The sequence below is a fragment of the Numenius arquata genome, chromosome W (assembly GCF_964106895.1).
Source record: "Numenius arquata chromosome W, bNumArq3.hap1.1, whole genome shotgun sequence".
NCBI lineage: Eukaryota > Metazoa > Chordata > Aves > Charadriiformes > Scolopacidae > Numenius > Numenius arquata.
This window is the reverse complement of record NC_133615.1, coordinates 10,574,925-10,719,103: the sequence shown is the minus strand read 5'-3', so window position 1 is coordinate 10,719,103 and position 144,179 is coordinate 10,574,925. Positions and strand designations below refer to the sequence as shown.

Below are 144,179 nucleotides of genomic sequence, written 5' to 3'. Positions count from 1 at the left end.
TGAATGAGACGGGTGCCCTGGTGACAGAGGATGCAGAGAAGGCATCGCTGGGCCACTCTCCATCATCTTCAAAAGGTCCTGGAGAACAGGCGAGGTGCCTGAGGACTGGAGGGAAGCCAATGTCACTCCAGTCTTCAAAAAGGGCAAGAAGGAGGACCCGGGAAACTACAGGCCAGTCAGCCTCACCTCCATCCCTGGAAAGATGATGAAGTGACTCGTTCTGGGCGTCATCTCAAAGCATATGGAGGAAAAGAAAGCTATCGGAAGTAGTCAAGACATTAACCAAGGGGAAATCATGTCTGACTAACCTGATAGCCTACTATGATGGCATGACTGGTTGGATAGATGAGGGGAGGGTGGTGGATGTTGTCTACCTTGACTTCGTCAAGGCTTTTGACACCATCTCCCACAGCATCCTCATAGGCAAGCTTAGGAAGTGTGGATTAGAGGAATGGACAGTGAGGTGGATTGAAAACTGGCTGAAAGACAGAGCTCAGAGGGTCATGAGTAGTGGCACAGAATCTAGTTGGAGGTCTGTAACAAGTGGTGTTCCCCAGGGGTCAGTACTGGGTCCAGTCCTGTTCCATATATTCATCAATGACCTGGATGAGGGGATGGAGTGTACCCTCAGCAAGTTTGCTGATGACACAAAACTGGGAGGGGTCATTGACACACTCTGTGGAAAAGAACCTGGGAGTCCTGGTGGACAACAGGATGACCATGAGCCAGCAATGTGCCCTTGTGGCCAAGAAGGCCAATGGCATCCTGGGGTGCATGAAGAAGAGCGTGGCCAGCAGGTCGAGGGAGGTTATCCTCCCCCTCTACTCTGCCCTGGTGAGGCTGCATCTGGAGTACTGTGTCCAGTTCTGAGCTCCCCGGTTCAAGAAGGACAGGGAACTGCTGGAGAGTGTCGCGACGGAGGGAAGACAGGGTCACTCAATATGAGTGATCAGCAAGCTTCATTTATTGAATAGTACAGCCGTCTTTTATGCTTCGTTATAATTAGGTAATACATATTCTGCAATACATCTTTCTGATTGGCCTGTCCTCCAAACTTCAACCCCGCCCTTAGTTCCTTCTTTACAGTTACTTTCATCCTCTTTTCCCATGCCTGAGCAGCTGCAATCTCCCTGTTATCGTACAACAGTTACAGTCAAGGACAGGGTGTCCTTGCCAGCTCAGCAGTTACGGGGGCTGAATCCGATGTTTCTCAAGTTCTTGCTCGGCCAGCTGGATCATGTCTACGCGACCCTTCTCAGCTAGCCAGTCTCCCACAATTCCCCCGTTTTTATTTTGGGCAAGTAATACCTTTTCGGTGACTTGTTCAACTTTCTTAACTACACATCCCAGTATTGCACGTACTGCTATCAAAATCAGTATAATGATACCAACCCAACGAAGACCTTCCTTAATTCCATAATTATTTGCGTGGTTACATTAGATTGCTTAACTGCCCAACAAGCAAGCTTCTTTATGTTAGCTAAAGCATGTGCGGTCCCAACAGAGGGGATGATAGAGGCGACTACATTAGTTGCTGTCCCCCACAACTCCACATTGTCATTACAATCAGAACCTAGGGTAAAAAGAGATCATCTATTTCTAGTATGATATCTGAGGGTATGTATATCTGGAGCAAACAGTGTTAGTTGGCCCAGATAGCAGGGGCCTCCAAAATCGTCTTCAGGTGTTGTCGTCAGTGCGCTCAACAGCAGGTCTCACCCATCGGCTAGGAACCCAGATGGTACCTGTAGCAGTAGAAACACAGACATAACCACGTCCTACGTAAACCACCTCTGCAGGACCCACCCATTGTCCTGTTAGTCCATCGCAAAAGGGGTGACTTGCGAGCAAGAGTCAATCCCCCTACTCCCGCAACTGTGGCATTGGTCGGGTGTGTTGGCCATTGAGCCGGCCATTTCCGTGTACTGATTATAGAGACATCGGCACCAGTATCCAAAAGTGCGACAAGTGAGATGGTTTGGTCGCCGTACTGCACTGTAACCGATCGTCGTGGCCGTTGGCGCAGGCCGATAGTTAGCAAGGCCATTTGTCCCATAGATCCAAAACCACCTTGCCCTCGAGGTTGCTCCTGCAGCGGTTGAAGGGCCCCCGCAAGATGTGGCAGGGGAATCAACTGTGCCACCTTAGTGCCTTTAGCTACGAAAAGTGGTGGGAAACAGCGTCTGAGCCATAATTTGAATCTCTCCGTAAAAGTCCTTATCAATCAGTCCCACCAAAACATTAAGTCCCAGCATAGTGGCAGATGAACGCCCTATAAGTAGCGCTCCGACTGCTTGTCCATTAATACAGATTGGTCCCTGTGTGCCGGTAGCAATTCTGACAGGTTTCGAGTCCAGTAGGGTGCAATCTACTGCTGTTGCCAGGTCCAGTCCGAGGCTTCCGCTTGTGGCTGGCTGGAGAGGAAGGGGTTGTGCGCTGCTGGGTAGGCAGCCGCTTTTTGTGTCGGCGCGGGGCGGCTTTTCCCGCTGGGTCGTCCGTTTCCCAATCCAGCTCGACGACAGGCAGCTTCGTTGTGAGTGTCTGATCGACAGTTCTTGCACCACACGGAGTTGGCATTGCAGTCCCGCCTCATGTGTCCGGCGACGCCGCAACGGAAGCACCGCAAACGAGGTGGGCCGCGGGCATTTGACCGCCCAGCGGAGGTTTGCAAAGGAGCAAGGGCTGCTAAAACCTGACTCTGCGTAGCCTGCGCGTGTTCCTTTAAACTATTCCCTAGCTCCTTTACTGCCTCAACTAACATTGCCTGTGGCCCTACCGGTACCTGTGCCATCCTTTCTAGTCCTTCCTCGATAGTCCATGTCCCTGGCAATGTAGCCAAGATGTTGCGTGTGGCCGGATTACTATTTTGTATAGCACACTGCTTTAGTATAGTGCCTCTGAGATAATCGGGCACCCCGGCCGCCTGTATGGCGTCTGCTACTCGATCGATAAACAAACCAAATGGTTCCTCTCTTCCTTGCTTAATACCCATATATGAAGGGATTCCTTTTTTTTTTTTATTTTTTAATGAGTGAATGGCTTTTTTTTTCTTCTTTTTTTTTTTCTCGCTTTTTTTTTTTTTTTGAGTGAACAGCTTTTTTTTTTTTTTTTTCTTTCAGCTCGGTTTGCAACGGGGCGTTAGCGACTGCCCGCCATGGCTTTATCAACTTTTTGGCTGTTTTATTATCGCATATAACTTCGTCAAACAATTTATCCTCATATTTACGCCATTCCTCGTGTTCAAAAACCGTATCTGGATTATCAAAGCAACCTCTCGTTACTCCATACACTAATAACCCAGGCAACTCCCTTTTACAATCTATACCCTGAATGCTCCGCTTTTCTAAAAAGCATTTGAGCAAATCATACGCCGCTTGTCTATTCATACCTTCATCAGTGCTGTTGCAGCCTTTGCAGACCTCGGCGGCGCATGGCCGGTGGGACCCTCTATAGGTGCTCCCGGGCGCGGGGATCAATCCCTTAATCCCTTTCGCCTCCTGCGCTGCTTTCAGGACCGGTACCCAGGCTCCGTCAACTCGTGGCTCGCAGGTTCAGCCCTCTCTAGGGTCCCTGTTTCGGGCGCCATTTGTCGCGACGGAGAGAAGACAGAGTCACTCAATATGAGTGATCAGCAAGCTTCGTTTATTGAATAGTACAGCCGTCTTTTATGCTTCGTTATAATTAGCTAATACATATTCTGCAATACATCTTTCTGATTGGCCTGTCCTCCAAACTTCAACCCCGCCCTTAGTTCCTTCTTTACAGTTACTTTCATCCTCTTTTCCCATGCCTGAGCAGCTGCAATCTCCCTGTTATCGTACAACAGTTACAGTCAAGGACAGGGTGTCCTTGCCAGCTCAGCAGTTACGGGGGCTGAATCCGATGTTTCTCAAGTTCTTGCTCGGCCAGCTGGATCATGTCTACGCGACCCTTCTCAGCTAGCCAGTCTCCCACAGGAGAGGGTACAGCAGAGGGCTACAAAGATGATGAGGGGACTAGAACATCTCTCTTATGAGGAGAGGCTGAGGGACTTGGGGCTTTTTAGTCTGGAGAAGACTGATCAATGCTTATAAATACTTAAAGGGTGGGTGTCAAGAGGATGGGGTCTGTTTTTTTTTCAGTGGTGCCCAGTTTCAGGACAAGAGGTAATGGGCACAAACTTGAACATAGGAAGTTCCACCTAAACATGAGGAGGAACTTCTTTACTTTGAGGGTGGCAGAGCACTGGAACAGGCTGCCCAGAGAGGTGGGGGAGTCTCCTCTTGAGACATTCAAAACCCGCCTGGACAAGTTCCTGTGCAACCTGCTCTAGGTGGACCTGCTTTGGCAGGGGGGTTGGACTAGATGATCTCCAGAGGTCCCTTCCAACCCCATATCATTCTGTGATTGTGTAATGCGTTTTAATGTGTTTTAAAGCAGGATGGGTAAAACCAATATTTCCCCAAACAGTATGATCACCCTTTGTGATGATGTAACTCACAGGAGTTTTAGTTAACAAACAGGAATTACCTATCATGATTCAGTGCAAGATAGACAACAGATTTTATGTCCTCCATAACAGGTTAAAATGACCTAGATGGATAGAGGAGCACATAGTGTTGGTGGTAAGTATTGGTTAGCTTGATGAGCCATGGTATTTGCACGTCAGCCTGGTAGGTGTCAGGATTTTATTTTTAAGCCTTGTTGTGAAGGCAAGCAATAAGGAAGAAGATGAAAGAATTCATAGCAAATATAATTTTATATATCTGTGCGGGGATGCTTTCAGTCGTTGTTATAGAAGATCGATGATGTTGATAGAAACTAACTTTGATTAGGAGTACCCCTCTTGATTTTTGAATGAGAAAATAGTTTTTGGGGAAAAAAAAAAGTGAAATTAAGCTGCTTATCTCTCTAATAGAAAAGGGGGGAAATAGGAGTACCTAAAACTGCAACGCAATCAAGCAGTGTCCTAGAAATTATTTTTATAGCACGTGGTGCAAGTCTGTGTGGCTAGGGGTTTGGGTGTCTGGGGCAGAGGGGGAAGTGTGGCTACAGGAACTCAAGGGAGAAACAACTGAGGAGAGTTGTGGGTCAGAGTAATGGGCAGGATGGGCAGAAAGCTGCCTGGAAGAAAGAGACCTGGGGGTTCTAATTGACAAGCGGCTGAATATGAGCCGGCAGTGTGCCCAGGTGGCCAAGAAAGCCAACGGCATCCTGGCTTGTATTAGAAATAGCGTGACCAGCAGAAGTAGGGAGGTGATTGTGCCCCTGTACTCAGCACTGGTGAGGCCACACCTGGAGTATTGTGTCCAGTTTTGGGCACCTCAATCCAAGAGAGATATCGAGGTGCTGGAGCGAGTGCAGAGGAGGGCAACGAAGCTGGTGAAGGGCCTGGAGAATAAATCATATGAAGAGCGGTTGAAGGAGCTGGGACTGTTTAGTATGAGGAAGAGGAGGCTGAGGGGAGACCTCATCACTCTCTACAACTACTTGAAAGGACACTGTAGAGAGGTTGGTGCTGGTCTCTTCGCACAGGTAATTAATGACAGAACAAGAGGGAATGGCTTCAAGCTCCAGCAGGGTAGGTTTAGACTGAACATTAGGAAAGAATTTTTCACAGAAAGAGTGGTCAGACACTGGAATAGGCTGCCCAGGGAGGTGGTTGAGTCACCATCCCTGGATGTGTTTAAGAGATGTTTAGATGTGGTGTTGGGGGATATGATATAGGGAAGAACTTTGTAGTGTAGGGTAGATGGTTGGACTCGATGATCCCAAGGGTCTCTTCCAACCTGGATGATTCTATGATTCTATGGATGCTCATGATTTTCACAGAAGTAATCAAATCCTGTGATAAGAACAGTTGGTGGTGGTGGTTGAGATTGAGTTCTAGTTGCAAACAGTAACTGACTGAGGGGAGATGGAGAAGTGGTTTCTGTAGGGAGTGATTACCCAGGCATTTTTAGATCTAGCAAGATTTAAGTTTAAGACTCATTAGTCTTAAACTAGTGGATGTTAGATAAATTGGTTAAGTTCTGTTTTAGTGTTTGCTATTTTTGGTTTAGATACTAGCCTGCCATGTCTAGTTGAATCTGTTGAGAATGCTGCTTTAACTAGAGTGCTAATAGCACTACTGATACCTAACTGCTAGTGCTTATTCTGGTCTGTGTTTTTATAGATCATGCTGTTAGCAGTTATTCTCAACCTGGTCTCTCATTGATGTGAACTACTGTTAACTTCAAGTATGTTATTTTCTAGATCTGCATAGTTTTATGGGAAAACTGGACTATGTGCTTAGCCTTGGAGCACATGAATTAAAGCTGTGTCGAATGATTTTATCCATTACATTATCAGTCTGTCTCAATTCTGGTCCCTTAATGGTATCAAAATGAAAGCTGGTATCTAGATTAGAATTAGTACATTAATCTCACTACTGATCTTTACTACTGAGATTGTTCCCTACTAGAAAAACTTTGTGTTTTTTTTTTTTTTTTCCCCGACCTGGTGGAAAAGGTTTTTTTTAACTGCAGTGTCTTATTGCTATACAGAATATTGCATAGAGATGCCATCTAATGCAGTTAAATGTCCATTTTTCTCTATAAGAAGTTAAAATACACTAATCAGATAAACAGGTGATTTGCTTTATTGCTATGAAAGCTTTAAATGCAGACTTAATTTTTTTTTTTTTTGGCCACATCTTATATTGGGTTGTTGGAAATCTGGAAGATCCAGAAGAATTCATTTGAGATGAAACAGTTATCGGGTTGTTTTTAGAGCTCACATCCTCATTCCTATTTCACTCAGAAGTGAGAATCACAGAATAGAATCATTTAGGTTGGAAAAGATCTTTAAGATCAACCGTTAAGTCCAATGCCAGCTGCCAAGTAAAGGATCTTTAAGATAAAGAGTCCAACCATTAACCTAACGCTGCCAAGTCCACCACTAAACCATGTCCCTAAGCACCATGTCTACATGTATTTTAAATACCTCCAGGGATAGCGATTCAACCACTCCCCTTGGCAGCCTGTTCCAATGCTTGATAACCCTTTCTGTGAAGAAGTTTTTCCTGATATCCAACCTGAACCTCCCCTGGTGCAACTTAAGGCTGTTTCCTCTCATCCTATGGCTTGATACTTGGGAGAACAGACTGACACCCACCTCTCTACAGCCTCCTTTCAGGGAGTTGGAGAGAGCGAGAAGGTCTCCCCTCAGCCTCCTTTTCTCCGGACTAAACCACCCCAGTTCCCTCAGCCTCTCCTCATAAGACTTGTGCTCCAGACCCCTCACTAGCTTTGTTGCTTTTCTTTGGACCCGCTCCAGCCCCTCAATGTCTTTCTTGTAGTGAGGGGCCCAAAACTGAGTACAGTACTCAAGGTGGGGCCTCACCAGTGTCGAGTACAGGGGGACAATTGCTTCCCTACTCCTGCTGGCCACACTATTCCTGATACAGGCCAGGATGCTGTTGGCCTTCTTGGCCACCTGGGCACACTGCTGGCTCATGTTCAGCCGACAGTCGACCAACACCCCCAGGTCCTTTTCTGCCAGGCAGCTCCAGCCACTATGCCCCAAGCCTGGAGCATTGCCTGGGGTTTAGAATAGAACTGTACATATAAAACAAACAAAAAAACCCCATTGTTTTTCTGTCAGATCTAATAATCCATTTCATGTATTACTGGAAGATACTGTGAACTGGAATGGGCAACTGCTCTAAAAAGGGTCTTGGAAGATGCATGAATATAATCTTCAAAATGGATTTCAGGGCATGCAAGTTGGTAGCACTTCTGTCAATATGTGAAGGGTGTGTTCCTCCAGGCAGTGTATTTCTCCAAGATGACCCTTCAAAGGATATGAAATTGGGAATGAGGAGAAACGTAATGGTGATTTGCAGACTATGCACAAGCAGTAGTTTCTGCATGTTACACTTATGCTATGTTAGTTGTTATGGTTTGAGAAAACCCATAACAATTTATTGTCATATAGACAATTATTCTATCACCCGATGACCCCTCCCCACCCGGAAAGGGGAATTGGGGAACACAAAGAAACATGAGGGTTGAAATATAAATAGATTTAATAGGATAAGAACAAATAATTAACAATAATACGAAAGAACCAGTATTAATCCCGATACTGATATAAGATATACAGGAATTATACTCAGCCCATTCTATCAGCAGGAAGCTGTGCACTCCCAGCAGGGACAGCAAATGGCGGACACTGTGAGCACAAGGGCTTCAGGAGGAAAGGAAGGCTTCAGGGCTCCGGCACCGGGGCAAGGAGTTGTCTGGACCCGCCGCCATCAAGGGAGAGAGAGCTACGCAGCAAACTTTTCTAATTTATATTGAATGTGATGTTCATGGCATGAAATAATCCTGTTGGCCAGCCTGGGTCAAGTGCCCAGGCCTTGCTCCTCCTCGTCCCTGCATCTGGCAAGGCTCGAAAACACTAACCTTGAATCCCACAGAGCCTGGCTGGCTATAAAGTAAATATTTTCACTGATTCAGACACTAGAGTCTTCTAAAAGTGCAGTTTTCCCCAGCATTAGAAGAAAAGTTAGTCCTGTGTCTCTCAACCCAGGACATAGTTTAGATCAAGTTTAATAAAAAGCCATTAAGAATCAAGGCAAAAGAAACCTCACTAGAACGTATCCTGTTTTTTCCCCGGACACTGCAGTCTTCTTTCCAGGGTTTTAAATAACAATTGCATTCTTGTTTTTTGTAGATTCAAAAGCTAGTTCTGCATTGGTTACTTTCAGGTTCAATCTGTAGAGTGGTTTAGTGTTTAGTTGAATTCAGCATATTCATTTCCTTAAACTTTCTTATGAGCTGGGGAGTAATTACCTTGCAGCTTTTGTGATTTCAAATGATAGAAATCTTTATTACCGTAAAGAACTGTTTGTCTTTTTAGTTCAGGTGGCTTGTGGTCTTGCATTGTTTTTGTGTCTTAGAAGAGGATTGTAATCCTGTTACATAGTAAAAATCCAAGGGGATTGTATAGCTCCATTCCATCCATAAAAAAAAATTGTTTCTAGAACAGTATTTGCAGAATGTAAAGTATCTTGGCAATAGGGGTTTGGGTAGCTTTAAATTATATGGTAAAAAGTGACAATCTGCTCTCTTCATCATCATTGATTCTCAGGCAGGTAATGAAGAGATCTGACAGCAAGCCAAGGCTTAGTGTTTATAAATTGGCTCAAACCATGAGATTAAGCAGCAGCATTAGTCTTTTCAAGAGTAATGTGATAATGTCACAGAGAAATGGAGCATACCTCAGTGGCAGATGGTACATGCCTGTGTGAAGTGTAATAGAGCAAAAATACATTTTGCTATGATGTTGTATGTGGCTAGTCACAATCAGTAGCTGTTGCCATTAGTTACGGATTTAATATTGGTTCAAACGGGGAAACTTCAGCTTCCATAAGACACCTGTTCAATTCACACCTTGCTAAAAATGTTTTAATACAGGACACTTGCTAATACAGGACACTTGCCTTGAGAGTGTATCCCTACTTCAAATCAGTGCATTTATAAAAATTCATCTTTCTGCTTTGTTCCTGGTCTACTATCTAAATCCTGTTTTGACTATACAAGTTTATCATTCCTCCTGGTTTCTTCCTTTGTTATTGTTTATAGAGAACACTGACACTCAAGAATTGATCTTCATAATGGGCATATGGGGTGAGTTAATAATATACTGTTATGACAGTGAGTTGGTGTGCACAATAATTGACAGTTGAAGCTATAAAAAAGTAAGACTTTTTTTTTTTTAAACCCACCCAAACAAGTAATAACACCCTAATATTTTTTGTATCATTTTGTATGTTCAGAGCACAGCAGAGGTTATTTTCATTTGTAGCTACAAATGTTTAGCAATTTCTCAAGTTCTCAGATTGCTAATTGTATTTGTAATCAAACTGTCAGTTATGTCTCCTCATTCAACTTTGTAAAGCAGTGAGGAACAAAAATGTAGAAGGAAGTGGAAGGTTCATAATAGCAGTTGTTAACTGGAAAGTTATGTCTGTACATGTGTGTAGGGAAAATGACATCTAAAAATAGATTTCAGTGTTGCTCCATTAGCACTGCTCACCTCTGCCCTGGAAGGAAAGAGAACTTGGGAATTTACATACCCTAACAATGACTTTGCTGGTAGAGTGAGATCTATAATTAAGTATACAATTATAGCAGAAACTAACAGCAAACAGTTGCTATTTTTAAAACAGTTTTAATTCAAAATCTCTATTATGCTATAAAATTATGTTTCTGAAATATGGGAAACGTAAGAGTCATCAAGTTCCTAATACCCATTTTCTAACCTAATTTCAGACAACTACTAGGTGGTTATTGGTTCTAACAACTGAGTCAGTATATTTTATGCTTAATTAAATAAATTCAAATATAAAGCCTCGGATCGTTTTTCCGAGCTTTTCTGAGGCGGGGAAAGGCCAGGGCAGCGCAGGGACGGGTGGGGCCAGCAGCGGCAGATTTAAACGAGGCGTAACTGCCACCAACGGTCACTCGCCGAGACGAACAGCTCCGGTGCTGGTACGTCCGCAGCAGAGCCGGGCGACCACGGCGAAAAGGGGCTTTTACCCGAGCTTTTCTGAGGCGGGGAAGGGCCACGGCAGCTCAGGGAGCCGGCAGCTCGCACGAGAGCGGCTGACAAGGCAGGGGCGGGGCCAGCAGCAGTGGCCGGTCCCACTCCTTTAAAAGACTGCCCTAAGGAGGGTGAGCGACCAGGAGCGCGGTAAACAGGGCGTGGTGCAGCAGTTTGCGTGGAAAGCTCCAGGGGGGAGTTCAGCTGGTGAGAGGGAACTTTGCCATGGTCTCTACCCGGCAGAAAGCTGTCCTCTGTGCTTGCCAGAGCAGACAGAGCTCCTGTGGAAACATACAGCCACCCAAGTCTCAGGCTGCAGGGGGTGCTACAGCCTTACATGGCTAATGGCTGGTAGTAGGGAAGACAGCTGTGTAAGGTGTGATCAGGTGGATGATCTGCTCAGTCTGGTGGTAGAGCTAAAAGAGGAAGTAGAAAGGCCAAGGAGCATCAGGGAGTGTGAGAAATAAATAGATTGGTGGAATCAGGCTCTGACCTCCCTGAGAGAAACCAGAACAGCCACCAAAAAAACCCCAAGTTAAAGGAGATCCAGTACCCTCCCCATGCCAGGCTGAAGGCAGGGGCCAAATTGAGAGCTGTGAATGGAGGCAAGTCCGTGCTAGGGGCGGCAAGGGAACTCCCTCCTTGCCCAGCTCCCCTACCTACCCAGGTGCCTCTGTGTGATAGGTATGAGGCTCTGGATGAGGTTGGCCAGCCCATGGATGATGTAGAAGACAGTCCAACTACACCAGAGGAATTACCAGGACCAGAAAGGCCTACCCCTGGTTTAATCACCACCTCCACTAGGAAGAAGAGATGGGTTGTAGTTGTGGGTGACTCCCTTCTGAGGGGAACAGAGGGTCCAATATGCCAGCAGACCCTCTTAGGGAAGTCTGCTGCCTGCCTGGATTAGGGACATCACTAGGAAGCTTCCTAGCCAGGTACAGCCCTCAGACTATTACCCATTGCTGCTCTTTCATGTGGGTGGTGATGAGGTGGCAACACATAGCCCAAGAGTAATTAAAGGAGAATTCAGGGCCTTGGGAAGGTTAATACAGGAATCTGCACCCCAGATTATCTTCTCTTCTCCCGGTTATAGGTGGTGACTCTGAAAGAAGCAGATGTGTTCAGTCTGTCAATGCATGGCTCCGTGGCTGGTGTCACCACCACAATTTTGGGTATTTCAACAATGGGATGGCCTACACAGCACCAGGCCTGCTGCCTTCAGATGGGATTCATCTTTCTGAAAGGGGGAAGAGGGTGTTTGCTCATCACCTAGCAGGGCTCATTGACCAAGCTTTAAACTAAGCTTATTGGGGGAGGGGGACATTATCCAGCTAGCCCTTGACAAGCCAAGGGATGATGCTTCAAGATCTGAGGGATGGGTCACTAGCAAAGGCCCTCAGCCTGCTGCTCTGAGATGTGCTGGGTGTGCTGCAGCACACTCAAAGTCTTATGGGGACGAGCCAGGGGCTCCTGAAGCAATAGGAATCGGGGAGTCACAGACAAAACACCTCAAAGGAAGGCCACCTGAAAAACACCATGAAGGAAATGCAGCCACTCCAGCCAGTAAGTCAGCTTCATAGGGGCCCAGCTGAAGTGCCTTTACACAAATGCACGTAGCATGGGGAACAAACAAGATGTGCGCATACCTCCAGGGCAACAATGTCATTGGCATCCTATGGCTGCAGTGTTGGAATGGAGGGATACAGGCTTTTTGGGAAGGACAGGCAGGGTAGACAAGGAGAGGGTGTTGCCCTCTATGTCAATGACCAGCTGGAGAGCATGGAGCTCCACCTGGGGATGGATAAAGAGCCAACAGAGAGCTTATGGGTCAAGATTAAAGGGAGCCCAGAGGCAGGTGACATTATAGTGGGGGTCAGCTACAGGCGACCTGACCAGGATGACCGAGCTGATGAGGCCCTCTATAGACGGATAGGAGCAGCATTGCATTGACAGACCCTGGTCCTCGTGGGGGACTTCAACCACCCTGATATCTGTTGGAGGGACAACACAGCAGGGCATAAGAAATCCAGGAAGTTCTTGGAATGTGTAAATGACACATTATGACATTATGACACTTTACAAATGTAAAGCTTCCTTCTCCAAGTGATAGAAGAGCCAATGAGGAGAGGAGCCATGCTGGATCTCGTCCTTACCAACAAGGAGGAGCTAGTGGGGAACGTGAAGCTCAAGGGTAGCTTTGGCTGCAGTGATCATGAGATGGTAGAATTCAAGATCCTTAGGGTAGCGCGGAAGGTGCCCAGCAAGCTTGCTACCCTGGACTTCAGGAGAGCAGACTTTGGCCTCTTCAGGGATCTGCTTGGTAGGGTATCGTGGGACAAAGCACTGGAGGGGAGAGGGGCCCAAGGAAGCTGGTTAGTATTCAAGGATCACCTCCTCCAAGCTCAGGAGCAATGCATCCCAACAAAGAAGTAGTCAGGCAGAAAAGCCAGGAGGCCTGCATGAATAAACAAGGACCTACTGGACAAGCTCATACAGAAAAAGGAGGCCTATGGAGCGTGTAAGCAAGGATGGGTAGACTGGGAGGAATACAGAGAAACTGTCTGAGCAACTAGGGACCAACCAGGTTTAGGCAAGCTGAAGCCCAGATAGACTTAAATCTGTCCAGGAACATTAAGGGCAACAAGAAAAACTTCTCTAAGTATGTCAGGGATAATGGGAAGACTAGGGAAGATGTGGGCCCTCTCCGGAAGGAAACAGGAGACCTAGTCACCCAGGATATGGAAAAGGCTGAGGTACTGAATGACTTTTTCACCTCAGTCTTCACCAGCAAGGGCTCTAACCCCACCGCCCAATTTGCAGAAGGCAAAAACAGGGGCTATGAGAATGAAGAACCGCCCACTATAGGAGAAGATGAGGTTCAAGACCATCTAAGGATCCTGAACGTGCATAAGTCCATGGGACCTGATGAAATCCATCCACAGGTCTTGATGGAACTGGCAGATGAAGTTGCTAAGCCGCTTTCCATTATATTTGAAAGGTCATGGCAGTCTAGTGAAGTTCCCACTGACTGGAAAAGGGGAAACATAACCCCCATTTTTAAAAAGGGAAAAAAGGAAGACCCAGGGAACTACAGGCTGGTCAGTCTCACCTCTGTGCCCGGCAAGATCATGGAGCAGATTCTCCTGGAAACTCTGCTAAGGCACATGGAAAATAAGGAGGTGATTGGGGACAGCCAACATGGCTTCACGAAGGGCAAGTCATGCCTGACAAATTTGGTGGCCTTCTTCAATGGCATTACAGCGTTGGTAGATAAGGGGAGAGCAACAGATGTCATTTACCTGGACTTATGCAGAGCATTTGACACTGTCCTGCATGACATCCTGGTCTCTAAACTGGAACAACATGGATTTGATGGATGGACCACTCGGTGGATAAGGAACTAGCTGGATGGCCACGCTCAAAGGGTTGCGGTCAATGGCTCAATGTCCAGGTAGCGACCGGTGATGAGTGGTGTTCCTCAGGGATCAGTACTGGGACCGGTGTTGTTTAACATCTTTGTCAGAGACATGGACAGTGGGATAGAGTGCACCCTCAGCAAGTTTGCTGACGACACCAAGCTGTGTGGCACAGTTGACATGCTGGAGGGAAGGGATGCCATCCAGAGGGATCTGGACAGGCTTGAGAGGTGGGCCCGTGTGAACCTCATGAAGTTCAACCAGGCCAAGTGCAAGGTCCTGCACCTGGGTCATGGCAATCCCAGGCACAAATACAGGTTGGGCGGAGAATGGCTCGAGAGCAGCCCTGAGGAGAAAGATTTGGGGGTGTTGGTGGATGAGAAGCTCAACGTGGGCCGGCAATGTGCGCTTGCAGCCCAGAAAGCTAACCGCATCCTGGGCTGCATGAAACGAAGCATGGCCAGCAGGTCGCAGGAGGTGATACTGCCCCTCTACTCCACTCTTGTGAGACCCCACCTGGAGTACTGCGTCTAGCTCTGGAGCCCTCGGCACAAGAAGGACATGGACCTGTTGGAACGAGTCCAGCAAAGGGCCATGAAGATGGTCATAGGGCTGGAGCACCTCTCCTATGAAGACAGGCTGAGAGAGTTGGTGGTGTTCAGCCTGGAGAAGAGGTGGCTCCAGGGAGACCTTATAACAGCCTTTCAGTATCTGAAGGGGGCCTACAGGAGAGATCTTTAGGGTCCCTTCTAACCCAAACCATTCTATGATTCTATGGTTAGCAGCTCACTGTGGTGCAGAATCTCCTGGGCTAGCCAGTAGCAATAAAAGGCCACAGGCACAAGACAAATTCATGCATTTAGCATGCCATAAGCATTCATAGAGTCTGTAAAATTTGCAGTCTGAATTCTGTCTATACCTAGGTTTCTGGTGTAGCATGTATCCACGACCTTCTGTATTTTAATAAGGTGAAACATCAATTTTGTGCATAAGTTGTGGCATAAATGACAAAGTGTATGCCTGTTACAGGAGGTAGTTTCAGAGTATACCTGAGTGGGTTTTAAATGGAGGAAAGTATACCACCTTTGTAGTTCTAATTAATAGGGTATAAGTAATAGGTTATTCATCTGGGATGTTGGAAACCTGCACTTAAATGTTGTCCAAGAGGACTTGAATCTCAGGTCATTCGTATTTTAGGACAGGAGTGCACACTCTGTGAAAGTCTTTGGGTCATTCAGATGAATGACTCATCCTGGGACTTGTTTGATTATTTTAGAAGTTTCTATTGGAAAATTCAGCATACAGTTAAATATTGTGCCCTGAAAATTTGCCAGAGTTTCTTATTCCCTGTGCTTCTCTTTCTCACACTTAGTAGTCATATTCATTTTAGTATCTAGATGATGTTTGTCTTCCTCATACTAAGTTAACAGGTTGTCTTTGTTAGTGAGTCAGCATCTGCTTAATGCAGTATTTAGCCAATTACTCCTTACTTACAGAAGTGTGAGTGGTGGGTGTCACCAGCATTTTATACATTCCCATGGTCCCTATGAGACACGGTGCCATATTTCTTAAGTACTGCACAAATAAAATTAGATATGTCCCTCCCTAAATTATTTCAGTGTCTAATTAAAGATGATATACAACATGTGGGTGTGAAGAAGTAAAAAAAAACAAAACAAAACACCCCAACAAATAAAGCAACCAAACAAAAAAACCCAAACCTAAAACTCTGAAAGCAAAATAAATATCCAGTACAATAAAATGTCAGTTTATTCTTATCTAGGAGAGATAGGGTTGACTAAAATTTTTGTACCTTTGTCTTAAACAGAATGTTGGCTTTGAAAGCTCAGGGAACAATCAACAGGGAGAAACAAGTAACACAGTGGTAAGTACATTATTTTTATTTCTTCTGACCCAGCTGCACAATATATTAAAATATAAATCCTTTTTTTTTATTTATATGTTGTAATAATCACCTGCAAAGCACTTGAATTTTACTCTGCATCATCTCATGTTCTTCTGAAGGCAACTTTTTTAGTTATAAATATCTTTTGAAGAGCCAAGTGAATGATATATATTTACATGTAATTGTGTGCATATATAGAAAGGGGGAACATATATGGGAAACTGTCTGGTTTAAAGTTTAATATCTATTATTAAATGTTTTGACTTGTAGAGCTTTAGCACTGTCTTTCTGAAGAACTAAAAAAACCTATTTTAAAAAGCAGTATAAGCATGTTTTGAAAAAAACTTGCATAAAAGATGCTTAAAAAATGCTTTGAATGCTTGTTGGGTCTCTTACTGTTCTTTCTGGTTTGCTGATCTAAAGCCCAGGTGAACATCATATCATGTAATTTCTCTCTTATTGGTATATTAGCATTATTTAGCTAGAGAACATATTTAAGAAAATCAAAAGTATTAAGAAGCCAAATAAAGTTCAATTTTCTGTTCAAAGCTCATTGTTTTGTAGTGACCTGAGTGTTTACCAGTGTCATTCAGTGAAATGAATGACATAACCAATCCAATTTTGCAAAAAAATTTTTTTTTTCCTAGAAGAGACAGAAGGAAATAGTTTGGATGGGAGGGAGGAGGAGGTAAAAGTATCTTAACTTGTCATTGTCAGCAAATAAAGTTTTGACACTACATCCAGAGAATGTCAGTGCCACTTACAAAGCAGCAGTCTCTTCACAGTACACAGTCTTTTCACATTTCAGCTCCTTGTCAGGGGCCATCAGGTTTGAGTTGTACTTTCCTCTCCTAAAGAGAACAAGATATTTGTGAAGAATTTGTAAGAACTATGTTCTTTCTTTCCTGTAAGAGCCAAGGATGTTTTGTGTTCCTTAAAGTACTAAGATGCTTACAGTTTCCCCAAATTCATGAGGACTAGTGATGTCATTAGCTGGAAGAGATTAATTTAAATTGTGCTGGGAGTTTTCACGATATAGCCTCTTTTAACAGCAAGCCAGATAGCCTATATCTGGGTACCTTCTATGGTGCATGTTGCTGCTTTAGGAAGAGGAAAAACCTTTAACATCTCTAAAGACAGACTGGTTCTTTTTTTTTATATACTTTATTTCCAATACAGGAAGTTTCATTTATTATTAATTTTTTAATGTAGAAGTAGTAATCAATTTTTTTTTGTTGTTTTTTTTTTTTAGTGGATTAAAGAAGATTCTTATTAAACAACAAATTTTTTTCTTCGTAATTCTCTGTTTCAACAGGAGTATGTTGGGGATTCTGTCAGTTGGCCAAATAAACCTCTCTGTGTTTGTTAGGTTGTATGTTAGGTTATGTGCCCCCCCCCAATCTTTGCCTTTCTTTTGTTTATGCATACTCAGCTCCATAATTCTGAACTTGTTTGTGAATAGTGGAGTGGGCTAAAAAGAACCTGACTGGATATTTTTGTGCCTAATTGTTCTTGCCTTTCTGTATAAACATCTGATAGCTGGTTTTATTTTCAGCTCTGCTGGTGATATAACTGGTAAACACCCTTTTGGAAGTGCTTTCACCATCTTAGAGCATGAGTGGTCCCATTGTGTTAGCATCAGACAGGAAAGTACAGTGAAATTATTACATCTAGAGGAAATTAACAGAAATTAGAAAAAAAATTACTGTGAATTTAGATTCTACTTTTAACAAGCGTGAGTTCAGAATTTTTAAAGAAATGTGATACTTGTGTGTGTGAGTGGATTTTGTTTTGTTTTTTTTTTTTTAATGCTCATCAAAACATAGCTAGGCATCTGGTTAAACATAAATGTCCTATGGGGTTCCAGCAGATCTGCAGGTGCTGTTGGGCTGCCAGGTACTTGGATGATGGGAGTGTGCAGGGAATCATTGAAGAGTTCCAGGAGAGAGTGATGTTTCACTGGATGATGCTGTCTCTTCTGGATTAATATTTAGTGTGTATCCAAGCTTGCTGTTGATCTCACTTTCTTTCATTGATCATGGTCTTTCAAACTGATGCTTTGCTTTTCTGCTTCCAGTGATTTTATTTTATTCAGTGAAGATGTTTCAATACTTTTAGATACAGTCCACTGTTGTTACAGTGTGGATCTGAGAATTATAGTACTTGCTTTGCCCTAGGCTCTCCAATATTTTTGTCTGTATATTGTATTAATTACACGATATTCTCCAGTTGTTACTTCACTGGTTTTTAGCAAGCATCAACCGCTGCTTGTAAAAGAGGAGGGCTGATAGCTATATTTAAGTCAGAGGCTGGTAGTAGATGCTTTCTCTGCTATTTGATCAGTTGAGGAAGAGGAAACGTTTCTGGAAGTAGAGAACCCTCAATTTCAAAATTGAAGAGTGCCATAATACCCCTTGATCAGTTTGGCCTTGCTTATCACTTTTGAAACTTTAAAGTGCTCTAAGTCATTCACTCTCTCAAACAGAATAGAATATATGAACTGATATCTATCTAGATATATAGATATAAAGCAGAAAAAATAAGATGAAGTTTGACATAGGTTATCTCAACTAAATTGTGTACAGTTTCATAGCAAAGCATATTTCAGTTGTGATCTCTTATCTCCCTCTGGTTTTGATCATACTGGTTAAGCACCACCATTATACCATACTTACATACACCACCGTACTTATATCAGAAAACACTTAACTTTTCTCACAAATATGAGGCTTCACAGGATAATTTGTCTTCACCACCATTGAAGCTCTAGAGGAAAACTTGTCTGCATAGTCATTGTTACCTTCAAGATAGGCAGGTAAATAAGAGAACATTTTTCTTTGTCCCATTTTGTGTAACTATTGTGGAATTTGTTTCCTACCTATTATTGTCACAGTTAATATGTATGAATGGGTGAAGGCTATACTTTGCTACAATACATATCTGTATAGTTTAAACCACCTATGTATTTTTGAGTTTACTACAGATACTGTAGCATTTCCAATGCTTAGGTGTGAACCTCAAATAAGCTTGAAAGAGAAGGTGTGAAATAAATGCTAAAAGTGATTCGTGGAGCAAAAAAGTATGATCAGAAATCTGATAGTTTATAATTAGCAGACATATCATAGAATCATAGAATTGTCTAGGTTGGAAGGGACCTTTCAGATCATCTAGTCCAACCATCAACCTAACTCTGATAAAAAAAACCATCACTAAACCATGTCTCTAAGCACCATGTCAACCCGTCTTTTAAATACCTCCAGGGATGGTGCCTCAACCCCTTCCCTGGGCAGCCCATTCCAAGGCTTAATAAGCCTTTCAGGGTAAAAATTCTTCCTGATATCTGAACCTCCCCTGGCACAACTTGAGGCCATTTCCTCTTGTCCTATCACCTGTGACTTGGGAGAAGAGACCGACCCCCACCTCTCTACACTCTCCTTTCAGGGAGTTGTAGAGAGCGAGAAGGTCTCCCCTCAGCCTCCTTTTCTCCAGGCTGAACACCCCCAGCTCCCTCAGCCGCTCCTCACAAGACTTATTCTCCAGACCCCTCACCAGCTCCGTTGCCCTTCTCTGGACACGCTCCAGCCCCTCAATGTCTTTTTTGTGGTAAGGGGCCCAAAACTGGACACAGCCCTCGAGGTGGGGCCTCACCAGTGTCGAGTACAGGGGGGACGATCTTTCAACTACATATTTTTTTTTAACACTGGATTTTTTGACATGGTAGATTAAGTCTTTAAAAATAGAATGCAGTTAATTCTCCCTTATGCCTTCAAACTTTTCAGCCTTTAATGATTACAAAGAAAAGCTGCTGATTAGAGAGTGATGTTTTTCCCTTCCTACATCCTCATGAAGTAAAAAAAACCCAACAGTATCAAGACTCTATTTTTCCCTCTGGCTACAAACACTGGACCTGAGGTAAACTTGTGTCAAGGCTTTAATGGTTTAGGGAACAAGGGGGTTTGGTTTGTGGGTTTTTTCCCCCTCCTCTGAATTCTTTAGTAGATCTGCTTCTTAAGAATTTGGAGTTGGAGAAAAATAAGCCATCATAGTGTTGTAGCTCTGCAAAGCAATCTTGCATTAATTTGATGCCTTCAGATGGTCTGCTGTTGCAGCATATTATGAAACTTTTTCTTCTTGCTAGACTTGTTTTGTGGGAAGGAAAACAATGATATACTTTGTGTTCCCTTCCACCTTCTCTGTATTTACCTAAAATATCCATGGTCCTTATTTTGAGCAATATAAGAAAAGCACTTGTGCAATATCACATTTTCCTGTCTTTGGTAGTTATAACAGTGGACTCTCTTCTTTAGTACATCCTTCCTTTCCTCCTTTACAGTTTTTCTGCTTGGGCAACTGATCACAAGATAGGTAGACAGATAAGGAGCAGGGCGTGTGTCTGACTACATATATAGATATTGCAGAAGAGTTGAGAGATGGGCTTGTGCAAATCGCATGAAGTTCAACCAGGTCAAGTGCAGGGTCCTGCACCTGGGACGTGGCAATCCCAGGCATAAATACAGGTTGGGCAGAGAATGGATTGAGAGCAGCCCTGAGGAGAAGGACTTGGGAGTGCTCGTGGATGAGAAGCTCAACATGAGCTGGCAATGTGCACTGGCAGCCCAGAAAGCCACCCACATCCTGGGCTGCATCAAAAGAAGCACAGCCAGCAGGTTGCGGGAGGTGATTCTACCCCTCTACTCCACTCTCGTGAGACCCCACCTGGAGTACTGTGTCCAGCTCTGGAGTCCTCAACACAGGAAGGACATGGACCTGTTGGGACGGGTCCAGCGGAGGGCCACGAAGATGATCAGAGGGCTGGAGCACCTCCCCTATGAAGACAGGCTGAGAGAGCTGGGGTTGTTCAGCCTGGAGAAGAGAAGGCTCCGGGGAGACCTCATAGCAGCCTTCCAATATCTGAAGGGAGCCTACAGGAGAGCCGGAGAGGGACTCTTTGTCAGGAGATGTAGTGACAGGACAAGGGGTAATGGTTTTAAATTGGAAGAGGGGAGATTTAGATTAGATATTAGGAGGAAATTCTTTCCTGTGAGGGTGCTGAGGCACCGGAACAGGTTGCCCAGGGAAGTTGTGGCTGCCCCATCCCTGGAAGTGTTTAAGGCCAGGCTGGATGGGGCTTTGAGCAACCTGCTCTAGTGGAGGTGTCCCTGCCCATGGCAGGGGGGTTGGAACTTGATGATCTTTAAGGTCCCTTCCAACTCTAACCATTCTATGATTCGAGTGGTGGTGTAGAATACTTGTGCCTATCCTGCTGTACCACTTTCCTAGTATTGGCAGTCACGTGTATTGTAGAATACCAATGCTAAACAATTCTTCGTGTGTGTTTAGAAGTAAAAGATGAACGAACAGTAGACAAATTTGAGCCAAATCACATTGTATAGTTTCCTACATTTATTTAAATGCAGCTCTCTTGATTCATTCTGGTTTTTGAAGCATTATAATTAGATGTATGCTCGAGTTGGTCAAATCAATGATTTGGGGTGGGTAGACTTTTTGGAGATGATTGTTTATTTGATACTTAAATATGAGTTTGACTGTTTTGGCTTGGGACATGAGCTGTGAGTTTAGGTACTTTAACTGACGTGATAATTGACTGGAGATATGACCTAACATTGTGATGATGTACAGGCATTTGTTTATTGATTCATGTTTCCAATGCTGTGGATGCATGTGATCTTTTTAAAAACCCTTCCTCCCCAACCGAAAAATCTCAAGATCTCTCTTACAGAATAAGATAGGAAAACTAAATATGTGTGTTTTGCATTGTTAGGCCTTGAGTATTTTTGCTTCAGAAACTTTTGAGACCTGAGCAAGTAAGAGTAGGTATGAAAACAACAGCCACTGAAAAAGAAGGGGCAAACAATATTACCAATGTAATGTATGCTCTTTTTGAGGGATTTGAATGAAAAAGAGTATCTTATTTCTGTATTTATATGAACCATCTAGTTAACTTTTTCATATTCTGGAAGCCAAAACATAATTCTCAGAACTTGAAATGACTTGACAAAGCAAACTTATTGATGACTGCAGCTAGTATGATATAGGCGTGTCTTTCCCCTTGTGGTTTAACCCCAGCCAGCAACTAAGCACCACACAGCTACTTGCTCACTCCCTCTTGATGGGATGGGAGAGAGAATCGTAAGGGTAGAATAATTGGAAAAAATAAGGAAAACTTGTGGGTTGAGATAAAGACAGTTTAATAGGTAAAGCAAAAGCCATGCATGCAAGCAAAGCAAAACAAGGAATTCTTTTACTGCTTCCCATCAGCAGGCAGGTGTTCAGCCATCTCCAGGAAAGCAGGGCTCCATCATGCATAATGGTTACTTGGGAAGACAAACACCATAACTCCAAATGTCCCCCCCTTCCTCCTTCTTTCCCCAGCTTTTTATTGCTGAGCATGACATTATATGGTATGGAATACCATATGATACCAACTTTGGTCAGTTGGGGTCAGCTGTCCCAGCTGTGTCCCCTCCCAATTCTTGTGCACCCCAGCCTGCTTACTGGTAGGGTGGCGTGAGAAGTAGAAGACGCCTGCTCAGCAATAGCTATAACAGCCCTGAAAATTAACACTGTCCCAGCCAAAACCAGCACGTCAACTCACATCTAACAATCTCTGCTTCCAGTCCTTGTTTCTAAGGCATATATTCTTCTGTTTCTGCTTCTTTTTGAAGTGGTGGTTTTTTCCACGGTTCTGCAGATTGCTGAAATGAGAACAAAATGAGACAATATTTCTTTTTGTTAAAGGCTTTTTTGTTTGTAAATGTTGGCAGTGGAATTTCTCTTGTCTTCACATGTGGCCTCTGAGCCTTGGAGAAGGCATAGGTAGCTGACTCAGTAGCATCTTTGGCATCTGGCTGTCGGTGGCTGGAGGATGCCATACTGGAGGTGTGTCTGTGGAAGAAGCAGGGGGAGGTTATGCTGTCTCTTTTGTTGACTTTCCTGTTCTGTGGAAATGCCCAGCATGGAATTTGCAGTTTGTAAATGCTTTGCGTTGCAATACACTTAAATATTCTTATTTTTAGATCACTTTTTATTTAAATAAGAGATAGAGTTTTATGGAAAGTGTTAAGTCTTTTGATACATAATCAACACTGAAATAAAATCCTAGCAACATTAATGCATTGTTAAAAAAGGAAGTCTTGACATCCCACCATCCAATGAAGAGTTTTCTTCTATCCTTTTAATGGGTGGATGTAGAATCTGACGGTATCCAGCCTGAGTGGTAAGATGTACTTCAGTTTAGTGAAAACACTAAAGTACAGCAGCCCCTCGACCTGTTGTTGTATAAATTAAACATACTGTGAAGTACGTGGCAAGATAGCTGCTCATAGATGAAAATCCAAGTGCATGACATATTTTTTATGTTTTAGTAAGAAGAGGACTCTCGCAGCCTGTGACTTCATATAGCACAGTGGCCACGGTATTTTATGTTCTCCCTGTATTCCTAACAAAATGTCCTGGTTTGAGGTAAAACAGAACCAATTTTCTTTTCAGTAATTTTACTTTTCAGTTAAGTCTCTTCTAACTAACAGCACTCTGAAATTAATGGCATATTCTTCAGACGGTGTCTGCTACCAGAGTAATAAGGTCTGATTATTGTAGTTAATACCAAAGAAATGTACGCAGAGAGGCTCTTGCTTATACTTATTGCTGTAATGACCAAGATCAGCTAACTTTATGTACCATATTGGAGGGTAGGAAGTGGAAAAGCACAAAGGGGTCCCACCTGTGGGGAGGAGCGGACAGGACAGGTGACCCAAAACTGACCAACAGGTTATTCCATCCCATCTGCATCATGCTCAGTATAAAGCTGAGGGATCAAAAGGGTCAGCCTCTTTCTTCAATGGTTGGCATCCGAGGAGGACTCTGTTCGTCTGCCTTTGATCCCAGTCTGTGTGTTCCTGAATCCAGTTCCTGTCCATTGCTAATCCCAGTTTGGGACTTTCCCAGTGCCTGACGGTGATGTGTTCATCATCCTGGGAGCTCAATACTGGGTTTTGTATACGTTTCATTATTTTCTTCTTATTATCTTTTCTTTTTTATTATGAATATTTCATTAAAGTAGTTTAGTTTCTTTTTTCAGTCCATAAGTATCTGTCTGTCTCTCATTCTTCTCTCCCTTCTCTGAAGGTTAAAGAGAGCATCTGTTGTTCATTCAGTGGCCAATCCAGCCCAAACCATGACAGATTTATTGGCACCCAACATGGGGCACAACCGGGGCTGTGACAGATTGCCTAAATAGTTCGAATTCTGGCTTGCCCAAACCATGACACATACTCTGTGTATGTTGGAGTCTGCTAAATGTGTCTGAAAGACTTGTTTTTGCACTTAGAGAAGAAAGTTTCCTGTCACCAATCCAGAAGTTGAAATGTAATTCCTGCAATTCAAAAAAAAAAATTTATTTAAAAAAGCACGTATTTTAATTTGGAGCATTGCCAATTTAACTAAGAAAATAAATATTCTGTGCTGTTTTGGAAAAGTATGTATTTTTAGACCAATTTCCAGAGGAAATGAAGCTTACATGATCATGTTATCTGTCTGCACATGTTGGTCCTTCCTGAAAAATTGAGCCTGTCACTTGATTTCAGCCAAACTTGAAACATTTTGAAGATGATGGTTTCTGAATTTTGTAAAATGGGTTTCTAATTAGAGGAGAGAGTCCTAAATTTGTGTTCTTGCTGAGGAGAAAGGAGGGAGAACATGGCTGATGTACGTGGTCAGTAATCAGCTAGCCAGTTTGCACCATTTAGATTTGCTTTCTCATAGAATGGTTTGGGTTGGAAAGGACCCTAAAGATCATCAAGTTCCAACCCCCCTGCTGCGGGTAGGGACACCTCCACTAGAGCAGGTTGCTCAAAGCCCCATCCAGCCTGGCCTTGAACTCCTCCAGGGATGGGGCATCCGCAACTTCCCTGGGCAACCTGTTCCAGTGTCTCACCACCCTCACAGGAAAGAATTTCTTCCTAATATCTAATCTAAATCTCCCCTCTTCCAATTTAAAACCATTACCCCTCGTCCTATCGCTCCACTCCCTCATAAAGAGTCCCTCCCCATCTCTCCTGTAGGCCCCCTTTAGGTACTGAAAGGCTGCTATAAGGTCTCCCCGGAGCCTTCTCTTCTCCAGGCTGAACAACCCCAGCTCTCTCAGCCTGTCCTCATAGGGGAGGTGCTCCATCCCTCTGATCATCTTCGTGGCCCTCCGCTGGACCCGTCCCAACAGGTCCATGTCCTTCCTGTGTTGAGGACTTCAGAGCTGGACACAGTACTCCAGGTGGGGTCTCACGAGAGTGGAGTAGAGGGGTAGAATCACCTCCCGCAACCTGCTGGCTGTGCTTCTTTTGATGCAGCCCAGGATGCGGTTGGCTTTCTGGGCTGTGAGCGCACATTTCTGGCTCATGTTGAGCGTCTCATCCACGAGCACTCCCAAGTCCTTCTCCTCAGGGCTGCTTTCCAGCCATTCTCTGCCCAACCTGTATTTATGCCTGGGATTGCCATGTCCCAGGTGCAGGACCCAGCACTTGGCGTTGTTGAATCACGGAATTGTCAGAGCTGGAAGGGAGCTCTAGAGATCCTCTAGTCCAACTCCCCTGCTAAAGCAGGGTTGCCCAGAGCACATCACTCAGAGCTGCATCCAGGCGGGTCTTGAAGATCTCCAGAGAAGGGGACTCCACAACCTCCCTGGGCAGCCTGTTCCAGGGCTCTGGCACCCTCACTGGAAAGAAGTTTCTCCTCATATTTGAATGGAACTTCCCATGTTCCAGCTTGTGCCCGTTGCCCCTCGTCCTATCGCTGGGAACCACTGAAAAGAGTCTGGCTCCATCCTCCTTCAACCCACCCTTTAGGTACTTGTAAACATAGATAAGGTCTCCCCTCAGCCTTCTCTTCTCCAGGCTAAAGAGCCCCAGCTCTCTCAGCCTTTCCTCATAAGGGAGATGCTCCAATCCCTTAATCATCTTAGTTGCCCTACGTTGGACTGTCTCCAGCAGTTCCCTGTCTCTCTTGACCTGGGGAGCCCAGAACTGGACGCAGTATTCCGGTTGTGGCCTCACCAGTGCAGAGTAGAGGGGGAGAATGACCTCCCTCCACCTACTGGCCACACTCTTCCCTACGCAGCCCAGGATCCCACTGGCCCTCTTGGCGACAAGGGCACATTGCTGGCTCATGGATAGTTTGCTATCCACCAGGACACCCAGACCCTTCTCCTCAGTAGTGCTTTCCAGCAGGTCCACCCCTAACCTATATTGGTGCCTGGGGTTCTTCCTCCCCAGGTGCAGGACCCTATGCTTGCCCTTGTTGAACCTCATGAGGTTCTTCTCTGCCCAGCTCTCCAGCCTGTCCAGGTCACGCGGGATGGCGGCACAGCCCTCTGGAGTGTCGGCCAGCCCTCCCAGTTTGGTATCATCAGCAAACTCGCTGAGGATACACTCTGTCCCCTCGTCCAGGTCACTGATGAATATGTTGAACAGGACTGGGCCGAGTATTGACCCCTGGGGGACACCACTGGTTACAGGCCTCCAACTTGACCCTGCTCCATTAATTACAACCCCCTGAGTTCTGTCACACAGCCAGCTCTCAATCCACCTCACTGTCCCCTCATCTAGCCCACACTTCCTTAATTTCCTAATGAGGATGTTATGGGAGACAGTATCAAAAGCCTTGCTGAAGTCAAGGTAGATGACATCTGCTGCTCTCCCCTCATCCAGCCATCCAGTTATAACGTCATAGAAGGCTATCAGATTGGTCAAGCATGATTTACCCTTGGTAAATCCGTGTTGACCGCTTCCAATAACTTCTTGATCTTCAATGTGTTTGGAGATGACATCCAGAACGAGTCGCTCCATTATTTTCCCAGGGACGGAGGTGAGACTAATTGGCCTGTAGTTCCCTGGGTCCTCCTTCTTGCCCTTTTTGTAGACTGGAGTGATGTTTGCCTTCCTCCAGTCCTCAGGCACTTCTCCTGTTCTCCAAGACCTCTCAAAAATGATGGAGAGTGGCTCAGCAATAACATCTGCCAGCTCTCTCAGCACTCGTGGGTGTATCCCATCAGGGCCCATGGACTTATGGATGTCTAGTTTGGCCGAGTGGTCTCTAACCCAGTCCTCCCCAACAGAGGGAAAGTCTTCCTCTCTCCAGACCTTCCCCCTTGTCTCCAGGGTCTGGGATTCATGAGGGGCAGCTTTGGCAGTGAAGACCGAAGCAAAGAAGGCATTCAGCAACTCCGCCTTCTCTGTGTCTTCCACCACCAAGGCACCCACCTCATTCTTCAGTGGGCCTACATTTTCCCTAGCCTTCCTTTTTTTATTGATATACTGAAAAAAACTCTTCTTGTTATCTTTAACCATAGTGGCCAAGTTAAGTTCTGCTTGGGCTTTTGCCCTTCTAATTTTTCCCCTGCATAGCTTCACTACATCTTGATATTGCTCATAAGTAACCAACCCCCTTTTCCAGAGATCGTAGACTTTCCTTTTCTCCCTGAGGTCCAGCCAAAGCCCTCTGTTTAGCCAGGCCGGTCTTCATCCCTGTCAGCTCGTTTTACGGGACCTGGGGATGGCCTTCTCCTGTGCTTTTGAGAGTTCCTCCTTGAAGTATGACCAGCCTTCCTGGGCACCTATGCCCTTCAGGACTGTCTCCCAAGGGACACTCTCAACCATGCTCCTAAACAGGCCAAAGTCTGCCCTTCGGAAGTCCAAGGTGGCAGTTCTGCTGGCTCCCTGTCTTGCTTCTCCAAGAATTGAAAACTCTGTGATTTCATGATCACTCTGCCCAAGACGACCTTCAACCTTTACATCCCCCACCAGACCTTCTCTGTTAACAAGCAGCAGGTCCAGTAGGGCGCTTTCCCTGGTTGGCTCCCTCACCAGATGTGTTAGGAAGTTGTCTTCCACACACTCCAGGAACCTCTGGGACTGTTCCCTCTCTGCTGTGTTATATTTCCAGCAGACATCTGGGAAGTTGAAGTCCCCCACGAGAACAAGGGTGAGCAATCGCGAGAGCTCTGCCAGCTGCTTATAGAATATATTTCATCAGCCTCTACATCCTGGTTGGGGGGTCTGTAACAAACTCCCACCATGATGTCTGCCTTATTGGCCTTCCCCTTGATTCTTACCCATAAACACTCAACACTCATTCCCATTATTAAGTTCTAGGCATTCAAACCTGTCTCTAACATAGAGGGCCACCCTACTGCCTCTCCTTCCTTGTCTATCCCTTCTGAAAAGTTGGTAGCCATTGATCACAGCACTCCAGTTGTGTAAGTCTTCCCACCACGTTTCTGTGATGGCAACTATATCATAGTTTTCCTGCTGTACAATGGCCTCCAGCTCCTCCTGTTTGTTGCCCAAACTGCATGCATTTGTGTAGATGCACTTCAGCTGGGCTAATTGTCCTGCCAATTTTACAGGGGGGCAAGCCCCAACACCCCCCTGACCATGCTCAGACCCTTCTGTGGTTGCCAACCTATCAGTATTCCTGTTGTCATCACCACGTGTTACCATCCCCCACCTCCACTGAGACAACAGGCCGCAAGACCTTGCTAGTGCTTTTACCCAGCAGCACTGGTAATCTGCTCCCAGGCTCCTCTTTAGTAATCCTGGTTTCATCCCCATCCCCCTTCAAACCTAGTTTAAAGCCCTTTCAATGAGCCCCGCTAACTCTTGTCCCAGGATCCTTCTTCCCCTTTAGGTAAGGCTTGCCCCACCTGTTGCCAGCAGGCCTGGTGTCCTGTAGATCATCCCGTGATCAAGGAAACCAAAGTTCTGTCGGTTACACCAGCTTCGGAGCCAGGAGTTCATCTGCTGGCTGTTCCTGTTTATCTCCTCATCAATTCCTGCAACTGGTGGGATAGAGGAGAACACAACTTGTGCTCCTGATCCCTTAACCAGCAATCCCAGGGCCCTAAAGTCTCTCTTCAGTGCCCTTGAACTACTGTTAGCTACCTCGTCGCCGCCTACTTGAAATACTAGTAACAGATAGTAATCCAAGGGCCGAACCAGGGTAGGGAGATTTTTCTGTATATCCTTAATCCTGGCCCCAGGGAGGCAGCTGACTTCCCTGTGGGATGGGTCTGGTCTGCAAATGGGGCTTTCTGCTCCCCGCAGAAGGGAGTCACCCACCACAATTACCTTCCTTTTATTCTTTGTTGCGGAAGTCCTAAGGCGTGGGGTTGGGTGGCTGGCTCTGGGCAGCTCACTGCGTGGGTCTTCATCTCCATCCTCATATGCCTGGCCCTCGATTTCCAAAGCCCCGTACCTATTGTGCCAGTGCAACTGGGAAGGTGAGGGGGGCCGGGAGGGGTTTTGCTTGCCCCTCCGAGGAGGGACCTGCCTCCATTCTCCATTGTCCCTTAAGTCCCTCTCTTCTGCCTGGTGACAGGTGGAAGGGAGATCATCCACCTCCTGTAGAGCCTCTGCCCGATGCCTGTGCCTCAGGGTACGGCTCCACCGATCTATTTCACTTTCACTGTCTCTGATGCTTCTAAGTCTTTCTACCTCTTCCTTCAGTTCCACCACCTGCCTGAGCAGGCAGTTTATTTGATCACAGCGCACACGTGACTCCCTTGGGAACAAGTGCCAGGCTCAGGCATTCACTGCAGCCGGAGACCTGCACAGACACGGGTTTTTGCGGGAGCTCGGTGTGAGTTCCCACATTCCTCCTTGTGGTGCATTTTGCACGTTGGGGCCACGTTCTTGTCTAGCGCCGGGAGGGGACCAGCCACTGCTGGCTGCTTCCCTCACGCTCTGCGCACGTGCGCCTGTACTCTGATGTTCCTCCCCTTGCGCTCACCACGCGCGCCCGGCACGCGCTCAGTAGGCTAGCCGCTTTTAAATCTGCCGCGGCTCGCCCGGCCCGCCCCCAGCCGCGTCAGCCTCTCGGCTCCCTCGTGAGATTCCCGACTCGTTTCGGGTCTCTCCGCTCTCCCTCGGCTTCTCCGTCTCCGGGAAGCCCCCTCTCCGTCTCGATCTAGTTCAAATTTAAATCCGCAGCACTCACCGCTGTCGCTCTCCGCGTGGTCATGAAGGTCGTGAACTTCATGAGGTTTACACAGGTCAACTTCTCAAGCCTGTCCAGATCCCTCTGGATGGCATTCCTTCCCTCCAGTGTGTCAACCGCATCACACAGCTTGGTGTCGTCGGCAAACTTGCTGAGGGTGCACTCTATCCCACTGTCCATGTTTCTGACAAAGATGTTGAACAGCACTGGTTTCAGTACTGACCCCTGAGGAACACCACTCGTCACTGGTTTCCACTTGGACATTGAGTCGTTGACCACAAGCCTTTGAGCATGGCCATCTTGCCAGTTCCTTATCCACCAAGTGGTCTCCTGCTGAGGAGGAATGTTATAGAAGCCGTGGAGAGTAGAGGGGACTGTTGTAGCAATGATCAAGTTTAGAGGAAAATGCATTTCCATAGCAAGGTGAAGTTTCAGTAGTTCCAGTGTGCACAGGAAGATGTGTTGAATTCCAAACTGAACGGAATTGCAAAAATTGAAGGAACTTCTTTATCTGTGCTCTTGGAAACCTTTCCTTTTAAACTGTAGATAGAAGAGTTGGTAGAAGCCATGCTTGTTCTTTGTGTTGTATTCTGTCTTTAAATAAGGGATTTGAAATTAAGGTACATGAATTTAATCTTATTTATCACCAAAAAAAATTTTCCTATAGCTAAATTTTAATACTCTGTAGAGGGTGGATTTTGTTATATTAAGCAAAAATATTATCCCAATAACCTTTTTAAAGGTAAGGATAAGCTATGTTGTAAAAACACAATTGACACTTCAGAACTGCTGCTTCAAAATTTTCTCCTCTGCATTGTAGAGCTGTGTTGAGTGACCAGTTTACAGGCTAATTTTTTACTTCATCCGCTGGAGTCTGTAGTTGTCTTAACCACGGTTAATACTGCTACAGATCTGTCGTGTTAAAAAGAAAACCCAACAAAACTCTCTCCCTCCCCCCTCTCTCTCATATATGTGTGTACATATACACACGCACACACATTTGCAGGTATGTATAAACTTCTTTCTTTTTTAAGTATTTAGCAGCCAGAGGAAGTTTGAGAAGTTGCCCACATAAGTATTTCTGAAGTTGACTTGTTGGTTTTTGAGTCAACCAGTTTCTGTTTTACAGTGCCTGAAAATGACAACAAAGCGAAATTTGTTTGTGCGGCTGGTGCCATGCCGCTGTCTTCGTGGAGAGGAGGAAATGGTCACTACACTTGATTATTCTCACTGCAGCCTGGAACAGGTGCCTAAGGAGATTTTTACTTTTGAAAAGACCTTGGAAGAGCTCTATTTAGACGCTAATCAAATCGAAGAGCTTCCAAAGGTATGTTGAGTGGTTTTCCTTTTAGTTACATTTATTAACTCTGTTACTTCATCAGCATTGTAGAAGCTGATAGTGTCTAGCTTCATGGTTCAGCTTTTAGGCTGCAGTTTGCCAAATACTTTTAAGTAAATGTTGATCACAGAAGAAGCAACTCTGGGAGAAGGAATGTTTATGCATTCCAGCTTGACTACTTTGCTGTACTGAATTGGGATGAAACTGCTTAAACAACTGATCCCGCCCAAGCAAGGTACTTAGCAGAAGAGGCAGGCTAATTTATTTCTGTGGCAGTGTCTGCTCAAATTGACTGTGTTCAACAAATTCCTGCATTATTTTGAATCTCTGATAACACATAAAGATTAGAAGAAGCAAGATTAATGTCTTGTTCAGGTGCCCACAAAGGACAACTACAGTCCTAAGTATCTATTCACTTGAAGTCCCGCTTTCTTCTTCTTCGGTATGTGACTGAAGAGACTTTCTGAAGCATCTCAAATTACGTAAGTTCAAAAACTAGAGAGCTGGAATGCCTCTGATTACATCTTTATTATAGAAATTAATATTTGTTGTTTGTTCTGAAATCTGAGGACAAACTGCACACTGAATTAACAGTATACTAGAGAAAAGAATGAAAATTTGTGCCGGTGAGCCTTTTGGGAAGTACAAAGTGATCATTATAATAGACCTGTTTCCATTACTAGGTCCTACCTTGATGGAATTAAAGACTTAAGAGTTAGATTCAAGACTTAATATTTAAAATTCTTTTGTCACAATTGTGTGCAAATCTTCACTGTCATGCAAGATAACTGTGGAATGGTTTGTTAGATTTTTGGAAAGTTTCCTATAACCACTTCAGGTTTTGCCAGTTTGCATTTTTTGAAAGATAAATGAAGCTAATAAGGAAATAACTGTCAAGTCACTATCCTGAAATTGCTTTATCAGAAGTTCTGGATTCCAGTAAAGCTGACTTAAACCAGCTGAGTGCTTTTGAAACTCCCCCCTTCCCTTCCCCCCCAATGCTTCTGGGAAGCCATCAATGAAAATCTGTATTTGTACATTGAATAGAGCTAATAACTTTAGGTTTTTAGTAGCTTGCTTCTAAAGACTTTGTATCAGCCTTTGAGATTTTTTTCAGATTATTTCAGAACTTCATTCCTGTCTCTCATTCTTTAAGAAGAATAAAATTGATGCTTAAAAAAACAGAATAAAATACCTTAGCCAAAAAATTAAATCTTCTGAACTCTTCTTGCATTAAATTTCTAATTTATTTCCCAAATCATAAGAACTAAGATCTTCCAATCTGATAATTCTCTAAAAAATTTCTTATAGTAATCTTAAAAGAGGAAGAAAGACTGTACTGCAGTGATCAAATGAATGCATGTTGGTGTTCTAGACCAGAAGAGGTTGTTAGTCTGCTTTGTCTTCCTTTTCTGTTACGTGCCATTTGATTTCATCAATCAGTTCCCATATGAAATCCAGTTTTGATATGTGAGTAAACTGAAAGGTGGGCAGTCTACTACTTGCCTTGATCTAGTCGAGTCACACAATTAGAAAGACCACTTGAACATTTGTGCTTTATTCCTCTTTCCTTTTCTTTGCTGGACTGCAGGGACCTGTAATACCCTACACTTGCTTCATGTTAATGTATTTGTATATTTTAATAAATAATCCTTATAGGCTTATTTTTGAGAAGTTAAGCATTCTTTTCAGCTTTTAAGTAACTTTGGTCATTATTTTTTACTATCTTTTCAATTTTCATAAGAAAAAAAACTAAACACGTAAATTCAAATACCATAAAGGAAACAAGAACAGATTAGGGAGTAGTAAAGACATAGTTAAAAATGTTTTATTTAATCATTTGATAGAAATTGTAGTCTTAAAACTATCCATAGAAGGTCCGTAAGGGGGGAGATCTGCAATGTTTGAAATGATCCTAGCTGATTTGGAGCCAGAGTTTCAAGCTACATATGCCTTTTCCCTAACCCAAGCTTACTTGGTCTTTCAGCTCTGAAAAAGGCTTCTAATTAAGCCATCCTCTCAAATGAAGGGTGCGATACTTATTAGGCTGTCTTCAGCATTCTGAAGCCCGATTAAGAAATTCCCACTCTTCCACTTTGCTCTTTGCCCCTGATGGTGTGTTCTTATTCCTCTTTTGCAATTTGCTGCCCTTTGTATGCCACAACAAAACTGGTTTTGGGCTGTCTTGTCAACCAGATCACTGAAAAGGCTTGTCAGTGTATGTGCTTGGGTTTTTTGGTTGTTTGTTAGTTGGGTTTTTTTTAATTGCACCCAATCTTTTCAGAACCTCAGTGTACTTGAAAAATTGTTTCTTATAGTTCCTCAATTAAGTTGACTGGCTGAGGGTGCAGCATGAGCAAACTGATGGGGAGAAAGATGGTGGTAGAAAAGGACTTCACTTTACCTGGTGTTGTAGTCTCAGTTTCAAAAGCGACTGGGTAGTTGAAATGCTTTCATCTTGTGTGCTAAATCACATCTGAACAGGTACCCTGTTTATCCCAAGTGCCATGGTGTGCATTTTTGCTGAGAAGCTCAAAATGCAGTAGTTTTAGTTTTCCCCGCTCACTTTGCTGTTGGGAAGAAATTGGAATTCTTTAGTAAAATAGAGCTTAATTATATGACTTCTTGTGTTTACTACCAATAACGATGATCTACTTAATCACTGAATATGCAAACATTAAAAAACAACAACAACAAAAGGAACCACTGCGAAGTTAGCACCCTACAAAACTCCCCTCCCTCCCCCCCCTTTTCCTTTCGGGATCTTGCAATTCCTTGTCCTGTGTTTGTTTTCACCTGACTAATCAGGGAAATTTCTAATGATTCTAGGAGTCCAGATTATTGTTTTCAGGGATGAGTTTTAAGTATATGTTCTTGCCTGAAGTGCTAAAATAAAGGAATGGCTCCAAAACACGAGCTCATCAAAGTTCTCATTCCCATATAATATCCTAAGGTTAACTTTAACTCTTCAAAGCCTTAATGATATCAACTAGTTCTAACAGGTGCACATTTCTGAGAAATTGGAAACATCAGTAGGCAGGTTAAAGCTTTTTTCTTGAGCTGTCCATCTTGCTTATTTGTCTGCTTTTGTTCTGGGGTGGTATATGCAAACATTAAATGAATGGGGCTTGTTCAGTGGTTTGTGGTTGAAATAATGACCTCATAATTGAGAAAGACCCAAGAAATGTCAGTTGAGCTAAACCTGTTACTGGGGCATTGATTAGGATAATTATTTTTTTTTTAGTCGTAGAAGACTTCCTGGTTTTTTTTTTTTCTGATCTTTTCTCAGAATTCCATAAGAAAAGAATGCTAAGCCCAGGTATTTATGAATGATTTTATCCAAAATTGCTGGGAAAAGAATATTTCATCATAAATTGTTCAGATGAACCTTTTCATCCACTTTCTTACAGATATTTATTTTGTAATATCTATAAGCTTTGAAGATCACTTGAAGATTTTTTTTCTTCTGTTCCAGTAATATTACTTGCCCTATTTTGTCAATTTGTAAAGCTTTGGTTAAGAATCTCAAGGTACCTTGTATATAGGAAGAGATCTGGCTCTGAGCTAATATTTGATACAAATTATAATAAATATATATACAGAAGAGGTTATACAGTTTGCTATAACCTTAGATCAAACTTTCACTAGTTTTCATCGTAACTTTGTTGGATTTTTGTGTACTTGAGCTAGGAAGCACGGAAGGGGAAAAAACCCTAAACTTATAAGATATAATGGAATAAAATTTAAACTTTTAGAGCAGATCAAATTCTGTGTTCCAGAACTATTCTACTTTTAAATTTTTTTTTCTTTTTTGAAGAAACAAATTACTTCTGGGGTATCACATGGTATGTTTATTGAGGAAAATATTTTGCAGTGTTTGCAGGACTATGTGTAACTATAGGTCACAATTTCTGAGATACTGGAAGGAATTTGTAGGAAGTGTTAAGCGTAGTTGCTGATTTGTTGTAACCACTTGCAGTTTTTTGCTTTCCTAAGCATTGTAAACTTAGTCAATTTTGAATAAAACTAGTTAAATAAAGTTTTTGTAGCTAAAGACTTTAAATAGTCTGGCCTTCAAGCCGTAAGGTCAGAAGTTTAAAGGGATTAAAAATAAAAGCTCTATAGAGGAAACTAAGAGTCACATTCACTTTTTCCTTTGTTTCAACAGCAACTTTTTAACTGTCAGTCTCTGCACAAGCTGAGTTTGCCAGACAATGATCTAATCATGTTGCCAGCATCCATTGCAAATCTCATTAATCTCAGGGAACTGGATGTCAGCAAGAATGGTAAGTCACTTACTATATTGGGGTAGCTAAAAGGCAAATCACCATTGACTGTACAAAGATACTAGTGAAACTATAATTTCTAGAAGCTACATAGCTAATAAATTTTAAATTACTACTCTAAATCACTGCTTAACATAAAAGATGTTCTTTTATGATCTGTGATGTTTGTTTTTAATTCTCTCTATCAAATTGGTCTGTACTTTGAGGTGAAAATATTTCTATATTCTTTCAAAAATGCATATGCTCAAATTTATTACTTTTAGTGGCTTTCCTCATGTTTCACTATACTGAAGAGAGTTTGCACAAGAATTTGTAAAATTTTGCTGGATTCTCTGTTCTATTTGGTTTCATTAAAAAAATTGCTTTCAGTTTATTTTAATGAGCTGTCTGACAATTGTAGTAGGACTTGGCTGCTACGCTGTCAGATGATAACCTCTGCACAGGGAGAAGTAGTGACTGGACAATGACTGGTTCATTTGTCTGAATTGTTAAAAAAAGTCTATCATTCTGTGTAATTCAGTCTTTTATAAATTTTGATATGTCAGCCAAGTATTGTATGCATGGGGTCTATCAACGGTGATGTTTTGGCAAGTTGGCAAATGTGTGCAACTGTGATGAAATTGAAATAACTTATATTGTCATCAGACTTGTTCGCGTGGCTTAATCCCCCCCCCAATAAGTTGTGCTAATAGATGAGGATCTAATAGTCTTGTCTTACTAATTCAAAGTGAAGTTAGAGGACCTCTCCTTGAAATCTTATTTGAAAATAAGGATTATATAAATATGCCAAAGATTTTATCATATCAAATTCATTGTTTTATTTGGACAGCTAGCTAATTATGACTCCACAAAACTAAGTTAGTTCTACTTTATTAAGAAAGTATTCCAGTTGTTGAGGTGTTGGTATTCTCCTTTGTTGTCCATTGTAGCCCAATCTGTACTTAAACTTTTACTTTATTATTTCTGCTTAATGAGCACAGCATTTAGTGTGATAAATTGACCTGATTGTCATTGCTCTGTTCCTGGTGCAAGTGGATTAGTCTGTCTTAAAGAACACTGGCCTTAAACTTTCATAGTGATGCATGACGGAGAAAGAATCATCTTTTTGTCCTAGACTGAACTGTTAAAAGAATTAACTGTTTCCAACACAAGTTCACAGTGCAGAAGACTTTAAAGCAGCAAAAGGGGTTTTGAGTTCTAGTGCTGGCAAATTCCTTATCTCATGTACATAAATAGGCAGCTGGTCACTTACCAGCTAGAGAGTTAGTTGTCTGTACAAAATAGCGTAACCTTTAGCCAAGCCTTCAGAGAGCTGCTGAAAGAGCACTTGTTCCTCTGAGGCATATAAAGAATTTAAGGAGGCAATAGCTGAATGATACACTGTCTCAGTAAACTCTGAAACTCTGTTTTCTAGGGGTTGCTTTGCTTTTACCACTTTTCAGAGAAATGATAGGTCACAAACTTATTTAAACTATTATCATGTGCCTGTTCTCAATCTTATCATGGTTTGGATAGCTTCTCTGCCTAGTGTTGCACATCAAAAATAGTCCTGAGATCACATGCTTATTTACTTGTGACATCTTGTCTCCTACCATTCCTGAAAGCTCTGTAAAATTTAAAAAACAACAACAACAAAAAATAACAACCCAAAAAAACCCAAGCCCACCACCAAAACAAATCAGGGTGCCTGTTTATCCCTGTTGGGCAAGGTAAGAAATACTGTTGCTTATTCTGGCTCCTAATACATTTGGTAATATTTGGGACTTCAGTTTGTTTGCTTAAGTGCCTTTTCTGTTTAGCTATCTCCTGTTGCTACCACAGAACATTTTTTTCCTTGATAACTGCAAGCCTATTCTTTTCCCTTGTGTCTCCCTTTTCTCTTGGTAAGAATTTACAGCTCAGTTTCTCACTGTCCATGATTGTTGTGATGTTCCTCTATAACAGAGCCAAATAGAAGGGTTTTTTTGCTAGTTTTGCAAGACTAGCAAAATTGATTAAACATCTCTGATTCTTCTTTTTTCTTTGTTAGATATTGAAATAATACAGTGTGGAAGCAGTGGACTTTTTGGGAAGCACAGGAGTTACTTTATCTTATTAAAAAAACATTACAGGGGATTAATCACCAATCTTAGCGAAGTATGATGCGAGTTGTCAAATTCTAAAATAGAGTGTGTTTTTCAGATTCCTGCAGTTGTAGCAAATGAAGGTGATAGTTCCTGTATTTTTAATATATTAATATACCATAAGTGTTTTCTTCTGATGTAGATGGAGGTGAAGCATGGAGTTCAGATGCTTTTAGATCAAATATGCATTTAGTTATAAAGGTTGCATTTTAAAAGGATAGTTAGTTAGGCTTTAATTTTCAAATACCAATACACATGAAATATGATAGGGTTTTCATATAAGATAGTTAAGCTGTTTATGGCACAGGTATAATGGAATGTATTGACCAAAGAGAACTACTTAATTTTCTAAAGAGCTGATAGAAAAATAAATGAAGCTTCAATTTTAAAATGTGGTCAGGTTACCTCATTAATTGCAGAGTCTGACTCTGCAGCTAGCTCACATAGGACAGAGAGACCTGTTACACAGGAGATCATCCAGCTTCCCAAGTAGAACTACACACATATATGCATATTTGTTTTGACATTTAAATGAAAAATCAAAATTGCAGAAATTCTTCGAGATAGCAGGTGCTTTACATAAAAGGCATTAGTCTAAGAAAGCAATCTTTATGATGTTTTAATAGCTCATAAAATGTCTTGCCTCTTTCATTTCACTGAATTTCACTGAATTTTTAGAGTTGGAAGGGGCCATAGAGATCATCTAGTCCAACTCCCCTGCTGAAGCAGGATTGCCCAGAGCATGTCAGAGCATGTTACTCAGGGCTGCATCCAGGCGGGTCTTGAAAATCTCCAGAGAAGGGGACTCCACACCCTCCCTGGGCAGCCTGTTCCAGGGCTCTGGCACCCTCACCGTGAAGAAGTTTCTCCTCATATTTGAGTGGAACCTCCTATGTCCCAGCTTGTGCCCGTTGCCCCTTGTCCTCTCACTGGCAACCACTGAAAAGAGACATTTCAGATTTAAATGTCTAATTTAACATATACAATACATAAAACTGTATAATAGAGGCATGGCAGATGTGCAAATGTGGATAATTAATAATATTTAATCATATTTATTCAGAACAAAGATTCACCTAGTCTAGCGTCCTGTCTCTAAGTGGCCAAAAGCAGAATTCTAGGAGCCAGGAGACATGCATATGCTCCCAGTGTCCAGCACCTTTTGTTATTGGGCCTTCTTGAGCCAGACAGGGTGGAGTTTTTATTTTGTAGTCTTCATTTGACTCCTCTGTCAATATATCTAGTCTTTGCATGAAGTGATGGGTATTTTGAGGCATGTGCTGAACTACAGAGTACAAGCCTGTAACGGTTGTATGTTCTGGAGCATACAGAAGTCTTTGTACAACTGTTTGGTTGGGAATATATTATTCATGGCTGCTGAAGAGGTTATGGCATAGATGTAGCCTAAAATATCAAACTGCTGCTATGTGTGTGGCAAGCATGAAATAAAGTTAGTTTTAATTCTGCCTCTTGCTAAGACTAAAGGCAATAAATTGTGTAGTTTTTTGGAAGCAGTGAGTGGTCCTTTTATGGCATTTTAATTTTATTCCCAAGGCTATTGTTGAGCCCTTGATATCAAAGGTGTTCCATTACTTCTTTCTAGGTATGCTTCAGCTTTAGAGCTTTTACCTGAAACTTGATGCTATCCTAGTCACAAAGATGAAATGATTCTTGAACAAATGGTACAGTAAATAATGATGACGTATAAATGGGCAGAAGAGTTAGCTTTACAGGGTACTAGAACCAAGTCATTCCAAAGGCTGAAACATATGATGAGGTGAGTGCCAGGGAAATCAGGCTTCCATGGAAGCCTGAGAAATGGACTTGTGCATGTGGAGCTAGCATAGTAGGAAGTGGTGAGACTGTCCATTTTTCCCTACTCACAGGTGAAGAAAAAAAAAAATTGAATTTTTAAGTTCTATTTTTTTTTATATTTAAGTTCTTCAGACCTTTGGAGGATTAAATAGCAATGTTAGAAAACTAGCTAGGACTAAAAGAAACATGCTGTCTTAGAAATAAAGATATCTTTAATAGTCTCTTAGATATTAGAGTGGTTCTCTTTCACTGTGATGTTACAGAAAATTTAAGCATGACAACTTGTCAGTCTGTATTGCAGGGACTTTTGATGGAAAAATGCATAAACTAAAATGAAGAAAACAAACATATGCTCTTCCCCCCCCTCCTCCCAGCATATCTGCGTATAAAATTTAAGTAATTTTAAAGAATTTTGTTAACAGATGCAAATTTAGATCAAATACGTTTTCTTTGGTGTTTTAAAATCATCTGCTGATTTGGCAAACTTACTTTAGTACATGGTGTGCCAGAAATTGGGGAGTTGGAGAATGACAATTCAGGAGAATATCTAGTCTTATCTTCTGTTGCCTATCTGGTGCATTTAGGAGTATGGTTTGTCAATGAATTGAGAATTATTACAGTTAATAGGGAGGCAGATCCAAGTTTTATTTTCCACAGGGAGAAGTAAGAGAGGAAGATCCTGAATGCAAAAATAAATTGCTGTAAATTTGCTATTTCTTTCCTTATGCAGGGGGCAGGCAGACAGTGGACACTTTGTTTTATATCATCCATGATAATAGATCTGCTTCTGACTCCTGAGTCTGTAGCTTTACTGTAATGCATCATCATATAGAGGTCACAAATTTATCCTAAATGTAGGCAGCTGTTCTATTAAAGTTCTTTTTTCAAGTGTTTATAGTAAGTGTTTATAGTATTTTTTTCTTAAATATATTGTCTGTCTTATGAAAGATACTGAATAGGATCCGTCTCTACAGAATAAAATTATCTCTGTGTGTAAGAGAGGATGTGAACAGAATGGAATTTCAATGCAGTTAAGGTCTTGAATGTGGAATTTGAGTGTACATATTTGAAATTCTGAAATAAGTTTAAAGTTTAAAGTTTAAAACAAATTATTCCTGGACTTAAAGAATTTTTGTAACACAGAAAAGACATTGTAGAAGTAATTATGGGGTTTTTAGATATGCATTTGCATGTAAAGGCAGAATGTACCTTTATTTTTTTTGTGAAGGGATGTGCTCTGAGTGACAGTCATTGTGTATCAATCAAAAGTGACTGGACAGACAGCACTGAATTTGCATCCCAGGGTGGTAGGGGATGGGAGACTAGTTACACAGGATTGTTACACTTCAGTTTCAGGTTACTCATGGGACTTGACAACATTCCAGCCATGAATTAGACATAGTTGAGAACCACCTGAATCTTGGTAATTGTCCAAGACAGCATCACGAACAAAACTGCTGCCCGCAACCTTCCTAATGTTCCACAGTGCTGTAGTTTAGCCTCAGACGGCAACAAAGAACCACGTGGCAGCCACTCTCTCAGGCCCCCCTCCACGGCCGCCATGAGGGGAGAATCGGAAGAAACACTTGTGGGTTGGGACAAAGGCAGTTTAACAGAACAGCAAAGGGAACAAGAAAACAATAACAGTAACACAGAGGAATATACGAACACGGGGATGCCCCAGCCTGCGAATATGGGGATGCCCCAGCCTGCTCCCAAGCTGTGACTTCCTGCCCCCTCCCCTGGCCAGCTCCTGGCTGCCCCCTGGGCATGGCTCCCATGGAATACCTGTGTCCCTGCTAGATCCTGGGCAGAATTAACCCTATCCCCGCCGGAACCAGGACACATTTTGCAATTTTACCCTGCCCTTGCATGTTTAGGTTTATAGAAATTAGTGTGTCAGGCATGTTTTCAAGAAGCAGCATTATTGGCTATTGGAGAAGAGGACTTTGCACAGTGGAAAGGTGAATCTGCTTACTAAACTATAAATAGATACTTGGCAAGCAAAGTAGCTTCAAATAAAAATCAGTGACGTGCGGAAAGCAGACTCCACAACCTGTGGGGTTGTAAAGTAGGTATGTTTATTCGGTGCCGGGCAGCACGGGGGGTCGCCCCACCACAATCGTGCGCACCCACCGCGGCAGTTAGCTTAGGATTTATACAATCAGATCTTACATATTCAAGGGGCGCCTATACATATCCATGACCTTTCCCCGAAAAGGCGGTCTTTATTACAATGAGTTCCGAGAAATCATTTCCATAGTCTCCGCCTTTAACTCCCCCCAGCTGCACGTGCGCAGTGTTTCCCGGTGGTCGGTGGTCGTGGTCGGGGGTCTCGGGGATGAAGGCCATGTCCTCCTCGCTGTGTACCTCTCACTTTTAATGTTAATGTGTTGCTCCAGGCCACGGGGTTGGGAAACCAGATGATCGCTCTGTCAGGACAACTGAATACCAATTGTTCCCTTATCTCCCAGCGAGGCCGATGTGACCACTTCATGGTTTCAACACCTCCTTTCTTTGCCTAAACACCTTGGCAATGGCTTTAGGTGATAGATACACAGTTTAAGCCAAGCGATGGCCCTGCTATTAACCCTTGAGTGTTATTTCCCCTTATCATCAGGAAATCCAATGGAGTTTTTTTTCAGAATTTTGTAAACATTTTGTAAGATTTTTTTTTTTTTATTATTGATTTCCTTGATAAAAGCAAATGTTTTTTAATAAGGGAACTTTTCTGTGTAAACAAAGTGGAGAGAGTAGAGAATGAGAAGCTATGTAAATGTATTAAAATCTGTGTTTTATTAAATCCATAACAAGTTTAATAATGATAGGTTTAACCTATGGCAGATTTGTTATTTGAGTTGTACTTCTTGAGAAAGGTAGGTTTCTTCCACATGTCCCCAAGGTTATATAATTTTGCCTTTAGTAAGAGACAGACAGAAAGCCACAGCTTCTGTAATGCTCATGTGCAGAAAATCCCGTAGCCAGAGGTGGATGTTCACAAAGGAGACAGAGGAGTCCTGCAAAGACTTTATTCGAATAAAGGGAGAGTCCACTGGGGCATTCCCCTGGGGGGTCTCTCAAATTGCTGGAGGACGCAGCCTCCATTTTACCCTAATTTCCCAGCCACATGTAACCCTCTTCCTTTCCCCATTGGCTGAGGTACTTGGAAGGTACAGACTTCACAATCCGCCTATTACATAAAAGTTTAACTTTTGCAGTTTTTCAATTGTCTAACTTTTGCATTTTCAGTTATCTCAGTCCTGCAGCTTCAATTAACTCTCCTATTCTTTTGGCCATCTCACTCCGGTCATTTCATTTAACTTCCCTGTTTGTGGAGACACTCTTATCCGTATTTTATCACTTGTTTGTGAAGACACTCTTATCCCTATCTTATCACTCATACAAGGGAAAACCAAGTTGCAAGGGATTTTACTAGTTTTAGTGCTTTAGCAGTTGTCACCATCTTCCTTACAAGAGTGCGAGAGGAGCAACTGATGTGACATATAGCAGGTTTCAGAAAGCTTTGGGATATCTGTTTGCAGAAGTAGACAGAAGTATATATGTAATAGTTGCTTCTTTTTCTTGAAATGATTGATTTCGGATAGGTTTTCACTAAATAAGCTAGAGGCTCCTAAGCTGTTTGGAGGCTACTAGTGTACTGAGTACCATTTTGCACACGAAGGCCAACCTCGTGCTGAGCTGTGACTAGCTCTGAGCAGGAAGGTGTTACTGCTGCCCTACAGCCTGGTCAGGCATCTTCTGGAAACCTGAGATCCTGGTTGATCTGAAATTAGCTGTGGTGGGGGATCCTTTAAGAATTTTGGAAAGAGTAATGAAAGTTCAAAAGGAAGGATGTATGAGTCAGCATTGTGCAGTGAATTGATTGGGCTCGAATACACTGCTTGCTTTCAGTAATGAAAAATGCTGCTTTTAATTTAGAAGGTATGCAGAAATCTAAATTAAAGCAAATTATATAAATGTATAAGAATACATACTGTGACTGATACTTTAGTTTAAGTTTTCAGTTTAAAATTTAACCTTTTACAAATATTTTTACATAATCTCTGTGAGAGTCGTGGCATGTATTCTTGAGCTCTGAAAATATTTTGATTGCCATGTTTGATCTATATTGGCCGGAAGGACAGTTGTAGCAGAGGCCTGAATGGAAGAACAGACAAAAGCTGCTCTTTTTATGGTAGTGCTGCTTTCAGGCAGGTCCTAATAGCTGCTTGCCCAGAAGTTGAGACTAGGATGAATAGCTGAAGGAGGAATGTAAGTAATTAAGGTTGCTTTTGTATTCATGCAAACTGAGCCTGTATGTTTGCTTCTATCCCCTCTACACTTGTAAGGGTACAGAGTGGGAAGGGTACACAGTGGGCTGTAGTTGGGCATTTTTCTTGCAACAAGAGGACTTTTTGGCATGGTGTGCTCTGCCTGTTTGGATAGAAATTTTTTTTCCTCACATTTCCCACAAACTGAGAGATCCATCTGTAAACCCTTTCCTTAGGGGACATCACCCATATGGCTTCCGCAGGTCTCATTTGTTAGTGATTTTCTTTCTCTGTGCTTTTTAGGAATTGAGTTAATACTCTTTTTTTTTTTTTTTTTTTGCAAGCATTTAAAACGTTTCTGTGTGGAAGAGGTGGAACTTGATTTGGAGGCACTGCCACTGCTGTCTAGCACTAATGGTTTGAATAACTGAAGTTTGGGCATACTACTTTTAGCATTTGATTGTGAAGAAAAATACGACTACATGACTAGAGTATGAACAGCAGAGCAAGCCCCCATCTGCAGTAGGGCTGAAACAGCAGTGTACTGGGGTGTCAGCTCTGGGATCCATTGCAGTGAAGGCTTCTGCCAGCAGCGGATGCAACTTGCACAATTTTCTGTAAATCTGGAGTTGTCAGTATTTCTGAGTGAAAAATCTAGGGGAGTTCTGAATGATGAATGCTTTCTGCTTTTGGCTCAGTCCAGACAAGAATATTAGATTCCTCTTCCTTACCCTACTGCCAAATTTTCCTCTGTTTATTTTTTTTTAAAGTATTGTCTTTGGTAGAAACTGACCAGTGAGTTTAAAAGCATCTGAAATTTGGGAAAACAGGGAGGAAGAAACAGACAAGTAAATACTAAGTGCTATTATGCAAATCTCACTTCTTTGGGAAACTACACTACAAAAAGAACTTTGCTCTCAATTCAGTTTGTGGATCTGGTGGTTAGAATTAAAGATTATCAGCAAATCGCATTTTCTCCCATTATGCTCTGCAAATGGTCATAGTCCACAAGCGTGATGATATGTGGGGTTTTTTTTGTAAAACAGTAAGCGTGAGCTGTAAATCGGCTACAGTACTGAAATGGGTTGGGGGTGATGGTTGTTATCATGTAAAGTAGGAAACAGCAGGATGAAGAACCTGTTTGCACAATGCTTCTCAAGGAAAGTGGGATAAGACTGCAACAGACTAGATAACTCCCAAGTAATCTGTAGCACTGTCTTCCTCTTCTACAATCCTTGAGTATCAGCATCTAAAGGAAGCAGTAAAAGACCCTAAAGGAAAATAGGATTTAAAAAGGAATGTGGATCTTGGTTTACAGTGTTCATTTGATCAGATGCTCATGGGGGGTGGCTATCAAATGGATTAATTAGCACAGTCTTACAAAAGGAGTGTGGAAAGATGTGGTCACAGAGATCCTTGAGGTTTGCTGAGCTTTATTAAAAGGGGAAGAACAGAGAAAGAACAGCTCCTCTTATAAAGTACTCTTTACAGCCCTTTGTCCTTCTCTCATCTTTCTCCCGCATCTCTCTGCCTCTTCTCTCTTTCTTACTTGCTTTTTGAATTTGCTTTCTTGGTGAGAGAACTGAAAGGATACTAATCCAACAGTATCTGCATGCTTCTAGTGTGCAGGAGGAATATAGCAGAGGAAAAGTGAGTGTCTGAAGGTTGTTGTATAGCCTGTTAGTAAATGCAACTTCCTGTCATCTGGTAGAGAGGAGCAGTTTCCTAATTTTTTTTTCTGCCTTCTAAATCTGTACTACAAACATTATTTCACAGAATTTCACAGAATCGTCATGGTTGGAAAGGACCTCTGAGATCATCGAGTCCAACCACACACACACACAAAAAAACCCCACCCAACAATCTCGGGCACTAGAGCATGCCCTGAAGTGCCATGTCTACACGTTTCTTAAATACCTCCAGGGATGGCAACTCCACCACCTCCCTGATATCTAATCTAAACCTCCCCTGCCGCAAGGCAATTATGTGTATTTCATGCTGTCATTCCCAATGTACTGCTCTTTTGAATGATGGCTGCCACTTATCTGTACTGAAGTGTTGAGTGACATTGGTAAAGACTGTGTATATTGTAACAAACCTGGCTCTAATAACAAGCAAAATTAAATTAATAGGCTCCTTCATTGTTAGCTTTCTCATCAGTTGCATTTCTGTTGTTAATTTGTTGTTAAAACTGGTGCTGCCTCTTGCCCAAGGTATAGTCAAAGAGACTACTGTAGAGTCCTCTGATTATATACAAAAGCATGCTGATTTAACATGTCTGTATTTGGATAGCTAATATTTTACTTGGCTATTCTTTTGAGAGTAAAATGTGCTGTGTTTTATTTTCTAGGTAGTTACCGCAGACTTAAGTCTCCTGTGTTTCAATAAATTCTTGACACAGGCAGTGTAAACTAACATTAATATTAAAAACACAAGTTTTAACATGTTGGACCAGAGCAATCTTTCATCTAAGGACCAAGCCAAGGCCCAGTAGTATAACCATCTTTCAGAACAACTAAGCTTAGAAAATCTCTGTGATTCAAACAGCAAAATTAATGGCACAAAATGAATCTGAAACACAACTCTGACTCCAAGGAAAAGCTTAGCAGCAGTTTACTCTGATTATTTGTAGACACTTATTTTAGGAAGACAAAGTTATATCATCAGCAATAAAGGGGGTCTTGACATACTTTTTAGACAATGGAAGACCACTTCATACAAATTGTTCCATAGCTTCATCTATATAGGCCTCGTGCTAGATTTTTCTGCATCTGCCATGGTTCAGGATTCTGTGTCATGTTAGATGCTTTCCATCTGCATGTTTGAATATTCTTGTTTGGTGAGAGAGGCTTCTTGTGGGAGAATGGCTAGCTGAGAAGGGTTACGTAGACATGATCCAGCTGGCCGAGCAAAAGCTTGAGAAACATCGGATTCAGCCCCCGTAACTACTGGGCTGGTAAAGACACCTCGTCCTTGACTATAATTGTTGTAAGATAACAGAGAGGTTGCAGCTGCTCAGGCATGGGAAAAGAGGATGAAAGTAACTGTAAAGAAGGAACCAAGGGCGGAGTTGATCTTTCTAAGAACTAACCAATCATGAGCTTAGCTTTTGTAATATGTATGAGCTAATTATGTTAGAACATAAAAGGCCACTGTGTGAATCAATAAACGAAGCTTGCTGATCACTCATATTGAGTGGCCCTGTCTTCCCTCCGTCGCGACAAATGGCGCCCGAAACAGGGACCCTACAGAGGGCTGAACCTGCGAGCCACGGTCAACGGAGTCTCAGTGCTGGTCCTGTAAGCAGCGCAGGAGGCGAAAGGGATTAAAGGAAAAGGTCCCCGCGCCCGAGAGCGAAAGGGATTAAAGGAAAAGGTCCCCGCGCCCTGGAGCACCTATAGAGAGTGTCCTGCCGGCTACGCGCCGCCGAAGTCTGGAAGGCTGCAACAGCGCGCTGACGAAGGTATGAATAGACAAGCGGCGTATGATTTGCTCAAATGCTTTTTAGAAAAGCGGAGCATTTAGGGTATAGATAACGAAGGTATGAACAGACAAGCGGCGTACGATTTGCTCAAATGCTTTTTAGAAAAGCGGAGCGTTCAGGGTATAGATTGTAAAAGGGAGTTGCCTGGGTTATCAGCGTATGGAGTAGCGAGAGGTTGCTTTGATAATCCAGATACGGTTTTTGAACACGAGGAATGGCGTAAATATGAGGATAAATTGTTTGACGAAGTTATATGCGATAATAAATCAGCCAAAAAGTTGATAAAGCCATGGCGGGCAGTCGCTAACGCCCCGTTGCAACACCGAGCTGAAAAAAAAAAAAAAAAAAAAAAAAAAAAAAAGCAAAAGCCGTTCACTCAAAAAAAAAAAAAAAAAAAAAAGGAATCCCTTCATATATGGGTATTAAGCAAGGAAGAGAGGAATCATTTGGCCTATTTATAGATCGAGTAGCAGACGCCATACAGGCGGCCGGGGTGCCCGATTATCTCAGAGGCACTATACTAAAGCAGTGTGCTATACAAAATAGTAATCCGGCCACACGCAACATCTTGGCTACATTGCCAGGGACATGGACTATCGAGGAAGGACTAGAAAGGATGGCACAGGTACCGGTAGGGCCACAGGCAATGTTAGTTGAGGCAGTAAAGGAACTAGGGAATAGTTTAAAGGAACACGCGCAGGCTACGCAGAGTCAAGTTCTTGCAGCCCTTGCTCCTTTGCAAGCCTCCGTTCATCGATTAAATGCTACTGGATCACCTCGCCCACGATGCTACTGTTGCGGTGCTGCTGGACACATCAGACGGAACTGCAACGCCGGCTCAGTATGGTGCAGAAACTGCCGGTCGGACAACCACAATGAGACTGCATGTCGCGCTTCCAAACCGGGAAACGGACGATTCAGCGGGAAGAGCCGCCCCGCGCCGACACAAAAAGCGGCTGCATATCCGGCAGCACTCAATCCCTTCAGCTCAGACCAGCCACAAGCGGAAGCCTCGGCTTGGACCTGGCAACAGCAGTAGATTGTACCCTGTTGGACTCAAAGCCTGTCAGCATTGCTACCGGCACACAGGGACCAATCTGTATCAATGGACAAGCTGTCGGAGCACTACTTATAGGCCGTTCATCAGCCACCATGCTGGGACTTAATGTGTTGGTGGGACTGATTGATAAAGATTACCACGGTGAGATCCAGATCATGGCCCACACGTTATTCCCACCGCTCTTCATCGCTAAAGGCACCAAGGTGGCGCAATTAATTCCCCTACCACATCTTGCGGGAGCCCTTCCACCGCTGCAAGAGCAGCCACGAGGGCAAGGAGCCTTTGGATCTACAGGACAAATGGCCTTACTAACTGTCGGCTTGCGCCAAAGGCCACAACGCCCGGTTGCTGTGCAATACGCCAACCTAACTATATCATTTGTTGCTCTTCTAGACACTGGCGCTGACATTTCCATAATCAGCACGCATAAGTGGCCGGCTCAATGGCCGACCTACGCGAGCAATGCCACGGTCGCGGGAGTAGGAGGATTGACCCTTGCTCGCAAATCACCCCTTTTACGATGGACCATAGGGGACAAGGTACCATCTGGGTTCCCAGCCGTTGGGTAAGGCCCGCCATCGACCACCCTGAAGTCGCCGCTGAAGGTGACCCGACTAATCACCGTAAACCAACGGACTGAGACCGCTGCGCCTGAGTGTGAACCACGAGGTCGCAAAGACAGAAATTAATTGTACAGTCTGTGGGGTCTGTAACCCCTAGGTATTATGTGCATGCTATTTGCTTAGAAGTTGAAACAGAGAAAATGGTTAATTTAGGTATAGAAAGCTTTATAGTAGTTGCCTTAGTTGTAAGCATAAGAGCCATCCCATATAGCGAGATGTTTGACCCACGAGAAAATGTGTGGATAACTTTAGCTCGGTCACTCAACACGACCAGCTTTTGTGCAAGCCTAGCAACACCCCGCTCCCCATTTACTACGTGCCTTATAGGGGTGCTCTTGGAGACTGGTTGGGTCTGTCCGGATGGCTGAGAAACCTTTTACAGACGGGATTGCTAGTCTTAATCATTGTACTAATAGCATTGCTTTGTGTGAGTTGTGTGTTGTCTTGTATGAAAACCCTTGTGTTACGAATGTTTAACCAAGCCTGTGTCATTCAAAATAAAAACGGGGGAATTGTGGGAGAATGGCTAGCTGAGAAGGGTTACGTAGACATGATCCAGCTGGCCGAGCAAAAGCTTGAGAAACATCGGATTCAGCCCCCGTAACTACTGGGCTGGTAAAGACACCTCGTCCTTGACTATAATTGTTGTAAGATAACAGAGAGGTTGCAGCTGCTCAGGCATGGGAAAAGAGGATGAAAGTAACTGTAAAGAAGGAACCAAGGGCGGAGTTGATCTTTCTAAGAACTAACCAATCATGAGCTTAGCTTTTGTAATATGTATGAGCTAATTATGTTAGAACATAAAAGGCCACTGTGTGAATCAATAAACGAAGCTTGCTGATCACTCATATTGAGTGGCCCTGTCTTCCCTCCGTCGCGACAGCTTCTTGCTACAACTGGAATTAAGATAATACATATTTAAATTTCTTGGAAATGTGTTTCTCTTAATACAAAGACTATATGACAGCAATAGCTAAAGTATATTTTTAGTCTTTCTGTGGTATTTTTCTAATCTTTCTTTAAACCTACCTTTGGACTTGAAAAATATCACTGCTGCTTTCCAGAAATGAAGCTTTATTACATTATAAGTATTATCCTTTTAGTTTTGATTCTGAACTGTGAGTGTGATAGTGAATTGAATCAGTAACCCCTGCCTTCTCCTCCTGCTTTGACCCGGCTCACAGCCTCAGTAAAATTTACATGACTAAAGACATATATATAAAGCTATATATTTATTTATACATGTGTGCATATACATACACACACATGGTAGTAAACCAGAAGTGTCAGAAATCTTGGCTTATATTACAGTTGATGATTCAATTCCTCCTGGCCCCTTCTGCTTCTATGTCTTATTGTCCTTGAGTTCAACAAGCTATTTCCCAAAAAGATCCATGATACTTAGAGATATTTAAACACCTGGATTAACTGTGTGGCTTAGTGTGCTTTTCTTGCCTTTCACCTCTCAAGAACAGAGTACAACACCTGGTATGAATCAAAAGTAAGAGTTTCAACCATTTGGTATGACAAACAGGTTCCTGTCAAGAAAGACCTAAAAGGCAACTTTGGCAGAATTGGAGTTTCTACTCAAGTTGAATTTATAGAAAAGTCAACATAGTGACTTTCCCCCCTCAACATCACCGATTGACTTAATGTGAAAGTATGTATTTTGTGGCTACTTTCCTTGTCAGGTGATATTGTCACCTCTCATGTCACAATATACCAGTTCAGTCTTGTTACTGCACAAATATAGAAAGAACCAAACTCAAAGCTAGCTTCAGAAATGTGTAATTTCTTATGTAAGTAAAAACATTCATTACTTAGCATTTGATGCTTCACCACGTTTTTTTTTTTCTGCTTTGGTATTCTCAGAACACACATGTAGAGAGACAAAACCAAGTTCCACCTGCTACTCTGAATTAGAAGACACACTGCCCTTGTCTTTCTGCAGTTGGACTGTAAGAAAGTTAATGTTGCTTGGAGCAGCATGAAATCTCACTCTCTCTCTAGACTAAAAGAGAGTATGCACAGAACACAGTTCCTTCTTCATGATTTTGTTCACTGGGTTCAGGCTGCCCTCTCCACACACCTGATAAAGCACTCTAGAAACAGACACAATTGCATGCAGTAACTGAAGGACAAATAGCTAAGATTTGTTACCTGAAAAAACAGTTGTTTTAAACTACCTTGGTTTTACTAGCATATGAGTTTTTCTTGAAAAAAAAAATAGTTTATTCTTAATCCAAGTGGAAAGATTGAGTGTATGACTGTTTGTTATACTTAAAATGAGTTTATATAAAACAAAAACACCTGTCACTATAAGAACAATGTAGTGGTACATTGCAAAAGCAAATGCAGATGTGATAACCATGGTTTTATTTGGTTTTATCATATAGTAAAGATTGAGGTGAAAGTCTTGGGCAGCACAAAGGTTTCTTACTGACTTCTGTTTTCAAGGTCTGTTTTGTCAGCTTCTGACAAATACAAATTTTGGCAGATATGTGGGTTGCAAATTCACTCTGGCATTTTTAGAGATAACCATAGAAGATGAGGAGGTTCCTTATTGTTTTAATGTTCAGACATACATGTGTCTGCAGCATTTATTTTTTTTTCCTTCTCTACAAATAATTGGAAGCTAACACCAAGCATATGTCACATTTTGGGAGATCTGTTCAGAACCATGAATTCTGTAAACCTACTTTAGGATTTGAAGCCTTACCACTTAACCTGGATGTCATACAAGCCATGCATTTGACAAACAAATCCTGTTGGAAACTTTGTTCTACCATGTGTATGAATGCCTTTTAAAAAATATGAGACTGAGGGCCTGATCTTCAGTACATTACAAAGTACAAGTACTTTAATATTTGGTAATGAGCAGTGGGAAATGCTAGGGCACTGTGTGTCTATAATGCTGTTTGAGCTGCCTGCTAAGTGGCGGTATGAAATGCTTTAGGAATAAATAGTAAAATAATTGATATTGTATAAGAGAGGTCTTTTTAATGAAAATTGTATCTAAAATGAAATAATTGAGAACCAGTCCACTGGTTGTTAAATGAACGTTTCCCTACCTCTCCCTGTATCTTGCAGGCATACAGGAGTTTCCAGAAAATATAAAAAATTGTAAACTCTTGGCAGTTGTTGAGGCCAGTGTCAATCCAATTTCCAAGTAAGTTTGTCATTTTTGTCATGTTTTGTATTTTATGCAAACACTGATGGGTCTCAAACATGCCCCAGACAACTTTTTGTGAGCCAGCCTTTGGAGGCAAGGAACAGTTACCTGAGAATCTTCATTAACATTATTGCGATACAGTATAGTTATGTCAGTAAAATATTTTGCCTAAGTTAATAGGCGATGTGAGCAATCCTATGTTATACCATGTGGCTTTCTCAGCTTTAAGTCCATCACTTCTGTGTGAAGTTAGAGAAACGCACAGAGTTTTGTTTCTTAATAACAATAATTGATTTTACTCTAAAGCCTGTACCACTGTTTCTTTTCAAACTCAGCTTATATGAGTAGATTTCCCTGTCACCTTCTATAGTGACAACATTAATTTGCCAGAAGTAGCACTGCCAGAGATATAAACTTTGTGTGAGGTAACTCTTCTGGGGGAGGAAAAGGTGTTGCGTAGGTTTTAATTTATCTTCTCTAATGAATGTCTTCTCTACATTAGGTGTCAGGAGATCACAAATACATAGCAAGACTACATTTCTTCTTTGTAGTTTTTATTGCCTGTAGATACTGTCCTCAGTACTTTAAATTAGTTTCAAAATTATTTTTATAGTGAACAGGTATCTAGTGCAATTTGTAGAAATTCTGGCACCACCTTAATTTTAATGTTATCGACATGTAGGACTTCAATAAAATATTGTTGTTTAAGAAAATATGACTTAATGCCCTGAGTATAATTGAAACAAAGGCACTATATTATTTTATTTCTATATAGGCTTCCAGATGGATTTTCCCAACTGTTAAACCTAACGCAGCTGTACCTGAATGATGCTTTTCTTGAGTTTTTGCCAGCGAACTTTGGCAGGTAAGTTGAATTTGAAACTTAGTATCTATATTTAGTTTCAAATTTATGCAGAGTAGTTTCTGCTGCTGCAGTGGGAGTCAGACGCAGACCAATATGATCATGCTGAAGCCGGGACTCAGACACAGACCAATATGATCGTGCTGAAGCCGTTTAATTAAAATACTTAAACCATTATATACTTGACTACAATGTGGGTTAGCTCCGTGTTCTGTGCTCATTGGCTTCTAAACTTATACACACAAACTATTATTGGTTAAACACAGCTGTAGCTTAGTATCTACACTATGTTACTGTTTATGCCAAGTCAATCTTTTACTAACACACATTCAGCATCTGTTGAGGAGTAGCAGTTTCAGTATCAGCGTGTGATTTCCTCCTTCATGTTGACCTTCAGACTGTACTAGCTTGTTCCGTATTTCGGTATCTCTTCTGTTACACAAAGTTCATAAGCTCATCAGTTCAACGTGTCCGTTGCTTTCCAAAAAGTTTCCCACATGCTGCTTCTTAAGCAAAGTGTGAACTGGAGGAGGGGAAGAAGTGTACATTACCAATCCATTTATGCCACATATTAGTTTAAAAAAAAACCCCACAAGAAACAACAAAACCACCAAATCTTTATCACCATTTTTTAAACTGGACTTTTGAAGGACATACAGAATGCTTATAAAGACCCAAGAAATAAAACTTATTTATATACTTGTTGCTTCTACAACGCAAGTCTGATAAGTATGGAGGACTAGTATTTCTGAAATATGGCTTGGTTATTGTTTAGTAATTGGAGTGGAGGAAATAATGACATCTGTAATTCTACTTGTCCTCTCCTGGAAGCACAGATTCCTTCATGCACATCTATAATTCTCGAGTACCTTGTTGTCAGGAATCTTTGAGAGACAGCATGTTTATGGTGTGCTGACAAAGCAAAATTGTTCTATGTAATAGCTTAAATAAGAGACAAATGCTAAACCCCTACCTCTTTAAAATGAATTAAATCTTGGGAGCAAAAGTGAAAGGATAATACTGCTAAAAGGGAGAACCCAGCCACTGCCCTCTATTCCAGGGAGACTACTCGTGTGGCTTGCTTGATTGCAGCATGTTTCACATTCATGGATGACCTTTGTGATGGCCTCCATGGTCAGGTCCATCCCTTGATCACGAGCCCATCTGCATGTTGCATGTCTCCCTAGATCTCCTGATGTTTCGTGCACCCATTGAGCTACAAATAGCTCACTCGCCCTTATGCTCCCAATCCAGGTCCACCTGAGCTACTTCAATTTTGACAGCCTTGTCTACCTGTTCATTGTTTCAATGCTTTTCAGTGGCATGGCTTTGGGGCATGTGAGCGTCTACATGACGTACCTTTAGAATGATGTTTTCTACCCGGGCAGCAATGTCCTGCCATAATGCAGGAGCTCAGATGGGTTTACTCCTGTGCTGTCAATTGGTCGTCTTCCACTGCTGTAGCCACCCCCTTTAGGGTATTAGCCACCATCCAGGAGTCAGTATAGAGAGAGAGTACTGGCCACTTTTCTCATTCAGCAATCTCTAGGGCTAGTTGGATGGTTTTCGCTTCTGCAGACTGACTTGACTCACATTCTCCTTCAGCGGCTTCAATGACTTGTTGTGTGGAACTCCACACAGTAGCTTTCCACTTCCGATGGTTTCCTACCGCACGACAGGATCCATCAGTAAACAAAGCATAACACCTTTCATCTTCTGATAACTCGTTATATGGTGGTGCCTCTTAGGCACGAGCCACCTCCTCAGGCAATGCTCCAAAATCTCTGCCTTTTGGCCGGTCCATGATCTCTTCCAGGATTCCTGGGCAGTTGAGTTTCCCCAGTAGAGCTCATTGTGTGATCAACACTACCCTCTTACTCCATGTAGTGCTGTTTACATGATGTGTAGTGGGGATGTTTCCTTTGAACATCCAGCGTAGCATGGACAATCGCTGTGCAAGAGGAGATATACTTCTGTACCAACAACTTCTGAAGCGGCTTGAACCCCCTCATATGCTGCTAGTCTTTCTTTTTCAGTCGGGGTGTAGAGGGCTTCTGATCCTCAGTGTCCCCTGGCTCCAAAGCCCTAATGGTTGACCTCGGGTTTCTCCTGCTGTTTTCTGCCAGAGGCTCTGGGTGAGACCATGCTGCCCAGCTGCAGTGTAGAGTACGTTTTGCACAGCTGGTCCTGTCTGGACAGGCCCAAGAACTACTGCACGAGCTATGTCCTGTGTGATCTGCTCAAAGGCTTGTTGTTGCTCAAGTCTCCGCTCAAAATAGTTCTTTCGTGTTACTCAATAGAGAGGGCTCACAAGCTGACTATAACCTGGAACATGCATTCTCCAGAACCCCACAAGGCCTAGGAAAGCTTGTGTTTCCTTCTTGTTAGCTGGTGGAGACAGTTGCTATCTTGTTGACCACATCCATAGGGACATGGCAGCGTCCATCCTGCCATTTTATTCCCAAGAACTGCATCTCCTGTGCAGGTCCCTTGACCTTGCTTCTTTTTATGGCAAAAGCAGGTTTCAGAAGAATCTGAATCACTCTTTTTCCCTTCTCAAACACTTCTGCCTTGTTGCCCCACACAATGATGTCAGCGATGTACTGTAGATGTTCAGGGGCATCACCCTTTTCCAGTGCAGTTTGGATTAATCCCTGACAAATGGTAGGGCTGTGCTTCCACCCCTGGGGCAGTCGATTCCAGGTGTGTTGGACACCTCTCCACATGAAAGCAAACTGTGGCCTGCATTCTGCTGCCAAAGGAATTGAACAAAATGCATTGGCAATGTCAATTGTAGCATACCACTTGGCTGCCTTTGACTCCAGTTTGTATTGGAGCTCTAGCATAGAATCATAGAATTGTCTAGGTTGGACAGGACCTTTAAGATCATCTAGTCCAATCATCAACTTAACTCTGACAAAAACCATCACTAAACTGTGTGAGTAAGCACTGTGTCTACCCATCTTTTAAATACCTCCAGGGATGGTGCCTCAACCACTTCCCTGGGCAGCGCATTCCAATGTGCAATAAGCCTTTCAGGGTAAAATTTTTTCTTAATATCCAATCTGAACCTCTCCTGGTGCAACTGGAGGCCCTTTCCTCTTGTCCTATCACCTGTGACTTGGGAGACGAGACCAACCCCCGCCTCTCTACAGCCTCCTTTCAAGTAGTTGTAGAGAGCGAGAAGGTCTCCCCTCAGCCTCCTTTTCTCTAGGCTAAACACCCCCAGCTCCCTCAGCCCCTCCTCATAAGACTTGTGCTCCAGACCCCTCACCAGCTCCGTTGCCCTTCTCTGGACCCGCTCCAGCACCTCAATGTTTTTTTGTGGTAAGGGGCCCAAAACTGGACACAGCCCTCGAGGTGGGGCCTCACCAGTGTTGAGTACAGGGGGACGATCACCTCCCGAGTCCTACTCACCACACTGTTCCTGATACAGGCCAGGATGCTGTTGGCCTTCTTGGCCACCTGGGCACACTGCTGGCTCATGTTCAGCCGACAGTCGACCAACACCCCCAGGTCCTTTTCTGCCAGGCAGCTCTCCAGCCACTCTGCCCCAAGCTTGTATCGCTGCATGGGGTTGTTGTGACCCAAGTGCAGGACCCGGCACTTGGCCTTGTTGAACCTCATCCCATTGGTCTCAGCCCATCGATCCAACCTGTCCAGATCCCTCTGCAAAGCCTTTCTACCCAGCATGTCTGGTACAGCAGCACTCAGTGGTGCTGTCACTTTGTTCAGGCCATGATAGTCTATTGTTAACCTCCACCCTCCGTCAGACTTTTGCACTGGCCTATTAAAAGGTGAATGAGTCTTGCTGATCACTCTCCTTGGCTCACCAGTTGAAGAATCAGCTCATGGATGGAAGCTAGGGAGTCTCGGTTTATGCGATATTGCTGCCGGTGAACTGTCCTGGTAGCAATTGGCACCTGCTGTTCTTCAGCTCACAGCAATCTCACAATGAAGGGATCTTCCAAGAGGCCAGGCAGAGTAGATGATAGCTGTTTGATCTTGTCTGTGTTCACAGTGGCTACACCAAAAGCCCATCACTACCCCTTTGGGTCCTTGAAGTACCCTCTCCTGAGGTAGTTTATGCCAAGGATACAAGGGACCTCTCGGCCGGTCACAATGTGGTGCTTTTCCCACTTGTCCCCTGTTAAGCTCACCTCAGCCTCTAATACAGACAATTGTTGGCATCCCCCTGTCACTCCAGAGATCCAGATGGGTTCTGTGCCCCTGTACCCTGATGGCACCAGCATACACTGTGCACCAGTGTCTACCAAAGCCTTATACTTTTGTGGGTCTGATGTGCCAGGCCATTGAATCCACACAGTCCAGTATATCCCTTTCCTCTTCCTGGATGAAGGCAGGGACCCTCTATTCCTGTTCCTGGTGGGAGTATTCACTGTCTGAGCCTTGCAGGGCCAAACCAGAAGTCCCCTCACCGGGATCAAAGGAGGTGATCTCAGTCCTTCTATGTCTGAGAGATCGCCGATTGCCTTCTTGTGTCTCTATAGCAATTACGCTGACAGCCTTGGGTGGCCTCTTCTTAACAGCTGACTTCCCTCTCAGTTCATTTACATGGGCTTCCAGCTTAAAGGTGGGTTCACCATCCTACTCCCTCATGTCCTCCCCCTGGTCACACAGGATGAACCAGAGTGCGCCATGCAGCATGTGCCTGGGGCTACCTTTCCTTCTGATCGGGGCAGGAGGGGACTGACTCTGTGGGGTGCCCCTGACAGCCAAGGTGCTGGCCCATAGGGATGAGGAGGGACAGAGATTTTCTTCAAAGTTTTGGAACCAAGAAGACACTCTCTCCACAGTTGGTGTATCCATATCTGGGCAATACATTGTTGCCAAGCTGTTATATGACACTGGGGCACTCTAGAATCACCTTCCTCCATGTGGCATTTTGGACCACCCTTCCTCCACACGGCCTGTATTCACAGGACACAATCTGGATCTCTGGAGACCTCAACGTTGTCTAGATCACTGTAGATGACTTCCAGTACCGCTGATTCTCTCAGGTACTGGATGCCTTCGTTCGCGGTAGTCCAGTTTCCTGGGGAGTTCACAAGATCTTCCTTGAATGGATACCTTGCCCTCACACTTGAGAGGAGCCATCTCCAGAGACTGCAAATTGCTGCCTCTTTTCCAGTTCCTCTGTCAGTTCCCTGATTTCTAATCTTTCTGCATGTCTTGAAGTTCTGACGAGGTCAGGGACTGGATAGTTTCCGCTTCCTGTCTGAATTCTCTTACTCCTTCCTCCAATTTCTTTGGCAAACATGCTGGTTTTGATTGGGATAGAGTTAATTTTCTCCATAGTGGCTAGTATGAGGCTATATTTTGGATTTGTGCTGAAAACAGTGTTGATAACACAGGGCTGTTTAAGTTATTGCTGAGCAGTGCTTACACAGAGTCAAGGCCTTTTCTGCTTCTCACACCACCCCACCAGCGAGTAGGCTGAGGTGCATAAGAAGTTGGGAGGGGACACAGCTGGGACAGCTGACCCCAACTGACCAAAGGGATATTCCATACCATATGATGTCATGCTCAGCAATAAAAAGCTGGGGGAAGAAGGAGGAAGGGGGGGACATTTGGAGTTACAATGTTTTTCTTCCCAAGTAACCGTTACGTGTGATGGAGCCCTGCTTTCTTGGAGATGGCTGAACACCTGCCTGCCGATGGGAAGTAGTGAAGTAGAACTGGAATGCTGCAGTGGATGGCTATGAACTCTTCAGAAGGGACAGGCAAGGAGGTAGAGGAGGTGGGGTGGCCCTGTATGGTAGGGAGTGTTATGAATGTCTAGAACTTAATGATGGTGACAATAGGGTTGAGTGTTTATGGGTAAGAATCAGGGGGAAGGCCAACAAGGCAGATATCATGGTGGGAGTCTGTTATAGACCGCCCAACCAGGATGAAGAGGTAGATGAAATATTCTACAAGCAGCTGGGAGAAGTCTCACAATTGCTAGCCCTTGTCCTCGTGGGGGACTTCACCCTACCAGATGTCTGCTGGGAATACAATACAGCAGAGAGGAAACAGTCTAGGAGGTTCCTGGAGTGTGCTGAGGATAATTTCCTGACACAGATGGTGAGGGAACCAACTAGGGAAGGTACCCTGCTGGACCTGTTGTTTGTGAACAGAGAAGGACTTGTGGGGGATGTGACAGTTGGAGGCCATCTTGGGCATAGTGATCACAAAATGATAGAGTTTTTGATTCTTGGAGAAGCATGGCGGGGGGGGAAGCATGGTGTGTCAGCAGAACTGCCAGCTTGGACTTCTGGAGGGCAGACTTTGATCTTTTCAGGAGCTTGCTTGACAGAGTCCCTTGGGAGGAAAACCTGAAGGGCAAAGGAGTCCAGGAAGGCTGGACGTTCTTCAAGAAGGAAATCTTAAAGGCGCAGGAGCAGGCTGTCCCCATGTGCTGAAAAACAAGCCATTGGGGAAAAAGATGGGCCTGGCTGAACAGGGAGCTATGGTCACAACTCAGGGAAAAAAAAAGAGAGTTTATGGTCTTTGGAAGATAGGGCAGGCTACTCATGAGGACTACAAAGATGTTGTGAGGCTATATAAGGAGAAAATCAGAAGGGCCAAATCCCAACTAGAACTTAATCTGGCTTCTATTGTTAAGGACAATAAAAAATGTTTCTATAAATACATTAGCAATAACAGGAGGACTAATGATAATCTCCATCCTTTATTAGACAGGGGCGGAAACATTGTGGCAAAGGTTGAGGAAAAGGCTAAGGTACTTAATGCCTTCTTCGTCTCAGTCTTTAGTAGTAGGACCAGTTGCTCCCCGAGTACCTAACCCCTTGAGCTAGTAGACAGGGATGGGGAGCAGAATGAAGCCCCCATAATCCAAGGGGAAATGGTGAGTGATCTGCTACAGCACTTAGACACACACAAGTCTATGAGGCTGGATGGGATCCACCCAAGGGTACTGAGGGGGCTGGCGGAAGTGCTCACCAAGCCACTTTCCATCATTTATCAGCAGTCCTGGCTAACCAGGGAGGTCCCAGTTGACTGGAGGTTAGCAAATGTGACGCCCATCTACAAGAAGGGCCAGAAGGAGGATCTGGGGAACTACAAGCCTGTCAGTCTGACCTCAGTGCCTGGGAAGGTTATGGAACAGATCATCTTGAGTGCCATTATGCGGCACATGCAGGACAACCAGGTGATCAGGCCCAGTCAGCATGGATTCATGAAAGGCAGGTCCTGCTTGACTAACCTAATCTCCTTCTGTGATAAGGTGACCCGCTTAGTGGATGAGGGAAAGGCTGTGGATGTTGTTTATCTGGACATTAGTAAAGCCTTTGATGTGGTTTCCCACAGCATTCTCCTGGAGAAACTGGCAGCTCATGGCTTGGATGGGCATACACTTCACTGGGTAAAAAACTGGCTGGATGGCCAGGCCCAGAGAGTAGCAGTGAATGGAGTTAAATCCAGTTGGCAGCCAGTCACAAGTGGTGTCCCACAGGACTCAGTACTGGGGCTGGTTCTGTTTAATACCTTTATCAATGATAGGGGATTGAGTGTACCCTCAGTAAGTATGCAGACCAAGTTGGGTGGAAGTGTTGGTCTGCTTGAGGGTAGAAAGGGTCTACAAAGGGATCTGGACAAGTTGGATCAATGGGCCAAGGCCAATGGGATGAGGTTTAACAGGGCCATGTGCTGGGTCCTGCACTTGGGTCACAACAACCCCCTGCAGCGCTACAGGCTTGGGGCAGAGTGGCTGGAGCTGCCTGGCAGAAAAGGACCTGGGGGTGTTGGTCGGCTGAACATGAGCCAGCAGTGTGCCCAGGTGGCCAAGAAGGCCAACGGCATCCTGGCCTGTATCAGAAATAGTGTGGCCAGCAGGACTAGGGAAGTGGTTGTCCCCCTGTACTCGGCACTGGTGAGGCTGCACCTGGAATACCATGCTCACTTTTGGGCCCCTCACTACAGGAAAGACATTGAGGTGCTGGAGCGTGTCCTGAGAAGGGAACCAAAGCTGGTGAAGGGTCTAGAGAACAGGTCTTATAAGGAGCGGCTGAGGGAGCTGGGGTTGTTTAGCCTGGAGAAAAGGAGGCTGAGGTGAGACCTTCTCGCTCTCTACAACTCCCTGAAAGGAGGTTGTAGTGAGGTGGGGGTTGGTCTCTTCTCCCAAGTAACAAGCCATAGGACAAGAGGAAATGGCCTTAAGTTATGCAAGGGGAGGTTTAGGATGAACATTAGGAAAAATTTCTTCACCAAAAGGGTTATCAAGCATTGGAACAGGCTCCCCAGGGAAGTGATTGAATCACCATCCCTGGAATTATTTAAAAGATGGGTAGACATGGTGCTTAGGGACATGGTTTAGTTGTGGTTTTGTCAGACTTAGGTTGATGCTTGGACTTGATGATCTTAAATCTCCCTTCCAACCTAGATGATTCTATGATTCTGTGATTCTATGAATTGCTTATTTTGCTTGGCTTGCATGAACAGCTATTGCTTTCCCTATTAAACTGTCTTTATCTCAACCTACGAGTTTTCTCACTTCTACCCTTCCGATTTTCTCCCCCATCCTGTTGTGAGGGAGTGAACAAGCGGCTGTGTGGTGCTTAGTTGCCAGCTGAGGTTAAACCACAACACCAAAGGACCAGCTTCTTGATCAAACCCTTCCTTTTCTTCATCCTCCCTTACTAATCGATGATATGGACCCCTTGACCTCCTTGTCTTGTTTCTTTTTCACTACTGGAGCAATCACTATAGTTGTTGTTGTTTGGGTCGCTACCTCAACCATAGTGTCCTCAGATGCAGTTTGGGCCCCTATCTCTACTATCATGTCCTCAGATGTAGTTGGCACCCCAGACTCAGTCAAGGCATTGTCAGAGGTGGTTTGGGTCCCTGCCTCAACCACGGTCCTCTGACAGTACTGAACTGTAGTGCTCGGTAGGCACAGGCCAAGCCCCAGTACAGTGCTAGAAGCTGCTGGTTTTCATTGGGGTAGGCAAGGCACCCTTTTATCAGGTGGTATGTCAGTTTGCCAGGCTTGCTTGCCAGTTCAGGTGTAAAATCCCAGGCTATGGGAGGTGATAACCACCCTAGGCACCTGCCCAAATCCTTCCACACACCCTGCCACCCGGGGACCGGCCGCCTCAGGGCACATTTCAGTATTGCCTCACCCAAAAGTTGTCTTCTCTTACACCAGATTCCACAAACCCCACAGTATGCCAACAATGTTAATTAGTAGTATTAAACAGCTCACATAAGGGAGGGTGAACAAGGACCTCGGGAGCCTGCATAATAGAACTACCCACATAAATCCCAGGTAGGAAGAGGGAGATGTATTCCCTCATCCTCTCCACAAGATAGCTCCTCCAGCACAGTAAGGCCATCAATGCCAGGGCAAAGCAGCACATAGCCATTGTTTGAATTAACATGCTCCCAAGCTCAGCAAAATAAAGAGATAAGAAGTATATCCAGCAAACTCCATGACCTGCACAGAAGCTTGCCACTTAATAACTGCTATAGCTATAGCATGCTTAATACAAAACTGCCGTTGTCTCGTGCTCCATGTTGGGTGCCAAAAAGGACTGTGGTGGGTTGACTGTGGCTGGACGCCAGGTGCCCGCCAAGCTGCTCTTATCACTCCCCTCCTTAGCGGGATTGAGGGGAAGAAAATAAGATGGAAAAGCACTCATGTGTCAAGATAAAGGCAGTTTAATAAAGAAAAAGCAAAGGAAAACAAAAGATTTTTTCTCTGTTTCACATCAGCAGGCAATGTCCAGCTGCTTCCTAGGAAGCAGGGCCTTAGTACACATAGCCATTGCTTCAGAAGACAAATTCCTTATTAACAAATACCCCCCCCCCCCCCTTCCTCCTTTCTCTCAGCTTTTATTGCTGAGCATGATGTCATATGGTATGGAATATCCCTTTGGTTAGTTTGGGTCAGCTGTCCTAGCTCTGTCCCCTCCCAACCTCTTGCCCACCTCCAGCTTACTGGACTGGGAGGGTGGGGGTGGTAGGAGAGACAGCCTCGGTGCTGTGGGAGCTCTGCTCAGCAGAAGCCAAATGACTGTTGTGTTATTAGCACCTTTCTAGCTACCAATACAAAGCACAGCACTATGAGGGCTGCTATGGGGAAAGCTAACTCCATTCCAGCCAGACCCAGTACACACAGTAGGTCTTCTAAGAAGTTAATCTTTCAGGTAGTTAAAAAAAGCCTCATTAATTATAATTTTTTTCTTCATCACTATCCTCTCCTGTAATGCTTAATGGTTAGGTAAACGGTGAAGTCATTAATTTCTAACTGCTGAAGAATAAATCAGTTACTGAAGGCAGCTTGAAAGCCAGTTCTCTGGTGTAGTGTTTCTCTTTAATAGCTATGAAGAATTCAGCCTTGTTTTTTAAAATATAAATAATGACTTGCAGTATCCTACCTTGTAGTCAGGAAAGTGAAACTGAAATTAAGACTTTTCTCATCAGTTGTTTTTAAATGAATTCAAAGTATTTATGTAAGTTTACCTGCTTAATTGCACAGTATAAATAATATTTTGTGGCCTCACCAGTGCAGAGTAGAGGGGGAGAATGACCTCCCTCCACCTACTGGCCACACTCTTCCCTACGCAGCCCAGGATCCCACTGGCCCTCTTGGCAACAAGGGCACATTGCTGGCTCATGGATAGTTTACTATCCACCGGGACCCCCAGATCCTTCTCCTCAGTAGTGCTTTCCAGAAGATCCATCCCTAAATAATGTTTAGATAATGTTTAGATCAAATAAATTAGAAAACAATGAATTTGGTAACATATCATTTCAAATTAAGGTTTGGATCCCTTTGACGTTGATTACTTCTATTTTGTAACTGATCAGACTGCTCTGCCACCCCACAGCTTTACAACTAGTTATAAACACTTGCTAGTGCAAATGGCCTGATGTACAACTTGTACTTTGGAATATGAGAAAAAGCTCTGGTAGAAGCTTTTGAGGTATTTAGTGCATTGTTAGTTATTCCCATCCAGGACAAGCCTTCAACTTCTTTCAATTTGGTGCATTTGTTTTGTATATGGCTTTATAGCTATTACTCTTCATTATGTGGGAACACATAAAGTAACTGAGTTTTGTTGTTTGCTTTTACTGGCAACTGTAGGCAATAATGTCTCTTAAAATTAAGCCAATGCCATATTAAAGGTAGATAAATTTTTCTGCTCCATGTGTCAGGGTCTCTGTTCTACCAGTTCAGGTTAGAAACCTGGTTTCCCTCACAGGTTTTTCTCTGACTTCTTATAGTCATTTGTTCCACAGTTTAATTGCTGTCCTCCTAAGTGTTGTCCCCCATTCTCTTGCCTGCTGTTTTTATAGTGTTTCCATATACTTTTAATTTGTTAGAATAAACAAAAATAATTCCCTCTGGTATGGCAGGTTTTCCTTTGTGTCTGGTTATGTTAATAGATCTTGGAACTAGTTTCAGTTTCAGTTTGAATTTTTTTTTTTTTTTTTTTGGTACAGAGGACGATAGTGTACGTAGCTATATTTAGAATTCAAATTGAGTTCTCTTCATGGCTTGTACAATGTAATGTTTATATTTTCTTGTTTCTCTTGGAAATGGTTGTGGTTACAATCTAGTATTCCACTAGCCCTTTTTGCAGCTGTCTAGTGTCATTTCCCATGACTGACTAATGCATTGCACAGCTCAGTTAGAAATGACTTATAATTTCCTTGTAGAGTCATCCGTACTTGACTTAGTACTATGGCATCTTGTCCCTTTTCTATTTTTTTCAGTCCTTAAGGTTGTACATTTTTTTCCACTACAGTGTCCTAATAATTCGCTGTATTGTCTGTGACTGTATTTTGTGCCATCAGCCAACTTAAACATTTTTCCTGTCCTTTAAGATTGCTGTTAAAACATATTGAATAGGATAGTCCCAAAATGGGTCCTTGAGCACCTCTGTCAGTAATATTCAGCCTGATGCTTAGGTAAGAAAACTTTGTGTGATGTCAACTACTTCTAGTATATCCATGCATCTTGTAATTCTATTTACCTCCATGTTTTATTCTCTCCTTCAAAATTTGTGCTAAAGCTTTGCATAATATTAGGTCAAGGTTATCCAATCTTTTTTTCCCTTCTTTATGAGCATTACATAGTTGCTGCCCTTCAGTGATGTTGTACCAGTCCAACCTGCTAGACTTATTAAAAATCAACAGACTTTTGATAAAATGTGCTAGTTCCTTTGGAATTCTGAGGTGATAAGTGTGATTTTTTTTTTTTTCCTCTGTTCCCAAATTCTAATTTGAATCATTTATATTGGCCCAGATCCTAGAATTAGCCTTTATGCCAGTGCACAGAAGTCTGAGAATTGCTTGTGCTTACAGAAGAAAACCGTATCTGTTATATCTATCATATTATATCATAGATATTATATCATCTATCATATTATATCATCATATCATCATATCATTATATCTATCATGTTATATCATCGTGTATATTTGCATTTAAATATACAAATATGTAAGCAGAGCATTCTAAAAACTTGAAGCTCATTCTAAACTTGAAGCTCACTGCATGCTAATGTTGAGACAGGACTTCAAAAGGGAAACATTATTTACTGATGGGAGTTTAAGATAAGCAAAGAGTTTATCTTCAGTGTAATTTTCAAAACTTTGAGAATCATGTCTATAGCGGGGTATTGCTTCCAGAGACTTTTTACTGTGATGTTGCAATGAATTTACTTTTAATCTTGTTTCTCAACAGTTTGCCAGTAGTATTTGCAGTAGTAGATATTTTTAGTAGTGTCTACTTTGGGATATCTTTTTACATAAATGTACAATGATGATCAATTTTTTTTGTCCTGGAATCTCTGCTAAGGCACATGGAAAACAAGGAGGTGATTGGTGACAGCCAACATGGCTTCACAAAGGGCAAGTCATGCCTGACAAATTTGGTGGCCTTCTATGATGGTGTTACAGCGTTGGTAGATAAGGGGAGAGCAACAGTCATTTACCTGGACTTATGCAGAGCATTAGACACTGTCCTGCATGACATCCTGGTCTCAAAATTGGAAGGACATGGATTTGATGTATGGACTACTTGGTGGATAAGGAACTGGCTGGATGACTGCACTCAAAGGGTTGCGGTCAACAACTCGATGTCCGAGTGGCAGCCAGTGATGAGTGGAGTTCCTCAGGGGTCAGTATAGGGACCGGTGCTATTTAATTTAACATCTTTGTCGGAGACATGGACAGTGGGATTGAGTGCACTCTCAGCAAGTTTGCCGACGACACCAAGCTGTGTGGTGCGGTCGACACGCTGGAGGGAAGGGATGCCATCCAGAGGGACCTGGACAGGCTTGAGAGGTGGGCCCGTGCAAACCTCATGAAGTTCAACCAGGCCAAGTGCAAGGTCCTGCACCTGGGACATGGCAATCTGGCAATCCCAAGCACAAATACAGGTTGGGCAGAAAATGGCTAGAGAGCAGCTGTCGCGATGGAGGGAAGACAGAGTCACTCAATATGAGTGATCAGCAAGCTTCGCTTATTGAATAGTACAGCCGTCTTTTATGCTTCGTTATAATTAGCTAATACATATTCTGCAATACATCTTTCTGATTGGCCTGTCCTCCAAACTTCAACCCCGCCCTTAGTTCCTTCTTTACAGTTACTTTCATTCTCTTTTCCCATGCCTGAGCAGCTGCAATCTCCCTGTTATCGTACAACAGTTACAGTCAAGGACAGGGTGTCCTTGCCAGCTCAGCAGTTACGGGGGCTGAATCCGATGTTTCTCAAGTTCTTGCTCGGCCAGCTGGATCATGTCTACGCGACCCTTCTCAGCTAGCCAGTCTCCCACAAGCAGCCCTGAGGAGAAGGATTTGGGGGTGTTGGTGGATGGGAAGCTCAACATGAGCCAGCAATGTGCTCCTGCAGTCCAGAAAGCCAACCGCATCCTGAGCTGCATCAAAAGAAGCACGGCCAGCAGGTCGCGGGAGGTGATTCTGCCCCTCTACTCTGCACTCGTGAGACCCCACCTGGAGTACTGTGTCCAGCTCTGGAGTCCTCAACACAGGAAGGACATGGACCTGTTGGAACGGGTCCAGCGGAGGGCCACAAAGATGATCAGAGGGATGGAGCACCTCTCCTATGAAGACAGGCTGAGAGAGCTGGGGTTGTTCAGCCTGGAGAAGAGAAGGCTCTGGGGAGACCTCATAGCAGCCTTCCAATATCTGAAGGGAGCCTACAGGAGAGCCGGAGAGGGACTCTTTATGAGGGAGTGGAGCGATAGTACAAGGGGTGATGATTTTAAACTGAAAGAGGGGAGATTTAGACTAGGTATTAGGAAGAAATTCTTTCCTGTGAGGGTGGTGAGGCACTGGAACAGGTTGCCCAGGGAAGTTGTGGCTGCCCCATCCCTGGAAGTGTTTAAGGCCAGGCTGGATGGGGCTTTGAGCAACCTGCTCTAGTGGAGGTGTGCCTCCCAACCCATTATATTGGGTCCCCAACCCAAACCATTATATGATTCTACAATATGGTTTAGTTAAATATATTCAGTTTTGCTGAAACTTTTGCAACCTGCTATAGGATGCGTGTATTTCAGTACTCTTGTGTTTTATATTTTAGTTATGATTTTTTAAAAAGATATTTCTCCATTAGCAAAACTGCAAGGGAGGTGAAAAATACGGAGTAACTCTCTCTGAAATATTTTTAGATTTCCAAGGAATGACTGCTGTTAAACAGTGACTTTCTAAGTGTACCTGCTATATATTTCTTCTACACTTGGAGAACTGGAATAATCATTAATTAATAATTAATTAGATAATTAATAATTATTAATTAATAAGTCATAAGTGTTAATTAATTAGATATAATCATTTAATTATTATAATATAACTATAATATTATCTAGGAATAATATTGATCTTATACTGGCAGAGTGTTTATGTAGGTATTTTGTTTTTAAATAGAAGTTGGGCTACATTTTAAAAGCAAGCTGATTACATAAAATAACAGTCCTGCAACAATAATTTTGTTGAGACCATTACACCAGGTCTACTTAAAGTTGAATAATACTCTCTCATAGCTTTGTATTTAGGTGATGTGTAAATATTTCTGTGGTTGTGGGTTTTTACAGTTGAGAAATGAAATGTTTCTAGATTAGTATAACAAATCTTTGTGATAGAATGGCAGAGGAAATATACATTCTGTCACTATGACTTTTGTTTTTCCTTTAGTATAGGTGTACTAATTCTCTGTCTATTTCTTTTCTGAATTAAACCCTAGTTTTTCAGTTCCATTATAGCAATTCAGATGCTTAGCATGGGTGTTTACACCAGCAATTTAAAGAGCAGCTAGGCTGAGTATTTGATGTGTACTATTTTATTAAACTTGAATTAACCCTCCCAGTCATAATAGAAGAAGTGACAACTGCTTCAGGCCAATATTTCTCATCAATTACTGCAAGAAAATTGCTAGTTTAGATGCATACTGTATCTCCCAGCCAGGAGAGGTTGAAAATGTTTCCCTAGTAGCCTCTGTGTAGCTCTACACATAAGAACTTAGATATTTATATCTCCAGTCTCTTAGAGTTAGCTGGAGAGAGTAGAACATGAAACAAGGTCACAAAGCTATGAACCTTTCTATCACCCAAGGCAGTCTTTAAGTTTACAGAATTAGCTTATTAGAAGTGTAGTACAGTGAGTTCTGGCTAAAGTCAACAAAGTGTGGTCATGCGTATGTATAGTTTAGCATATGAATGGAGGTTTCTGCTGCTTTTAACTGAGAAATTTGTCTGCATACACATTGTGAAGAAAGGCTACAAACTGTCTAGCTATTTTCCCTGTCATCAAAGCAAAACACCAACTGGAGCCTAATGCAGTGTTTGAATGTTGAAGCCTTCTCAAAATAAAGGGGTTTGGAATTGATTGAATGTGCTAATTTATTTTTAGACTGGTGTTTAAAAAGAGCCCTGCTACAAAACTGTAAGAAGCTGAGCAGGTATCTGGAGATGTGGGATGCATCAGAAAGGTGGTGGTGGGGAATAATTTCTTATTAATGTGAAGAATTGGTATCTTATTAGGCAGATCTTTTTCCTTGTTCTCCAGAGTTCTTGAACTGTTTACCTTTCCAGAGGCTGCCCCTAATCTGAGCTGGTAATGGGGATGATCTAATACCTAAAGCAACCAAGAGCTACAGTTTTCACTGAATTTCACTGAATTTTTTTTAGAGTTGGAAGGGACCATATAGATCATCTAGTCCAACTCCCCTGCTGAAGCAGGATTGCTTAGAGAATGCTACTCAGGGCTGCATCCAGGCGGGTCTTGAAAATCTCCAGAGAAGGGGACTCCACAACCTCCCTGGGCAGCCTGTTCCAGGGCTCTGGCACCCTCACCGTGAAGAAATTCTTTCTCATATTCGAGTGGAACCTTTTATATTCCAACTTGTGCCCGTTGCCCCTCGTCCTGTCACTGGGAACCACTGAAAAGAGTCTGGCTCCCTCCTCCTTCAACCCACCCTTGAGATACTTATAGGCATTAATAAGGTCTCCCCTCAGCCTTCTCTTCTCCAGACTAAAAAGTCCCAGCTCTCTTAGCCTTTCTTCATAAGGGAGATGCTCCAATCCCTTAATCATCTTTGTTGCCCTTCGCTGGACTCTTTCCAGTAGTTCCCTATCCCTCTTGAATTGGGGAGCCCAGAACTGGATGCAGTATTCCAGTTGTGGCCTCACCAGTGCAGAGTAGAGGGGGAGAATGACTTCCCTCGACCTACTGGCCACACTCTTCCCTACGCAGCCCAGGATTCCGTTGGCCTTCCTGGCCACAAGAGCACATTGCTTGCTCATTGTCATTTTGCTGTCTACCAGGACTCCCAGATCTTTCTTTTCAGAGCTTGGCTCCAGCAGGTCCACGCCTAACCTGTATTGGTGCCTGACATTCTTCTTGCCCAGGTGTAGCACCTTACACTTTTCCCTGTTGAACCTCATGAGGTTCTTCCTTGCCCAGCTCTCCAGCCTGTCCAGGTCTCTCTGGATGGCAGCACGGCCCTCCGGGGTGTCAGCCACCCCACCCAACTTGGTATCATCAGCAAACTTGCTGAGGAAACACTCTGTCCCCTCGTCCAGGTCACTGATGAATATGTTGAACAGGACTGGACCAAGTATTGACCCCTGGGGGACACCACTGGTTACAGGCCTCCAGCTTGAACCTGTTCCATTAATCATTACCCTTTGGGTCCTGTCACACAGCCAGTTCTCAATCCACCTCACTGTCCCCTCATCCAGCCCACACTTCCTTAGTTTTCCAATGAGGATGTTATGGGAGACTGTGTCAAAAGCCTTGCTGAAGTCAAGGTAGATGATATCTGCTGCCCTCCCCTCATCCAGCCAACCAGTTATGGCATCATAGAAAGCTATCAGATTGGTTAAGCATGATTTACCCTTGGTAAACCCATGTTGCCCACTTCCAATAACCCCCTGCTCTTCAACTTGTTTGGAGATGACATCTAGAATGAGTCTCTCCATTACCTTCCCAGGGACGGAGGTGAGACTAACTGGTCTGTAGTTCCCAGGGTCCTCCTTCTTGCCCTTTTTGAAGACTGGAGTGATGTTGGCCTTCCTCCAGTCTTCAGGCACCTCTCCTGTTCTCCATGACTTTTCAAATGTGATAGAGAGTGGCCCAGCGATAACATCTGCCAGCTCTCTCAGCACTCGCGGGTGTATCCCATCTGGGCCCATGGACTTATGAATGTCCAGTTTGGCCAAGTGGTCCCGAACCTGGTCCTCTTCTACTGAAGAAAAAACTTCCTCTCTCCATACCCTCCCCCCGGCCTCCAAGGCCAGAGGTTCATGAGGGGCAGCCTTAGCAGTGAAGACTGAAGAAAAGGAAGGCATTCAGCAACTCTGCCTTCTCCGTATCTTCCACCACCAGGGTGCCCATCTCATTCCTCAGTGGGCCCACATTATCCCTAATCTTCCTTTTACTGTTTACATACTGGAAAAACCCCTTTTTGTTGTTCTTAACTGTAGTGGCCAAGATGAGCTCAGCTTGAGCCTTGGCCCTTCTAATTTTCCCCCTGCATATCTTCACCGCTTCCTGGTATTTCTCCTTGCCTGCCAGGCCCCTTTTCCAAAGATCATAAACCTTCTTTTTGTTCCTGAGCTCCAGCCAAAGCTCTCTATTTAGCCAGGCTGGTCTTCTTCCCTTCCTGCTTGATTTTTGGGACTTGGGTATGGCTCTTTCCTGCGCTTTTAAGAGTGCCTCCTTGAAGTACGACCAGCCTTCCTGGGCACCTTTGCCCTTCAGGACTGTCTCCCAAGGGACGCTTTCAACCATGCTCCTGAAGAGGCCAAAGTCTGCCCTTTGGAAGTCCAAGGTGGCAGTTTTGCTGGCCCCTCGCCTTGCTTCAGCAAGAATTGAAAATGTTATCATTTCATGATCACTCTGTCCAAGACGACCTCCAACGTTTACATCCCCCACAAGACCTTCTGAATTAACTATCAGCAGGTCCAGTATGGCACTTTCCCTAGTCGGTTCCCTCACCAGCTGTGTTAGGAAGTTGTCTTCCATGCACTCCAAGAATCTCCAGGACTGTTGCCTCTCTGCTGTGTTATATTTCCAGCAGATATCTGGGAAGTTGAGTTCTGCTGTTGATGTTTTAAGTTCATCATTAGGACTATAAAGAGCAACACCTGCAGTCTCCAAAGAGAAAGAACTACTATTCCTCCCTTCTAGAGAAGACTGTCCATTCTGTTTGTCATATTTTGAGAATCCCTGATACTAAATATGTAACAATAAACCTCCTGCTGTTGCTTACTATCTTAAGTCCGCAATGAATCTGGGAGGGAGGTTTACAGTGGATAGCATGAACATTTAAAGCCTTGGGAAACAGAAGTTAATGTTATAAGAGAACGTTAGTAAAATGCAGGGATAAAAGTCTGTAGAATATGGTTTGATATTTCTGATGTTTTGCTGTTATCATGGGATCCCAGTTTCTGCCTGTGCGATGGTGCATAGGAAAATGTGGTATCTTCTCAATGTGAACAAATAATTACCTTGATGTTAAAATAGAGGTGCTACTAGGCAAGACTCCTGCCTGGTTGCAGAAAATGCAGGGAATATAGAAAGTCTTGCGGCAGACTAAGATAGTAAATAATTATGGGAAAATGTTTCTTATATGTCCGGTGTACCCTTGAGCATAATCTAGGTGCCGTGCAAGCCACAAGATGCCACAGAAGTATCTGCTAGTTGTCGTTGTTGTTGAGATGGACAAACGACACGGACAGCAGTCTTCAGAAGTTCAAGCAGTAACAGTCTACCTTTATTAGCACACGTATTTTCTTATATATTCTTTCTTAACACGTGTTCTTTTACTATTGGTTACATATTGTCATAACAATATATCATTGGTTGTCTTTTGCAAAACATCAAAACTACTCCTTATCTTGTCAGTCCCCAGCTGGTACCTAAAAGTTGTTTTACTTCTCAGGATGTTTTCTACTCCCTTCTTTCTCAAGGATATACTTTAATCTCTGCAAGGTCAACTCCTGACTCCATTCCCACAATCAAGGGTTCCACGGACCCGCCACAGTCCCCCACAATTCCCCCTTTTTGTATTTGTGCCAAAAATATCGCCCTCATCATCCGCTGCAGGGCCCTTTGCAGCAAGGAGATGACACATGGCAACATTAATAGCACAACTACAACAATCAGTAAAATAACTAATCCCGTTCTTACTGCTGACAACAACCATCCCGACAGTCCCCATCCACTAAACAATCTGTTCAACCAATCCCATCCATTGTCGACTTGCAGCTTTTGTACTCCTTCCTTTAACAACTGTATGCTTTTATGAATTGATTCAGAGTGATCTGACAAGTTCATGCAACACATTCCATCAATATCCTCGCATCCATGTCCTTGAGCTAATAACAAAAAATCTATCGCCGCTCTATTTTGTAGCGTAGCATGCCTAACTGAGTCTACATCTAATAGTAAGTTGCTTAATGCCGCAGAGGTTGCATTTGTTTGCTTTGCTAGCCAGCATCCTAACTTATTCAAGGTACTTAACGCTTTGGCAGCAGCTGCTCCTGGTACAAACATGGAGGCTGCCCATAGCTAGTGAAGGCATTTATTCACTTGAAGTGTGAGACTGGGCTAGGTTGACTTCTGCTCTATTTCAAGGTGACTGTTATTCTTGGATTATTCATATGTGTGGCAGATTGCTACTATCAAATGCATCCAAAAATGAGCAAATGTCTTGAGGAAAAATACTGTTTTCAGCCTTTCTGTTTTTACTTTAAGTATAGTTCTTACTACTTAATCAGAGGTAAAGTTTTTGTCTGTGTCCTTACAACATACTCATTTGAGCATCTTCAGGAAAGACTGATCTGTTCACTAAGCTCCTTTTTGAGTCAGGGAGTGTAATGACCTATTTTGTGTTATATTAGGGCTGTTGGTGGGTCACATGTAGAACTTTTCTTTTTACAACTCCCTATTTAAACCAAACTGTTTCTGCGTTTCATTTAACAAAGAGATAGTCTTGTCACATCTGTCCTAATGAAAAAATTCCACTGGGGATGGTACATTGCTTGAATGTCAAGACTACTTTGAACTTATCTTGGCCAAGCAGTTGAGTTTGGGATCTAGAGGTTATTTATCTGGCAACCAAGGATTTACTGAAAGAAACGCCAAATTGCCTTCTAATAGAAATATGAAAATGGATTAAGAAACTGACTAGAAAGAGAATATGGAAGGAAATACAAGATGAATTTAAAGGTTGCTTTTTACCATATGGAAGACCACAGGTCTCATCAGATGATGAGGCTTTTTATACAAAATGGTTTGATGCATTGCCTGTATTAGAAATTTAGGATCTTAAAGTGTGCAGACTGATCCTGCCTTTCTTCTTTTACTTCCTGTGTATTTCTGTATATGATGATAACATATACCTATAATGAACCCAATGAAGTGCTTTAAAATCTGTGGGATGAAGGAAAATAACTGTGTTCAAGCAAATGCAGAAAAGCAGGCAAGATCCAGTTTGTTTGCTGCTTTACCAGAATCAAACCCCAGTGAATAAATAAACTTAAAATAACATGCAGATTTCTGCACAAAACATGCTTGTATTCTTACACAAAAAAAAATATTTCAAATTTGTAGATCTGTTTTGGAGTTTAGCAACATAAATAAGTTCTGAGATTGCTTTTTTCATATTTGTTATGCCTTTCTGTTACAGATTAACTAAACTTCAGATATTGGAACTTAGAGAGAACCAGTTAAAAATATTGCCAAAGTAAGTATGTATGAAATTTATTTAAAATACTTTGGAGGTTTTTTTCTGTAGTTATACTAATAATGTGTAGTGCATATCAAAAAATAGATCACAGCTTAAAATGTGTAGCTAAGTAACTGGACTAAGTTCTCACAAGGAACTTTCCCTTCATACTCCTGAAATTATCTCTCTCTTCAGACTCACTGGTCTTCCTATTCAGAGATTTGCCTATTTGGAGATTTTTGAATTTTTTCTGTCCCTCTCCAGCTCTGAATCCCTGGAAGTGTTCAAGGCCAGGCTGGATGGGGCTTTGAGCAACCTGCTCTAGTGGAGGTGTCCCTGCCCATGGCAGGGGGGGTGGAACTCGATGATCTTTAAGGTCCCTTCCAACTCTAACCATTCTATGATTCTATGAATTTCTGATCTACCTGTCAAGCTTTTAAGTCAGTATGTGGGCACTTCAGGATGATCATTCTGAGGTGTCTGATGCTTTTTGCACACAGCATTGTATTGGTGCCCAGATGCCTGTCTGGGTACCGTTCTGATGGCTGAGTGCCTGAAACTTAGGCATTATCTCTAAATCAAATGTGGAGTTTGAGATGCTTGCTCAGAATGACTGAGGGAATGTGATTCACGTGATGTGAATGGTTTTTTTTCCATTTAATATACTACACTGCTGAAGAAAGTAAAAACTCCTTATTGCGTTGCAGCGTCTGTTATGCAGTATGTATTCTATAATGCAGCAGGCTTGTTTAACATAATGGAAGCATATTAGTCAGCTGTGTTTTCTGCAATTGTAAAATAGTTATGGAAATTGTTATAGGATTTGTTTGAACAGTAAATGTATTTGTACTTATCTCTTAAAATCTAGCACCTTTCTAAGCCCTGCCTTGCAACTCTCACTTGCTTCATCAAACAAACCCAGGTTGATGGTGTTGCAGTTCCTGCTGTTTCTGTGAGCTAGAGCAATGCTCTGAGTTTTCTGACTTGAACCCTGGAGGTCAAAGTGGGTTAACAGAGGTATAAAAGGTCAATGAAAAGAGAAACAGAGATCCCAAAGATAGGGATCTGAATAACTAGCTGTAGAGTCCTGAATATGTTGTGGTGTGCAATGGAAGGGATCTTCCTCTTGCAGCAGACACTGGTAAAGAGAGATACTGGTATCAGATGTTTTTGGTGAAGAAGAGGAGGCACTAACAATTCAATATTCATTCCATCCAGCTCATATGCTAGCAGAGACTTGCATGCAGTAGGCTGAAGTGTGAGTTGCCAGCCCTTTAAGTACAAAGCCAGCTTTTCTAGTGACTCTAGCTAACTATGTGCCTAAGACATGAACAAGGGGTATGTTCCATTGGAATTCCCTTTTTATGTGCCTAAATAGCATAATGTGGTATATAAAAATGCTAAAACTCACATCTGGAATGAAATGTATAGCATCAGAAATGCAATCATTCATTCTCTAAGCAATCCTGCTCATTCTCTAAGCAATCCTGCTTCGGCAGGGGAGTTGGACTAGATGATCTATATGGTCCCTTCCAACTCTAAAAAAAATTCAGTGAAATTCAGTGAAATTCAGAAAGCGTGAATTTAAATCTTCCAAGTGTGAAACATTCTACTCATTCATGTGATATAAATACTCTCTATCCTTCTTTGCTCTTTCTGCTATTGCTAATTTTCAGTAGAAAAAATTAGAGGACATGTAATTTGGGGTAGTAGCTCTGTAATTTAAGTTACTCCCAACTGAGGAACAGTAGCTATAATTAAAACTTATAGCTAATACAGAGTTTGTTTATAAAATTACTCTGACCTTAATTGCCATAATTAACACTAATAGCATGAATTACATGTGATATTTTTATGGAGGTCTCTTGTAGTAATAAGAGACACTTAAACAAATGCTGTAATGTATTTAAGCCAAACACTTCTGTTGAGATGTGAGTGTTGAGAATTCTGTTGGGAATTTTTTTTGTTGATTTCAGTGTTTTCAGGGTTTCATATTTGCTGAAAACTAAACAGCAGCTGTCATGATAATGTCCTCTGCAGCAGCTCCATAACAATCTACATAGAGTACATGCTGAGCTGCCACCTTTATTATTCTCTTCTGATATTCTTGTGGTTCAATTAGGGGAGATTAAAGCCTTTGAGATTACTTTATTTCTTAATTTAAACACATGAATATGCATTTTGCTACAGTGAGGCACTGGAAAAATATATTGTTTATGTATGATATACACTGGAGCCGACATAATATCAGTAAAGTTGCTTTGTCAAAGTTACGTAACACTAATTTTGCAGATACTTGAGAGATTTGCAGATATTTGTTCTGGTTCCAAATGGTAAGACCAGGGCCCTTGATGGAAAAACTGTAACAGTTTGTTGGGTTTTGGGGTTGTTTTTGTAAATAAGACAGTGAAGGCAAGAATGGCAACTTTTGTTTGCTGTAAAGCCATTGAGAATGTAGCGCTAACAGGATGGGAAGGGGAAGGATCACCTAGATCTTGGGTTTGTTTGGAGTGGAATTTGTGTATCTGGTGTAATTTGGCAGCGGGGAGGGATGAGCATTATTAGATTCTGTGAATCTGGTGTTAGCTATGTAAACAGTTTGGCCTTGAAGTTAAATGGTGTACAGGAGGAAGGAGAAAAAAAAATCACTCAGACCTTGGAGTTTGTTTGGGAGATTGATTTTTTTTTTTTTTTAACCAAACCATTAAAATAAAAAGAGAAGAGTTCATGTTGAACTGAAAGAAAAATATCCCTTTAATCTCAAACTGCAGTAAAAAGCCCCAGCTGACTTTGTTTCAATTCAGCCTCATCAAAATTCACTTAAATCCAATTGAACTTTAATTAAAATTAAAAATTTTGTTGGTTACCTGCTTTGGTTTTTTTCTTTTTTTTTTCCAAATAATTTTTTATCTGTATTGAAACTAATTTGTCAAAATCCCACATAGCTGTGATCTCCCTTAATCTGCTTTTTGAGGCTGAAATTTAGATTGTCAGTGGAGTTTTAGACTGCTCTCTCTAGTAGCCCACAGTCTAGCTAGCATAGCTTGAAAACAGAAGAAATGGAATGTTCTGTATTTATTTAATAATAGCTTTCAGTAGAACAATTAATATATCAAAACCTTTCAAATATAAACCATAAGTGTATACATACTATAAAATTCTGGAAAAACTAAATAAGAGCTAACTATGAGAGACTTTTGTATTATCAGAATGAGAGTATGAAAACTAATATCTTTAAAAAACATCTGCATGAGCACAAGATGCTCTATGCAGATAGTCAAAGTTCCAGTTGTTCTTCAAAGACCTTACACTAAGTATTACAGTTATTCTGAATACACAGTTAAAAAATTACATTCTGCTGAAAAAAGCCTTATTTATTGAAAGTTAAGCGATTATTAATATTATTCATTAAATAATCTCTGAAAAGGATTACACTCAACATCTATCTATAGACTTGATTGTTCTACTGAAAACTTATTAAATAAATACAGAACATAATGTCATATGAGGGATTCACAGCCCCTTTGAAAATATTTTTAGGTAGTACTGCTGTTGACTGGTCGTGTAGACAACCATGTGCAGTGGTAGATATTCTCTATGGGGTCCCCAAAGTAAACTTAGTGGAGGAAAAATTTTGCCAAAACACAGCTTGAAAGAATGAATTTTACTTTTACTCATTAATTTAATCTTTGCCCTAAATTGGCTTGAAGAGTACTGATGTGTCGTGAAATCCAATTTAGTAATCTGATTTGTTGTAGGACTACAGGAATAATTAGAATTCCAGACCATATCATTGGAAGCAACTTTGTCAGCAGCCTGGAGAGGGAGAAAGGTGTTGGTGGTTACTGTAATTCAACAGTGATCTTTTCTGGTCTGTCTTTGGGAGGAAAACATGTAGTTAACTAGCCTGTGACTACTGAGAAAGCTGATTATGACTGGAGGTGAAAAGCACTCAAAAGAAGAGTAACTTCAGGGTTATTCTTTATCATAAGGATGACTCTAGTGGTCTTTACTTTTTTTAAAACTGATTTGTAGATGAATTGCAGTGTACTTTGTGTGACAGTCAGTCAGCATGATCATTAATGTGTGCCTAGTTGAACAGTGTGTGAAAAATTGACCTTATTTACATATCAGTCCAGTAACAGAACAGCATCACTACTTGTCATGGTTTAGGCTGAATTGGCCTATGACAGTGACAGATGCTCTCCCCCCACTTTTCACTCCCAGGAGAAAAGGAGGAGAGATAAAGAGATTTATGAGTTTAGAAGGAACTAATGAAATATTAATAATAAAATAAAAAGGAAATAGTGAAATAGATACAGTATATACAAAACCGTATCAAGCTACCAGGATGACATCACTGGCAGGCACTGGAGTCAGTGACGGATGGGAACTGGATTCCAGCTCTGGAGTCAGGAACACACGGATCAGGATCAAAGGCAGATGAACAGACAGGGTCCTCCTAGGACATTGGCCATTGAAGAAAGACCCCTGACCCTTTGATCCCTCAGCTTTTATACTGAGCATGGGGCAGATGGGATGGAATACCCTGTTGGTCAGGTTTGGATCACCTGTCCTGTCCGCTCCTCCCCACAGGTGTGACCCCTCTATGCTTTTCTAATTCTGACCTTCCAACTAACGAAATTACCTGACCTTGGTTGTTATAGCAATAAGTATAAGCAAGGGCCTCTCTGCACACCATCCCTTGGCATGAAGTACAAATATTGGTCTCATCACTCTAAAAGCAAACAGTTTCTGCACAATATGCTGTTAATTTCAGAGAGTTAGAAGAGCTAAGAAGTAAAATTACTGAACAGAAAGTTGGTTTTGTTTTACCTCAAACCAGGACACTACTTAATACTGATTAAAATATTTGATGAATACAGGAAGATTGGATGTAACTGGTATTTTCTTAAATCTAATTCCTTATTAATTTCCTTCCTGTGCAGAACCATGTCCAGACTGACTCAGCTGGAGAGACTGGACTTAGGAAGTAATGAATTCACAGAAGTGGTGAGTTTTGTCTAAGTAACAGGCCTTTGTATCTCTTATAAATCTCTTTATCCTTTAATCTGTTTTAATCAATATCAAAATGTAAAAATCCGTTTTAAGAGTTTTGCTACTGAACAAATATTATGTATACCGTATACTACTTCATAGAGCCTGTTATAAAAATTATGTGCATATTCTTATGAATATGAGTATGTGTTCTTCCTCAATTTGAAAATAAAACACTGTGGTATAGTGTGGCTATATTACTGGTAAAAAAAGTTAATGGTAATATGTGTTTGAATTATAAACATAATCATTTGACTTATAATTTTAAACACTTATTAGTCATCATGTATTTAATGTTGCAAGTTCTGTATAAGCTGTGCATAACCTACTTTTATTAGTGTGTACAAACTATTTAGATACAAAGGAAACTATATTAATTGTAAGTTTGAATATTATTCAAATATTTACAGTTGAGGTGCTCAGGTTTTTCCTTCAACATGGATCAGCTTGTTTCCTGTTCATGTCAGACAAATGCATCTTCCACTTAGAATCACTTAACGTCCCTCTGCTTTTACAAGTACTTTCCTGTATAAGGGAATTGAAATAGAAGTATAGTGGAATATACTGACCCGCTGTATAACAAAGTCAAGCTTCTGTGTGCTACCAGTAGGGTATTTCATTACCCACAGATCATGCAGAGATGAACACTTTCCTAGCTGTATGGTTTGGCAGATAGGGAAGTGTATTTAAGGAATTGTTCTTTAGTATTACACTTCTAGCTGTTGCTGTTACTGCCATATTCTCATTACACTGTAGATAGTCATGTGGGAGCCTTAAACTAACACGCTCAGTCCCACATTAAGCCATAACAGCCAGGAACTAAGTATAGGCTGTAAAATTACCTGTTTGGGTATATTTTTGGCAGATTACTTCATCTCTACCAGCCTTTTATCTAGAAGAGTCAACTACTGGTAACTTAATTCATTAAGATCTTTTGGTAAAAGCACAGAAAGGTTTGAAACTGCTTTTTGGGTAAAGATATGTCTGAAAGGTAGTCTTCAGTTAAGATTTTCTCTTGGAAAATTAATTATTGGGAGCCAGGACTACAATTTAATGCAGGAATACTGCATACTTAAAATATAACAAAATTGAGTTCTGTGTTTACCTGAACTTGGTTGTAGTTATTAAGGTGCAGTAGCACCTGTTATGTATTAGTTTCTCAGGAGCGTTTAAATAGGAAAGCATATGCAACACAGATGGTTACCAAGACATGGTCTTGGTCCTTTTTAGGAAAGACAGGCCAGCAAGACGAGGTGGTGGAGTTGCTCTTCATGTGAGAGAGCAACTGGAATGTACTGAGCTTTCTCTGGGGTCAGATGAAGAGATAGTTGAGAGCTTGTGGGTGAAGATTAAGGGGCAGGCCAATATGAGGGACACTGTGGTGGGTGTTCATTACAGGCCACCTGATCAGGATGGGGAAGTTGATGAGACCTTCTACAGACAGCTGAAAGTAGCCTCACAATCACAGGCCTTGGTTCTCATGGGGGACTTCAGTTACCCTGATGTCTGCTGGGAAAGCTGTACAGTCCAGGAGGTTCCTCCAGTGTATTGATGATAACTTTTTGACTCAGGTGGTGGAGGAGCCAACAAGGAGAGGTGTACTACTGGACCTAGTGCTGACAAACAAACAGGGACTGGTGGAGGACATTAAGGTTGGGGGCAACCTTGGTTGCAGTGACCTTGGAAAGACAGAGTTCAGGATCGTGGGTAGTATATGCAAAACAACAAGTAGGATTGCAACGTTGGACTTCAGGAGAGATAACTTTGACCTCTTCAAGAAACTGCTAGGAGAAATCCCATGGATTAGGGCTCTGGAAGGTAGGAAGGCTCAAGAGAGATGGTCGATATTCAAACACCGCTTTCTCCAAGCTCGGGATTGGTGCATCCCTAAGAGCAAGAAAACAGGCAAGGGAAGCAGGAGACCTGCATGGTTGAGCAGGGAGCTTCTGAAAAAACTCAAGTGGAAGAAGGAAGTTTACACTGAGTGGAAGAAGGGACTGACCACTTGGGAAGATGACAGGAATGCTGTTAGAGTATGCAGGGATGAAATGAGGAAAGCCAAGGCCTCCTTGGAATTAAACCTGGCAAGGGATGTGAAGGTCAATAGGAAGGGTTTTTTCAAGTATATAGGAGGCAAAAGGACAACTAGAGAAAATGTGGGCCCACTGCTGAATGAGACGGGTGCCCTGGTGACAGAGGATGCAGAGAAGGCAGAGTTGCTGAATGCTTTCTTTGCTTCAGTCTTTACTGCTCAGGCCAGCCCTCAGGAGCCACAGACTTTGGAGATAACAGAGAAAGTCTGGATGAAGGAAGACTTCCCCTTGGTTGAGGAAGATCAAGTTAGGGAACAGTTAAGTAAACTGGATATCCGCAAGTCCATGGGTCCTGATGGGATGCACCCACGAGTGCTGAGGGAGCTGGCAGAAGTCATTGCTGGGCTGCTCTCCACCATCTTCGAAAGGTCCTGGAGAACAGGAGAGGTGCCTGAGCTCTGGAGGAAAGCCAATGTCACTCCAGTCTTCAGAAAGGGCAAGAAGGGAAACCTGGGAAACTACAGGCCAGTCAGCCTGACCTCTATCCCTGGAAAGATGATGGAACGGCTCATTCTGGGTGTCATCTCAAAGCATATAGAGGAAAAGAAAGCTATCGGAAGTAGTCAACATGGATTCACCAAGGGGAAATCATGTCTGACTAACCTGATAGCCTTCTACAATGGCATGACTGGATGGATAGATGAGGACGGTGGATGTTGCCTACCTTGACTTCGTCAAGGCTTTTGACACAGTCTCCCACAGCATCCTCATAGGTAAGCTTAGGAAGTGTGGATTAGAGGAATGGACAGTGAGGTGGATTGAAAACTGGCTGAAAGACAGAGCTCAGAGGGTCATGAGTAGTGGCACAGAATCTAGTTGGAGGTCTGTAACAAGTGGTGTTCCCCAGGGGTGTCATGGTTTCGGCCTAATTTACCAAAACCAGACTGACAGATGGCCCTTTCCCCCCCTTCTCCCCCCCAAAAAAGAGGAGAGAGGAGGAGAAAGAGATAAGGAGATTCAGAAGTTTAGAATGAACTAAACTACTTTAATGAAGAATTAATATTAAAATAAAAACAAAGAAGAAAATAATGAAATAGATACAATATATACAAAACCCTATCAAACTCCCAGGATGACAGTCACGTCACCGGCAGGCACTGGGGAAGTCCCAGACTGGACTCAGTGACGAATGGGAACTGAGTTCCAGCTCTGGAGTCGGGAACACACGGATCGGGATCAAAGGCAGATGAACAGACAGAGTCCTCTCTGGACGTCAGCCATCGCAGGAAGGGGCTGACCCTTTGATCCCTCAGCTTTTATACTGAGCATGGGGCAGATGGGATGGAATACCCCAGTTGGTCAGGTTTGGGTCACCTCTCCTGTCCCCTCCTCCCCACCGATGTGACCCCTCTACGTTTTTTCCGTTTCCGACCCTCTGAGGGGGCAAATAACAAAATTGGCTGCCCTTGCTTGTTACGGCAATAAGGATAAGCAAGGGCCTCCCTGCACACCATTCCTTGGCACGGAGCACAAACATTGGGCTCATCATTCTGAGAACGAGCAGTTTTCTCCGCAATATGCCGTTAATTTCAGAGAGTTAGAGGAGGCCTGGCTAGGATGTAAAGTTACAGAACAGAAAATTGGTTCCGTTTTACTTCAAACCGGGACAAGGGGTCAGTACTGGGTCCAGTCCTGTTCCATATATTCATCAGTGACCTGGATGAGGGGATGGAGCGTACCCTCAGCAAGTTTGCTGATGACACAAAACTGGCAGGGGTGGCTGACACACCAGAAGGCTGTGCCACCATACAGCCAGACCTGGACAGGCTGGAGAGTTGGGCAGAGAGAAACCTAATGAAGTTCAACAAAGGCAAGTGTAGGGTGCTGCACCTGGGGAGAAATAACCCCATGCACCAGTACAGGTTGGGGGCTCACTTGCTGGAGAGCAGCTCTGTGGAAAAAGACCTGGGAGTCCTGGTGTATAACAGGATGACCATGAGGCAGCAATGTGCCCTTGTGGCCAAGAAGGCCAATGGCATCCTGGGGTGCATCAGGAAGAGTGTGACCAGCAGGTCAAGGGAGGTTATCCTGCCCCTCTGCTCTGCCCTGGTGAGGCCCCATCTGGAGCACTGGGACCAGTTCTGGGCTCCCCAGTTCAAGAAGGACAGGGAACTGCTGGAGAGGGTACAGCAGAGGGCTACAAAGATGGCTACAAAGATGATGAGGGGACTAGAACATCTCTCTCATGAGGAAAGGCTGAGGGACTTGGGTCTTTTTAGTCTAGAGGAGAGAAGACTGAGGGGGGATCTGATCAACGCCTATAAGTACTTAAAGGGAGGGTGTGATTCAGAGAATGAATGGTTAAAGGTTGTTAGTGTAGATTTAGTACAGCTTGGCAAAGAACAGAGCTCGGAGCCCAGGAGCCCAGCATTCCAAGATAAGGAGCTGGCCTTGTGTATAAGATAGCAGGAACAGCCTGCATGCTAAGGAGGAACCCAATTGTCTGGGTGAAGTGTCCATCTGGTCGGGACCAGTTTCGCGGTTTGGGGTCCAGCCAGCCCAGCATTCTAAGCCAAAGGTAAAAGTGCACGGTGAAGAAGACTATGAGCCTTCCTCCAGAAGACCCCGGCCCATGACCACTGGGCGACAGTACGCATGCGGCAAGGGGAGGAGACTTATGATAATGAGTTCCTAGAAATAATTAGAATAGTAACGCCTTTTCTTAGAATTAATTATAATAACCCAGCCCACATTAATGAATATGTATGCTTTTCATCATAAATAGACGCTTGTTTTACCAGCCGGTGTGCAAGTTAGGAGGAGCAATCCCCCTTGCACCTGGTGCCGCAATAAACATACCTGCTTTATAACTCTCTGCGAGTTGTAAGGTTTGTTTCCGTGCGTCAATTTGGCACCCCAGATGGGACCCCCTCTGTCCGGCTGCGGGACCTGCTGAGGACGGGACTCCTCTGGGCGCCCCTGAGATTTCTCAGGAGGACTCCCCCACTCATCCAGATCACCGCGGGGACAGACAAGGACCATCATCGGCGGACCAGGTATGTTATAATGGGGTAAGGGGATACCTGTAAGTCGTGAGGAGACGTCCTACGCGAGGTAAAGAGCATTGGTGCTCCCCCCCCCGGGATGGTGGGGTTTGAGTCCCCATAAAGTAGTAGCAGGGTAAGTGCTGCACCCTGTGGAATGGTAACCTGGGTCTCCTAGTCTTGGTGACAGCAGTTGCATGCGGCATTGCCATAATCTTTGTCATCTGTCGTATCTGTTGTAAAATCCGGTACCGTGTGTTATGATCTAATTTATGCTGTTCGGTGTGGACCTGTGGCAAACGGTTAATGGTTTACGATTTACGTCTTACGGTTGATTAGTGTTCTAATCTAAACATTCTGTGGTATGAATGAGGAATGTAACGGGCCCCTCTGTGTGAGTGAGTGTCTGCACTGTGTGACGTGAGACGCAGCGCAGCTGCAAAGCGAGTGTGGAGTTCTGATCCGCAGTTCCGTATTCTCCGCGAGGAGGGCGGCCGGAGACGAACGAAGCGTATGACGGACTACAGAACAGTGTTACTTGAACCGTATGTTAGCTTTTGGTGTCCTATACATGGACCTAGGGATTTTTCATGCAATCCAATCTTTGTCTTCAAGTGCTTCGGTTGTGAACAGGAAGTTTGGGTACAATTTGGAGATGATTTTTGGTGCACTCGGTGCCGGGGGAACTGGTCTGCCTGGGATGAAATTGAGTGTTCAGGCGGACTAAAACGGGTAATCTGTAGGAATTTAGGGAGTATTAAGAGCCAGTAGAATTTGTGCAGCAAGGGTGTATCCATGGAGTTGTCTAAATATTGTAGGGGGGGAGCGTAGAAAGGGGAGTTAGAAAAAGCCCTTCGGACGGAGCACGGTCTGTCCATTCTGTGTTTAAGTTGTTGCAAGTATATTATTTCTTTTGGAGGAATCTTAGTGATTGTTTAGAGTTTAGGTGTATCCGTTGCGGGATAAGCACACCCTTATACGGTTCACCCTGGGTTAGGTTTTGTCATTGTTGACATAATCACGTCGTATTTCTTGGTTGAAAGATAGGCAGACATCATAGGAAACGGACAAAGTAGTGGAGTATTGAAGAAGAGCCCTTTAGGCTGTATTTTGGCTCATTGGAAGGACATAGGAGGACCACCAGGTGGGAGTGTGGATAAGAAAACCCTAATAAAATATTGTAATCGGTGGTGGCCCCTGTATAAGTTGGATGAGAGGAAGAAGTGGCCCTTTAATGGAATCTTAAGGTACAACACTTTATTACAACTAATGTTCCTAAGGAGAGAGAGAGGAAATGGGACGAAGTCTCGTATGTGGACAAGTTTTTCACCCTTCGAAACTGTGGGAGAATGGCTAGCTGAGAAGGGTCACGTAGACATGATCCAGCTGGCCGAGCAAAAGCTTGAGAAACATCGGATTCAGCCCCCGTAACTACTGGGCTGGTAAAGACACCTCGTCCTTGACTATAATTGTTGTAAGATAACAGAGAGGTTGCAGCTGCTCAGGCATGGGAAAAGAGGATGAAAGTAACTGTAAAGAAGGAACCAAGGGTGGAGTTGATCTTTCTAAGAACTAACCAATCATGAGCTTAACTTTTGTAATATGTATGAGCTAATTATGTTAGAACATAAAAGGCCACTGTGTGAATCAATAAACGAAGCTTGCTGATCACTCATATTGAGTGGCCCTGTCTTCCCTCCGTCGCGACAAATGGCACCCGAAACAGGGACCCTACAGAGGGCTGAACCTGCGAGCCACGGTCAACGGAGTCTCAGTGCTGGTCCTGTAAGCAGCGCAGGAGGCGAAAGGGATTAAAGGAAAAGGTCCCCGCGCCCGAGAGCGAAAGGGATTAAAGGAAAAGGTCCCCGCGCCCTGGAGCACCTATAGAGAGTGTCCTGCCGGCTACGCGCCGCCGAAGTCTGGAAGGCTGCAACAGCGCGCTGACAAAGGTATGAATAGACAAGCGGCGTATGATTTGCTCAAATGCTTATTAGAAAAGCGGAGCATTTAGGGTATAGATAACGAAGGTATGAACAGACAAGCGGCGTACGATTTGCTCAAATGCTTTTTAGAAAAGCGGAGCGTTCAAGGTATAGATTGTAAAAGGGAGTTGCCTGGGTTATCAGCGTATGGAGTAGCGAGAGGTTGCTTTGATAATCCAGATACGGTTTTTGAACACGAGGAATGGCGTAAATATGAGGATAAATTGTTTGACGAAGTTATATGCGATAATAAATCAGCCAAAAAGTTGATAAAGCCATGGCGGGCAGTCGCTAACGCCCCGTTGCAAACCGAGCTGGAAAAAAAAAAAAAAAAAAAAAAAAAAAAAAAAGGAATCCCTTCATATATGGGTATTAAGCAAGGAAGAGAGGAACCATTTGGCCTGTTTATCGATCGAGTAGCAAACGCCATACAGGCGGCCGGGGTGCCCGATTATCTCAGAGGCACTATACTAAAGCAGTGTGCTATACAAAATAGTAATCCGGCCACACGCAACATCTTAGCTACATTGCCAGGGACATGGACTATCGAGGAAGGACTAGAAAGGATGGCTCAGGTACCGGTAGGGCCACAGGCAATGTTAGTTGAGGCAGTAAAGGAACTAGGGAATAGTTTAAAGGAACACGCGCAGGCTACGCAGAGTCAAGTTCTTGCAGCCCTTGCTCCTTTGCAAGCCTCCGTTCATCGATTAAATGCTAGTGAATCATCTCGCCCACGATGCTACCGTTGCGGCGCTGCTGGACACATCAGACGGAACTGCAACGCCGGCTCAGTATGGTGCAGAAACTGCCGGTCGGACAACCACAATGAGACTGCATGTCGCGCTTCTAAACCGGGAAACGGACGATTCAGCGGGAAAAGCCGCCCCGCGCCGACACAAAAAGTGGCTGCATATCTGGCAGCACTCAATCCCTTCAGCTCAGACCAGCCACAAGCGGAAGCCTCGGCTTGGACCTGGCAACAGCAGTAGATTGTACCCTGTTGGACTCAAAGCCTGTCCGGATTGCTACTAGCACTCGGGGACCAATCTGTATCAATGGACAAGCTGTCGGAGCACTACTTATAGGCCGTTCATCAGCCACCATGCTGGGACTTAATGTGTTGGTGGGACTGATTGATAAAGATTACCACGGTGAGATCCAGATCATGGCCCACACGTTATTTCCACCGCTCTTCATCGCTAAAGGCACCAAGGTGGTGCAATTAATTCCCCTACCACATCTTGCGGGAGCCCTTCCACCGCTGCAAGAGCAGCCACGAGGGCAAGGAGCCTTTGGATCTACAGGACAAATGGCCTTACTAACTGTCGGCTTGCGCCAAAGGCCACAACGCCCGGTTGCTGTGCAATACGCCAACCTAACTATATCACTTGTTGCTCTTCTAGACACTGGCGCTGACATTTCCATAATCAGCACGCATAAGTGGCCGGCTCAATGGCCGACCTACGCGAGCAGCGCCACGGTCGCGGGAGTAGGAGGATTGACCCTTGCTCGCAAATCACCCCTTCTACGATGGACCATAGGGGACAAGGTATCATCTGGGTTCCCAGCCGTTGGGTAAGACCCACCATCGACCACCCTGAAGTCGCCGCTAAAGGTGACCCGACTAATCACCATAAACCAACGGACTGAGACCGCTGCACCTGAGTGTGAACCATGAGGTCGCAAAGACAGAAATTAATTGTACAGTCTGTGGGGTCTGTAACCCCTAGGTATTATGTGCATGCTATTTGCTTAGAAGTTGAAACAGAGAAAATGGTTAATTTAGGTATAGAAAGCTTTATAGGAGTTGCCTTAGTTGTAAGCATAAGAGCCATCCCATATAGCGAGATGTTTGACCCACGAGAAAATGTGTGGATAACTTTAGCTCGATCACTCAACACGACCAGCTTTTGTGCAAGCCTAGCAACACCCCGCTCCCCATTTACTACGTGCCTTATAGGGGTGCTCTTGGAGACTGGTTGGGTCTGTCCGGATGGCTGAGAAACCTTTTACAGACAGGATTGCTAGTCTTAATCATTGTACTAATAGCATTGCTTTGTGTGAGTTGTGTGTTGTCTTGTATGAAAACCCTTGTGTTACGGATGTTTAACCAAGCCTATGTCATTCAAAATAAAAACGGGGGAATTGTGGGAGAATGGCTAGCTGAGAAGGGTCACGTAGACATGATCCAGCTGGCCGAGCAAAAGCTTGAGAAACATCGGATTCAGCCCCCGTAACTACTGGGCTGGTAAAGACACCTCGTCCTTGACTATAATTGTTGTAAGATAACAGAGAGGTTGCAGCTGCTCAGGCATGGGAAAAGAGGATGAAAGTAACTGTAAAGAAGGAACCAAGGGTGGAGTTGATCTTTCTAAGAACTAACCAATCATGAGCTTAACTTTTGTAATATGTATGAGCTAATTATGTTAGAACATAAAAGGCCACTGTGTGAATCAATAAACGAAGCTTGCTGATCACTCATATTGAGTGGCCCTGTCTTCCCTCCGTCGCGACACGAAACCACCCCAAATATCAGCAGGACTGTGGACTAGTGGCTTCATAAGACCCAATGCTTTATAACTCTATTCGAGTTGTAGGGTTTGTTTCCGCGCGTCAGGTGTCAAGAGGACAGGGCTTGCCTTTTTTCAGTGGTGCCCAGTTTCAGGACAAGAGGTAATGGGCACCAACATAGGAAGTTCCATCTCAACATGAGGAGGAACTTCTTTACTTTGAGGGTGGCAGAGCCCTGGAACAGGCTGCCCAGAGAGGTGGAGACATTCAAAACCCACCTGGATGCATTCCTGTCCAGCCTGCTCTAGGTGGACCTGCTCTGGCAGGGGGTTGGACTAGATGATCTCCAGAGGTCCCTTCCAACCCCATATCATTCTGTGATTTTGTCTTTCCCTGATACATAAGATACACTCCCACTACAACTTAATGTTAGAAGTATCCTGTACTTCACTTTATGGATAGAGTGGTTTGCTTTTATCAAGCAGATGCTCACTTTGTCGGCTTCTATAAAATTCAAATTTGTTTCCCAAACACCACAAAAACTTTGTGGTTTTTGAAAAACAGCTCTTCTGAGTTGATGGAATTTACTGAGGTATAAAACCCTTTAAGGGGGGATTTATACACGAGATTTATTTATTGTGTGCTCCAGTTGAAAAATAATACTTTCTGTATAAAAAAAAATAACACTTTCTGTAAGTATTATTTAGTGCTGTAATCAAGTTCTGAAAAGGTTTTTGTATGTCTGGTATGTATTTACATTTTAGAAAGTGAGTTAATGAAACAGTGTATATAACAGCTATAAGACATTACTTAAAGTTGCAATAGATGAATCACCTGAAGTTGTTTTTGCCTTTCACTTTTTTTGCATGAAGTTTTTAAAAAAACCTGTTTCCTTTACAGCCTGAAGTACTTGAACAACTGAGTGGGTTAAAGGAATTTTGGATGGATGGTAATAGACTAACACTTATTCCAGGGGTAAATCCTTTTACTGTGTTAAACATTTAGTATTTTAATTTACAGTGGTATTTGCTTTGTCAGCTATCATATATATTAAAGTTGCTGTATAATTTTAATGTTACTTTAAGCCCAAAGACTAAATGCCACTTAAATGCTTGACTAGTCTACTTAGAAATAGTCACTGATCATCAGAGTTGGATACACAGCTTTTCTTTCATTGAAAGTTATAATCCTCTCATCTAAAAATTACATTGCAATTTAGGAAAGGAGTAAAAATCCTACATCAAATCCTGGATGAAATTTAGGGTTGACTGGTCCTTCCAAAAAGAAATTACTTTCTGTTAGACAGCAAGTAGGAATTTACAGGATAAATATATTGTGTAAGTTTTTACTGGTCATGGCTGTTATCATGGTTTTGACCAGATTGACCAATCAGAACGACAGATGGCCCCTCCCTCCCCCCTCTAAGGAAAAGAGAGGAAGAGATAAAAGAGATTTATGAGTTTAGAAAAAACTAAACTACTTTAATGAAAATAATAATAAATAATGAAATAATAAATAATAATAAGAAAAGGGAAAGGGAAAAAAAGTAAAAAAAAGTATACAGTATATACAAAACCGTATCAAGCTCCCAGGATGACGATCACGTCACCAGCAGGCACAGGGGAAAGTCCCAGGCTGGACTCGGTGATGGACAGGAGCTGGATTCCGGATCTGGAGTCAGGAATGCTCGGATCGGGATCAAAGGCAGATGAACAGACAGGGTCCTCCTCGGATGTTGGCCACTGAAGAAAGAGGGCTGACCCTTTGATCCCTCAGCTTTTATACTGAGCATGGGGCAGATGGGATGGAATACCCTGTTGGTCAGGTTTGGGTCACCTGTCCTGTCTGTTCCTCCCCGGACAGGTGTGACCCCTCTATGCTTTTCCGCTTCCGACCCTCCAACCGGGCAAATAACAAATTGACCTGACCTTGGTTGTTATAGCAATAAGGATAAGCAAGGGCCTCTCTGCACACCATTCCTTGGTATTATCAGGCCTTATCACTCTGAGAGTGAACAGTTTCTGAACAATATGCTGTTAATTTCAGAGTTTAGTTAGTTAGAAGAGGCCCAGCTAAAAAGTAAAATTACTGAACAGAAAATTAGTTGTTTTACCTCAAACCAGGACAGCTGTAAAACAAGAAATGACTGTAGAGAATTTTTTGCTGTGTATACACAGAGTATAGACAGTTCCTGAGAAAATGTTCTGTTGACTAAAACCAAGTTTTCCTGACGTCTCCTAGAATTTCATAAGGTCCAGGATGACCTATTATTGCAGCACTCGTGAAACTGTGTTTGAGTAAACTAGTATTTGAAATTTGGGAAGCAGCTGGTCTGTTTTCAGACTTAAAATCACTAGCAGTCTTCTCAAGTGAGGGTTTTTTGCCTGATCAGTAGTCTTGTCTGCTGTCTTTCCTCACTTCAGCTAATTCTTCTTTGGAGAAGAGTTGAGTGGATTTATTAAACCTTTCTACTCTACAGTAAAAGTAAAACTGTATTTGTGAAAGTGACTGCATCTTCCCTGTGATGATTTTAGTAGTTTGAACAAATCTTTAAGCTTATTCTTGGTTCATATGGAAATGTAATGCAAGCTTATATTTTGGCTTGTTTTTTCAGTTTAGTATAAGTAAGGATTCATTGCTGTTGGTTTTGAGGTTAAGTAGGATGCAGTTTTACACAAAAGGGCAAAAATAAGCATTATAAGACTTTACTGGAGCCTTAATTATGTCTTTATGTTACGTTAATGTCCCGGTTTGAAGTAAAACCGAACCAATTTTCTGTTCTGTAACTTTGCATCCTAGCCAGGCCTCCTCTAACTCTCTGAAATTAACGGCATATTGTGGAGAAAACTGCTCGTTCTCAGAATGATCAGCCCAATGTTTGTGCTCCATGCCAAGGGATGGTGTGCAGGGAGGCCCTTGCTTATACTTATTGCTATAACAACCAAGGTCAGGCAATTTCGTTATTTGCCCCCTTAGAGGGTCGGAAACGGAAAAAAACGTAGAGGGGTCACATCGGTGGGGAGGAGTGGACAGGACAGGTGACCCAAACCTGACCAACTGGGGTATTCCATCCCATCTGCCCCATGCTCAGTATAAAAGCTGAGGGATCAAAGGGTCAGCCCCTTCCTGCGATGGCCGACGTCCAGAGAGGACTCTGTCTGTTCATCTGCCTTTGATCCCGATCCGAGCATTCCTGACTCCAGATCCGGAATCCAGCTCCTGTCCATCACCGAGTCCAGCCTGGGACTTTCCCCTGTGCCTGCTGGTGACGTGATCGTCATCCTGGGAGCTTGATACGGTTTTGTATATATTGTATCTATTTCATTATTTTCTTCTTTATTTTTATTTTAATATTAATTTTTCATTAAAGTAGTTTAGTTCATTCTAAACTTCTGAATCTCCTTATCTCTTTCTCCTCCTCTCTCCTCTTTTTGGGGGGGGGAAAGGGGGGGAAGGGCCATCTGCCGGTCCGGTTTTGGTAAATTCAGCCAAAACCACGACAGTTGTGTACAGCTCTGAAGTCTGTTCTGAAGTTTCAGTCACTTGATTCATGATACCTGTTCAAACAGTTGAATTTACAGCAGACTGACTTTAGAGACACCTGCAGAATAATTGTGGTGTGTCTGTGCATATCTGCACAAAATATTTTATTATAAAGTTTGGATATATAAATAGGTTTTCTCTTTTCCTGTGGCATTACACTTGAGAGACAGTTTGTTGTCAAATCTGCTGGCTTTTTTTTTGTTTTGAACTTGCACTTCCTAGAATGCATTTTCTCTTGCTTTTAGTTCATAGGAACTTTGAAACAACTGACCTACTTGGATGTTTCTAAAAACAACATTGAAGTAGTTGAAGAAGGTATTTCAGGTTGTGAAAGCCTACAAGACCTACTGTTATCCAGTAATTCACTTCAGCAACTGCCAGAGTCAATTGGTTTGTATTTTCAGTTAATTCATGTTCTTAAAACCTTATAGTTAGGATGCAGAACACTTGAAAACAGACAAATGGCCTTTTAGATCTAAGTTTCAATTGATTTAAAGTTAATGGTTTGGATAAAGCTGTAATGTGTAGTTGAATAATAACATTTCTATTTGTTATGGACCATTCTTGACTTTATACAGTATTTTGTAAACGGATGAGAAACTGTTGACTGTAACAGAGTAAAAAGATCCCCCCCCTATGGCTGGCCCATGGTAAGCTGGCAAACAAGTTCTGTAAGCTTGTCTGCTTATTTCCTTAGTAGATATATAGCACTATGGGCATGCCAGGGAATGCAGAAGATGTGGTTGCTTGCCAACAGGGTTTTTTTTTTTTCCCTTAATTTAAAATTAAACCAAATTTAATGAACTCAAATGTCCTTTTTGATTTACTTGTTCATTTTACTACAGGTTCCCTGAAGAAGGTAACAACACTTAAAATTGATGAAAACCAATTAATTTGTTTGCCAGACTCCATAGGAGGGTAGGTTTTTCACCTGAATAAAAGGTTGCATTGCCTTTCTGTACGCTTTTCTGTAACAGTGTCTCCTCTTTTGAATGTTTTTACACCTACTTGATTTAATTTTTTCTGTATATTCATGTCTTAAAATTGAAAGCAAGTGCTTTCATACCTTACTTCTAGTTCCCAGCATATATGTTCTTTACATATTGTTTAATATCAAAAGACCTATGTTCATAGAATCATAGAATGGTTAGAGTTGGAAGGGACCTTAAAGATCATGGAGTTCCAACCCCCCTGCCATGGGCAGGCACACCTCCACTAGAGCAGGTTGCTCAAAGCCCCATCCAGCCTGGCCTTGAACACTTCCAGGGATGGGGCAGCCACAGCTTCCCTGGGCAACCTGTTCCAGTGCCTCACCACCCTCACAGGAAAGAATTTCCTCCTAATACCTAGTCTAAATCTCCCCTCTTCCAATTTAAAACCATTACCCTTTGTCCTATCGCTACACTCCAGGAGGATCTGCTCCATGATCTTGCCAGGCACAGAGGTGAGACTGACTGGCCTATAGTTCCCTGGGTTTTCCTTTTTTCCCCTTTTTGAATATGGGGGTTATGTTTCCCCTTTTCCAGTCAGTGGGAACTTCACCAGACTGCCTTGACTTCTCAAATATGATGGAAAGCGGCTTAGCAACTTTGTCCGCCAGCTCCCTCAGGACCCATGGATGGATTTTGTCAGGTCCCATGGACTTATGCACCTTCAGGTTCTTTAGATGGTCTCGAACCTGATCTTCTCCTACTGTGGGCAGTTCTTCATTCTCATAGCCCCTGTTTTTGCCTTCCGTGACTTGGGCAGTGTGGTTGGAGCCCTTGCCAGTAAAGACCAAGGCAAAAAAGTCAGCCTTTTCCATATCCTGGGAGGCCAGGTCTCCCATTTCCTTCTGGAGAGGGCCCACATCTTCCCTAGTTTTGCCTTTGTCCCTGACATATCTATAGAAGTTTTTCTTGTTGTCCTTGATGTCCCTGGCCAGATTTAATTCTGTCTGGGCTTTAGTTTGCCTAATGTGGTTCCTGGCCACTCGGACAGTTTCTCAATATTCCATCCAGTCTACCCATCCTTGCTTCCACCCCCTATATGTTCCTCACTCATTAATTCAGCCACCAATTTCTAAAAGAAAAATTGAATATGAAGGAAAACAAGATGTTTAAAAAGGCAGTCAGCTGTCTGAAAGTGGGGTTTTTTTGGCTGTAACATAGCTGTGGTAAATATTGCAAATTATTGAACCAGTATCAAAAAGCTTGTAAAAAGTGAATCTGAGCACACACATTTATCTTTTTTTTATATATATATATTATAAAGTGAATTTTTTACCTGTTAATCAGCACGATTTTTTAATGTTTAATTTGGTGTTCAGCAATTTAATTTAAAGCTCGCAAATGACAGCAAAAATAATTGGTTTAGAATTAAGAAGTGCTGTAGAAATGAAGGGTATTTGTTCCAATTTCTGTTCTATTATAACTAATGTAGGTTATGTTTTGTTGTCAGAATTTACAAAACACTTTTTTGCTGCCAAAATCTTAGGTTCACTGTCTCTAACTCTTTAAATTCTTTTCTTGTTCAGAAACTGCACTCAACTCCTGTTTGGCTATGATCTGTCCCACTTAGAATGTTTTCAGTGCCTTGTACTAGCGCATTTTCATGTAGTACACAAACATTTGATGTTGCTGACCCTCATGTTTGTACTGAAAGCTCTCTTATGAGGACAGTGTAAAGGAGATCTTAAAAAACAAAAAGCAACCTACCAACCAACAAACAAAAAAACCAACCCCTAAACCCAAACACAATTTAGGCAATTAGTAAAGGATTTCCCTTGGATTTAAATTCCTTTGGGTTTGAGAGTTTTATTTTTAATTTAATACTTTTAGATTTATAATTGATAGTGGTATTAACTTCATTTAAACTTAAAGTATTCAATTAATGTTGGATGAATTAACCTCTGTAGAGGAGTAATTCTTTTTTCTTTTTCCCTTTTTTTTTTTTTCTTCAGGTTACTATCAGTAGAAGAACTGGACTGTAGTTTCAATGAGATTGAAACATTGCCTTCATCTGTTGGGCAACTCTCTAACATAAGGACGTTTGCTGCAGATCATAACTTTTTAACACAGCTGCCATCAGAGGTATGTATTTAGTTACAAAAGTAAAATTTTTATGTATCTTAAACTATATAGTCTGTAGAACTTTTGGATAAGTTAATAATTCTTGAGTAGATTTTCTGTGTATATGTTTTTAAAGGCAGGTATATACAAATATACAGACTTTCAAATAAGCAAGAAGTAGAAATTTGCTAGTGTATTGAAACTAAAAGAATGTTTAATATGTAATAATAAATCTAATTGTACTTTACAAGCAGAAATAGCTGTAATACTAATTGTTTTAAAACAGTAAAAAAATGTGTATTTAGAGTTGTGAAGATGAATTAATTCTTTGGGGTTTTTTGTTTTGGTTTGTGGCTGTTGGTTTTTTTTTCAGATTGGAAACTGGAAGCATTTAACAGTGTTGTTTCTGCATTCTAATAAGCTTGAATTTCTCCCTGAAGAAATGGGTGATATGCAGAAATTAAAAGTCATCAATCTGAGTGACAATAGGTTTGTGAATGCATTAATTCAAATAGAAGTTTTGTAAAATGTCGTAGCGTTGCATATAGTGTATTGTAACTTATGTCTATCCCCCAAATGTAAGTAGAGGTATTGTTATGAATATATTATGCTATCTTTCCTTATCTCACCCACAGCTTAGAAGCTGACTGAGATGCGTGTATTTAATGTATTATTTTTGTATTCTGGATCTTGCAGTTCCATTGTATTAAGCTGTATTTATTTTAATGACTTAAGCACATGCATTGAAGCACAGATTCAAAACATTGATGATTGTTAGATTTTTCTAGGGAATTAGTTTGGTTATTTTCATACTTAAAAATTAATAGCTTCCTGTATTGCATACGGAGGACACAAAACAATATCACAGTATATTGTAAAACACTTGAGTGTGCTGGAGAAGGGGGAGGGGGGAAGAGAGTTGTGTTTTATTAGAGCTGGTCATTAAAAACTGACAAAACATTTCTCTTTTGGGAATTGCCAATTTGTAGAATTTCAGTGTATTGGGAGAGATAAGTGAGTTCTCCGTCCTGTTCTGCCAATACAGCTTCTCTGTTACTCCATCTATAGCCTGATTTATCCATTAATGCTACAGCTTTCATCTACCAGGGCAGCCCTGTTCCCATACATGTTTCTTGGGGAAAAACAGCACTTTTTTCAGGTGTAGCACTTTTTTCTTAATTGAAGTATTAATTAATTGTGTATTGAAAGATAAAATTGCTGAGGATTCAGATTCAAGTATGAAAATAGCCTTGATTTTAAGTTGGATAGTTGATTTACACACAGTGTCAATGATTGTCTTCAAAACTGTATTGAAGTAACTGAACCGAGTTAAATTCAAGTTACATTGTCTCATTATTTTTATACGCTTGCTAAACTGGGCAAAAATGCGTTGTGGTTTTTTTTAATTCTGAGTATAGCTTTGAATCTAAAATAAAAGCTGTTGCCTTTCAACTGTCAATAGTTTATTCATTTAACTATATCTGTAAATGTATTTTTTAAAGCATTTTACAGGCTAATGCAGCATTGTTTCTTAACAGTATTGATAAGTGTACTTACATAAACTCTTCTTGTGATTTACAGACTGAAGAATTTGCCATTTACCTTTACAAAACTGCAACAACTCACTGCTATGTGGCTATCAGACAATCAGGTTAAGTTTTTAAAAATTAATGATATTGACTTTATTCCTAAAGGAATTGACAAGTTACAGAGCCATCTGTTAAATATTGAGATGTGGTACCGTGTATATACATCAATACTTTCTTGACATTAATACTGTGTTGGTTCTCCTATAACAAACAACACTGAGCCTACTTGACATTGGAGACTTTCATATTTCTGGCAAAGTTCTGTGCCATTAGGAAATGCAATTTAACAGATGTTGTTTTTGGGGTTTTTTTTCTTAATTCAGGCATGTTTACACAGGAAAGGTAGTGCTTGATAAGGCAGTACTTGAATGTGTAGCATGCTGTTTCTTAAAAAATACACCATTGGGGAAACTTAGCATGCCTTTTTTTTGTGCTGGGCTTCCTGTCCAACCTTTGAACTCTGCGACTACCCAAGTTTCAAGCTATTGAGAAGCAACTCATGGACTTGTGACTTGTCTTTTTTCTGTGTATTGAAGCCCTCTATACTATTGAAGCCCCTAATTTCCTGAATGTACAGGTGTACAGGGCTGCCAGAAATCCACTAGGCTCAGGTGTAGTATAATGAAAGCACTTTTACCAATACAATAATTTCAAGAACCCCCTGCCTTTTTTGTAAGGGGTGTGGGATATTCAATATGCTGTCAATATAAAAATTTGAGTACAAAATTTTTCTCTATATATGATTGTCTGCAGATTTAAATGGCTAAATATATCTGTGTATCCCAGATCAGTCTCCTTTGGGACAGTAATAAGTCCTAGCAAGAAACTGGGTTACTCTTAGAATATCCAGTGTTTGTTCTTCTCTTACAGCTGTTACTAAGTTTCAGTTCTCAGTCAAAGCCAATCGTCAAAGACAGACATGTTAACAACTTCATTTTGTGAAAATTATTCAGAGGAGAAATGGTTTAATACAAGGCAGAGTAATCTGCAAAGTAACAAGACAGGCATGCTCTGTGATGTGTAGGTCACATTTAGGTTTTACACGTATATATTCTCATAACATACCCTTCTTTCATTTGCTTCTTAGTCTAAACCGCTTATCCCTCTTCAAAAAGAAGCTGACCCTGACACACAGAAAACAGTGCTTACTAATTACATGTTCCCCCAGCAACCAAGGACCGAGGATGGTAAGAATTTCAGAAATACTATGTCAAAATGCTCACTTTTGAAAATAATAATGGGAAGACAGTCCAGCTAACATGATTTTCACTAGATAATACTTAGATACAAGTTTGAAGTAAGCTTGTAAGTGATGAAGAATTACATCTGAAGAATGAGAACAATAACTTAAAAATGTGATCCACATATTAGTAAATTTTAAGTGAAACTGTTACAGTTGGAAGTGTGCATGTATGGAGAGTGAGGTGAGGAACGGACTGGTGGGATCACGTTCTCTGATGGTTGCCACTTCCCAGTGTGACACCCTGTTTCATTCCAGCAGAGCTTAATGGTTTGGGTTGAAATTCTCCTTGCCAGATGTCTGCTTCAGACTAACTATTTTAACAAAATGTTAGACAAAGTGTTTCATCCATTACTGAGTATGTATTTTTTGAAAAGTACATAGTATTCCATATTTTATTTTAAAAGAAGAAAAAAAAATGAGTCCAGAAAAAATGCATTTTGCTCACATTTAGTTCAAACTGTTTTATAAAAGGTTAGGCCCAGAAGACCTCACCCGAAAGTTATTTCTGCACACTTGTGAAATATTTAGGAAAACGAGTAACATTCCATGAGTAACCCCATCAGGAGTTAGGGAAAGAGTAAAGTCTCTATATTTCTCCACTTTCCTTCCCCCATGGGCAAAAGGAAAAAGCTTGTGCTTCTTTAACAGAAAGGGGAGGGCAGGTATCAATGGGAATAATTGAAAACTGACAAGTAACAACATTTTCTGTTACATGGCACAAATGTCTAATACACTGAGTAATCAAAAATATCTGCAAAACCGGTAAATTGTACATCACTTTTTAGCACCTTCTAATGCAGATAACACACGTGCAATACATAGAATGTGAGAATTATAAAATCATTTGGAGATTGTCAGTGAAGCTGAAGGTAGTTCCTGAAAGCTCTCTCCGTTTGAACTTTATTTTACTCCAGTGGTGAGGTTTCTTTCTGTAGGTGAGGAAAGGGCTGCTTGTTTGGCTTAAGTTGACAGAATACCTCCCTCTGAGTCAGTCATTCCAAACAGAAGGTTTAAAGTTTAATAGATAACCTTTATAAAATTTAAAATTCCCATAATTCTTTAGAACGTTGTGGTTTTTTTTTTGTACCAGGAACTGTTTCAGTGATAGTAAAGTCTATTAGAATATTTTTCAGAGGTGTTAAAACCGTAAGTTTACCCAATAAATGCAGTGTAACAAATATTCCAGTGCACTTGGTGAGCCCTGTACTTAAGCATTTTTCTATTTCAAATATAGGTAATATTGAACAGTCTTGGCATTGCTAGTGAAGTATATAGGTTTGCTGGGGTGGTGGCGAAAGATTTATTAGACTATTTGGCATGCTATAGTAGAACCTGGCTAATGTAACAGAAGGCATGGAGACATGCTAGAATAAGAGACAGTGAATAACCAAAAGATTTTATTTTTTTCTCTTGTAAAATTAAGCAAGTAATACTTTGTGATGCTCCTATCATTTATATAACTTCTGCAAAATCACGTGTTAACCTTAAGTTTTAGGTGCTTTTGTTTTTTCATGATTAGTAATAATGCAGTTTTTTCTCAGTAAGTCATTTTTATTCTTCCTTTTTTTTTAATTTTCATTAAGTGAAATCAGGTGAATGCTCTTATACATGCTTAATGAGACCACTTCACTGAAGTCAGGCTATATAAATCTATATAAGTATCATTTACTTTTTTATATGTAAAATACATATTTTCATTTTTATACATATATATGAATAAAAATACTTTGCAGCAGAGTTCTGCAAGTGTTCAGACTAGTGTATGGCTGTGTGTATGAATTTTTTTTTTTTTTTTTTTTTGCTTTACACATAGGGATTTTTACTATTATGAAAATGCAGCCAAGTTCATAAAGCAGTCACAGCGCAGCTAGTGTCAATTTATGGTGCTGCTAGTCTCTTATCTTTTAAGAATACATACAAAAACATGCCAATCCCATCCAAGAAAAGGAGAAAGAGGATTTTTATTTTGCATAATGTATCCTATTCTTATGCAAGCCTTTTTTAATTATTTTTTAGTTATGTTCATATCTGATAATGAAAGTTTCAATCCATCTTTGTGGGAGGAACAGAGGAAACAGCGTGCTCAGGTGGCATTTGAGTGTGATGAAGACAAAGATGAGAGAGAGGCACCGCCTCGGGTTAGTATTGAATTTATTTTTTAATACTTGGGGCTTCGCTCCCTCTTCTCCTCCCCCTACCCCTGAATCCCATCCTTTTCTTTACTCTGGCTATGGATTTCGCTCTGCTGAAGAAATCAAGTCTTCAGGTGTTAGAGTATCTAACAGGATGAAACACTTCCTGCCCCCTCTTCCTTCTCCCATCATTTAAAGTGGAGCACAAGGGGAAAAGTCTCAGCTCATGTAAGGCAATGTAGGGCATAACTAGGAGACTACTGCACTGATGGTGCTGTGGGGAAACTGATTAATCCTGACTTATCTTTAAGTAAATTACAGTTGTAATAATTCTTCCTGCTTGCAATAAATGGACAAATTAAAAAAAAAAAAAAAAGCTATTTGTAATCTTGCTGGGTTTTATAAACTTAAGTCTGAGTTAATCCAGGTAGACTCAAACAGTGAAGTGGAGATCCTGGATTGCTCTGCTGAGTGTTTTGTGTCCTAATTCATTGTCTGTTTTAAAACTGATGCTTTAATTATAGTGTTTAATTAAATTCTGAACAGTATTACTTTTCATTACACAGGAAGGCAACCTGAAGAGATATCCAACTCCATATCCTGATGAACTGAAGAATATGGTTAAAACGGTCCAGACAATTGTACATAGGCTAAAGGATGAAGGATCTACCGAAGATATTGCCAAGGAATCAAAACGAGAAGGCCAGACAGTTTCTGTAAAAGATGTGGGGGTAAAGGTTAGATATAATATTCTCTTCTGAATTTGCAAGAACTTCCAAAGATCTAGATTGTCATTGATTCCTTTTAATTATCTTCTTTCTCAACACTAATGCTTTAGCAGGAAAAAATGTCAAAGAACAGAACTTACAGACTTGTTTAGACAGTGAAGAGGTAATAAATGTCTGTTTTGCAGTAGCAATTTTTCTCTGACACTAAGAACAAGGAAAGTGACTTGATTCTCAGGCAAATGCAAACTATGGATGTGTTAAGAAGCTGGCTTCTTTGTTTTCTGGAGGATGGCATCTTTGTCGTTTGTCGGAGTGGGAGACGGACCCGGAGTAACGATGAGTCTCAATATGAGTATGGTCGTTCTCCCTTTATTCAGGTTCACACAGAGTATATAAAGACAGACAAGCAGAGCACGCGCTAGCAACAATTATACGATTGGCTTACAGTCTCTGTTCACGTGCCTAGAGCGCTCACACAATTAGTGCAGACCTCTTGTCCACGCGCAGCAGATGTTTCTCTGTCTCCCGGAGGCAGTACCGCTTATCACTTACTTATCATGTAGCTACTTCTTCATACTTCTGTTTCTCAAGGAGAGTTCACAGCCTCCTCCGGGCTTTCATCCCTATCAAAGACTGGGTTGCTCATTGCAATCAAGTCGTGCCCTTTTTCACTCAGCCATTCCTCCACAATTCCCCCTTCTTGTTTTTGAGCAATCCAGGCTTGGTTTACTACTTTTAACATAGCTCTCTTAATACAACTAAGCACTAAACATAAGCACAGACCTATGATCATAAAGGTTATTATAATGCGCAAGCCTTCAACAAGCAAGCCTACTAACCATTGTGGCATATTCCCAAACAAGTTAGTCAGCCACCCATCTAAAAACCCATGGTTTTGATGAATTTTGTTTGCATGCTCTTTTAACCACTGCAACTGTTTATGAATTGATTCGCTGTGATCGGACAAATTCATACAGCACATGCCTTCAAAATCCTCGCAACCATGACCTTGAGCTAATAGCAAAAAGTCAACTGCCGCTCTATTCTGCAAAATTGCGTGGCGTAAGCTATTTTGATCTCCTAACAGAGTTTCTATTACCTCAGTGGTGACTTTAGCTTGTTTTTCAGCCCAACAAGCTAACCGTCCTATCTCCTTCAAAGCTCTGCCTGCCGCTGCCCCAGGTACAAACAGGGATAAAAACACTCTCTCAGTGGGATTGAGTAAGGTAACTTCATCATTGCAATTTGGTGGGAGACCCGTGACCGCCCGTTTCGTACGTGCGGTGTTTTCTCTCTTGGTCACATTTTTCCACCAGTTTTGATTTGGGGCCAACAACGTTAATTTGCCAAGATAACATGGACCACCTATCACATTTTTCGGTATTCCCTGCCATGCCCTGTCACCACATATCAAAAACACGTCTGGCGGCAAGGCTTTTGGGGTGCCATTGTTCCAAATTTGCTGTTCCCCTTTCGTTCCAACCCCAAGGGCTCCCAGTCCTTGTTTTGATGTGTCATTTGTGCCACAAAATGCGCCTTTATATCTATAATCATAGTAGTTTGCTTTCGGAGTGACGTTTGTCCACCCCATCCAATTAAATGTTCGATAATAATTTACGCCAGTAAAGGCAGGTCCTCCAAAAAATATGCAGGTTTGAGGCCAGTTCTGGGAGACATTTCCAATTCTCATTGATCCTAACAGTTCTAATTCTTGAGGGTCCCAAGGCAGCGTAACATTCAGGCTATTAAGGAGCGTGGCACTACAATTACTAACGCTCTGGGAATTAGTGCAGTTCTGCTTACTATACTTGCTAAAGTCTTCTACCTTAAAACCAGGCACTCCTATCAAACATGTCCGAAAAGGCTCTGTAGCAGAGGCAAGCGATAGACAAAAGGCTTGTTGTCCTGTCTTATTCGCCCAGGTGACCCACATGTTTTCCCTAGGTTCAATCTTGTGGAGGGTCATTACCGCCGGGATCAATATCCCCAGGGCCAGGATCTTGAACATCTTGGTTGTCAGGCGGATCATGTCGAGTCAGAGCAGGTTTTACAGCTCGACTGGGCACCCACACTGGACCGCAATCTGTGGAGACACACATATAACCTCGACCATTAAATATAACAGGAACAGGCCCCATCCAAATTCCAGAGACTGGATCTTTATACATCACTTTGAGTTGCGGGAGTATTGTTGTACTATTGAACTTAAGGTTTTGATGGTGAATCATCACTGGCGGTTCCTCTCGATCACCCATGAGACAGAGAAAGTTCAACGTAAAGAGCACACGATGTAGCCTTTGCTGGGCATCTGTCTCCCTTTTGTTTACCTAGATAGTCCTTCAATACTTGATGAGTGCGTTCCACTAATCCTTGTCCCGTAGGCGAATGTGGGATCCCTGTCGTGTGATCGACCCCCCCATCTTAGCAAAAACTTTCTAACCTTTTGACTAACATAAGCAGGCCCATTATCAGTTTTAATGCATTCAGGCACTCCTAATACAGCAAAGCAAGCAAGCGTTTACATACATGATGTGCCTTTTCTCCGGGCAATGCGGTTGCCCAGATCATTTTTGAAAAGGTGTCAATGGTCACATGTACATACTTCAAGTGACCAAACTCTGGGATATGTGTGACATCCATCTGCCACAACTCTAACGCCTTTAATCCTTTTGGGTTCACTCCTAACCCTATTCCTGGGCCATGGCTCCCACATTTCGGGCAGGCTTGGATAATGCCTCGAGCCTCATTTTCTGTTAAATTAAATTGTCTTTTTAGCCCTTTTGCATTTTGGTGAAAATTCTCATGACTCTGCCTAGCTTGTTGAAATTTATCCATAGGAGGCACATGACACACTGGACTAACCAGGCTGTCAGCAAGTTGATTGCCCTGGCCTAGTCCAAGGTCTAGCTGATGACTACGAATACGGATAACGCAACAGGCAGCTGTTCTTTGGTCAAGTACAGATCGCAACCGAATAAATAAACTCCCCAGCCTAGGATTAGCTGTCTCTCTAAGTAGAGCGTCTTCCAGGCGTGGCACTGTTCCAGCCACATATAATGAGTCTGTTACTACATTCAAGGGAGTGCTTAGCCAATTGTTCAAGGCCCAAACTACTGCGGTTAGTTCCAATGTTTGAAGGGAATCTCGAGGTTGTCCCTCTATGATATGCTGACACCATTGACCTTTTTCCTGCCAAACACAGGCTGCACGCCGCAAGTGTTTGCCCGCATCTGTGTATACAGTGATACCATCTGACAATGGGTCTTTCTGTACCTTGGGTCTTTCTAGCCACTGATTTCTTTTTAGAACTTGCCATAATTTCCCTTGTGGCTGTTGTGAATGCACTCTCCCACTGTAGCCTAACAAGGCCTTTTGCATGGCAGCGTCATTGCGCAGCCACCATTCTAAATCTACAGCGTTAACAGGTATGCTAATATCCTCTGGTTCTTTACCACTGATTTCTATGATTCGTGATCTTCCTTTTCGTATCAATTCACCTACTGCTTCAGTTCGCGTTTGAATGCTCGTTTTTGGTTGTACACTTAAGAACACCCATTCTAAGACATTGAACACATTCTCTTTTGTTACCTTCCCTTCGCATTTGTCAGTGGCATCACCAAAGAAGGAGAAGAGAGTAGCAAGTTCCCCCTTTTTGTTTTGCCATTGACAAATGACTGCATATGGTGAATCTTTCCCATTACATATTATCAGAGACACTGGCAACATTAAAATGCGTCGAGATGACCACGTCGATTGCAGTTTTTGTGCAATTTGTTGTAGTGCTGCTTGCTGCGTCGCTGTCAGAGTAACGCCGTTGGCTGGATGATTGCTTCTCAATAATTCTGTTAAGGGTGCAATGTCGGTATTGGAAATGCCAACACAGTTCCGCACCCATTGAATGTCTCCAAGCAGGGTTTGGACGTCAGTCAGTGTGCGCAATTGAGTCGCGAGCTCGGTTTTTTGCAGTCGAATCTTGGAGTCTATGATGGACCGTGGTGCTTTGTTTTTGAGCTTCAGCCCTTTCTACTCTCAATAACATTTCTTCAACGCCTGCTCCTTTTGGTAGACTGGCTAGAATTTGCTTGGTGGTCTTATTGGCATCGTCAAAAGCCAATACTTTGAACATCTGTTGTTTGCCGCTGTCATCTAAATCAGGGTGATTCATGATTGCTTCCCACAGTCTGTCAACAAAGTTACTATATTTTTCTGTAGTTCCTTGCATCCTTGCATACCAATCTGATAGCTTTCTATGATGCCATAACTGGTTGGCTGGATGAGGGGAGGGCAGCAGATATCATCTACCTTGACTTCAGCAAGGCTTTTGACACAGTCTCCCATAACATCCTCATTGGAAAACTAAGGAAGTGTGGGCTGGATGAGGGGACAGTGAGGTGGATTGAGAACTGGCTGTGTGACAGGACCCAAAGGGTAATGATTAATGGAACAGGTTCAAGCTGGAGGCCTGTAACCAGTGGTGTCCCCCAGGGGTCAATACTTGGTCCAGTCCTGTTCAACATATTCATCAGTGACCTGGACGAGGGGACAGAGTGTTTCCTCAGCAAGTTTGCTGATGATACCAAGTTGGGAGGGGTGGCTGACACCCCGGAGGGCCGTGCTGCCATCCAGAGAGACCTGGACAGGCTGGAGAGCTGGGCAAGGAAGAACCTCATGAGGTTCAACAGGGAAAAGTGTAAGGTGCTACACCTGGGCAAGAAGAATGTCAGGCACCAATACAGGTTAGGCGTGGACCTGCTGGAGCCAAGCTCTGAAGAGAAAGATCTGGGGGTCCTGGTAGACAGCAAAATGACAATGAGCAAGCAATGTGCTCTTGTGGCCAGGAAGGCCAACGGAATCCTGGGCTGCATAGGGAAGAGTGTGGCTAGTAGGTCGAGGGAAGTCATTCTCCCCCTCTACTCTGCACTGGTGAGGCCACAACTGGAATACTGCATCCAGTTCTGGGCTCCCCAATTCAAGAGGGATAGGGAACTACTGGAAAGAGTCCAGCGAAGGGCAACAAAGATGATTAAGGGATTGGAGCATCTCCCTTATGAAGAAAGGCTGAGAGAGCTGGGGCTCTTTAGTCTGGAGAAGAGAAGGCTGAGGGGAGACCTTATTAATGCCTATAAGTATCTCAAGGGTGGGTTGAAGGAGGAGGGAGCCAGACTCTTCTCAGTGGTTCCCAGTGACAGGACAAGGGGCAACGGGCACAAGTTGGAACATAGGAGGTTCCACTTGAATATGAGGAAGAATTTCTTCACGGTGAGGGTGCCAGAGCCCTGGAACAGGCTGCCCAGGGAGGTTGTGGAGTCCCCTTCTTTGGAGATTTTCAAGACCCGCCTGGATGCAGTCCTGAGTAGCATTCTCTAAGCAATCCTGCTTCAGCAGGGGAGTTGGACTAGATGATCTATATGGTCCCTTCCAACTCTAAAAAAAAATTCAGTGAAATTCAGTGAAATTCAGTGAAATGGTACCAAATGACGGAATAGTAGATCCTGGGAGGCCGAGAAACGCCTCTAGGGCAAGTTGCGCCGATCGCTGTAATAGGTTTGCTGGAAACGTCAACTGTACTTCCAAGTCACTAAATTTTCCGTGCCCTGTGAACATCTCTGCTGTGACTCCACGGAGGGGGTCTCCCTCCCCTTGTCTTCGAGCTGCTTCATTCATGGCTCGTTGTTGCGAGGAGGATTCCCACAACAAATATTGTGTTGGAGTAAGCAACAGTCTCATCAGGTTACGACAATCATATGGACACATCAGCAGAAAAAATCCAGCTGACAATTTGTCGGGTAGCCTCAGATTTTACTCCATAAGTTGAGATGGTGGTGTGAGCTTGTTGTAAAATTTTCCAATCATGTGGTTCCCATTTGCCAGTATTGTTTACATGTACAACGGGACACGGGACACGCGAGAGGTGGAGTTCCGCCCAGACTAGCGGCTGCTCCCCACTGTCCTTCTAATATAGCGTCTCTAATAATGCCACTCCAGCGTGCAGTTCTCGGAGGTGTTGAGGGATTCACTAGCCATGGAGGCATGTTATCATCCTTCCTCCCCACACGTAAATCTAACTCCTCGAGCCGCCTTAAAACTGTCTGTAGCAGTTTGTCTGTGGACAGTTTACGACTCTTGTTCGGAGGTGGAGTTGGCGGACCAGACGAATCACTGGAGGGGGGTAGCGGTGGATACAAGGGAGGCGGAGTTGCTGGAGGCGGTGCTGTGGGCGGAGGGCGACACGCTGCTCCTCCCAAATCGATGAGATCAGTAGACGTTTCAGGCCCCTCCCCTGCTGGAGTTTTCTGAGGAGACGCTTCCGCATTTGCATTACTTTTCTGTTTTGGCTTCGCATCGGTCACTTCCGCTTTTCCCGAGTTTTGCAAGGGGTTCAGCGGCAAGTCTTTACTTTTCTCAGGAGGGTCAGAGTCCTCATTAGCTCGAATTTCAGCAACAGTTTTACACACAGTCCCGGTCATTCCCTTTACCGCGGGCAGCCCGAAGAACCGCGCAATAGGTCCAGGCTTACTTTCAGGTTTTAAGGCGGCCGCTCCTGGACCTAACATTTGAGCAGCTGCACAGGCTACTTCCCGCTCCGCTTTCATCGCTTTTAAAGTCTCTAGCACAGTATGCCACAACCCACGGACGGCTTTTATCTCTTTCTCCTCTTTTTCATCCCCCTCGATTGTTTTTTGCCACATCGTCCCTCCAAAGTCCCGCCATTCTGAGACAGAAAACAGCATAAGTGTGTCAGAAAAATGACCCCATCGCTGTCCTAATTTAATTAACTTTATCAACAGTTTCGCCGGTACTTCATTCCCTCTCTTAGAGAGGATTCCAGCGAGTACAGTGGCCGCAGCTTCTACTTGCATCACTGCGCCTGGGAGGCGAGAGGCCACCTCGCACCGTTGTCTGCTCCCGCCTTTGCGCCCGAGCAGCACTTCTCCCAGCCGTGGTTTCCCACTCCCCTCCTCTAGCTGCTTACCGCAGACTCGGAGAACTCAGTCCCGCTGAGCTATGGATCTCTGTGCATCCTCTGCTACCAGATGTCGGAGTGGGAGACGGACCCGGAGTAACGATGAGTCTCAATATGAGTATGGTCGTTCTCCCTTTATTCAAGTTCACACAGAGTATATAAAGACAGACAAGCAGAGCACGCGCTAGCGACAGCTATACGATTGGCTTACAGTCTCTGTTCACGCGCCCAGAGTGCTCACACAATTAGTGCAGACCTCTTGTCCACGCGCAGCAGATGTTTCTCTATCTCCCGGAGGCAGTACCGCTTATCACTTACTTATCATGTAGCTACTTCTTCATACTTCTGTTTCTCAAGGAGAGTTCACAGCCTCCTCCGGGCTTTCATCCCTATCAAAGACTGGGTTGCTCATTGTAATCAAGTCATGCCCCTTTTCACTCAGCCATTCCTCCACAGTCGTTCTGTGATCCTCCTTTATCTGCCAGACTTCACAATGAAAATGGGTATAATCTCTAATCTTGCTACTTGCTACTGCCCTCGAGATCTTGCTACTGCCCTCACGACTGAAGGTTTTGCATGATAAGCTGGGAAAACAATTGTAGTAAGTTGGCACAGGAGTCGCTAACAGGTTGATGTAGTGTGATAGGACTACTGTTTGGTGCTAGCATGTCTCATTGTAGATATTCTTGGCCTTTTTTTATTTAACTGGAAATTTAATAGTACAAGTTGACCCCAATAAGGAGGAGAGCCAAACTGATTGGCAAAGGGTAGGGACTGTACCTTAGTAATCTGCAGATTTCTCTCTACCTGGTGCATTTCATACTTTATAATTTCAAAGCTCAGATTTTCCATTCCATGGTTTCCCAAAATATATGTTAACTCTGACTATCACATGTTACTGAAAACCTTTCAGGATGTTTTTTCTGCTAATGTTCTTAATCCTATAGACTTCAGAAATTGCTTCAATAAAGAACAAAACAGATGAGAGAAAGCAGTATTCAGCAGGAAGCTCTGTGCAGAAGCCTACTGAACCAGAAGCTGAGCACAGCACTGCAAATTCACAGGTGACTGCACTTGTTAAAACCTTGCAGAACACAAAAACAATTGTCAACCATGAAGATATGCTCAAGGTATAGCACTGCGATGAATATCATAGCAGTCAAAGAATTGTGCTGGTGTTGTATTGAATTTGTTACTCTGAGATGAAAATTCAACATAGACAATAGAAAATTGCCATCCATAAGTGCTGTAAGTACAGATGGTTTGTAACGCAATGTTTTCCTCCCTTCAGACTATATTACTATATTAATATAATATTACTATATTAAGTAAAAGTTGAAATAGCTAATAAAAAGTTCATAATGAAAGATGGATACATTTAAAGCAAAATAAAGCAAATTCAATTAAAAGTTGACCTAAGCATCAAACTGCTAAAAGACTTGTACTTAGGATTTTCCAGTTTTTGCTCAATTGTCAATTGTTCAGTAAATAATTGATTGTAATTGTTACTGAAACGTCAATATGTCTGATTAATGGGAGCAATCAAAAACTTTTATATCTAAGTGATCGTTCCCATTCATTTGGCGGGTTTAAAAAAATTTGTTCCTCTGTATTTATTAGTGAGTTGTCATGAATATGACTGAAATTGTATCTACTCCTTATAAAGAGTCAGAGATTTTTAACTTTGGAACTCTGTGACAAACACCACATTTTTTTTTTTTTTATTTAGAATGTGTTTCAGACTTTTGACAAAATTTTGGAACTTGTCACTTCATCAATTTCCAATCACAACCTGTAAAATGCTTTTTTCATAATTTCATGAGCAGGTTATTTTTGCCTGTGTTGTGTAAGCAGTGGAGCATGTGTATATCATGCTTTTGCTGAAGAGGCTTTGTGACAAGCAGTTGGGGCCATTGCTGGCTCTTTCCCCGCTAGCATGTTCCTGTTTCTACATCCTTTCTGAAAATATTTGTTTTGACGTTTTTCTTTAGTTTAAATACATAATTTCAGAAAATCATTTTAGTTGTCTAGCGATAGTGACAGCAATTCTTTGAAGCTGGCTGTATGCCAGTAAGTAAATGAGGTGGCAGTGTGTAGTTGATCTGGGATACTGAATTCCTTATTTCCAAGTAATAACCTGCTGGTAACTCTGTTGCAGTTGAATCCAGATATCTAAACTTTGCATGCATATAAGCTTGTGGGGTTTTCTTCATTTCAACATTGATTACGCTTGTTGTCTTTCCCCTGGATGTAGCATACAATGTTGTAAAGGCAGTGAAGAGGTGATTTGTTGTGATTGCAGAGAAATAGGTGGACTTTTTTAATGAAGACTATCATGCATTGTTTGCTACATTTCAGTCAGGTTTGTCCTTCCTTCAGTCCAAAGAACTGGCCAGGTAGCTAGTATCATGGGAAAGGTGGTGCTCCAGTAGGTTCTATACATTAAATGTTCTGAAACTTGTAAGAAAAAGTGAACACTGACAGACTATTTTTGCAATCTGTGACAGATTTCTGTAGCATTTGAAAGAGGAAGCATGCTTACTAGAAAGAAGTTTCTACTTTAGGGAAAGAAGGCTTTTTCCCTTCAAAATATTACTGAAAACAATTGTTTTTTGAAGATGATTGATAGGGATATAGGCCTGGCAGTAGGATACTGAATTGTCGCGATGGAGGGAAGACAGGGACACTCAATATGAGTGATCAGCAAGCTTCGTTTATTGAATAGTACAGCCGTCTTTTATGCTTCATTATAATTAGCTAATACATATTCTGCAATACATCTTTCTGATTGGCCTGTCCTCCAAACTTCAACCCCGCCCTTAGTTCCTTCTTTACAGTTACTTTCATCCTCTTTTCCCATGCCTGAGCAGCTGCAATCTCCCTGTTATCGTACAACAGTTACAGTCAAGGACAGGGTGTCCTTGCCAGCTCAGCAGTTACGGGGGCTGAATCCGATGTTTCTCAAGTTCTTGCTCAGCCAGCTGGATCATGTCTACGCAACCCTTCTCAGCTAGCCAGTCTCCCACACTGAATCAATTGCATGGCTGCTCTTGAAGCACCTTTGTCAGTTAATCTCTTTCATAAGTGCACCGAGCTCCATTTTATAGTTAGGAACTAGTGATTTCTAGCTAAAATGTATTCAGCATTGCTTTATTCCTCTGCCATTGTTGTTCTTGAAGATAAATGACTTCTGTTCCTTTTGGAATTTACCCCCAGTGTAAACTTAAAGGTATCAACCCAAGCTACACTTGCTCCTTTTTTTGCTAGACTAGGCAAGCCAAGGTTGTTCAGTATTTTCTCACAGCATAGCTCTCTGTTCCTAAGATTGTCTTGGTAATGCTACTCCATAGCTGTTTCAGTTTGAGCTCTTTTCTGCAAGACCAATACCCAGCTAGTCAGTCTGGAGTGTTTGCTGATTCAGCAATAACTTTCTTACTTGAACTCAACTGGAGGTTCTCTCCAGTGGCATAACAGATGCTGCATCTGCTTACTCTGAGTAGGTTCTTGCAGTTTAAGTTAGTACTAGTTTGACTGTTCATCAGTGACAATGCAAGTCTGCCTGTGTTGCTGCTTAAATATAATTCAGTGGCAAATATTACTAAATTCAGTTGACTTGCACTACAGATGCACTACACAATTGCTATGTTATGCCTATGTTATGTTGCTTGTTTATCTTTTTCCCCTTTATTGTTCATTGGGTGACAGTTTAGATAGCATTTACTTAACCTTTTAAGCACTTTTTAAAAATGCACAGCATACTAAAGCTGGTTTTCCTTTAGCAGGAATCAGAACTCTCCTCTGATGAAGAGATGAAAATGGCAGAAATGCAACCACCACTGATAGAAACCTCCATAAATCAACCAAAAGTGGTAGCTCTTGGCAATAACAAAAAAGGTTAGATACCATAAAAAAAACAATAGAAGTGGTGTGCGATTCTGATAATTTCATGACTCAAAATGGCTAATTTTTTCCAATTGAATTATGTAAAAGTAGATTTTTGTGGTTTAAGATAGATGATTAATTCTCTAGTTAAGTAATGAAAGCAGAAAAAAATTCTTCATTGTCTTATACTTGAGTGTGTGGTAGAGAAAGCTGTGTTCACATCCTAATTTTCTTGATTCTTGTCATTAGTTTAAAAGCAGAGGGGAAAGTGAGATGTTTGTGTTTTGGGGAACCATTTTCTTGGACATGCTCTTGATATGTTTAAGAAAAGGATTGCAGAAAGTGGTATTTACCTTGGAAATATTCCATATTCTCCCACCGCATCCCCTGATTTTGTGGACTATTGCTGCTTTTGGCAGCAATATCACTTGTTTAAATTTCTCAGAGAAGTTGTGCACTCTTCCTAAGGTTTAAGAATAAACTTTTCTTGTGGCAACTCCTTCTCCAGAGTCACTTTACTCTTATTTTTTGTTTCTTTCCTCTCACAAGACACTTCAGAACATTGTTTTTGTTAACTAATTTTTATATTCTCTGAAAGATAATTTGTCTGAGTAACAATTTCCTTAAGAATAAGAAATGACCTCGGATTCAGAGAAAACAAAATTTGACAGTTGAAGAGCAGATTGTATTTTGCTTCATATGATATCATAGTCCAGTATTTGCCAGGACAAAAGGCTTTTCTGGCCATTACATTTAAAAAGGTAAGATTTAGTGAGGATGAAGGAAAACCGCACAGAGGTAGCAAGAAGAGTCTGCTGAGGATCGGATGCAGGTGAAAAGACTGATATTTATCAGTACTGTGTATGGGTTTTTATGCCTGGCTAAAGTACTAAGTCAAAACTTCTTTCTTGTCTCTGGAGATAGAAATTACTTTCAGAAAAATTATGCTTTTGGCACCTGTAACTGTGTCTTGAAGTAAAAATTTAAATGTATTTGAATGCTTATGTTTGCCCACATCAAAATCGTGGCTGATTTGAAGTCCCACAGATAAATGATTTTTATATGGATGTAGGCTGTAAGTATGCATGTGTTATGCAATAATCAATGTGCATAGGTGTAAATGACTCTGAAAATATTATCCTAAGTGATCTACAAAGCATGGGAATGCGTTGGTTCCAGCTCTGCAGAAGAACACTTTTATTTCCTGTTTTTTTTTTACGTTTATAAAACTATATAGAGCTCATCCTGTGATCTAGGTCTTTCCAGACTGTTTGGTCTAATAAATAGCTATTTAACAATGACAGAATGTTCAAAAGCAGGAACTGTGTACACTTTCAAAATCCTGTATGTGAAGCAATGTGCTACTTATTCATAAGGGGCAATAAACTAATGTAATTCAAAACTTTGGAATCATTGCAAAAACAGGAATATGATTTGATAGATATTTTTGGGAAATATTACATAATGTAGTGCACTAGCTTATGCCAAGGAAACTTGGAATAAAGCAACAAGTTAAATTTCGTTAACCAGGTGAGGGCTGTTTACACTGAGACAAATATTTTAAAAATAGGAATGTCTAGTATTGCCAACAGTCTTTTGTAAGTTTATACAAAGTTTGCAAAGGTGTTAGCTTATTATGTTAGTTTCCATTAATAAGTATTACTGAAGAACAAAATACAATTTTTAAAGACTGTAACATACACACATTACATATATCAATAGCAATTTAACTAAATTGGCAATTTTTTATTTCAGATGATTCAAAAGATGCTGATTCCTTATCAGATGAAGCTACCCACAATAGCAATCAAAATAACAGCAACTGCTCCTCTCCTTCTCAAATGTCAGATTCTGTTTCCTTAAATACTGATAGTAGCCAAGATATTTATCTCTGTTTTCCAGACAAAGAAATACATGCTGCTGTTTTATCCAAGATCAGGTTTGTAAAATGCTGTATACCACTGAGTAAATATAATAGAAAAATGTCATTTAATCTTTCATATTACATGCCCATTCCTTTACTTCATTAATGGTTCCATTATCATTCGTGAAATATTTTAATGTTTTAAAATAATGTTAAATAAGGGAATAGTTCTCTTAAAACAAACCCCCAAAACCAACAAAACTAACAAAAAAAACCCACCAAACACAAAACCAACAAAAAAGCAGGACAACAATAGAATTCAGAGGGCGATTTTAGTATATAATACATCATTCCCATCTTTTCTATTAATATAGTATAATAATTTCATCCTTAATAATTTGTTATTCCTGCAAAACACTTTTAGTACACCATTTTAAAAGCTCTGTGTTTTTATTTGCATAATGTTGAAGATAAATTTGATTACTAACTTAATTATAAAAAGCATTTAGAAACTTATGAGGAATGGACTTATGGATTATTTCTCTTTTTATGGTTCTAGTTAAAAGGTGCCTTTTTTTTTAATTTGCCAATAGAAACAAGACATTTGTCCAAAAATGTCATGGAATTTGCAAGTATTTGATAAAAAAAATTGAGTTATTGTCACTTTGTACTTTTTGGCACTTTACAATTGTCTTAAATCCTGTTGAATTTAATTAAACTTCTGAAATCAGAATATGATCATATAATTGATGACACAAACAAGAGTTGCCAAAATGAGCCTTCTGTATAATATATTTTATGATTTGCTATCTTACCATTACAAAATTTGGTTGTGTATTGGTCTTTGTCCTGTATTGTGTGTACAGTATGGCTGTGTTGCATGTTAATGGTTCATTTTTCTAAAACAGTTCTTAAAGGAATATGTTGGTTCCTTTTGAAACTTCTTTTAAGAGCCTTTTTTTTTTCCAGGCCAGAAGATGAGAATTTGAATAATCTTTTGCAAAGTGGAGGTGCATTGAGCATTACAGTAGAAGAAAAAATAAATGTGCAAGAGAAGGTTACAAATTTGTCTGAATATGAATTAAGCATAGAAGAAAGATTAAGCCTGATAAGAAATGGTGTTGATCTAAGCATTCCTACAGAGGAGTCTCACAAATCAGACCAAATAAACATGAATATCAATAAACTGGTTAGTGAAGAGGCAGTGCCAGTTCCTGTAGAAAGGTTACAAACACAGGTAATAGTTTCAGTAAAGAGCTTTTTGAATAGCAATATGAAAGAAGAAAGCAAGTACTTGGAAAATGAAAATAAATATCCTATAAATAAAGTAAATAGACATCCTGAGGAAGCAGTGCAGTCTCCCAATAAAGACGAACTAACGCAAAACACCACAGTTGATGGTGATTCTTCTGCTGAGCTGTCCGTTTCAAGGAGTACTGAAGACTTGTCCCCACGGAGAAGTGGTCCTGTGATGAAATCTCACATCACCAGTATGGACACTGGTCTGAAAACCTGTGATATTGTCAATGAGAATGGATCTCAACAGCCAAACTCGGTGGTAAAATCAGCATCTGGTAGTGCAGATGGAAAAAACATAGTCCGAAGTAAATCTGCTACTCTTCTGTATGGTCAGCCTTTGCAGGTTTTTCCTGGGCTGCTGTTGTCATCTGATTTAGTATCTTCTACAAAAACTGTGTTCAAGTTTGACTCAAATCACAATCATGAAGGTGCTAATGTAGTGAGAGGATCAGTGACAAGTGGTGCACAGATGTTCTGTGCTCCCCAATATAATATTCAGTACAGCAGCAATGCAACAACGAAAGACACCTTGTGGCCCCAGAAACAAAACACCCAAGTAGAACAAGGCAGTTTACCTCCTTCATGCCTGCTTAGGTCTGACAGCACAGAAATCCCCAGCTATGTAAAGCATTCTGCCAATAGGAATTTATCCAATCATAAAAATGTCCAAGCCATCACTGTGTATAACACTCAACAACAGATGGCTATAAGACACATAGATGCGTGGGCTGTTCCACCAAATGATAGACTGCTCCCAGGAGCAACCAGATGCACTCTTCAAAGGCAGAGCAGTGTATCCTCTACAGCTTCTATAAATGTTGGGGATACTGGACCTTCAAGATGGGCCCAGGTTCCTGAAGGGGACTATGTAACATACAGAGATTTGCATTCAGTGGGAAGAGCTCCACCAGTAATGTCTGGGCAACAGAGACCTCTTTCTGCCAGGACGTATAGCATTGATGGTCCAAATGTACTCCGACCACAGAGCGCTCAGCCATTGATGAATGAAACACCAGAAAGAACTATGTCAGTTAGTGACTTTAATTACTCATGGACTAGCCCTTCAAAGAGATCAAGCCCAAGGGTTAACTCTGACCACTCTTTATTAGACCTTCCAGGAAAAAATAAAGTCCCTCATGACTGGAGAGAACAGGTGCTGCGACATATTGAGGCTAAAAAGCTAGAAAAGGTAAAAATAATAATTTTTTAAATTTTCTGCCTTTCTGTTATGTGGATATAGAATAAGTTAAATATGTGTTTTGAACTGCTTTTAATTACTAATGAAAATGTACTTCTGATATTGCTGTAAAAAAGATAAACATGTTTGTGTTGAATATGTAAGAACAGTCAAATGGTAGATTGTAAATGAACTTTTCCCCCAAAGAAAGCAAAAGTCCCTGTTGTTTTTACATCATACTTGCCAGCTTAGTCCAATTACTTTGGAATACATTAAATAATGTTATATTGACCTGCTGGACTGCAAGACCAGCTCTTTTAGGCCAGGTAATTTTTATTGTTGTTGTAGCATTGTATTCATATTATACTAAAATATTCCCTTACACTTTTTGATCTTTCTCTTTTGTCTTTTTTCCCTATTTCTTCACTTTAAGAACAGGGAAAAGAAAAACAGTAAAATCTATTTGGAAGTATAGGTCTACAGCTTCAGTTGCTGAAGAATTCAAAAGCCATAATTAACATATATTTGCCTCCAAGCAAGTTGTCTTTTGAAGTTGGATGCTTGACAGATTGTTGAATGAATATTTATTGCTCTGAGATGAGAACACTTAAAAATCTTGTTAATTTCAGGAAATCACAGGAGGTTTTGATATAACTAGAGATGATGCAAAGGATTCTTTATGTACTGTAAATGCTATCAAGAATTTGAGCTGATATGTAGAGTTGAACAATTATATATCTTCAAAGAATTTGAGACTGGCAGAGTGTAATCTGTGCTATCCAGCTAAACCAATTTAAAATATCATCACTAAATAATGGGCTGGGCAGAATGTCATTACCTGATCCTGTTTCCTTGGAGGGGAAATAAAGTAGCCAAAATACATTTTGATAATAACAGCTAGATGGATTTTCTTTTTCTTTTGAAAGAACATAGTTTGGTTTGTGATTATGCTAAATACTTTGATATCCTTGGTAGTTAAAGAAATTTAATTGGAGATGGTTGAAAAAATTATTTTAACTATGATTTTTCTTTGGAAATCCAAGTATTTGGAGGGATAGGTTTGGTTTTGTTTATTTGAAGTTGCATAACTTCTGTTGATAGAAAGGGGGATGGGTTCTGTTTGTTTTTAAAGAGGCCTGTGCAACAGGCACACTTGTTCCTGTGATCCATTTTGAGTCAGGTACAACATAAAATATTTTAAGGATTTCACAGTACTGTGCTGTAGCGTGGGGACCCTTTGTCCCACGAGGTGATCATAAACATCACCATGTTCCAACTCTGCACTCAAGTGCATTCCTTGATCTTCTGTTCTGGATGCACATATCAAATCTTACATGAAACAATAGAGAAGTAAAAATCCCAGCAATACTTGAATAGGGAGGGAAACCTTCAGCAGACTTTTTGTTTATAGCTCCTGCCTATATAATCCACATTTGACATGTTAGGAACGATGTTTAATGCACCAGTAAGATCTGTTCAGGTACTGTAACAGTGTAGTCACCTTGACTGAAGTGAAAATGATTGTCTGACTTGATTCCTTTTATATCTGTCCATACTTTCTATCACGCTTTAAATGTAAAATTTAATTTTTGTTTCCTACTAGAATGATATGGAACAGCTGTTAATAGCTGTTATTGAGTTCTTAGCTGTGCATCTAATTTAACAGATCTCTAGAAGTCTGTTTTGTATATGTATATTTCTTTTGTTCTGGCCCTGAGTTTTAAAGTAGCTTTTACTTAGCAATCTGAGACTTATTTATGGGTTTAAAAGTGAACGTGTATATAATTGTCTGCTTTATGTTCTCTGGGAAAAGACTGACTTTTTTTTTTTTAAATGTCTGAACTGTGAAAAATGTAGATATGATCCTATATGGCAGCTGGCAAATATGATAATGTGGAAAATCTAGGGATTCACTCGATATTTCTTTGTTCTTTTAAAATAATGGTTTCAAATATTCAGATATTTCTGTAATTAAAAATGAACGGCGGGGGGGCTTAATCTATAAACCAGACTTCTGAAATGTTTTGAAGTCTGGAAAAAAAAATTATCAGTAATTACAGAACTTATTTAAGGAACAAGCATTATTGGAAATAGCTTTGACAAAGTTTTCATGGATTTAAAATGGTGTTTCTTTTTTTAAAGCATAAGATACAACACTGACAAAAACAGATATACAAAATTAAGCCTTACGATGAATATTTAATTCATATCTTCTTGCCTGTGGTTATACACAACTGTATAGGTTAACAGTATTACCTTTGCTGTGACTCTTCAGAGTCTGTTATTGAATTTAATCAAGTTTGTTATTTCTATGCTGTGCTTCTTAGGAAAGAGTGTGTAGTGGGTTTTTTGGGATTGGTTTTGTTGGTTTTTTGGTTGTTTTTTTTTTGTGAAAAATCCTGAAGTACTTGTTTGGTTTTGTTTTTATAAAATTTAGTAACTGGGGGAATGGGATGTGAACCCACTTAAACAAACAGTGTCTGCTTATTGGCCAAAATTGAAGAAGCTAGTTCTTGGGTTTTTTTATTAGCCCTTTTTACCTGATACAGGTGGAAAAAAAAACCTTTCAAGAGTTTAATTTGCATGAGGAAAGATACAGGATAGTTTAAGTCCAGCAAAAATTATTAACAATGGATTCCAGCAAAGTAACCGGCATTTGTAACCTTTGACAAGATGTAAGAGGGCATACTCTGATCAACTAAAATTATCTATCTGGTTGAAAGGAGGTGAAAACAGTTAATGAGACTATTTGTAAATAGAAATTTTGCATATATTCAGGAGAAACTATTTGCTTACCAGATACAAAGCATATTTTATTGTGGAATAGAGAAAAGGGCTTCTTTAAATGTCAAGCTGCTCATCAATTCTGCCACACCCCCATACCTTATAAATTTAGTGTACAGGTGAGTTTTTAAGCTCGGTAATATTTTTCAACATGTTTTCTTTTGGAGTGTGACTTGCCAATTTTACTACCTGATATGTCACAGTAGTGTTCTGTAGTAGTCTTGTTGAAAGTTTTCATTTAGGAATTTAAACTAATACTACCTGTGTAAAATAGTAGTCACACACATTTTATTGTGTGGCAGAGGAATTTCTCATCCGTAAACTGCAATAATAAATATCTGTAATGGTTATCTGCAAATATCTATTATATTTCTATGTGCTGAGTAGGCAGAAACAGTTGCTGGGCCTGATTCCAGCCTTTCCTTACATATGTATATTTTCTTTATTTTTGTTTTTGTGGATCTCTTGGGAATATGTTTGCTTTCAATTCTAATTTCATCTAGAATTAAGTGCTCTATTTTTAATCTACTTTATCTACTATTTATCTAGAATGGCACAGCTTTCAGAGAAGAGGTCATAAAGTTAGATTCCTACTTTCCATTTGTCGTGGTTTAGGCTGGGCTGGCCATTAGAACAAACAACAGATGCTCTCTTTAATTAAACTCAGAAATTAAAGTAGGTGGTTTTATTCTCTAAGTTGCCAGTGTATGGTGCCTTATTTAATATTATTTTTAGAAAAAGTCCAAGTGTTTCAGTATTGATAGAGAATTGTAGTTTTAATCAAATTTTATTTTTTTTTCCTGAGTTATTTTTTTTCCTCTACATACCTAACTTAGAAAAATGTTTTAATTGGTGCGGCCTCAGATTCTTTCCATGTTAAGCTTGTTTAAATATGTCAAGGGAAGTAACTTCAGTGGGTCTGTGCACACATAAAGTTAAGTGCTTAAGTGTTTGTAAGATCATAGCCTGAAGAATATTTAGACATAAATAAATTGCAGGAATGCTATCCATTCAGTAGCTGTCAGTTTTAAATTTTTTTTCAGTTTTATTTTCTTTCTTGATTTTTAATGGACTACTGAACCATCAATGTGTTATGATATTTTGTGGAGTTCAGAAATCAATACATCACACTTCAAAAGGAATAAAATTCTTGTGCATTTTGAGTGTAAACAACAAAAGTTCTGACCCCGCAAACCTTTTATGATAGTAGAATTCAAATTATATGTAATTCTCCATATGTAACTCTTCAATAGGAATGTTGTCACTTACTGAAGATACATTTTTGGGGGCTTTTTTGCAGGTTAAGAAACCTAATAATGTTTTTTTCCCCCTCCCTTGTGACTTGAAGGAGAATAGTTTCATAACGTTTAAGTTCCTCTTCTTTGGGATAAACTGGTATCTTACTAGAATTCTATAAGATTTCAAACAAAGCTTTTTTTTTAGCTTGTGTGCTTTTATTCAGAAAGGCTTTAAGCATCAATTTGAAGCAAACTTTTTCCAATCAAATTTAACTAAAGAATTTTAGATAGTCAAGGTGGGAATGAAAAGTTGAAGGGATTTCTAGACATTTAATATAGCCTCAAAGGATTATTTATGTCTACCTTTAGCTGGCAATTGATTTGAAGTACTGTAAAATAAATAAATTTTTTAAAAGGCTAATACTTAAACTTAGAAGTTAAGTTACCAGTTAGGGCTATTCTAAGATAAGTAGAATGTAGAGTCTTGTTCCCTGCAGATATTTGAATTTTATTAGTTCCTTTCTATACCAAAATTTAATGGATTGCCATGAGAGACTCCAGCCAGTCTTAAAATTATGACAGCATTATCCTTCTAGGAATTCTTCTAGGTAAATTCCACTATTGTCTTGCACCTAAGTAAATGCATTAAGGCACTTCAGTTCCCGAAAGACACCCTTTGAAATCTGAAATTGTTAATTCTCTTGTAAGCTGCAAAATAGAGAATATGTTCTGATTCTTAGCATTCAAAAAGAATGTAAATAAACCCCAAAACTATACTACTAGCTGCCTGCATCTAAACTGATTCCTTTAGAGGCTGATTTTGACTACAAATCCTGATTTATATGCCAAATACTTTTTTACTTTATACATTTTTTTCTTGATATATTGTAGCTTTTAGTATGTGTTCTTCACAGTTGAACAACTGATTTCTAGTAAACTTAGTTTTCAGCAAAATATAATGGAACATGGCATGTATATTGGTTAGTGTATATTAGAGTAGCTGAAATGAGATTTTTCAAGCCTCAAATATTTGAATTATTATTTTGCATGCCATTATGCTCTAAGACACTGTAGCACATCAGGTAGAGAATGCAGTTGGTACTTGGAATTAACATTCATATTTAATCTGAAGTTTAGACCATACATTTATTCCATTTCTAATTTATTTTAATAAATTGGAATTAAAATCAGGGGTTTTTTATGGCATCTGCGTATTCATATTTCTGGAAGTGTCTTCTCTGGTGCAGCAATCTTCTGAAAACTTTCTAGGAAATGTACAACCTTCATTGTGCTTGTGTTGAGAAGCAAAATTAGGAGGGATACCATTTACTCTCCAAATGTCTCAGTTTCTCTCTTCCCAACTAAAAATAGGTAGAGGAAGAATGCTTCCTGGATTTGTCACCGTTTTATTTTCTTGTGTTAAACTAAAGCTTTCTTACAACTCTGTATAATTTAAAATAGTATTTGTTCTGTACAGTTTGTACTTGTGGGTTCCTTCTAATTTAGTGTTGAGATGCTGTGCCCAATGTAGAGAAGGAGAGAAATGGTTTTTGCAGTACTTCTCATCTCTTCCCTACATCAATTCCACAATCAGTTTTTGTACTTTGGAAAAAGCCTCTACCAAGAAAGGAGATTTTATAAACCCTTGAATAAAACTACTCTCAGGCTATGTAATCACCTTGAAGCTCACTAAACTGAGTTAACTGAAATCTTAATCCCTGATGGACAAGTTTGTGCCTCTACAAATTGTTCTACCCCCCATTGCAGATCTACCTTAGACTGTCACTATTTATTGACCATCTCTTTGGGTCCTTCTAAGAGAAGAGTGAATCTACTGGATCTAGGGATCTTTATAGTAAGATGGTCTGCTAGAGACTTTCAGTCAATAACTTTTTAGTCTCATCATGCATTTATTCTATTTTTATTTGTCTTTTTGCCATTTACAGAAGATGTGGAGATATAGGAGCCTCCGAGAGGAGCTTCCTGTAAGGAGACTTCAGGGAGTTGCTTGTACAAGTGGGAAAAAGGCCACCTGGCTAATTATATAGAATATTTTGAGAAGAGTTGTAGGAAGATACTTAGAGACATTAAGGAGCTAAGGAAAACTGGCTTTAGCAGTTTCATCTGGGTGTTTGGACTGAAACTTAGAGGAGCAGTAAGTTCAGATAGAATGTTTAGTGAAGAGAGACAAGTACAAGTACAATTTTCCCACCCAAGAGGGGAAAAGCTTCTAGAGACTTGTCTGGAAGCTTGAAAAATACATTGACTAGAGAACAGGATAGGTGTAGAAGATGGGCATGAAGAAAGCTCACTGTGCCATTGAGCAAGAGGTTATCCAAGAACCTTGGCCAAGAAAAGCCAAGTATTGTCAGTAAATACTATTTTCCAAGGGGGTTTCAAATGTTTGTGCTACCAGAGCATCTGGAGAGTATGAATATACGGAGATGTGACTGATTATTAAACTAGTTTCACGAGATAAAGCTAGTATGAAAGAGCAAATGTCTGCCTGAGGACTAGTTACTATTTTCAAAATCAGATTGTTATGTGTAGTCAACAGAAACACCAAAATGTATTTATTCATGTAAGAGTTGTTGCAGTACCTTAGTCAAATGATATGTATTTTGAACTTTAAAAAAAAAAAAAAAACAACTTTGGACTTGCTGGATTTTGATGCTTTGTGGTATATCTAACTATGATTGTATTTTTTCATGGGTCTTTGTCACTGTTTTAGGATAGGTTTGTTTCATTTCTCAAGTGGCACATGGGGGATTTTCCTTTTATTCTTTTGTGCAGTCTTTTTATTTTGTTTTGTTCTTAGAACTACAAAAGTTCGTGGTGGCAAGACGGTAATGTCTGCTGCTTTCTTTCTATTACCCTTGCCAATATTGCAAAGGTCGAGTTTGCAAGGTAATGAAGCTCAAAACCAAACCACTATCACTTCTGTCCTTGAGCTCACATTACCTGTTTGATTGCCTACAGTGGCACAGGGGTGGACTCCAAGGTTTCTTACCAGTCTCTTTTTCTTTAAATGAGGCTTGTTCACATTCTTGAATGAAGTGTTGCCAGAATGCATTGTGGATGTTTACAGCATTGCAATAGCAAGAAAACCCAGTCAAACAGTCAAATCTCTCTCTGTAAATTTTTATTTGTACTGTACCAGTAATGGGGGGGAGGGGGGGAAATGAGACAAAAAAATAACTGGTAATTAGATGGTTTTCCACAGGTGTGTATCTTGACTGCCAACTTCTCTTCCTACAACATATTTTATATATTGCAAATTTAATGAAAACCTAGAAATTTTGATAAGCTGTGCACCTTTGTTTTTCCAGATACATGAACATTTGAATTACTTTATTTACATGTAATTCTGCATGTAAACTATTGATTGCATTCTGATTACAGTAAATAAAGTTAAATAGGAGTCACTGAGTTGTTTTATACATCACAGTGGCACTGTTCTTGCATGTTTTTTTATCTTGCATGACAATGGAATATGTTTGTAATAGTCTATGTATAACGTCTTGTGGTTTATGCATGCTGCACTAATCTGTGTTAAATCTGTCCCCTCTTTATTCAGAGCATGCTGTCTAGGTCCTTTAATTCCAATTATGCTGCAGTTAGCAGCTTTCATTATGGCAGCTCTAGGGATCTGCATGGCAGCCAGGGTAGTGTTGCCTTGAGTGTTGCAGACAGAAGAGGTTCTGCTATGCACATTGTTCAAGTGAGTACCTACAGGAGGCTATTGCAATATATAGAAGGGGAAAGAATAAACTGTGAGAGGTGTCCTTAAACTGGATAGTTAGCCTTTTATATATGATCAATGGTTTCAATAAAAAGAATATAATTTATGTGCTGGATTTTTTTTTATAGGCGTTAACTCAAAGACTTTGCCTTCACTTGATATGCTTTAACCTTATTATAAGGATTTTCAATTTAATATAATGAAGTTGAGTTTTCTAATTGGCTTTTATAGATGGTTGAACATATGTAAAACTGTCTGGTTTCATTGTACATATATGAACAAGAGATTACCATTCTGAATTTAACCTAGGTTGATAAAGGTTTTAAAAAAATTGTATTATGCTTTTTCCTCTCCCAAACAAATTCTGATGATGTAAACTGTACTGTAAGATAGTTTAGGCATTCAAGAAAATTAATATTTTAGTTTGTAAGAAAATGTGAGGAAACGACTCCTTAACTCCGAGCATCCTGAGTGATGTTATGGTATCCATAGTGAGCAGGATAAAGTCAACAGAAGACTTCTTTTAACCATGTGAATCCTTGAATAGGCAGTCTTTAGCATTTGTTGACTTTTCTTATCAATGTATTGGTGATCAAAGACACCTCTGCAGTTGCTAGTTTTGTAAGTATCCAGCAATATCCAATTTCTGTAAATATCCAGCAATATTTTATGGGTGTGGTGTCTTGGCTAGTAAGATGTTTCTACATAAACAATGTACTAGCTAATCAAAGAAGATAAAGAACGATAAAGCCCTTAAAATGTTTTATTCTGGGCTGCTCATGAGAATTTTTTAATTTGAATAATATGAAAACATTCTTCTTTACTGCTTCATTCTGTTTAAAGCATCCCCAGGCTTCTACTTCAGGGGACCAATGCCAGGATGAGGTTTTCATTTCAGGACAGCAGAATTACTCATCTATTAGTCTCAAAGATATTCCTCCAGACAGCATGAAGAAAATAGCTGTGCAGGTAATTATCTACATGATATCATGGAAAGGATATATTTATTATTATTTGTAGAAACATATGCTGGGATAGCAGTTGGAACTGGGGCTTCTTTAAAATGTGAAACAGAATTTGACTTTCACTCAGATATTGAAGGTGGCGTAACTGAAATAGCATCCTCTTTTTGGAAGACAAAATAGATAACTATAGGAAGGGGGATAGTTTTCATTTTTCTTCAGCAGGGTCTTTGAAAGAAGAAATTTGCAGCAAAAGACATAATTACAAGTGGAAATTGGAATATGGTAGATGATTTCAGGAAACCAAATTGAAGCTGATTAAACCTTTTAAGGAACAAACTTGAAATCTGTTTAAATTCTGATGATAAACTAGAATTTGTAGGAGACATTCTGTATTCATTTCTAAGGACCAACTATACAGGCAGGACTTACTACAATGAAACTAAACAGATGGTTGTAAGTTATTATGATGCAGCAATCTATTTTCTTTTTATAACTTCAGTAATTTCAGTTGCATTTCTCCAGACATTAGATAGTGGGAATTTGCATAGTTGTTGATAGGTTGCCTATGTAAACTCTACCTCTGGCAATGCAACAAAAAATAGTTTTACTGTCATGCTTTAGATTTTCAGAAAAGGCAGTATTTAATCAAATTAATTTAATTTAATGCATCTCATCTGTAAATAACCTAAAAATAATTAGGCACACACATTACCATTTCTAAGATTCATTTTGGCATTAAAAAAAAATAATCTTAACAGAATAGGTTCTGATATGTGTCCATTCACATAGCATGGTTAAAGGTTGAAATTTGCACACTTCAGTTATTTATAATATTGAGAAACAGAGTATTTTAATATCCTTGTATCCTATAACTAGTGGGATATGGTGGTAGACAGAAAAATCTGTAACTCAAGACTGTAGCATTTTTTGAATGTGGGAATCATACAGATGGATGAGTGACTACTTAGGCTGGATAATAGCGTGAGGCATACAGGTGAGGAGGGAAAAGGCTGCCCATCTCAGTGCAGAGCTGAACAAGTAACTCTGAGGCTTCAGTAAGAAATGTTGTCATCTCCAGCATCGTTCTTAGTGAAATGGTTTGAATGCACTGTATGTCTTTACAGTTGTGTACCTTACTGCTGTTTGTCATCATTATACCTATCAAATCAGTGATACGTGTTTTAAACAAAATAACATTTATTGGAAATATCATTACAGTTTTCATATTAAAATCTTAAGCTTGTATGTGAATTTGCTCAGGTTTTCTTGTGAAGCAGTCACCAAAAGATGTTCAGAGAGCATATAATTTCTGTCTGCTAGCTGTGTGGGTTTCTTATTTTGTGTATGATCTACTGGGAATTGTTACAAAAATCTCTAAATTTTTTGCAATAGAAGTGCAAACTATAACGATATCAACCAAGTATCAATACTGTCAGTTGCGCTGCCAGAAAATAATGATTGAGATAACTCAGTAAAGCAAGTGTTAAAAGCAAAGACCTAATTAATGGAGCAGGGTCGAGTTGGAGGCCTGTAACCAGCAGTGTCCCCCAGGGGTCAATGCTCGGCCCAGTCCTGTTCAACATATTCATCAATGACCTGGACGAGGGGACAGAGTGTATCCTCAGCGAGTTTGCTGATGATACCAAACTGGGAGGGCTGGCTGACACTCCAGAGGGCTGTGCCGCCATCCCGCGTGACCTGGACAGGCTGGAGAGCTGGGCAGAGAAGAACCTCATGAGGTTCAACAAGGGCAAGCGTAGGGTCCTGCACCTGGGGAGGAAGAACCCCAGGCACCAATATAGGTTAGGGGTGGACCTGCTGGAAAGCACTACTGAGGAGAAGGGTCTGGGTGTCCTGGTGGACAGCAAACTATCCATGAGCCAGCAATGTGCCCTTGTTGCCAAGAGGGCCAGTGGGATCCTGGGCTGCGTAGGGAAGAGTGTGGCCAGTAGGTGGAGGGAGGTCATTCTCCCCCTCTACTCTGCACTGGTGAGGCCACAATTGGAATACTGCGTCCAGTTCTGGGCTCCCCAGTTCAAGAGAGACAGGGAACTGCTGGAGAGAGTCCAGCGTAGGGCAACTAAGATGATTAAGGGATTGGAGCATCTCCCTTACGAGGAAAGGCTCAAAGAGCTGGGGCTCTTTAGCCTGGAGAAGAGAAGGCTGAGGGGAGACCTTATCTATGTTTACAAGTACCTAAAGGGTGGGTTGAAGGAGGGTGGAGCCGGACTCTTTTCAGTGGTTCCCAGCGATAGGACGAGGGGCAACGGGCACAAGCTGGAACATGGGAAGTTCCATTCAAATATGAGGAGAAACTTCTTTCTGGTGAGGGTGCCAGAGCCCTGGAACAGGCTGCCCAGGGAGGTTGTGGAGTCCCCTTCTCTGGAGAATTTCAAGACCCGCCTGGATGCAGTCCTGAGCGATGTGCTCTGGGCAATCCTGCTTTGGCAGGGGAGTTGGACTAGATGATCTCTAGAAGGTCCCTTCCAGCTCTGACAATTCCGTGATTCCGTGATTAGCACTCAAAGTAAGTTTTTGTTTTTCAGATTTTTTTTCTCAGGAGGTCAGAGCTAATGAATATGATGAAAATTGAGTGTAATTGCACATGATTCAAAAGAGTAGTTTTAGTAATGTTCCTAGAATTAAAAGCAGTCAAGCATGAGAAATATTGAAATAATAAAGGAGGAATTAAGGATTCCTGCTTATAAAACGTATGACATTGAGTATTCATTTTATTCAGATACCTTTGACAAATGGACAAATGTGCCAGCCTCAAAGACCTCAGGCAAACTACAGCCAAGTTCATCATCTCCCTCCTCAATCATCAGTAGCAAGACATCCATCTAGAGAGCAATTAATTGATTATCTGATGTTGAAAGTTGCCCACCAACCTCCCTATACCCAGTCTCAGTGTTCCTCAAGACAAAGCCACAAATTGGCAAAGCAAGAGGTAAGGATAAAATTTAACTTGAATATATGACATCTGTCTGTCAGTGGCAGTGAATTGTTAAATTGTTTTCATTTATTACTGTTTCTCTGTTGATGGTGACAAATAACATATAGGAATTTATCTCCAGCAGAAGACAATATTATCTCAGTGCGCTTCTATTACTGAAATCACACATTCCTTCTAATTTTGAGCTCTTTTTCCTTTTAATGTGAACATTTTTAAAGGGAAATGCTGTAGTTTCTTAACAGAATGTACCAGGAACTTATGCTTGCATCTTTATATTGAGATAGAAATTTATTTCCTGACTACGTTTATTGATCACCAACTAATTATTGATGTAGCAACTGAAAAAAAATACAAAGTAGCAGTACAGCTTAGAGTACTTTGCATCTATTCATTGCTATCCAGAATGGTTCAAAAATCTGCAAATGTAGAAGTGTGCAGCCCTAAACAAAAACCAGGATAAAAAAAAGTATAAGCATATGATGCATGCCTGATAATTATCAGTTTTAGTTATGATAGACAGATATGGGTAAGAAATTCTTATACAATTTAATGGCTCTCTCATTGTGGGCAACTTTCTGTTTGTGGACATAAGATGTTTCCTCTGTATTTTGTTTTTTGAGAAAATACTGAGAGCTATGTTTTTATTCTGTGCTAGAATGAGAACATCCAGGTTTTGTGTAAAATAAGTTTTCTAGTCAACTCTTCTGGCAAGAGAAAGGGGAGACAGTGTTGGCTATGTAGAACTTAGAGTGAAAGTAGGAACTAGGTTTGATTATCTTTTTTATATATTTTTTTTTTTAAATTCACCTAGTAGCAGCAAAGAAATGGGAAGAACAAGTTCCTTCATATGAACATGTATATTTGCTGGGGGCACTAAATTCATTTACACAGTATCTAAATATCTCTGAATTTAAAGCCTACATGGACTACTGATTATAATCATAGCGATATTGGAATAAAACTTGTGTACAATGATACAAGATGCTGTTGTATTGGAATCTTGTTCTGAATTAATATTATGAGATGTAATACTCTCTTGAATTGTGATAAATGAGGTTTTTTGAGGTTTTTCTTTCATTTTAAAAGCTTTTGTTCAGCTGAATTCCTTAATAATAATTTCATTATGGTAGCTTTGGATGCACATTTTCAGCCAGTTCTAACTTTGGTTGTAACTATTTAGATTCAAGTGAGAATTGATAAGGATCCAGAACTTGGATTTAGTATATCAGGAGGAGTTGGTGGTAGAGGGAATCCATTCAGACCTGAAGATGATGTGAGTATTTTATACTAATGCATCTTAAAACCATTCTGATTTTTTTTTTCTAGTTTTTACCAAATTAAAAAAGATGTATATCCCCCAAAGCTAAGTCACTAAATTTCGGGCTTGATGGGAGAAAACTGAGGACAAATTATAGAAAATCAAGGTGGTAGGCAACCACCGTGGTCACATGAAAATTCAGAGGATTATTCTGGCTGAATGTTTCTTGCACTGTTCTAGATATAAGTCAACAAATTTTGAGATAGTGAATTATGGAGTTTACAATTAGGAAGCCTTTTAAAAGAGAACATGATTTAGCCTACAGCCTTATTTCTGGTGGTTGATAATTCATCTTGACATGTACATCTGCCAAATTAAACAAAGGCAGATCGGAATTTGCACTTCAATATTCTTTTAAAGGCAATTCTCCTGGGTTAACATTAGAAAAGGAAGGCAGTCACAAAACCAGTAGATCTGTAGAATAATATCATGTTCTCTTCTACTTAGGATGGAAAATTGAGATGTTTTCAATTGCATCTTTTTCACGCTCCCACAATATTTATGAAATAAGTTGTTAAAAATGTTTTCCACCTCTGTTTTTCAAGGGTATATTTGTAACCAGAGTGCAACCAGAAGGACCAGCGTCTAAGTTGTTGCAGCCTGGAGATAAAATAATTCAGGTATTGTAGTCATCTAACTAACTAGCCTGTGTAATATACTGTTTCATTTGTAGTTTGCACCTTTTCTAAGAGCAGAATATTTCATTTTTTTATAGATTGCCAATATCTTTTCCAGAAACGTTCTTATATTCTGGGATGATGCTTTTGGTTTTCTTTTACCTAACGTTAGGATAGGTGATGCAGGCTGAAGCATTAATCAGTTGGATCATTTTTCAAATTCTGGACATTTTTCACACTTTTAAAGACAAAAAACAGGGCTAATGTCATTCAAGATGGAACATGAGCATTTTCATTAGGCTTTACTATCATTCAGTTATTTAACTAGTAGCTATTCACATGCAGTTTTCTGAGTAATGCATTGTCTGAACACCAGCAGTTGCCCCTCACAACCCCTGTACCCAGCTGCAACTCTTACTTCCCCCTCCATCCTGCAGTTCTTGCCAGTCTTTGCTGCCTTTCCCCCATCTGACAGACTGGACATGTGCAAGCACTTGCAGAAGCTGCCTCTTGGCTGTCTGATATCTGTCTGGTCACAGCATGTACCTCCTGGCTGCCTCATCTGCTGCAGGCAAGCCAAGTAGATTGCTTCAGGAGCCATGGCTTCTGGACTGTAGCTGTGCAGTTCTTTTCTGTAGGAAGTCAGTACCTTTCAGACCTCTATTGTATTAGAGTTGTTTGAAATTTGTCTGATGGGCTTATAAATTATTTGGGAAGGGGTCAAAGAAATGGACAAAGGGATTATATAAGCCTTACTTTCTTAGGGAAACAGGCTAACAGGACATTTGAACAGTGCTATAGCCACCTTTAAAGTTGCAGAGCTTGTTAAAAATTATTAATTATTCACCACGTTACTAGTTTGAGAATGCTTATAGAGTCAACTCTGCTGCATTTCTGTTTTCTTAAAAAAAAAAAGCAAACCACTCACAAAAAAAAGAAAAAACCCCGCTATTATCTCAATTAAACCACAACCTTGTGTGAACTTTCTCAAAGCAAGCCAAACTGAACACACAGCATAATTCTTCCAACGAAAGAAAAAGCCAACAAGCACACAGAAAAAAACCAAACACCTAAGAACAAGTTATTCCAACTAAAAGATAGCTTGTTTTTGAGCATGGCAAATAGTTCTGTACTTTTTCTTCCTCATGGGGCAAGAGAAAGCTGGCTTTACATCCTAGTTCTCTTACTGATATAGACAACTTTAAGGAACCCTCAAACACTCTAGACAGGAACAAGCAGCATGTTAAACCTTTGAAAATATTGGCAGCATATTTGTTACATATTTATAGAGTGAAATATGCATGAAAGGGTGACTTCAGTTTTAATGGTTTATTCCTGTATTTATGGAATTTCATTTGTCTGTGTGACATTTATAATGAAGTTTCCTTTTGTCATGCCGGTGCTCTGCTTGGGTTTTGCTTTTTGTTTAATGAGGAATTCATAGTTTGAAAAAGAGCTGAAGAAGTTGCATTTGCATGCTTAGACAATTACAGGCTGTTTCATTTCTCATAACTAACAATATTTTTTGTGTAACAGCATGTTCTTTATACTCGTGATAATCCCAGTGACAATGTAACGACAGTCCTACTGTCTTGTTGCCACTTAGACAACATCTGCAGTTTTTGACTGAATATCATCTCTCCCAAAATGACTTTGTTATGCTTGATTTTGCAACATTATCTGTAAAACATGCATTAGATGCACATGTTATAATGCATGTCTAATACATATGTATAATAAAAATATTCTATGTGACTAGATACTTGCATGTAAGTCTTAAGATATCATCGTATATTAGGTTAGGACTAGGACATTCTGTACAGGACATTTTGGAGGGTTATTGCCAGTTTTTGCTCTCTGAACAGTCTATATGTAAAACTTTCTTTGCAACACTAGACAGATTTAAAAATCACTGCCTTTACAACAAAGGATTCAGCTGATAGCAACAGCAAGTGTTTGGTGATGGGATAAGCAGCTGCAACTCAGCTAAGGCGCACAACCGGTTCTCTCTGTTGCCATATAAGGGGCAGTAGCTCATGGAGAAAGGTGGGATGCACAACTAGAAGCAGTAACAGTTTAAACTGGACAAATCTGTCTTTTTGCAAGATTTTACCACCCAGACAGAATGTGAATTTGCAGTAATACACCCTGAGGAGTTGAACTGTAGCCATGTTTTCTCTGTCTTTTGCAGGCCACTTAGGCTTGCTTGTGTTTGCCAAGCCAAACTTTTGTCCCAAGAATGACATTCTTGCTTAGAGTCATAGGAAAATTCATGCTGGGGATGACCTCAGGAGGTCTCACGTCCAACCTCCTGCTCAAAGCAGGGTCAGCTAGTAGGTCGGAACAGGTTATTTGGGGATTTATCCAGGAAGGTCTTAGAAAACTTCCAAGGACAAAGACTGCATAACTTCTCAGAGCAACCTGGTCCACTGATAGACGTGGCAGGGGGACGGGAATTTTCATTGCATCCAGTCTGAACTGTGTTCCACAGAGGGGTAGACTGGTGGGGGTGTGGAATTAGTGTGTCACAATATAATGGTTTTAGTGTTACTAATAAGTATTCTAAGCTTTTTTTCTACTTCATATTACTACTGTCTCAACTCCCAAGCTGTAGTAGCAGGCCTTGTGGTAAGTTGGATCAGTTCCTACCAGATTGCCTGTTTAAATTGTCTGAATTTAATTGCTGAATGATAACATGCTCTCCTTGTGAAATCAGCCCGTCACATGAAAGGTGAGAGTTCCCCTAGATACATACTTCATAAGGAATTAAAGATACTGGATTTTTGAGGATACAGAGGAATATAGAGGAGAACACCCAAAGCATGGGAAGAAATTGAAGTGCCAGAAAGGGGAGTAAAATCCTACTAAAATGGCTCCCAATGCCATGAATGATTTTTTGTTAAAAGCTTCAATAGTTTTTAATTTATCACAAATGCCATTTCTAGTATTTAAACTAAGTGCAAACCTCATGAAATTCTACAAGGCCAAGGCCACAAGGTCCTGCACATAGGTTGGGGCAATCCCAAGCACAAATACAGGCTGAGCAAAGAATGGATTGAGAGCAGCCCTGAGGAGAAGGACTTGGGTGTGTTGACTGATGAGAAGCTCAACATGAGCCAGCAATGTAGCAATGCTAGCCAGCAATGCTAGCAGCCCAGAAAGCCAACCGCATCCTGGGCTGCATCAAAAGAAGCGTGGCCAGCAGGTCGCAGGAGGTGATTTTACCCCTCTACTCCGCTCTGGTGAGACCCCACCTGGAGTACTGTGTCCAGCTCTGGGGCCCCCAACATAAGAAGGACATGGACCTGTTGGAACGGGTCCAGTGGAGGGCCATGAAGATGATCAGAGGGCTGGAGCACCTCCCCTATGAAGACAGGCTGAGAGAGCTGGGGTTGTTCAGCCTGGAGAAGAGAAGGCTCCGGGGAGACCTCATAGCAGCCTTCCAATATCTGAAGGGAGCCTACAGGAGAGCCAGAGAGGGACTCTTTGTCAGGAGATGTAGTGACAGGACAAGGGGTAATGGTTTTAAATTGGAAGAGGGGAGATTTAGAGTAGGTATTAGGAGGAAATTCTTTCCTGTGAGGGTGGTGAGGCACTGGAACAGGTTGCCCAGGGAAGTTGTGGCTGCCCCATCCCTGGAAGTGTTTAAGGCCAGGCTGGATGGGGCTTTGAGCAACCTGCTCTAGTGGAGGTGTGCCTGCCCATGGCAGGGGGGTTGGAACTCCATGATCTTTAAGGCCCTTTCCAACTCTAACCATTCTATGATTCTGTGTATCATTTGTACTGCATTTTCTTTTTGTGCTATGGCTTTATTAAGGCTGATGAATTTAGTGTCTGATGTTAATGGCTTAAATTTCAGCTTTCTCTTGGTTATTTGCAAATATATTCAATAACCTCAGGGCAAAATTCTTCCAAGGCTAACAAAATAGTTTAATTTCTTGTAGCATATAGGTACATGTTCAACTCATATCAGCAATGTAATCTGCAAATCTGCAGTGTTTTACTGTCTGCATTCATATAAAATTTGATTATTTTAAACTTAGTTCAAGATTAAATTAACACGAAATATGAGACTAATTTTCAGTTTTAAAATTTTCTTTTTAGGCTAATGGGTACAGCTTCATCAATATTGATCATGGACAAGCCGTATCTTTGCTAAAGACTTTTCAGAATGCAGTGGAACTCATCATTGTACGAGAAGTTTCTTCATAAATACTGTGGATTGAGGGGAAAAGCCAGCAGGATTCATTGAAAGACTTATGGGAAAATGAATATTTTGCCTATTTTTATACACAAAAGTAACTTGAAAAGAATTATGATTAAAAATTGTGCAGGAAATTAAATCCTGAACTTGTGGTTAAAGGGGGAAAAACCACTGTATAGAACATTCAAGAAATCATTTTGGAAATTCATATGGTGAATAAACTTGTTTTTAAGCATTATAGCAATCTAAGGATCACTCCTCCAAGAACAAACCTGTGTTGTTTTTTTATACATGTGGTAGGTTTATTTTTGGATAATTCATACACATTACTAAACTTTGTTCAAGGCTTTGCCAAGCCTTGGTTGTAGCCAATGGACAGATGGCAGGACTCTCTGTCCTGTAGCTGTTTATTGCCTTTATTTTTATTCACCAGTTATTAATGTGTTATGCTAAAACCACTTCTGTAGATATGGACAGGAAATAAGAAATGTTGGCTTTGCTATGTGCACATTGTATAGATGAATGGGTAGATGGAATGTGGTGCTGGTTGGACAGAATAAAGGTCAAGTGAGACAACTATTTGCTATATAAATCTGCAATCAAGAAAGAAGAAAAAGTGTTTAGTTTTGGAGTGTATGTCTACCAGTAGAAAATGCATTAAAAGCTTATGGGTTTTTTTTTTTAGGAAGACTGTAACTAAAAATTTGTGATATTATTCAGGATTTGTTCTTAATGTAGTCACTGAATATTCATTTGCCACATGCAATTCATGTTTAATTGGGTTTTCTTGCATACAGAACCTTTTCAACTGTACTGTGGGAATTTGCCCAGAGGTTTTTCTCTGCCATGGAAATCCCCAATTTTGTGCAAATGGTGATACTTATTATAAAAAGTACTCCATTTTAACCTTATAGATTTTTAAAATGAAACTGAAATGGACAGTTTTTAAAGCTGTTGCCTGCAATATATATTTACAGAATCACAGAATCTTCATGGTTGGAAGGGACCTTTGAGATCATCGAGTCCAACCACAAAAAAAACCAAAACAAAACAAAACAAAAGAAAACAACCACCCACAACCACCCCACACCCACCCACAAACAGACACGACCCAACAATCTCAGGCACTAGAGCATGCCCTGAAGAGCCACGTCTACACATTTCTTAAATACCTCCAGGGATGGCGACTCCACCACCTCCCTGGGCAGGCTGTGCCAGTGCCTGACCACTCTCTCAGTAAAGGAATTCTTCCTTTAAACACAAACAAAGTAAATTATGCAGGAAAGGTTATGAAAGTCATCTTGATTTTGTTTGGCCTTTGCATTGCTTTGTTAATCAAAAAGGAAACCATATGTATGGAGCTAGGTAACCAAAGCAAGTTTGTGAAACTTTAAACAGTGATGGAAAATTGCTGTGGTGAGATGGGTAGTATAGGGAGGGTGTACTTACAACCCACGAGTTTGTAATGATGTTTCTTAAAGGGCTTTTCCTACAGGTAACATTAAATGTGAACTAGACACTCGAGAGTCATTAAAGGGTTTCTAACTATATTAATGTAATAGTGATTTACCACAGGCTGCCTTTGTTCCTTATTACTGTGTAAAATATTCAATTATGCTTTTATTAATTTTGTTTACCAGAAACATTAACTTTATTTTTCTCTTTCTCCTTTGTAATTGTATAGAGACTACATAATCTGCAGTGATAATTAATACACAGTTTTTATGGACTAGGGAAAAGTGACATAGAAGACCAATAACTGTTTTTAATCAGGGCTAGTGATTAGCCTGTCATTGGAGCAATATTCAGTTATTGCAGTTTATTTTTAATTACATATAAGTTGGTAGTTTGAAATGGGTATAAGTAGCTTTTTTTCAACCCATGTGTACAAAAGTAAATGCTTTTAATAAAGCTAGCAAAAACACCAGCCTCCTGTAGTTTTGGGACAATGAGCTGGAAGAGAGGAATTATACATAGCTAGTGGTAATAAACAGGCAGTACTTAAATAAGTGAACTCCAATATTATTGCACTTCTTTCAAAGATGTTAACTATTGATTATTTTATTGTCTGTAGTTCTAATAATTTTAATTGAAATCCTTTAGCAACTCTTTGTATATTTTAATTCTTTTTAGTTGTTTTCTGATAGGATACATAGCAAATGATTTTTTTTGATATATTAGCAGAAATGTGCTGTATTTTGATAAAATTCCCTTATTTTCTGTGTGCTGTTAATATTCAAAGAAAAGAATGAGAAACATAGCTATATAATGGCAGGCTTCAGCGTTCCCCTTCTAAGATGAGGTTTGTTGTTTAGTAGTTTCTATTTTTTTAATTGAAAATGCAAAATGTTCACACTGCCTTTTAAAGGGAATGCATACAGACAAGTCCTAAATAACTTGGTCTTCTACATAACATGTATCTTTGGGAAGGAGAAAGGTCCAAAAAGCAGAACTGATTCTTTACTGATCTTGGACTGACTTTGTATACGTTTTGCAGTACATTTAAATATATCACTGAGGAATTATACTGTATTGTATTTTGCTTTAATGGTAACAGAAGTTTTAAACTTAATTTTCAGATGTACGTATCACAGAAAAACTTTAACAAAAACTGTTTGGCTCTGGTAGAACTGTAGGAGTAGAGGTTTATAGCAAGAAGTTTAGTACTTCTTGTGGAAATAGAATAGAATTAGAATAGTTGGAAGGGACCTACAATGATCAACTAGTCCAACTGTCTGACCAATTCAGGGCTGACCAAAAGTTAAAGCATATTATTAAGGGCATTGTCAAGATGTCTCTTAAACACTGACAAGGCTTGGGGCACCAACCACCTCTCTAGGAAGCCTCTTCCAGTGTTTGACCACCCTCTCAGTAAAGAAACGCTTCCTACTGTCCAGTCTAAACCTCCCCTGGCACAGCTTTGAACTGTTCCCATGCGTCCTATCACCGGATACCAGGGAGAAGAGATCAGCACCTCCCTCTCCGCTTCCCCTCCTCAGAAATCTGGAGAGAGCAATGAGGTCGCCCCTCAGCCTCCTTTTCTCCAAACTAGACAAGCCCAGAGTCCTTAGCTGCTCCTCATAGGGCATGCCTTCCAGCCCTTTCACCAGCTTTGTTGCCCTCCTCTGGATGCATCCTTAAATTGTGGGGCCCAGAACTGCACACAATACTCAATGTGAGGCTGTACCAATGCTAAATACAGCGGGATAATCACCTCTCTTGACTGGCTGGTTATACGGTGTTTAATGCACCCCAGGATGTGGTTTGCCCCCTTGGCTGCCAGGGCACACTGCTGACTCATATTGAGCCTGCTGTCAACCAGCACCCCCAGATCCCTTGCTGCAGGGCTGCTCTCCAGCTGTTCCCAATTTATACCATTGCTAATTTACTCCATCCCAGGTGCAGAATCCAGCATTTGTTCTTGTTAAATTTCATCCCATTAGTCCTAGCCCAGTGCTCCAATCTATCTAGATCCCTCTGCAAGGCTTCTTGTCCCTCAAGAGAGTCAACAGCACCTCCCAGTTTGGTTTTGTCATCAAACTTGCTAATGGTGCATTCAACTCCTGCATCCAGATCATTGATAAATATATTGAACAGAACTGGCCCTAAAATTGAACCCTGAGGACCACCACTGGGTGTTCACTTACAACCCTTTGAGCTCTGCCCTTCAGCCAGTTCTTTACCCAGCGCGCTATGAACCCACTCATCCCACAGTTATACAGCTTGTCCAGAAGGATGCTGTGAGGGACGGTATCAAAAGCCTCACTAAAATCCAGAAAACCTATATCTTCCTTTCATCCACTAGGTGGGTGACCTTATAGTAGAAGGATATTGAATTAGTTAAACAGAACTTTTCCTTTGTGAACCCATGTTGACTGTGCCTGATGATTGCCTTGTTCTTTAAATGCCTTTTGATAGTACCCAGCAAGATCTGCTCCATAATTTTTCCAGGAACTGAGGTTAGATCTAACAGGTCTGTAGTTCCCTGGGTCTTCCTTCTCGCCCTTCTTGTTAATTGGAATAACCTTGGCTAGCTTCCAGTCAGCAGGGACCTCCCCAGACTCCCAAGACCTTTGGTAGATAATCGAGAGGGGTCCTGCCATAACATCCACTAGCTCCTTCAGTACTCTGGGATGAATCCCATCAGGCCCCATGGACTTTTGAACATTCAACTGATACAGCTGGTCCCTTACAATTTCAGTGTCCACAAATGGAAAGTCACTGCTCCCGCACTCATGGTCCTCCCGACTCAGAGGACCGGGCAGCCCAAGGTCTATCAGTATTATTAAAGACTGAGGTGAAAAAAGCATTGAATGCCTCCGCTTTTTCTTCATCCCTATTTATCAAGTGACCATCTTCAACAAGTATTGGGCCAATGTTTTCCTTAGACATCATCTTGCTATTAACGTACTTAAAAAATATAAATACTTGGCCAAATCTTGTCTTCAGTAAATTGGAAAATTAATTATCTAATAAAACATGGATTATTTGGTGAACATTGGAGTTTTCAGTTGATTGAAATGTGTCTGTGTGTAAAGGTAAACATGTCAAACAAGATGATGTTGCAGAGAGTGGGAGAAAGATGTCTCCTGAACTAGTCCAGCCAAGATTCAGCAGGAGGAGAGACAATATTGGCACTTTTCATTTTGAATGCATCTTAAACTACATTTTGAATAGAATAAAATCCATCAGCACCCTAAGTTACTCATCATGGCAATGAGTTGATGCAAACTCTGTTATTTTTCTATTCTTAATAGGTCATTAAAGAATTAGTTCAACTGATGTAATGAAAAGATGAAGTCTCCTGCATATTTGTTATGTAAATATTTTTGAATTTCTTTTTTGGACTGGAGTTAAAAAAAGTGTATATACTTGAAAGCATTCTATGAACACAAACATAGCAATAAGTGACACAGAATCAAGCCTTTATGATTATTTTGGTGTTTTTTAGAAATATTACCTTGTCAACAGCTATGAAATGTTTTTATTGATCAGCATTTATTCAACATTCCAAATTTTTGTATATTGTATATAATTAGACTGTTTCTGAGGTAACACACAGAGACTAGATAATAAACTAATGCTCTTTAAAGCTATGTGTAATTGACTTATTTAACTTATAGGAAATTCTCCGCAACATGATTTTATTCTTCTATAGTTTCTGTAGACCTTAGTCCTCTATCAGTATCTGTTAGTAAAGGCTTATTTCTGTTTCTGGCTCTGTGCATCTGTGTCCAGGGGTACGCTCTAGCTGATTTCATTGCAAAACCAGGTTATTCAGAATAAATACCTTTGTGAATAACCCGATCTTGCAATGAAATCAGCTAGGGCACCCAGTGGTTGCTCTCCTGAAGAGATGAGTAGTCTTTGATGCAAATTAAGAAGTTTCAATAGCAGAGAGAGGTGGTTAAGTCAAGGAGCAGAGTTAAAATTAAGAGTGTCTTGGGAGTGCTCTAATGAGATATACAAGGGTTATGTGGTAAAGAAAGTGAAGAGCTACTCGAATGACTGGCTAATGCTAAATGAACATCAAGTTCTGCCTTACAACTCGGGTTTGAAAGTAAACATCCAAAAAGAAAACCTTATCTCATGCCACAGGACATGATTTTGGAAAAAAATGGGTTTGTCTTTACTCATTCCACAGAATTGTATTTTAAGTGACATCTCGAATATTCTCACTCTAGTTGAGAAAGTTTAAGAGTATGTTCACGTTTGTCAAGAGTGAATAAACCTAATGTGCTGTTCCACTAAAGCATTGATGCATACTTATCACAGCAGAGGTCATTTAGGTAGTTCTTGCTTTGCCTATATAACAGTGAAGGTTCTTTAAGAATTTATAATTTTATACTTGAACTGACAGTTTTTCTTAAATGCTAAATGTTACTGTTTCACTAAGCAGAATGATCTCCAATGTACAGAAGTATTACTGCAACAAGCTGATAAAAGCATTATATATCTACGAGGCAGTTGCTTTTAGGCTTAGGAACCCACTGTTTTTAATGCACATTCTTATTCATCCTCAACAAGTAAGCAATAAAATACATGATTTAATTTTCTGTGACATGACTCCGTCTGATTCTTCTTACAATTATGAAGATGAAAGAAAACTAACGATGACTGTTGGCAGGGAGAGGAAGCTTTTATAATGATGAGCTAAGAAAGCAAGCCGCTGGAAACTGATAAAAATCAATTTCATATCACATTTCACATCATATTGCTGTCTTTGTAGTTTATTGTTGTTTAAGAAATTAGACTTTCTGTAGCTATTCATGTTATTCAGTAGCCAGGGCTTTCAGGTTACACAGAGAAGGTGCATGCACCATTTCTGTACAGACATATGTTCCAATAGAGAAAAGATTTTAAATTTCTAGACTTCTTGGCGTTTTTGAAAGTGATGGCTAGAGTGTGGCAGATGCACCCACTCTGACGGAGTGAACAGTACTTTGGTTCAGGCATCACTGACAAGTAAGCCTGACTGAAATCAGCCTTGCTGTACAAACCTTGAGAATTGTGCTAGGCCATATCTTCTCAGGAGCCAAGGAGTCTAGGCCACATCATCAGGAGCTAACAAGCTAACAGTACCAGCCTGAGCTGGGACTAGACAAAACTAAAACTGCTACAGCTGCACACCTGCACTTACACCAAGGGCGGGGGAGGGTGTGGGGGGTGTGTTGACTACAAGTCAATCACTTTATGCTATAAATATCTGTAGCCCCCCCGAGCCCATTGGGTTCTCCTGTATGGCAGCAGACTGCATGGTGGTGATCTCCCCCCATCTTGAGCAGGGATGCCTCTCAAGGTTACTCCTCAAAGTTGAGACTCCTTACCTGGCATCTGATATCTATAATGAGGTAAGTGACACTTTACATTAGGCCTAAAAGTATATTGTATGCTGGCAACATGTATATATCCAGCTATACCTTAATTATTAAAGTATAGTAAGTAGTAGAGTGACCACTGTCTAAATTATTGTCTTAATCACCATCTAAATCATCATCAAATCACTGTTTAATTACCATTCAATTATTGCTTAATCACCATTTGATTTTCATTCCATCATCAATTAATTACCATCAGATCATTATTTAACTATTTAAACTCTTTTAGTTAACCCCACAATGATGACTTCTCTTAATAATTCACCTGTGACATAGAGATGATATGATTATGTAATTATGAATATTAAGAGTTGCTACATCCCCACCAGTGCTTAGTGAGGTGTATCCCATTTTTCCAAGCAGACATTGATCTTCAAAGAGGGTCCTATGGTGATAGAAACCAAAACCATGTTGCTGACCAATTGTTGATGCTCAGTATCAGGCCCCTCCTCCTCATGCCCTCTCCCCTCTCTAGCAAGATTGAGAAGAGCACCTGGGACCCCATGCTCCTAACCATTCCCCACAGAGACTGTGAGGGGTTAGGTCCTCTCCTGGTTGCCCTGGAGGTAGTGCTAGTACTCCCATAGCAGAACATCAGGGGGTCATAGTCAGAGGGTTGGACAAACTTTGGCAGTCTCCCCACAACATCCTGGATCTGGCAAACATCAAGTTTCTCTAGCCAGCAGGTCAGGTTGGGAGGTGGGTGCCTCTGTGCCTCACAGCTGGGAGTCGCCCACTACATCACTCACTGTTTCATCCAGGTGTCTGTCAAGGCTCAAGTCAGTCTGTCCAGATGCTTTAGAATCATAGAATCATCTAGGTTGGAAGGGACCTTCAAGATCATCTAGTCCAACCATCAACCTAACTCTGATTAAAAAAAAAAAAAAAAAAACAACAAAACACAACAACCCCACATCACTAAACCATGTCTCTAAGCTCTATGTCAACCCGTCTTTTGAACACCTCCAGGGCTGGTGCCTCAACCACTTCCCTGGGCAGCCCATTCCAATATGCAATAACCCTTTCAGTGTAAAAATTTTTCCTAATATCCAACCTGAACCTCCCCTGGTGCAACTTGAGGCTGTTTCATCTTGTCCCATCGCCTGTGACTTGGAGAAGTGACTGACCCCCGCCTCTCTACAGCCTCCTTTCAGGGAGTTGTAGAGAGCGAGAAGGTCTCCCCTCAGCCTCCTTTTCTCCAGGCTGAACACCCCCAGCCACTCCTCATGAGAATTACTCTCCAGACCCCTCACCAGCTCCGTTGCCCTTCTCTGGACCCGCTCCAGCCCCTCAATGTGTTTTTTGTGGTGAGGGACCCAAAACTGGACACTTTGCTTGAAAGCATCCCAGGTCTTCCTCAGCGCTGAGGGCAATGAACTGCAGGTGGAGCAAGAGCATTATATGTGGTACTGGAAGACACTAGCTTCTAGCCATTGCCTTCTACAGATTTTCCACTTGTGGCTCTGCTAGTGACAGGCTCTGCCCAGGCCTGCACTGTGATGGGGGTCCAGGGCTCTTGAAGCTGTAGGGTCTCTTAGGAAATCCTGTCTCTGATGCTGTGCAGCCTGCTGACTTCCATAACTCCACTTGGCAGCACAGCTTTCCAACAGCAGTGCACCTCCTGCAGGAAAGGTCTGGGAGGGGCCCCAGACAATCCCCCTCTGATCCACCAAGCTCTGAGACAAGTCTCTCCCTAGAACCAGCTAAAAGGGTGGAAACATCACCCTCCCAAAGCAAGGGCAGCTGCAACAAAGGCTCCAAGCGCCCAACAGCAAGGACCACACTTGGTAAAAGCTGCCAGAGCCTCCCCAGACCTGTGGCTCCACTTGCCTTGTCCTTACCTAGCAGCAGCAGGAGAAAACATGAGATAAGCATTTCAACCTACATTTTTTTTCCTATGTATTGGAAATACTCTGCATAAGACTTTGTGTATTTCAAAAGTAAGTTGCAATTATCCCATTTAAGGGAAAAATCTATTAAGTAGCTATGGATAAATATTACTGAGCTGTGAAAGATTCAGTTAACATGTAGCTTGTTTATCTTAATGGCAGAGTGAGGACACTTTCAGCTACTCACATTTCTATGAATACCTGATTAAAAGTTTTTAGAGATGTAAGAAGGTGCAAGAGAACAAGTATCATGTGACTTGGCTGGCAAGGGTCCCAAGATGGCCAAGAACTGTTCCACGTTAAAGGTCATATTACTGAAATTATGTAGCTTTTCTGCATGGCCTGAACTTCTGAGCATCAGGAATTACATTTCCAATTACAGTAGTCTGCAACATTGATTTTTGCAGCTGCATAACACAAAATTGAGTCTGTCTCTGCACTGCATACATTTCATGAACCATGGTTGGACACTGCAAATTGCTGAACTATTTATGTTTCGGTATTGACCAAATTAATGAAAAAACTATGACAAAATATTTGGTCTTATTTGCTAGATGTGTGAAAATACCGATTTGGATAAACTTAAGGGCTGTCTTTTAATAAAAAAATTGGTAGCAGATGAATCAGATTCTCTACAGAGAAATTCACATTCGATTACTGATGTTGATGATTTGTGAAAGAAACTGGAGAAAAAACCCACAACAACAAACCAACAATAAGGGGGAAAAAAGCTTTCTACTGAATTGTAAGTACGCGCTGACAAAATACATGATTTGAAAGTACTCTGCCAAGGCTCCTAATATCATAACATTTTGGCATATTTGATTGATTTCTCTCTGTAACAACTTTCACTCACAATAGAATAATCAACAACTGGTTTTGAATATGCAGAAGGTATTTTTGCTGAGGGTTTCTGACCCTCTTCATTTGATAGCTATGGCTCCTCTACTAAAAAGTGAGGGGTTTTTAATAAATATTGAAATAGATTTTTAACAGCTGGTTAGCTGACATTAATATTAAAGTCCTGGGAAAAAGGAAATAATCATGTAAAATTTCCTAATTTTCTAACTGTATTATGAAATGACTGATGAGGTTGCATCATGCAAGGATTAGAAACCATGCTGTAAAATCTCCAAACAATTTTGTTTCTACTACATTTTAATTAACAAAGCTATGAAAATACACTTGGTGATTTGAATAATGGGACTGACTGTAGTAAGTGACATGCTGTTTTTTTAATTGGAGATTGTAATTATTCTATTATAGTGTTAATTTTCACTGAATTTTTAGAGTTGGAAGGGACCGTATAGATCATCTAGTCCAACTCCCCTGCT

The 144,179-nt window shown here is 41.4% G+C and overlaps 1 protein-coding gene across 8 annotated transcripts; it reads left to right on the top strand.

Moving 5' to 3' along the window:
* Nucleotides 1-31,027: 31,027 nt before the first annotated feature.
* On the top strand, nucleotides 31,028-135,110 carry LOC141476651 (erbin-like). Of its 8 annotated transcripts, XM_074165443.1 has the most exons (25): nucleotides 31,028-31,225; nucleotides 35,406-35,523; nucleotides 51,990-52,068; nucleotides 52,847-52,936; nucleotides 74,117-74,173; nucleotides 79,105-79,168; nucleotides 89,684-89,758; nucleotides 92,572-92,716; nucleotides 93,172-93,244; nucleotides 95,268-95,397; nucleotides 95,750-95,865; nucleotides 96,958-97,027; nucleotides 98,053-98,152; nucleotides 100,225-100,346; nucleotides 100,907-101,077; nucleotides 108,980-109,162; nucleotides 111,812-111,926; nucleotides 113,670-113,853; nucleotides 114,748-116,266; nucleotides 123,854-123,997; nucleotides 124,862-124,987; nucleotides 127,724-127,933; nucleotides 129,120-129,212; nucleotides 129,803-129,877; nucleotides 133,979-135,110. In XM_074165443.1, exons 1-25 carry the CDS (start codon nucleotides 31,037-31,039, stop codon nucleotides 134,084-134,086), a joined length of 4,356 nt encoding a protein of 1,451 aa, XP_074021544.1. In that variant the 5' UTR covers nucleotides 31,028-31,036; the 3' UTR covers nucleotides 134,087-135,110. The 8 variants fall into 8 exon arrangements, with proteins under 8 accessions (XP_074021544.1, XP_074021538.1, XP_074021537.1 ...); XM_074165437.1 differs by lacking the exon at nucleotides 123,854-123,997 and having other exon boundaries at nucleotides 31,037-31,225; nucleotides 124,862-124,981; XM_074165436.1 differs by lacking the exon at nucleotides 124,862-124,987 and having other exon boundaries at nucleotides 31,037-31,225.
* The last annotated feature ends 9,069 nt before the right edge of the window (nucleotides 135,111-144,179 follow it).

What these genes read in the sequence shown, in the direction of transcription:
- LOC141476651 (XM_074165443.1), top strand. Translation starts at nt 31,037, where the DNA reads ATGACAACAAAGCGAAATTTGTTTGTGCGGCTGGTGCCATGCCGCTGT. An exon ending in TAAAAGATGTGGGGGTAAAG is followed by an intron (nt 101,078 to 108,979) that starts GTTAGATATAAT and finishes TTAATCCTATAG; the next exon opens with ACTTCAGAAATTGCTTCAAT. An exon ending in TGAAGAAAATAGCTGTGCAG is followed by an intron (nt 124,988 to 127,723) that starts GTAATTATCTAC and finishes CATTTTATTCAG; the next exon opens with ATACCTTTGACAAATGGACA.